The sequence below is a fragment of the Convolutriloba macropyga genome, chromosome 12 (genome assembly GCF_964194025.1).
Source record: "Convolutriloba macropyga chromosome 12, txConMacr16.3, whole genome shotgun sequence".
In the NCBI taxonomy this organism is placed as follows: domain Eukaryota; kingdom Metazoa; phylum Xenacoelomorpha; order Acoela; family Convolutidae; genus Convolutriloba; species Convolutriloba macropyga.
In genome coordinates, this window is record NC_134479.1 from 52364097 (window position 1) to 52508275 (window position 144179).

At 33.8% G+C, this 144179-nt stretch overlaps 5 protein-coding genes and 1 long non-coding RNA gene across 6 annotated transcripts; 1 reads left to right on the forward strand and 5 right to left on the reverse strand.

Moving 5' to 3' along the window:
* Positions 1–5059: 5059 nt before the first annotated feature.
* LOC142350786 (uncharacterized) lies at positions 5060–33771 on the reverse strand. The gene is made up of 5 exons (XM_075402741.1): positions 33628–33771; positions 32509–32623; positions 13673–13821; positions 9746–9873; positions 5060–5464 (listed from the first exon to the last, which is right to left on the reverse strand). Exons 1-5 carry the CDS (start codon positions 33698–33700, stop codon positions 5216–5218), a joined length of 714 nt encoding a protein of 237 aa, XP_075258856.1. The 5' UTR covers positions 33701–33771; the 3' UTR covers positions 5060–5215.
* A 6870-nt stretch (positions 33772–40641) lies between these two features.
* On the reverse strand, positions 40642–107207 carry LOC142350362 (uncharacterized). The gene is made up of 6 exons (XM_075402202.1): positions 107087–107207; positions 102176–102294; positions 98331–98500; positions 50024–50215; positions 45831–45991; positions 40642–41143 (listed from the first exon to the last, which is right to left on the reverse strand). The coding sequence occupies exons 1-6, from the start codon at positions 107203–107205 to the stop codon at positions 40648–40650; spliced, it is 1257 nt and encodes a 418-aa protein (XP_075258317.1). The 5' UTR covers positions 107206–107207; the 3' UTR covers positions 40642–40647.
* On the reverse strand, positions 64271–68001 carry LOC142350363 (uncharacterized). The gene is made up of 2 exons (XR_012760877.1): positions 67838–68001; positions 64271–67686 (listed from the first exon to the last, which is right to left on the reverse strand). It is a non-coding gene; the product is annotated as an uncharacterized LOC142350363 (long non-coding RNA).
* Positions 80662–93848, forward strand: LOC142351241 (putative aquaporin-12A). Its single transcript, XM_075403385.1, has 4 exons — positions 80662–81529; positions 90438–90663; positions 91019–91153; positions 93586–93848. The coding sequence occupies exons 1-4, from the start codon at positions 81260–81262 to the stop codon at positions 93780–93782; spliced, it is 828 nt and encodes a 275-aa protein (XP_075259500.1). The 5' UTR covers positions 80662–81259; the 3' UTR covers positions 93783–93848.
* A 4809-nt stretch (positions 107208–112016) lies between the features above and the next one.
* Positions 112017–137544, reverse strand: LOC142351178 (uncharacterized). The gene is made up of 6 exons (XM_075403298.1): positions 137162–137544; positions 136660–136807; positions 118370–118557; positions 113752–113911; positions 113064–113382; positions 112017–112830 (listed from the first exon to the last, which is right to left on the reverse strand). The coding sequence occupies exons 1-6, from the start codon at positions 137503–137505 to the stop codon at positions 112430–112432; spliced, it is 1560 nt and encodes a 519-aa protein (XP_075259413.1). The 5' UTR covers positions 137506–137544; the 3' UTR covers positions 112017–112429.
* Positions 137545–137913: 369 nt separating this feature from the next.
* LOC142350289 (uncharacterized) lies at positions 137914–142654 on the reverse strand. Its single transcript, XM_075402084.1, has 5 exons — positions 142398–142654; positions 142061–142188; positions 139536–139659; positions 138926–139093; positions 137914–138325 (listed from the first exon to the last, which is right to left on the reverse strand). Exons 1-5 carry the CDS (start codon positions 142603–142605, stop codon positions 138000–138002), a joined length of 954 nt encoding a protein of 317 aa, XP_075258199.1. The 5' UTR covers positions 142606–142654; the 3' UTR covers positions 137914–137999.
* Between the last annotated feature and the right edge of the window lie 1525 nt (positions 142655–144179).

Sequence of the window (144179 nt, forward strand, 5' to 3'; positions counted from 1 at the left end):
ATGCGCTGTGGAATGTAGCCCGGAAATTGCGGGTCGGTTATCGCGGCGAAGCCGCGACGCGCGCGAAGCGCGCCCACCGACCCGCCAGTCGGAAATTCTTTTCGCTTTGTATTCCGGTTCGGCTAGTTGCCATACCATGGCGTATTTTATTCAATTCAATTTAACATAGTATGTGCATGCGTGCAAAGTTATTAGTCGTCTCTGATTGGTTAATAAATGGCTCGCTTAAATTCTATTCAAGAAAAGCCCCCCTCCCTTTTTGCAAAGGGGGGGGGGGGGGCAATTGTTGAAAAGATCCCTGAATTTGAAGTAAAGAATCAAGTTACTGCAACCCCCCCCCCCTTGACCTGCCACTATTTCAGCAGTATAACTATATTTGTAATAATTCATTGCCAATCGCAAATGTTATAACTTCACAGAATACGGATCGCAAGTTTTCCTTCGAGAAAAAGAGGAAAATTGGGTGACCTTTTGCAATTCAAAATCTAACGATATTTATCTCTCGCTGCTTCTTTTCTTCTCAATCGCATGTTGATGTTGTTTGTTCAGGACCTCTACTAATGGCCTGTTGTTTTCCTGATTTCATTTGCTTTTAAAACTGAGTTTGAATGGATAGTTTCACAAATACAAGTGACATTGTGAGAAGAGTTGCTCAATTATTCAAAAAAAAGTTTTTCAAACGTCTAACAAATGAAAGTCAGTCACCCGAAGAAGACTAGAAGAATTGCTGCAAAATGAATGCGATATGACTGCAATAATAAATTTCATTAACTGACCATGAAAAATTATTAGTTGAAAAACTTATAGATGAAAAAGTATTAGCAGGCAACCTGTACCTACAGTTCATTGACAATCAGTACTGAATCAGAACATTTCAGAGAAAGTTTAAGTTTTAGTACTGATTCAGAAGGATTTCAGAAGCAACTGAGAATTGATTTCTGAATTTCTCTGAATCAGAGCAAAATTCAGAGAAAATTTTCTGTATTCTTCTAAATCAGACTATAGTTCAGAATAAATCTCTGAATTAGCTCTGAATCAGACAAATTCAGTGCAAAATGTGACCTGAATTAGACTCTGACTCAGTACTGAATTCAGCTGAGAGTTAAGTAAGGGAAATAAAACAACAAAACACATTAACAGCAGAATTCTTCTTTGGAATTAGCAGTACTTTCTCGTCACTCTTTTCTCGATATTTTTGCTATATGAAGAAAAGAGTGCCCGACAGTGGTGGTCTAATATACTACACAATGGCCTCAGCTATGCAACTGTCGTAGTAACAGAGAGATAGAGAGATGATTAAAAACAATGAAGAGGAATTTGATTTCGGCATTTTAAAAATTATTCAACAAATCGGCAGAGATCAGTGGTACCCTAGTCGAGAGTTGCATTTTATGAAAAGACCCAAAATGTCAAGGGGGACAATATTGACACAAATAGGTCGAGCACATTCCTAAAGTCAATGCAAACTTTTTTTCATGGGTCCACACGCGGTGTTTTTATAGGTGAAAACGACCGAGCTATGACTCTTTTCATTCGTCGAGCCATGGTCATATCACAGACTATTACAGTCAAGAGAAAATATTTTCATGCTTCAATTTTTTCTGAAGCTGAAAAATCTGAATAATGACAATGTATTTCAAAAAAATTAAAAATTGAAAGTTTTGTCAAAAAACGATAAAATTCGTGATGTTAAAATCTTAAAAAACATTCCATTACATTCAGAGACTGTGCGGTAACCTATTATCAAACACTAGAGGACTTTCCTTGGCTCTTGAGGCTGGAGAAAACCAAAAATTGAAAAAAAATTCAATAAACTTTTAAAAAAATTAGCAAGTTTTATAAAAATAAAGATTGCCAGAACTTGTGATAAAAATTTGAAAACTATTCTCTAGCCAACAAAATTTTTTCCAATAACTTATTATTAAATCCTAAAGGAGGTTTTTGACTTCTGAGGCTGAAAAATAACCTGAATAATGACAATTAAAATAAAAAAAACTGAGAAATGCAAGTTATGTCCAAAAAACTGATAAAATTCGTGATGTTAAAATCTTAAAAAACATTCCATTACAACCAGAAACTGTGCAGTAACCATTTATCAGACCCTATAGGAGGTTCCTTGGCTCTTGACAATTTAGAAACCCGACAATTGGGGAAAAAAACAAAAAAGTTGAATAAAATTGCAAAAAGTGGAAAAGATGCATAATGAAAATAAATTCAAAAAAAATAAGAACTTGATGTTTAAATGTAAAAAACTATACCATGGCCGCTAAAATCGTTGCAGTAACCTATTATCAAATCATAAAGGAGGTTTCTTAACACCTAGGGCTGAAAAACTCAAAAAAATACAAAAATTTTCAAAAAACTTGAATAAATAGTGCTAATTTGCGTGTTCTTGTTTGCACTTTCAGAAAGATAGCTGTTAAAATGACCATAAAAAGTACTTATTTCTGGCAAAATACCTTTACCGGGCTCATTTCTAGACTGGACTAACAAAAGATCTGAAAAATGGCAAAAAATACATAAAATTTAATTATTTTGGGCTAAAAACTCCTAAAATGCCATTTTAACTTTAAATTACTAAACGCAACTGACGGCCTCCAATAAAACTCAATGTCCACTGGGTGCTACCTGTTTAGCCCATTTTAAGGACGAAAAGCCAAATGGATCAGACAAAAAATTGGTAAAGCGAAATCGGAGAGCAATTAAAATCGGAAAATCGAAAATGAATTTTCTTGCATCCCTGTTTTGTTTGCGGCGCGTGAATTTTTTGGCGGCTGGATTATCGGTCATTGACTTCTGTTGCATTTAGGTCATTGACTCTTTTGTAGTCTGCTCTTTTCCGGTCATTGACCTCTCACAATCTGCTCTCTCAGCCACGCTGCTCGTGAGCTCCTAAACATGCTCTTCGATAGTTCTTAAACATGCTCCTCAGAGGCCTCTTAAAAATGCGTTTTCGCTTTTCGTTAAACACGGTGGCTCATAAACTGTCATGCATTTCATATATAGGATTGTGGTTGAAAAAGGCTTCAGTACTGGCCAGTACTTGCATACCGTGCTCCAGTACTTGCATACCGTGCTAGAGGGTCACAAACGGAAGAAAATCCACATTCTCAAATGAGTCCATGATTTTTATTTATTGCTTGTAGGATGAGCTGACTTTCGCGCCAGCTAAAAACGAAGAAATCATTTCAACGGCATAGATTTCCCGTGCACGCTTCTGAACACACAATCATCCAGTAGTGGCAAATACCTTCTACTGAACAAGCCTTTAGAAGCTCGAAAAGTTATGATGAGCACTTATATTCTCTTCATAGACTGCTCAAACTTCTCTGCACAAAAAGTTCAGCCAACCCATAACAACTGAAAAATCGTAAAAAAAACTAAGCGTACAAGCGAGTGTCAAGAGGGGAATCAATTGGTTAAGGGCTGTTTTGCTTAGGATTTTTTGTTGAACTAATAACTCAAAAGCCAATATTGAAATTTAAAAGAAGGATAATTTCTCAAAACCGAGAGCGGCAGAAATAAGTTGCTGGAAATGCAAAATATGAGATGTCGAATATTCAATTTTTTTCAGGAGATATTTAACAAATTATCGCGATTTTTTTTGTGTCTGAAAATCTTACAATATGAGAAATTTGTGTATAGAATCCATGACTTTTTTATAGCTAATTTAACTGAGGGTTACACCACCTTTGAACACCATAAAAGAATCATAGTAATCATTCTAAGTGTTTTAGGATTCTTGGTGGTCATACTAGGTCAAATACGGTTTTATCGAATTTAAGAAGACATACTATGATCAGAAATGGTCCTCAATAAACATAAAATAATCATAAGAAACTTAGCAAGAACATGAAAATTTTTTGGGTTGAAAAAACAAAAACAAAAATGCTTTTTAGTAGAGCTACTAAGCTTTCCATTGGTGATGGAATTGAAGCACCAAGTATAAAGAAAACTTTTTGAATAGAAAAAAAATATATTTATAATTTTTAGCAACAATAAAACGAGCATTTATGGTTCATACTAATCATACAAGGAGTACAAATGATTCTTACTAATTACAAGAATAGTGGACATTTTGTTAATAGTTACCCTTTTACTGTCATAGTTTTATTCGTTCTTACTCTAGGGTCATGTTAGAAGGTTGAGAGAGAACAAACTAATGTAAATTGTGCACAAGATAAACTTGGCATAGCTTGACAAGAAGCTCTACTAGTTCAACCTATCCTTTGCTAGAGAAATGAGGCCTTGATGAACAAGAACGAAGGAGAGGTCTGGTTATTGAGATCCTGCATATCGAGTGCTCAAGAGCAGTTTGTGCAATGGTTTGCACGCTTGCAAGTAAGAGATACATGTTCGAATATAGTACTGGCCAATGTTCTCTTTAGTTGCGCCTGGTTAGACCTTTAAGAGTTCGTGAAATATTTTCCTGACTACAATATTCTTGCAAAAATTACTCTCTCTCTCTCTCCATCTTTCTCTCTCTCTCTCTCTCTCTCTCTCTCCTCTTCTCTCTCTCTCTCTCTCTCTCTCTCTCTCTCTCTCTCGTTCGCTCTCTCTCGTTCGCTCTCTCGCTCTCAGGTTTTCTGTCTTTCAACAAATTTTTGTTGAAAGAAAGTATATATATATATATATGTATATATATATATATATATATATATATATATGTGTATATGTATATATATATATATATATATATATATATATATATATATATATATATATATATATATAACACAAGTCATTCATCTAATAACAAGTCCCGTCGATTTTCAAATGTGATCGTATGAATTTATACAAATTTTGTTTATATTTTAGCTGAAGTAATATAAATAATAGTTTAAATGATAACACAAAATTTTCAGTTGATAGCTGATGACGTTAATTGCTTCAATACTTTGTGTTTGCGTTAATTGTTTGTAGTTTTTGCTGTATTTTTCTATCTCTACTTATTTTTTAATCTTGTGCTATCGCTTCGTCTTACCAAAGACATATCCTTTGACGACTTTGAATTAAATCTACAATGAATTTCCAGTTAAAAGCTAATGATTTTTGTTGCTTTCGAAATTATTTGGTTCAAAGAAATTTGATGGATTATTGAACTTCACCACTTTTTTTTTCTTCTAGTCGACTGGTTATCAAGTGCCATTAAGGACAGGCCCATCTGCTTTGTAGGTGAAGAGAAGTGAATTTGTGTTGTTTAGGTTCTAGCATTTTATTCGCAAATCCACGGATTGGCCTTGCAAATGACATTAGTCTTGAAAAACTCAAAAGTCAATTGAGTTTCGGGTTTTTTGTAGGAGATCCTGATTATTTGCAGTTCATTTTGGAAATCAGGTAATGGTCTTCTGTCCACTATTAGGTAGTCAACGCTGTTGTTGTACAGTCCCGTAACCTGAATTTTTCCTGATCCGAATCCAACGTACGTCACAACGTTCAAACAAAGTTCAGGACTGTATCTTAGCTGAAACATATAATGTGCTCTTAAGGATTCATTGTTTGTTTTAAAATCTCATATAATCAACGATTTTGTTCAAAAAAACAAGGAGGCCTGTTAATATGCGTTTGTACATAAACTTCCGAACCAGCTCAACCTCGTTTTTTACCTAATTGTCGACCAAATGAAGGATTAAAAAATGGAAATCTTTTCAAAAAAAACAAACATTGTTGGAAAATAATTGGTATATCCATTCAAAAAACAACTCAAAACTTAAACCACCATTCAAGTTAGATGAAAACTCATCAGAGCGCCAAAATACCTGCCATTAACGAGAGTAAGAGACAACACAACCAACAGAATCTAATAAAACAACAAGCATTACTTACGATCAAAACTCAATGTCTATCTACTTTTGAAAAAAAACTGAACGCAAAAGTCCAAAAAGTTTCATGTGAATCCTATATATAAACGAACTTACTTGCATTCTACTAGAAGCGATAGAGAAGCTGTATTTTTAAAAAAATTATTAGGAAGTAGACAAACAACCAGATTAGCAAATTAAAAGCTACCTTTATACTTATTGAAAACATCAATTTCGTCAGCAATAGCTATCACTGAAATTAGCGAATGGCATCAATTATACTATCAATCGAAGCTATTGAGACTGGTAATTATCCATGATGCATACGACAATAAAAAGAACAAACACAGGTGAAAAACCAAAGAGTCTAATAATTTTGCGAGGAAACGAAGCCTTTAAAATTATAATGAGTTCAACAACAAAATAAACTAGAGTTAATTGCGCCGTCTGACAACACCATTAATAAATGGCTTGACATTATTGTGATAATCGGACAAGACAGCAAAGGAACCACAAAAAAAGGGAATCGACCAAAAAATAAAAATAAAAGTAATGCAAACTATTAGTATATTAGTAGATAGTTGAACAAAAAAGAGTGAAATCCAATAACCTTAAAAGAAATGGTAGTCTTTCTTTCGCTGATACTACGTTAAAAGACTGCAAAAATGACATCAAAAGTGAAAAATCTCAAAAAAAAACATTATTTTTTAAGACAAATTTTGTAAAGCTCTAAGCCATAAAAACAATTAATATTCAAATGAAATAAAAAAGAGTAAATAGATTACCTCGCTAAGGTCGGGGAAGACAATTGAACAGGTCATTAGTGAGAATAAGTCAAAAGACTACGAAATGACAACACTTGCAAGCGGAACTCGAAACTTCACTAACAATTTTAACGGTGTTGAATACAAAAGAAACCATAAGCTTTTCACTCAAATTATAAACTAGGTTCATTAAATTATTCGCTTTGACTTGTTTATAACTGAGCTTGGATTTGAAATATTTCGTGTCCTTAATTAACATCAACAAAAACTATAGGGCGAGGAAACTTCTAAAAAAAAAATACAGCGCTTGTACTATCTGTATAATTTTTGAATTTGAAATTTGCTTAATTAGACCAGAGCTAGTTCAGATATTGCTGCATTAAAACAAAAATTGAAACAACATTTGTTTTACGATATTGACGAGTTAGCTCCCGGGCAAACATCCTTATATCAAAAGTCAATATATCAAAAATAGATGATTAGTTTTGGACAATCATATAGTTATATTAGCAAAAAACTATTTTGAATCTGCTGAAAACACTTGAAAGTATCTTCAATAACTCTCTGGCTACCGACTTAGACATTTGGTTGATTAGATTTAATCATAAGATTGCAAAAAAGCATCAAATGCCGTCACTAATCGAGAAATCATCAAATATTTACAAAAACAAAATGTCGAAGCCATCACCTTACTCATAACAATCAACATTTATTCATTTGATCTCCTTCAAACACTGGTGGAACCTCCTGTTACTTGAACCAGTAAATGAAAAAACAGACATGCTGGTTTTTAGGATGAAAAAATGCAAAAAACTTTATAAAAAGGACAGACCCAATACAATCCGAATTTTTTGTCAAAAACCAACGATGAGACCAGAACTGGCCTTGCTTTCGTTGAACTGGTATCAAAACCAATGATTGTTTCAAATAATGGCGTAAAAAATGTTTTCCGAAACGAAAGTTTTAATATATTAAAAAAATAATGCATTTTTTATAAATACGATTTTAAAATAGCGAAAGACAGCAAAAAAGTTAAATCCAGATTAATTTAATAGAAGCCGGTGCCAAAAATGACTTTATCTGAGGAAACAAAGATTGTGACAGCTGTTTGCTGTTTTAATGTCTGCACTACCAGTCCAACGGGGCAAAGTGGGCGAAAAGAGCATTTTTCTTTGAACAAATTAAAATGCTGAAGTTTTAAAATTTTAGCCAAAGTTTTAGCGAAGACAATTGATTCGAACTCTTGAAAGAAAACTTTTAATCTTCAACGTAAAACCAAAGACAATTTTTAACAATTTTATTATATTTGGTAGCAAAAGTTAGTCTAAGTTTCAGCGAATATTACGAAAAAAGTTAACAAACAAACAGAAATTGGTCTGACGTTCACAAAAACCTAAACCTCTGTAGCTCCTCGTGGATAACTAAATTCAAAATGATCTTTTATTTAGAAACATTACACTCCACTAATTGTTATGATACCTTTCTCAATTATGTAAAATGGATATATCGTTCGACGGTAATTGACAGAACATAAAAAAAACAATTGAGCGAATAGCCCCCCCCCCCGCACTAAAGTGGACCGGAACAAAAAGATACAAAGTACTTCAAAATTGGGCGCAGGTTAATTCCGGAGAACAATTTTACTAAAAGCCTTTGTTGGAATTTTGAATTAATTTTAATGCTGGGTCTTTAGTTTAGTTGAATTGACTATCTACTATTGGGGAATGAATATAATGTCAAAATCTACGGAAATTAACGAAATTCAAATCCTCAGGTGTTGTTCAGAAATAGAAGGGTACAAAGAATCAGAGGCAATTTTTCAATCAATTTTCAGAGTGTTCACAACAGTAACTTATCAAGCAAAAAAAATGTATTTAGACATTTATCAGAAAATAACAAAGATAAAACGAGTGTAACTTTCAGAACTTTTTATGAGAACAGAGAAAAGAACAAATTGAAAGTGCTTCAGGTCCTAATGATTTTTTTCACTAACTATTTAATTTTTTTCAATATAAATTAGCCTACCCTAACACAAAAATAACATGGGTAATAATTTGGATCAGAATTGGCACAAAGTAACAATATTTCAGGAATTAATCGCGTTTTGTTCTGTTACAAGAAGCAAATTGGCACATTTAGGTGCAAAATCGGATCATATGGTTGTTATTGCAGATAAGAGGTAATTGAAAACCAGTTTTTTACTAAAATCTTAAATCCATTAACGCAGATTTTTTTTTCAAATGTTTCTACGAGTAAAACCAGGTCGAAAAGTTTTGACATTTGCATCTATATATCAATGAGTCCTCAATTTCTGCAACCAAAACAATTTGGTAAATTTGAACCGGAAAATAATCCTTCATACTAAACAGAAAACAATTAATTTTACCAGAAAGTTGGAAAATGGCAAAACTTGCTCGATATCAGCGCGCTTCGAAAAACGTGCTGCATTTCATGCTTTAAAAAGATTCTTTGGGTAGCATTGAAAAAAATCATGAAACTTAGAAAGATTGAAAATTTAGATTTAATAAAATGAGAAAAAACCTACGCGCGGGGTTTTTTGAATTTTCACTTTTGGGTGGAAGGTTGGGCCGAAACTCGATAAGATGAAGAGAATGTTTGTAGTTATTAGGCAAAAGCTCTGAAATAAATTTTTAAAATTGGCATTCGAATTTAATCGAATGCCAATTTCCCAAATCAGATTGATAAAACAGTGCAGTCAAGTGACTCTAACAATGCTTCATCGAAAAATAGATTAAAAGATAATAAAGAGTTGACAAGGATTTTTAAATTTTGAGCATTTACACAACGCATTTCAACTGCAACTCCTCACATTTTCCCTGAATTTTTTTTCAACCAGTAGTTGTTAAAGCCATAGATAAGTATTTTCAAGCCTTAACTATTCTTTCCCTGTTTCTTTTTTATATAAAAATCATTGGCAAAATAACACTGAGTAGAGTAAAAGAGATGCATAACCATGAAAACAATATTGCAATTTGCATGTATTTTGAAAACCATTCTGCATGTAAAGACAACTGTTAGCGAAACTTGATAACTTTATAGCGTCAAGTGGATTTCGAAGTACGTCCTTTGAGTGTTTTATTTGTTTTTCGAGTTTTGGGGTTATATCCCATTTTCCGCCACAATTTAGCTTGACAAAAACAAATGGACTTTTTCTCTTACCGACAGTCGGTTGAGTTTTTTGCCACTGACGTCATAGTTGGTCAACTTCTCCAAAAACATGAAAGGGGAAAGACCGTAGTTTTGCCCCTGGGCTTGGTATTTGGAAAGTTGAGCATCGCAGCAGCTGCCTAAAAGATTTTCAAATCTAGATAATAGTTTGAAGTATTTACTTAGCAAGCAAACTCTTGTTTTGTCGGAAAAACACTAATAGAGGTTATCAAAATTCATCAGAACATCCATCATTTCAAATGATTTCCGTGGTTTTCTATATACAAAACACAGCTGGCAGATTATCAAAAAAAGCAGCGATAGCTTCGTAGGTTTGCGGTCAGACAAACGAAAAAGAGATTATCTCCCTCAATTAAAGTTAGCAGAAATAAATTTGACAGAGGAAAAGTCCCTATGATAGTGAGATAAGTCACGTGTGATCGAAATTGGAATCACTGGCATGAAAAAAGCAAGCTCCAATAAGTGTGAGAAATGGATTTTGCACTCGGTGCGATTCAATCGAGATTGCCAGAGCGTATGATCAAAAAGCAGATTTGAAGTGAGTGTGACGCCATATGGTTACAACAAAATCTCCTACGTTAAAATGTATAGCAGGACAAGTCCTGCACAACAATCCAAAAAAATGAACACGCTGGAGGCAATACTATCAGTTTTTTTAGAAGAACAGCCTCTGATAGTAGAAATATCACATACTAATAAGTCCACAAAAGTGAACAAAACAACAGTTTATAAAAAATTTGTTTCATTTCTTGTTCAGTAAAGTAGTGTTATCAGAGTAATTCGATTCAGCATTGGTGGCCTCAAAAAACATTAAGAAACGGGAGATTAGGCAACATACACCATCTTTGTTGAAAGCATCGAGGGACAAAGTAAAAGCTGAACAAACCTCGACAAAACTGATTTTCACTTGAAAAGTCCTTGAAAAAAGTGGTAGCAAAGCCATTGAAACACGCAATCCCAGATATGAAGTTTTCAAAATTCATGGCTCTCTAGATATATAGGAAGCATATATCAACTTCAAGAAAAGCAAATCAATTGCCACGAAAAAAGTAAGAACAAATGAAAGCGTAATTAAAAAAATCAGAAACTTTCAAACACAAATGTTGTCGCCGTCAATAAATGGATTCAAAATATTCTCCATGAAGATCAAACAGAAACTGCCATAAATGAGAATAGAGAAAGAACCACAAATTCAGTTTCAAAAAATTTTAATTCCGCTTACTTTTCAAAAATATTTTGCGTCAAAGCTGTTAAACCAGAGCAGAAAAGATTAAATTTGAATAATTAAGGAACGCAAAATTCAAAAAAGAAAACATTTTTTTGAAAATTCATTCTTTGAAAAAATTCATTTTTTGAAAACAAATAGCATCAAAGTGTTAATGATCTTAATTTTCATCTTGAGTGGCCCTAATAAACTCTAAAATGCATTAATTGAAAATAGGCGTCAATTTTCAGACACAAAAGCTGAAAATGAGGAGACAATCAGCGAGCACCTAAGCCAATGTGCCGCAGCAGACATAATGCCCCACGCTTTAAATGTTTTAAATTTTGGCTTCCCTTTTTAATCAAGTGATTAAAGTTATTAATCAATTTTTACTTCCATTGATAAGAAATATCAAAAAAGAATGAATAGATCTTTAAAAAAGACAGCGCGCCAAAACAATTCAAAAAACATACCAGGAAAAGTCTTGGATAACAAAACAAAAAATTGTTATCCATGACATTGCAATATTGACAGTATTCCAGTAATATAGTTTCTCTAATTATGAAATCAAAAACTCAAAAATAACAATCTAAAATAAAAAAAATAATTCCATTTTTTTCGAAAACTAATCTTGTAAAAGTCAGAAAAAGTTAGTTTACTATTTTATTTTTCCCTTGCTTTGATTGTACATCAATTTTGATGAAACCAGTAAAAAAAATTGACAAAAACGGCAAAATGTTGAGATATTTGGCCAACATCAGAATCTAATAGAACATTAGTTGTGTCTTAGTTGAACAATAGATCAAAGTTTTAAAAAACAGCAACACAATAAGCCGTTAAACTTGCCAATAGCAAAATCATTCAAACTTAATCACGAAATCATGAAACATTTTCCATCAATTCCACTAAATGCAAGATGAACAAAAAAACCAATGAGATTCAGACTCAAAAATTCTTTCAAAATACAAATGGTGTCCAAGTGAAACACTAGAGCTTAAACAAAAGATGGTTAATCAAGAAGATTATGAGATTATGCCATATGAGATTATGCCCATGAGACCTTTTTTATAGAGATTAGGCAACAAGATCACAACAACACCAATCAGAACGAGCAAAAGTTAAAAACTGGCTTAATTTTCAAGAAAATAAAAAAGATTTACAAAAACCATTAGCTTTTAGTTGAAGACACCAATTAAATTCAAATATTATTACCTTGTTTTTAAAGAGAACATGTGACAAGACCACAAAATCCAAGAATTCGATAATTTCTCACAAAATCCAAGAATTCGATAATTTCTCAAACACCAATTTCTCATTCCAATTTAGAATCAGTTTGAAAATGGAAAAATCACTTCTCAAACCTACTCGCTTTTTAACTCGCTACTATAACTTGACTTCTCATTGACATAAAAAAAACTGGGGAAAATGTGCGAACAGATCTTAAGAAAAAAACAACGCACTTATACAATCCAAATCGTTTGGTATGTAAGAAACCAAGAGAAGTCTACCCAGTTCTAGACCTCGACTCATGAAAAGACAATGCTCGACAAAAATGTGCTATGAAAAGACCATACTGGACTCATTTGAGCTATGAAAAGACTTTAGCTGGACTTTAAGGCATTCTGGACTTTAGCTCGACTCAGATTTTTTGCAAAAGACTTTAGCTGGACCCAAAATTTTACAAAAAGACTTTGGCTTGACCCAAAGTTTGTGCTGGACTTAAGCTCGACACAATCTTTGCAAACAAAGTCGAGTTAAAGTCTTTTCATGGGTCCATCATTAGTCTTTTCATGGGTCCATCATTAGTCTTTTCATAAGTCTGTTTTTCTGCCATTAAAGTTTTGCGTGCAATATTGCATATAACGTAGTCAGCATATATGATCATGCACCTTTTACGATTCAAAAGAACCATAAATACCTCAAAAACCTGCATTATTTTTTTAAAAAGATAGCTTATAATTTTGGGAAGGAAATCAAACTGAATAGCGCCGAAATTTTTTCATGGCTAATGGGACTAGGACCAATACTCTTAAGCTAGCTGTTTTCATTGAATCAAGTAATGTGGTAATATACTCGATCTGAAATAACTCTTTATCTTAAGATTTGACAAAATTCTTAAGGCTTTTGGCAGATTTCCAACTGATTCTTAAGTTGGACTGCTCTGGTGCAAAACCATTTAGTCTTGCTCCGGTTCTGCTTCTCTATGTACAGAAGCAGGAAACAAATAAAAAAATTTGCATTTTGAAAAAAAAAACAGACTCATGAAAAGACTAATGGTGGACCCATGAAAAGACCTTAACTCGACTTTGCTGGTTATTAAAAGACTAATGCTGGACCCATGAAAAGACCTTAGCTGGACTTTCTTCGTTATGAAAAGACTTTAGCTCGACCCATGAAAAGATATTAGCTCGACTTTAACTAGGGACCTCGACCGTGTAATTATAGTCAATATTGGCCCCCCCTACTAGACTTTTAAAGTCTTTTCATAAGTCGAGGTCTAGGCCTGGGTAATAATAGCTCGGCTCAGCTATCGCTATTGCAGCTATTAATAAACATTTGACTATTTCATATTTCACGCTGGCGACAAGAAAAAAGTGAATTTTGTTTTCTAAAACCATCACAATACGCAAATTTGTTGTCGCCAACGATCAAGACAATCTCGAGCTTCAAAATTAAATTTGGATAATTAAGTTTCCACAAACAAAACTACTAACTTGAACTATTTGACAGGTCGAACCAGTTGATTAACTGATAATAGTTATCAGATCGAAGTAGAGAAGACATCAAAGGCACGTCAGACTCCTGAGGTGGTCTCGAACTTTGTTTCTGTTGAAATATGTAGCCGTGCAGACAGTAAAAAGCACTAAACATAAAAGAGTCAACTAAGATTCGGGCGAAATTTCGGTGTCCCTCTTTTTCACCCCTATTCATTTAACCCCTCTATCATTTCACCCTGATTTTATTAAATTAGCAATATAATCATTTGGCCATGCCTCGCGGGCCATGAACATGCCTCAGCGGCCCATAGGAATTGATATGAAACTATCACAACCGAACGTGGGATTAATTTATCCACCTAATTATGACAAAACATGCCTTTAATGTCAACTGCTAATTGGCGGGTTGAAATGATAGGGGGTGAAATGATAGAGGGGTTAAATGATAGAGGGGTTGAGTCCCTTGACCGCACGCTTTCTCCTCTTAAAAAGTTTGAACTGTTACGTTTGTATTTTTCCAGTTTTTTTTCCGAAACTGAATAGAACAGAATAAACGTTGAATTAAAATGAGGCGTTAATGAGTATCAGTAGTGGATAAAACAAGGAAACCAACCACCAGTAAAATTTGACTCTTTCTCCTAACGCTAATCAGGCATGTCGAATAGGGCCAAATTTTATTGCTTGTTGGTTTCCTTGTTTTATCCACTACTACATATTCACTGTAAGTCTAACATTAAAATGTGAAATGGCTTAGTTCTAGAAAATAATAATAAGCTCGTTTGCAAATTCACCATTTTTTTCGTTTTTTCACACTTTTATGTTTAATCTTTCAGCATATTCCTCGAATGTATCTTTGGTATGTGTATATCTAATTCTATGTAAAGAAATACATAAACTACACTTAAAATTTTTAAATCTAAATCCGCTGATGTGTTGATTTTCATTACACATAATACAAGTTATATATAGACTAGGATCATTATAATGTATATTCATATGATTAAAATAATTTCTATTCTTAAAGTAACCCTTACAGATATAACATTCAAATAAACTATCTAAACACTTATCACAACATTTTCTCCATGATTTATCTTTACAACCACCACATTTTACTGATGTAGACATTTTTTTGTTTTTATGTTTTCAAAAATGAAATTTTTTTCTATAAAAATAAAAATGTCTAAAGTAGAAAACGTAAACTTTTGTTATATCTGTGATTTCGCCTTTGAAACAAGGAAACAATTTGTCAAACACAATTTAAGTGATGAACACTTAAACAGGGCGAGAAAGGAGTATGAGTATGAAGTGGAAGATGAAATCTCGGAGAGGGTGTATAATCCAGATAAAGATGATTATACTCTCAAAACTAAAGATAATACTAAGGATATTATTAAAACTAAAACTGAAACTAAAGCTAACACTAAAACTGATAGTGAAACATCGGTGAATTTGCAAAACAACTCCGTTGAACCGTTGAATCGCGGATGGTCAAAGACCCATGGTCATAATAATATCAACACCAGAATTAAGTATGGGTGTAAAGAATGTAATGAAGAATTGAGGAATAAAATAGCGCTAACTACTCATTCATATAGTCATAATCGCAAGTATCTAGAAAACAAAGAATATTTTGATATAAACTCTAGCCAGAACATGAGAGAATTTTATATTACTGATAAAGCTGGAAATTACATTGAAGACATAGACGAAGCCATTAATAACTGTTTGGAAGAAATTAAAAACTGTTACCTGTATAGAAAAATTAAGAATTTTACATATAAGATCACAGCTCAGTGTGAGTACAAAAAGAGAACCAAAGGAGAAGTTAAAACTACTAAAATTTTTTCACACTGACTATATTATTAATAACGCAATATATGAAAATGGAGACTTCACTCAATCGGCGAAGCCGTTTCACGGATGGCTTAGCTTTGAAAAGGAAACATATGAGAGTTGAGGCTACGACTTTGAGTTTCTCGGATTAAGAAATATTCAGATAAAAATTGAACCCACTAAAGCATCTATTGGTAGTTATATAGAATTAACCCCAATCTCAAAAACTCTAAATCAATATTGAATATACGCAATTCCAAATATAACTGCTTGCAACTGGCTATTACTGCTTGGCTATATCCTGCTATCGATCCGCGCAGTGGTTTTCTCAATAATGCAGCACGCGAGAGTAATTATATAAAATATATTATTGAAGCACGACAACGAGATAAAGATGACTGCGGATATATATCACGAATACAGAAATTGTACCATATTAATAATTGCGTATACACACCTTGTGTTCGGGGCAAAGTAGAACTGTTTAAAGCAGTGGATGATTTTGATAAAGATAGAAAGGATGTCAGAATATTGGTTTGGGGAGACGGTACTAGAGAAAACTGTGCTCTAATTAAAAACATAGAAACCTTGTTAGAACGACCAAATGAAAATATCATTAAATATTATTATTGTGATAGATGTACATATTGGTTTGATTCTTTGATTCACAAATTCAATACGACAAACATGAATGCAGCCACTCTTTCAAACCTGAGGTTGTTGTCCTAAGAAGAAGAAAATTACTTTTATAAATGAACACAAACGTCAAAATATAAAAAATATTATAACGCTGATACAGAATGTTGTGTCATCAACGTCTCAACCTCAACTAGCAAATAGGTAATAGCTGAACATATTCCAATAGCTGTGGGTTACACCTGGCAAGGTAACTTCAAGCACTACTTCGGTCTAGGCTGCATCAAAAGATTTTCTAGAGATCTGTTAGAAATAGAAACAGAGAATAATTTCAAACATAATGAAAAGAAGATATTCACAGAAGAAGATAAATTATATCATGAAACTAATAACACTTGTCATGTCTGCACTAAAACATGTTTTAATAAAGTAAGAGATCATTGTCATGAAACTGGTAAAAATAGAGGATCAGCATGTAGAATATGTAATCTGAGGTACAAACAACATAACTTCATTCCTGTAATATTCCACAATGGCTCTGGTTATGATTTCAATCTTCTATGTAGTGATTTTTTTAAACAAAATAATGATAAAAGAAAAGAAGATAACATACCACTAGCTGCTGGTAAGTCTAAGATATTTAGCATCGGTTGTTTCAAATTCTTAGATAGTTATAACTTCTTAGCTATGCCTCTAGATCAAATGGCGAAGATATACGGGTGTAAAACTAAAACATTATATCCATATGAATACTTCGGTTTGGACTCGCTTGATAAAGTTATAGGTAATCTGAAAATAGAAGACTCCAAATCCTCTCTTTCGAATAAAATACCAACACAAGAAGAAGTCGATATCTTTAATAAAGACAACAGTCATAAAACTGGTAAAGATCTAACTATAGGGTATTTACAAAATGATTTGGAAATATTAGGCTGCTGCATGAATGAATATGTTCAACTAAGTATGAAAGAATTCAAGCTCAATCCCCTACAGTATGTAAGTCACCCAGGCTATAGTTTTGATTGTTGGTTAATCTCAAGCGGTGTTACTTTAGATACATTACTAGATAAAAAAGTGCAAGTTGATTTTGTTGAAGCAAAGAGAAGAGGCATATCCGGTATAATGGGGGATAGGATAGTCAACAATGGTGAAGCAGGAAAAAAATTTCATAACAGAAATATCTGGTTCATTGATACAAACAACCTATACGGCTATGCAATGATGCAAAAGCTACCTTATCAAGATTTCAAGTTTACCACTACATCTCTAGATTATATATTATATACTCCAGATGGTAGTGATAACGGTTACTATATAGTTTGCGATATTGATTATACTAAGAGTTGTAAAGATAGAACATAGCAACTAGCATTAATGCCCGATAAGAGAAAGATAAATGATAATGAATTGGGAGACCGAGAAAGAGAGAAAGGCAAAACAAAAACAGAGAAATTAATCTTTGACTAAAACAACAAAACAGAATACATGGTTCATTATAGGATGTTAAAGTTCTATGTTAAGATGGGTGTAAAAGTAACTAAAATACATAGAGTAACTAAATTTAAAAAAGATTAAATATGTAGAGATTATATGCAAAACAATACTAATCAAAGTGCAACAGCTGAAACTGAAACAGAAAAGGATGTACGGAAAATAATGAACAATTCACTATATGGAAGAATGTGCATCCCCTATTTTAGCTGTTGAATCCCCTACACTTTCTTCAATGAATCCCCTACACTTCCTTCAAAGTAAGTTCTTACAGGATGAAGAAAAGATAATGAAAAGTATAAGTAAACCAACATTTAAGAATATAACTAGATATAAGTATTATAGCCAAATTGAATATATAAAGAAAGAAAAGAATATGATTCTCCAGTATATGTAGGTGTTACTATCTTAAAATTAAGTAAATTATACATGTATGATGTATTCTATAATATTCTTCAACCATCTCTCAAAGATCTACAACTCCATTATATGGATACTGATAGTTTTGTATTAAGTTTTAGCGAGAGTAATATCCACAATGAACACATGAACATATCCAATATCGAACCTCATGGACCAATTAAAACAAATATTAAAGTCCCTGGTAAATTCAAACGTGAAATGGGAAGTAGAATAATAGAAGAGTTTGTGGCAATAACACCGAAGACATATAGCTTTAAAAATTACCCCAATAAAACTAAAGAGAGGAATAAAGAATTGTAACAAGGCTAAACAGGAAGAATATTATAATGCACTAATGTATAACGCAGAGAGAAATGTAGATGAATATAGAATACAAAAATTTCGTGATAACAGAACAACAACAAAAACAAGTAAGATTCGTCTAAACACATTTAATGATAAAAGATTTTATGTTAATAACATTAAAAATTATCCTCTTGATGATAATCTATATCTAATCAAAAGACATCTGTTAAATAAAATCTGCGAAGCGGGTTCCGCGATTAAGAATGCATCAGTGAAACTGCTTCGCAGATCATTAGATGGAGACAAAGACCTACTTATAAATAATTATAAAGAGCTAACCATCAGTGAAGATAGAAAGTTAATCCTTGCTGCAATTAAACTATATAATGATTTATTATAATTATAAAAAATGACTAAACTAGAAATACTTATAAAAATTAAATAATCTAGAAAAACAAAACAGAAGAAATAGATTAGAAGAAAAATTAAGACAACAAGAATATTATGGTGACATGGAAGATTTATTTGATCCTTTAACTAAAACTTTAAATACAAACAGCGAAGCATGGCAAACTCTTCAAAACCAAACCTTAGAAGCATTAGCCTATAACACAAATGTTTTAAAAGCATTAGACCCCCAACAACAAAGCAACTCTCTTGATGATCGAGCTGTAACATTAAAAGATGATAGAGGTAAAACATTTACTGTAGACAATGATATGATTGCTATTTTGATAGAAATGGGTAAACAAACACATAAACAATTCGAATTAATATCAGTTAATCCAAATTCAAACAAATTTAAAATAAAGGGTTTATATGTATCCCTAGTCCCTGATGGTAAAGAAAATGAAAAGTAAATTTTATGACTTTTCTTAGGGTTTCGCTTTATTTATTACTAATAATGATGTAACCGAAAGAGATATAAAAGGTGATGAAAACAAAATAAAACAACTTCTAAGGGATATCGGTTATAAACAAAGAGGAGACACTAAAAGTAACAGATCGAAAGTTATAAGAAGAATGCTTGCTAATATCGGCAAAGCCACTTCTCATGTTATATCAATACCAAGCTCCAGTGAAGATGAAATATATCATTGTGGTACTAGTGATTATGAACAAGGGATAGTAGAAGAAGAGGAGGAAGAAGAAGAAGAAACTGATTATGAGACTGATAAACAAATAGAAGCTAGTGGTCTTAGCAAAGCCGACCCAAATAACTTAATGGAAAGATTAGAATTATTAATACTGGAAAAAAAGCTGGTCATGATGGATAATATGATGAAATGCTAGATATATCTAAGCAGCTATTATCTATGAATATTTTTAATCAAGAGCAACTAAATAATTTTGTTTTTAACTATGGTAAATAATGATGGAAAAACAACAACAACAACAACAACAACAACTATTAGCTAAAGAAGTATTCAGTCCTCAAATAACAAAGTTTAGAAGAGAAAAAATAATACCATTAAATAAAGATGAAACATGGTCAGCTGATTTAATTGATAAGTCATCTCTAAGTAAATACAATAATAATTTTAAGTTTATATTAACAGTTATAGATAATTTCAAAAATATATGCATTGGCTATTCCATTAAAAAATAAATCTGGTTTATCTATAACTATTGGTTTTAAAATAGTATTAAGTGAAAATCCACAGGGTGACTCTGAAAGTCGAAAACCAGAAAGGTTATGGGAAGATAGAGGTAGTGCGTTTCACAATAAAACATTTAAATCTTTACTTAAAGAATATGAAAAAGAACTATATTCTACTTATAGTGATTTAAAGGCTGTGTTTATAGAGAGATTGAATAGAACATTATTACATATAATTAATAAACCAATGTTCATCAACGGTGAAGGTTATTGCGTAGATAATTTAAATGATGCTGTTGTAACATTTAATAATAATAAATGCACAACAATTAATATGACACCAGTTGATGCTTCTAATAATCTTGATAAGGTTAGATACTATGTTATATCTACTAAGATTAAACCTAAACTCAAAGTTGGTGATTATGTCAGGAATGCTGACAAATATAACAAAAACATTCATTTTACAATTAATATGACACCAGTTGATGCTTCTAATAATCTCGATAAAGTTAGATACTATGTTAAATCTACCAAAGCGACAACAAAATTTAAAGTTGGTGATTATGTTAGAAATGCAGATAAACGTAATATCTTTGCTAAAGGTTACACTTCTAATTGGAATAGAGAACTATTTAAAGTTAATGAAGTTTTAAAAACACAACCACCAACATATAAAAGAGAAGATATTAAAGGTGAGATAATAGAAGGTAAATACTACGAACAGGAATTATTAAAATCCGAGTTTGACTTTGATTCTAATAATAAAGTTTTAGAATCAATAAATATAGTTCTTAATATAAATAATGACAAGAAACAGATTCAATAAGGCTAAACACCAATGGCGAAGAATGACCGGAGGTCCATCGGGGAACCCGCTTCTTGGATCAACATCAACAAACAACTTAACACTAAATAAGGCTCGTGGGTTATTCCTAGAAAATAATGATAATATTGATATGAAGGATACCTATAAGATTACAAATGTTCATCCTCCAATAGATGAAAAAGATGTTGTTAAAAAAGCGTATTGTGACAATAACTTATTATCTTCTAATAATAAAATAGATATTTTAAGTAAAAACATAAGTGAGCTAAGAAAAGCTGAGACAACAAAATTTAAAGTTGGTGATTATGTTAGAAATGCAGATAAACGTAATATCTTTTCTAAAGGTTACACTTCTAATTGGAATAGAGAACTATTTAAAGTTAATGAAGTTTTAAAAACACAACCACCAACATATAAAAGAGAAGATACTAAAGATGAGATAATAGAAGGTAAATATTACGAACAGGAATTATTAAAATCCGAGTTTGACTTTGAATCTAATAATAAAGTTTTAGAATCAATAAATATAGTTCTTAATATAAATAATGACAAGAAACAGATTCAATAAGGCTAAACACCAATGGCGAAGAATGACCGGAGGTCCATCGGGGAACCCGCTTCTTGGATCAACATCAACAAACAACTTAACACTAAATAAGGCTCGTGGGTTATTCCTAGAAGATAATGATAATATTGATATGAAGGATACCTATAAGATTACAAATGTTCAACCTCCAATAGATGAAAAAGATGTTATTAAAAAAGAGTATTGTGACAATAACTTATTATCTTCTAATAATAAAATAGATATTTTAAGTAAAAACATAAGTGAGCTAAGAAAAGCATATAAAGGTGAATTTGACAAATTCACAACTAAAACATTACAACTAAATGAAACACGAGTAAATGATGAACTAATTACTGAGTTTATTGAATCAGCAAATGAAGTCACAAATACTGTTAAATTTTGTAATAAAGTTGCTGCTGATACTATCTCTAAATATAAACAATTAAAACAAGAATTTGATAATAATAAGTTTTATCAAAATATTACTAACATACATTTAGATGATATGTTTACTAACGGTCTAAGAGAAATGAAAGAAAACAATAAATCTCTTGAAAAGTTATAGTACAATCTATAATTGCTATATTTTTACAAAGTACGTTAGTTAATAATAAAGAGAAAGCAGGACTTGAGATGCGTTTTGGTTTTAAACAAGAAGATATAATGAAAGAAATAGAAAGAATTTTTTTAAATGAAAATTAGCAAAGCTATGATGGAGTCCATGACCAATCCAACAGCACCGAGTAAGAGATTACTATATCCAGATTTGTCTTCAGTATCAGAACGATTAAAAAACGAAAAGATTCAAGCTAATAATAAATTTAACAACAATATTAACATTATAAAAGATATTAGAAATTATTATGAAACTGAAACTATGAACTATAACAAGAAGTTAAGTAGATGTAAAAATTATACTAACGTAGCTGAGATAACAGAAATACTTTTATCATCAATGGCAGCAACGGCGACAACAACATCAGTTGCATTAACAGGTATAGGATTACCTTATTCTATACCAACAGCTTTTGCTACAGCAACTGTTTGTGGTTCATAATCAAAAACAATTAAAACTAAAATAAGAAAAAAAATTATAAAGTATTCACAAATGTATTTTTTAAGTAAACAGTTTAGCGACAAGTTTAATAAACTATATACTAAATCAATGAATGATAATAAAATAGATAATGATGAATATAATGAATTAGTCGAGGTATATGAAGAACATAATAAGAATCGGCGAAGCATATATAATAAGAATATGAAGAATATAATAGGAATAAAAAATAAGTTAAGCGTTTTTTTATTAAAGTTATTAGTGCTTGGTAATAACAATATTTTCAGTAATAGTAATATTAGCATTAATATTTATCAGGGAACCTGATTCGCAGATTGATCAGATTAAAGCTATATTTGAAACTATAGTCTTAGTCTTAACCTTTGCTTTAGCCATAACTAAATTATCTTTTCTCTGTACCTAAGTATAAACCTCTTCCTTTTTGTACTACCTTTATACCTTCACCAGTAGTTGCAAATTTAATTAAATCAGGTGTGGCTGATAAAGCAGCTCCAGGGTTTCTAGATGCAGCTGCACTTCCTATTTTACTTGCTTTTTCTAATGCTCTTACTGGATTATTAGCAACTTTCGTTCCAAAGTTAACAATAGCTCTACCAGCACTTTTAAAGAAATCTTTCAATCCCTCAGCTTGCATCAGATACTGTCATTGATTTATTCCTTCTATATTTAGTGCAGGATCCTCTTAACTTTTTAGTACCTTTTGAAGTAATAGCTCCACTTATATTATTAGTACCACTATAATGTCTGCCACCAACACAATAAGAATTAATTGAACTTATTTAAAAGACTAATTTCTATATATAAAAACATAATGGAAGTTAAAAAGTATAATCCTTTTGTTGTTATTAAATCTAAGCCTGAGGCTAAACCATTACACAAAGCTAAGATTAAGCCAAAGCCTAAAACTGAACTTGAAGCTAAGGGATTGACTCTAGATAATAAAAAGAAACTCGATGCTATTTATGCTAAAGATTTTGTTAAGACTAGTAGGAAATAGTTGGATTACCGTTAATTTAGTCATTGATTTAGTCATTGATATGGTCATTGATTTAGTCATTGATTTTTTAGACATTGATTAAGTCATTAACTATAATTATAATTGTGATACATTATCAACCATCTTATTACCATCACTATTAACACTAATAACTTTTCTAGTTAATACTAATGCATGACATATAACATCTGCAACTGCAGCAATAAATGCAAAATTAAGTTGCATTGGTTGTGGACCTATATGATCACTTTGATATCTACTATCGAATACATATATTTTATAACTACCTTTGAATGTTCTATGATTTATATATGGTTTTTTATTATGTGGTAACCCATTATAACCTTTATTGAAGCTAACAATCTCTTTAAAAGCCTCACTATAATTAGTGTTTGTTCATTAACGTTATTATTTTCAAAACCAATTATTATATATTGTGGTCTTTCCATCCCCCTTTCCATACCAAGGTAAAACAAGAAGTTAGTAGCATTGGGTACCTTCTTATAAAATGTTTTCCTTTCATAATAGCTAAAGTCTACATTATTCTTTTTACTTAAACCCTTTTGCACAATAAATCTATTATCATTACTAGGATCAATACTAGGTACACACCCTGATATATCTCTAATTTCTATATGAGCTTCATTAGCAACTTCACCAAGATTAGCATTAATTCTATATAGAGCTCTATCATTATTATTTCTTTTTAATATTAGTTTAAATCCTAAACCACATATAATCTTTTCTAAACCATTTACGAAACTAAATAGATCTCTCATCTTAACCATAAAATACATATGACCTCTTTCTGCAGCAACATGATCACCTTTTAGTTGACTATTCCTATTATCTGTATTTCTAACAAACCGAATCTCATATTCATCATCAGTAACAGTTAATAACTTATACATCAATAGATTAGGATGACAATGATCTATATAATCAATAGTCCTACCACCACTAGTTTCAAGCTTAACTGAACTGAACAATGCCATCAAACCATAATTAACTAATCTGATATTAGCATCATTAGCAAATACACCACCAGCATTATCTAATACAACAAACTCTATCTCTAGATATGAATCACGCAAATTTAAATGATTCTCTTCTCTATTGAGTATGATATTAATGTTAGTATTGATTGTATTCATTGTTGCCAGATTATTTTGGCTTATATTTCATAATCTTACTCTTATGTATATCATTATTATAACCATATGTTGTATCCAAATTAAAGTTCATTTTTATAATCCAAAAATTTAACATTAACTACAACAATAACTATAATTATAACTATAACTATGACTATAACCAAAGCTATCAATCTAACTATGGGGCTTCGCCCATGTTTCGCCATAATTATGACTATAACCATAAATATAATCTCATATTTGAATATAAAAAATGACTGATAGTTTAATCTTAAGGGAACTACAAAAAAACATGAATATATAACTAAAAATAAGACAAACATACACTTAACTTTAGAATGATAAAGCCAACAGATAAATTTAACTTACGTGAACCTATAATTAACTTATCAAAATTAGGTTTAATTAGATTATTTGTTTATAATTCGGTGTTTAATGTGAATAGAAGGAACAATCAATTCTTATAAGATACCCAAGGTGAAACATGGTCAGATAACCGTATTGTAGCCGTTATATCAGGTGCATATGAATTAATCGAAAAAGCAGAATTAATAAAAGAAAAAAACAATGGCAATGTTATAATAGAACCTGATAAGAATACAATGAAATGTTTAATGGAAATAAAACAAGGTGCAATTAACTTTGACATAGAAAATTCAATAGCCCCATTACTAGGATTTAGAAAAATAGTTTATAAAACAGGTAAATACAAATCTCAGAAAATTGTTGACCCACTAATATCTTGTATCAAAATGTAACTAAAGATAGAATAGAATATATAGAGTTTCATATTAAAGATGAGCATGGAAGACCTATAGACTTAAATTGTGATGTATTAAGTTTTATTTTACATCTGGTGTAACCAGCAACAACTTCGTTGATCTGACGTAGTCAGCTGGGCGAAGCCCCATCTGTGTTTACACAGCTGGTCGAAGACTTATCAGTGAAACTGCTTCGCAGATCTGGTGTAACCAGTAACTTCGTTGATCTAGTCTAATTACAGATCTAATTCTAGATATTGATATTAACTTAAACTAAATTACAAAACTTTCCGATCCCAATTATTTCTTTGTTTACCATTATTATTTTTATTTTTAGCTATATCAATGACAATATAATTATAAGGTTCTTTCCATACCTTATTACATATAATAGCAAAATCGTTAAAACTAAGTTCAACATTATTAAAGAAATCTTGATATATAGATATGAGGACTTTACCTGTTTGTTCAAATAAAATAAATAGATTACAATTCTCTCTAACACTCTGTCTATCTATTGTGAATAGATTTTGGTTAAGATATATCATATTGCAATTATTATGTCTACCTCTACAAAAGTATTCATTAATAACTGGTTCTTTGGCTCTAAAATCATCGAATATCATTAGTTTCTTTAAGTCTTTTGGTAGTTGATCGGGAGAGGGTAAATCTTTTATATCTTTAACAAACTCAGCATCTGCTTTATCGTCAACAGAGTTGCGACTTCGTCGATTATAGCTCTCTACACCTTCATATTGATCACCAGTAGGACCAATGATGTACAGCTTATCAAAGTATATTCTAGCCATAATTAGTTTTTTTAATAAGATTGTCTTAATGCATTCACTAGGACCGGATATTATATATCTAAAGTTCTCAAGGAGTGTAGCTTCAGTAATTATATTATCATCATTTAGCCATGATTGTAGATCTTTATTTATATTAACAGAGATATTGTTACTAAGATCGGTGAAACCGCTTGGTTTACCACAGACGGAGTCTGTTCGCTGATATTCTTTGTTGTTAGGTTTACCCCCTTGATGTTTTTCATCAAATAGGTATATAAAATTATCATTAACATTATCATTAACATTATCATTGTCATTATCATTATCATTAACATTATCATTAACATTATCATTATCCTTAACATTAACATTATCATTAACATTATCATTATCATTAACATTATCATTATCATTAACATTATCATTATCATTAACATTAACATTAACATTATCATTAACATTATCATTATCATTAACATTATCATTATCATTAACATTATCTTTATCATTAACATTATCTTTAAAACTATCCTTATCATTATCATTATCATTATCATTATCATTATCATTAACTTATCATTAACATTATCATTATCATTAACATTATCATTATCTTTACTACAACCTAAACAGAAACATTCATTATATATTTCTGGATATTTACATTGATTAACTAGAATATTCAAAGCATTGTTAACTCTAAATCCTCTATAAATAAGATAGATCATGTATAGACAATATGCACCACAAAAAGATTCATCATATTGTTGTAATCTCTCATTAGAGTCTAGATCAACATATTCTTCTAAGAATAATGGAGGAGTTTTAACACCAAAACTATCAAAATAATACACAGGACCACCTTCTATTCTTATAACTAAAACCTAATGTGTTACCGTCAGTTGTATGTAGATTCACAATAATGTTGACGTTAGGTTCACAGATCTGCGAAGCAGGTTCCCTGTTTGTTTTAGGACTTTGATCTCTCATTACTATCTCAATTGGTGTTAGACTTATATCTCTACCTATATCTTTTTTTCTAATATCGCCCATAGCAATATTATCAATATTAAATTTACTATTGAATTCCTCAAAAATTAGGATAAGCATTTTTAATAGGTATAAAAATTGAGACAGGTAGCGCAGTTATAAATTTTGTTTTCTTAATTGGAATTTGTTATATAATATATGATTCAATACCAAGTAAATATACAAAACTAGAAGAAAGCTTTGGTGGATTTATGAATAGGAGTCTAGTTAGATTTGAATATGAAAAGTCACCATTACATACTATTGTTAGACAATACTGAAGGTTATACTTAAATCCAAACCAAAACCAACACACAGACCAAAACCAAAACCAAGACCAAGATCAGGGAAATAATTTGATAAACGACTCACTTCGCTCACTGATCTGCGAAGCAGTTTCACTGATAAAGCTAAAAAATATAATCATAGTATGTAAAGATGTCATAGATTGGATAGATCCTGAGACTGGTGAGTTTTATATTGGATTTAATACTTGCGATATAAATATGATGACATCAAAAATTAGGTCTAAATTCAAAGATAGTGTAATAAGTGCTTGATGATATGGGTCATAAGTTAAATAAGGATATAGCTTATTACTTCACAGAAGGAAGACATTATAATATTCAAATGATTGTAATAAGTCAAAAAACAGCTCAAATAATTAATACAGCAAGAATGAGTTGTGATACCAGTTATTTAACAACTTATAATGGAGCTGCTCTAATTAAAAATTTTATTGGAATCTATGAATGTCAACATAACTTCAATAAAACAATTAGTGAGTTAAATAGTAACTATTATTACTGTACAGACGGAATGTCAGATGATCTTCGTTATGATATAATGAAATATAATTGGAAAGAGAATACTCTTATTATTATTGATAAGAATAGAACTATGATATATGATTCGAGAGTTGGTTTCCTTGATTTAAAAGCTCTTAGTTCAAAAGATAAATTAGAAAGTGAAGATAAAAACAAACTTATAGCATATATGAAACCACTCGCGATAAATGCTACAGATAGAAATAGTATTAGTCAAGATAGTTTTCAGTTCTAATTTATTAAACTTCTTACATTAAAAGGTATTAAAATACAGAATGATGTTTTAACACAAGAAATGGTTGAAGCTGATGGTTTTAGGTTAGCATCAACTATTTTAGGAATTATAGTTACATGTTTTATGATATATATTATATGAGTCCTGATACAACAGTAAAAACTGCTGGACATGTGGCAACGAGTGCAAGTAGTATATTCAATAGAGCAAGTACATTGGTTAACTTTGGATGCGGAGAAGAAGAGCAAAGAAAACAGTTCATCGAAAAGCTACAAGGAGAATGTATAGATGAAGAGATGGGAACTTTAAATAATAAAAGACAAAAATATTTAAACAACCTATATGTAAAAAATGAGGAATTTAGAGAAGAAATTAAAACTTTAGTTAGAGATAAAAGAGAATTGGACCTTGAAGTGATTTTAGATAGAAGGTATAAAACTAATACACTCAATATGACAGGGAATAAATATTTAGCTGAGTGTATCCTATCTAAAGATATTACCAAAAGTTTAATTGAGTTATTGGCTAAATATGTTGGTTATAATTGATATTTGACCAATTATGAATGGTTATAAAATTTTTGGAGTGTAAACATAAATGTGGACTCCCTTTAATTTAACTTTTCAATATTCAATATATCATGAAGATAAAATTGGTAAATGTGCATGTGATGATAAAACATTAAGTGGTATTTGTATGAAAACTGATTGTTCTTTTAAAGATGAATCTGAATATAACTCTAGCTCTATTATTAACTCTAACCCTAGCTCTAACTCTAACTCTAACTCTAACTCTACCTCCAACTCTAGCTCTAGCTCTAGCATTAACTCTAATTCTAGCATTAACTCTAATTCTAGCATTAACTCTAACTCTAACTCTAACTCTAACTTTAACACCAAAGTCTTAACTAGAAGTTGCAAAAAATGTAATTCTGTAAAACCACTAACTGATTTTGATGAGAGAAAGTATACTTGTAGAAATTGTACTTCAGCTAAAGTTAATTGTCTATATTCTCCATCTGGTGTGAGATATGATGGGATAAGAGCTCATGTAAAAAAACAACATCCAGATGTATAATTAACTAGAGGATTTAGTAGAAATTTAACTGAGAGATCAGTGGAGCTGGTTCCCAGATCTGTTATTACCCAAACTGGGGAAATTTGTTCGTGTAAATATTACAAATTTGTATCATTTCTTATTAAAAATGGAATAAAAAATAGAAAAAGTAAAAGAGAATATAAATTTATTGAAGAGTATAGATAATTTAAAATAAAGACATAGAAAAAAAATAAAAATTTATTAAAAATATTAGATAATTTTAAAAGTTACTTAAAAAAGAGGCAAATCACTCTTTCAGCGCGATAAATAGTGATTTTGTACTGGGGCATCACTCCGATAGGGGCGATTTTGCTCTTAAAGAGTGATTCGCTCTTAAAAGAGGGATTTCACTCTTATTTTGAAAATTTATAAATTTTTTGTTTTTGGAAAAAAACTAATTTTTTAAAATGAAAAAAATATGTAAAACTGGCTTTCTTTCATATTTAGCAACCACTAATAGTACAAGAAGTCAGACCATAACTCAAATGTGAATTAGTTAGACTATAACTCAGATATGTTGCACATTATGCACAAAAAATTAAGTGAAAGAAATTTGTGAGAAATGCTTAAAATAGCTTTAAAATTTCTCCACGAATCTGGTGAATATTCAAAGGGGCATCATCGAGTTTACCATTCCAGCATTTATGTCAATGACCATAACACTGGAGTCGTGGAACTTATATTCGAAGATTTATTTGGAAGAGAAGATAACATTCATTACTAAATTTTGTTGCAATCTGAAATTTAATTCTCATTATCTCGAAAAGTATCCGTCCGATTTAGTTCCACCTCTTGCATGTCTTATAATATAGGCCTGTGGTAGTCACTGCCAAGTTTGCTCAATTTTGAACCAACATTTTCGGAGCTATTTACATTTGAAAAATTCCCCCACATATTGAGATTGGTTATAGAATTAAAAAGGTAGCCCCACTCCACCTCCTTGGCGTACAGACCTCATTCTCATACAGAGTGTGTATCCAACTAATAGTTATCCATTCACAAAGTTTGAATTTGATACCTTTTTTGTTCTCGAGATATTGCTAAAGACCCGTATATTTTATGTCCAAGTTTTGCTATTTAGTTCGTATGCCTTAATTATGCTTGCTTAATTAATTTTATTGTTCACAAGTGCTATATTTCGTGTAGCCAGGCGAAAGCCATGGTGAACGGCCAAAAAGTGCCGTGGAGAATAAAGGTCCCCACATGGAGAATTATTCCAGAACATTCTTTGTAAAGTAACCTGTCACGCGTTACTGACTAGCCAATCAGAATGAAGATTAGTTACTGGAGTTACAAGCTAGTGGTTGTTTCAAGGCTATATTTTTGTTACGAGCTACTGGTTGTTACAAGCTACTGGTTGTTACCATGCTACTGGTTGTTACAAGCTACTGGTTGTTACAAGCTACTGGCTGTTACAAGCATAGTTTACTCGATACTAAGTGAGACAGAAAGTGATAGATTTTGAGTGAATATGTATCGGCAAATTTGCAAACGAGCATATTATGAATTTCTAGAATTAAGTCATTTCATAATTTAATGTTAGACTTAGAGTGAATATGTAGTAGTGGATAAAACAAGGAAACCAACAAGCAGTAAATATTGGCCCGATTCGACATGCGCGATTGGCGTTAGGAGAAAGGGTCAAATTTTACTGGTGGTTGTTTTCCTTGTTTTATCCACTACTGGTATCTCCATTTTTGGGAAGGAAAAAACTGGTATAAATGTGATTGAATTAGGTGAAAAAAGATTTAAAAAAGTTATATATTGCTAACTGTTCCTTAAAATTCAGTTTGACAACCTTAGTTCGAAAAGTTTTGTTCCTTATGGCACAACTAGGGTAATTAAGTCAAAACTGGAGCTTTTTTCATTTCGTGGTGCCTTATTTTTTCAGTTCCAAATCCGGTGACTAGCAACAGAGAGGTAATGCTGTTCTGCTGCGATTTGTTTTTGATCATTTTAGTTATACTGTACGCTGATACGTTCTCCGACTCTTTAAGCGACGTCTAGAATCAATCCTAGAAATTAAAAGACTGCTTTTGAATCTGTTTCCACTGTTCTCTTTGGTTTTAGAGCTCGCTAGCAATGTTTTGTTTAGGTGAAATTCACATACAACACTAATTTAAGTTCTTTATTTCAAGTCGTTGACAGTTAAAAAAATAATTTTGATTTTGTCATTTATGTTTGACCAATTATAAAAAGAGGAAAAAACATTTAAAATGTTCAACATTAACTAGATTCGTTTGTGTTGCTAATTACGCTACGTTCACAACTTTAAGCGGATTAAAGAACGCAAAAAAAATGTTATTTGAGAAAACACGAGCAAACTTTGAAATTTTACTACTTACGTTTGCATGAATAAGTGTGGCGAGAAAACTCTATGATAAAAACTTACAAACGATTGCAAGAGTAATTCACAAACTAGAAATTGTTGTTCAGAACAACCCGTATATCAGATATTGAGCGGTGTAAAATAATTTAGATTTTGATGTTAAATTTTTCAAATAGATGTATTAAGCAAATTAAAGGAAAATCAATTTCAGGAAGTAAAAACCAAGTTTTGCTGACGAACCTAAGCCTTCGTTAGCCAATATTTCAAAATTTGCTTCACTTTGATGTGACTCCGAAAATTTGAAAATTTGAAGTTTAAAATTGTGAGCTTGCAATTTTGTTTACCCGTATTAAAATTTATTCCCCAAAAAACATTTTTTAACATGTTAATTTGTGGCCTGTGTTGTCTATTTTTGAATTTTCTTGCGTTTTTCGATTTGCTTTCAAGGAACGCGTATTTAAATTTGCTTTCAAGAAGTTTTTTCCAGTTGCAATTGTTTCTTCATAATTATTGTTTGAGTTGTGACCAAAAGTTGACCCACTTGAACAATTGATTGGCCAATTTTACAAAATTAAGAATACAAAATTTGAATTTTCTTACTTTTTCATGCGCAATTTTAGTAATAGGAAGAAAATGGTAGAGATCAATATCATTGTTTTGGAGTCGCGTTTTGCACCAACTGATTTTAACACTAACGAAAAGCTAACGAATTTCGGTTTTCGCTGTTCTGTGATTCAATTTTCTTTTGCCTTTTTATGCCACCTGTAAAAAAATCAATCCTTGCTTAAATCAAAACAAAAATAAACGTGCCGATTTGTTCAAAAAAAATTATATTGAACCACTTTTCGATCAAATAAACAACCTCTAACCTATGCTGCAGACAGATTGCTCCGTTTTTTGACATTGGATCGGCAAGAATAAACTGCAATGATTCAAATGGCTCAAATGAAGCTGCATTTTTTGAGCCATATGATGTACTTATCACTAAAACACATAACCAGAAAAAAAGAAAAAATTTACACAATACAAATTTAGCCCCAAAATAAACAAAAATAATTCTATCTCCAAATACCTCGAGCTCTTAAAATAACATCATTTCAAGTTTGTAATTAAACTGAAAAACTGAGCCATTTGAGGTCATCTGAAATTTGTTCAATTTTGCTCCATTTAAGAGGTATTTTAATACCTCTTCTTTATTAATTTTTGAGGTTAATCACAAAAAAATAGAACCGTTTTAGAATAGAACCCAGGTTTAGGTTCGCGACCCTAGACTGCTCTGATCAGACCATTTCCCAGACTTTGCCCTCTTATCAGATGATCGTGCGACCCAAAGACCTCTGATCAGACCGTAGTGCGACCCAAGAAATTGTGCGACCCAAAAGACATCTGATCAGACCATGGTGCGACCCAAATCCCTCTGATCAGACTATCGTGCGACCAAAATATTTCGTGCGACTCTGGTGCGACCCAAAATTTTGTGCGACTTTAGTGCGACCAACGTTCCCTCTGATCAGACCATTTCTAAATACATGTTATAATCCGTTGTTATTTGTTTAAAATATTCAATTCAAACCTATATACTTCTCAGTTTAAAATTTAATAATTTTGAATGTATTGTTAAGGTTAGGACAAATTAATTGATAAAAATATAAACAGAAAGTCATTTTGAAGTGCCTGCAACTTTTCTTTTGAGGCACCAAAAAGGGTGATAAAAAACTGCAGTCAAATAATTATGGTGAGTTAATGCTCTGCGGTCAGATTTCGGGGTCAAATTATGTCCAGACTTTGGTCTCTGATCAGTCCGTGGTGCGACCATTGTCCAGACTTTCGTGCGACTCAAGCGTTTCCCAGACCATGTATTTTGGGTCGCACCACGCCACCAGTATCTGATCAGAGCAGTCTAGGGTCGCGCACCTAAACCTGGGAAGATATCTTTGGCAGATATTAAACAAAGAATTGATGAAATAAGAAATGAAGAATAAAAATACCTGAGAAAAATAGTATTTTTGACAGTATAACCAGCATTTGTTTGGCAAAAATTGAAGTAAATTGTATTAACATTTCGAAAGAATAGCCCAATTTGTCAACTTGAAAGGTCTTGAAGTCTCAACAAAATTTATATAAGCATGACAATTAATTGTTAATAATAACAATAATTTGTTTCTTGATGATAGTCAATGTTGATTGGTGAACTTTTGTTTATTGGTTATAGTTACATAGTTAAAGAGTTATAGTTGCAGTTGGGTTAATTGTTTGATGAAGTTAAGAGGTGGATAATTCTGTCCAACGGTTACATGACAAAATACCCAATAACAAATTACCCAATGTGCCATCATACCCAATGACATTATAACCAATTATTCCATTTGATCATTTCGTTCTACAATCCGATTAAAAATTAGCACTCGGTATTTCAAGTGTTTTTTTTATCTTGCTTCAGCAGATAATTTAATCTCAATTTGGGTTGTGATAGTTTCATATCAAGTCCCACGGGTCACTGAGGCGTGGCCAAATGCACTAGCTTAATATTATGCTATACAACTGTTCTGGTAATTTCAAGTTTAGGATAAAATATTGTGTATTTTTGGGTACTTTGTCACCTTGTGTATATTGACATTGGGTATTTTGTCTTGATACCCTGTCGTCTATTAATTGAATTTGATTGCGTAAATTCTGACCGAAAAAAAATGTCGACACAAACCAAAAGAAATGAGTAATTTTGAACCAAAAAAAATGAAATTAACCTTATGGAGACAGAAAATATGTTCTAAATTGATCTCAAAATGTGATATTAAAACAAAGTTAGATTTTTGTTTTACAGCATTACAGATATAACAGTCAAATATTTTGTGATACACAGAATCGAACTGTAGGCATGTCATAAAAAACTCATAAGGGAAACTTCAAAAAGAATTTGGTGAACAAGAGAAAAATATATTAAGGATCTTATTTTTGCCCATGTTTTTCAAGTTAACTATTTTTATCTTTAAAACGTCAAGTATGTTTATTCAGAAAATAATTACGAAAAAACAACTTATTACAGATCTCTGCTCTTTACGAATTGGCGTATTCAAGATATCAGATTTCACTTTTAATTGCTTTCATCTGCATATCGTTCATATCTTTGTTTCGTAATACATACAGACAGTTAGTTATGTGGCAATTTGACCACTGGCATAAAGCCCAATGCCACTGTACCAAATGCCAGTATACCCAATGCCATTGTCGCCAACGCATACTGATATTTTCATTCAAAAATCCGACTACAAACTATCAGTCGCTATTAAACATATGTTTTAATATATTCATGCGGATAATTCATCCCTATATTCTGCTGTGATAATTTCATATCAGGTCACACGGGCCACTATGGCATGACCACGGCATGGGTACAACGGCATTGCGTAAACTGGAGTTAGGCAAAATTTGTTGACCTTGAACAATATTATCATTTCCATTATGTCATAATAAATATGCAGCAGATGAGAATCCACAATGTGTATTCTCCGCCAATCACAGACTGAGAAGACTCTATTCTTTTTCAAATGTTGCATGCTTTTCCATTTTAGTCAGTCTTCTGATATTTGTACACTATGTGTATGTATATCTTTGACTCCGGCGTATTTTATATATTCCACCATTAGAATTGAATAATTATCTGTATGAAAAAGTTCACCCATTTTCCTATGAATTCCCCACTCTAAAATCATGCCTACAACTAAAAGTTATGGAAAGTACAAAATATAATGCTCTAAAACTATCGGATAAATTTCTGTAATTAAAAACGTCTATCGGTACCAAAATTTTGAGTAAATTCACTAAGATTTTATGCTGGTTTTCAATTTTTATATCTTAATACATTGAAAAGTAGGCTATATTTGCTTATACTTAATCCCCTTTTATAATTGGTCCTACTGGAATTTAAGATTAGGAGCATATAGTGTTTGGGTGAACGTTTATTTATTTACATCCGCGAAAGAGGTAAGCAGGGTTTCTGTGGTAAACTTTTGGTGTGGGAAGATTGCGGGGTGTTTTAATAGCGGTTACACGATGAGGTGTTAAAAACTTGGGTTTAAAGGAATCGGGTTGAAGAAAAAAATAAAACCAAATAAAACAACTGAAGAAAGGTAACCCAACAAATGTCTCGTTAAAGCTCTGTTAGAAAAAGTACCACAATCAATTACAATTGAACAAAATTGCTTTCAAATGATAAGTGAGCGGTTGATTGCAATTATGTTAGGCTTAAGGTCAGGAGGCAAGCTTAAAAGCTCTGGGTAGCCAAAAAGTATGGAGCAGAAATAGAGGTTTTCATCAAATCTGCACAATCAGCTGCGTTTGTAAACCGTAAACATAAAAGGTAGAAAAAAGTTTTGAAAAAGCTGCGCAGACATTAAATGCCAACGATTTTTACCGGTGATTCATGTTTTTCTAAGACTGAATGTCAAGGTAAGTTTTTCAAGCGCTCGAAAAATGAGTTTAGAAAAGAACTTAAAAACATCAAAAATTTGACTTTAAAACCCAATTTAGGACTGAAAGACAAGTTAAGTCGCTGGAGCGCGCAAATAATGTTTGAGAAAAGAAGTTAAAGTGATCAAATTTTTAGCAAAAAAGTCTTTTTTAAATGTAACGTTATAGATTTAATTCTAATCGAATTCATCCGTATTATAGGCCTACGATACAACTTCTACTCTATGAGAAAAAATTAATACCCTTTTCAGGAAAAAGTGGTTTTCAATCACTTAAAAGAGCTGGAAGTTAAACTTTTTGTATATTTTAGCCAGTTTATGATTTCCATTGAAAACTGGAAAAGAAAATCTCAATAATATAAATTTAGATCTTCTGTATAACTGTTTTTTTATTAAACTTTTTCTCCTTCTTACGATTGTTTGAATTCATTTCTATTCCGTTTTTAAAAAGATAAAGATTTTTCGTTGCTTAAAAGTTTAGTTTTCTTTCTGCGTCAGAACTCTAATCATTACAAAACACCAAATGAATGATTTCTTACTGAATTTTCTAATGGTTTTGCTTTGCACTTCTTTAAGCTTCACAAGGTTAAATAACGAATGCTAATCCAAAAATTCAATCAAATGTAATTTACAGCATGTTGCTAATGTTTTGGAGGATTAACAGGGTCATAAAAATTGAAAACAAACACCGCACTCTTCAAATTAAACAAAAATTAAATCCGCTTATTTATCAGCTGAGTTAGAGCTAATAACAAAATTTATGTTTTAAAAGAGTTTTTTGTAAATCATCCTCTCTTTGAAGCTGAAAATACATTTCACTAAAAAAGACATTTATGTAGTTCAAACATTTTTGCCATTGTTTCGATTCTTCGTTGTTATAAAAACTTCTAATGAAACATTTTGCTTAAATTTGAGAGCTGGCATGAATACAATTTGATAAAAAAGAAGACGCGGGTTTTAACGAAAATTGTTAATTTGAGTGCTTCAACGATTTTCGAAACAACTTATTTAGGTCTAATAAGAATGACTATCCTTAGTAATAACATTTTTACACATTTCCGAGGCCCCGATTAACCTCACTTGGCAATGATTCGGTTTAAATTCAACTTTTACCAAGCCTCCAAAATTCCATAGCAAAAAAATAATAATCAAAGAGGAGTTAGTTTGAAACAATCTATCATAAATAATACTTGATCAGACAAAGAGAGTCGGTACTGTGTGTTTGCACATAATTTTTCAACCCCGCTCAACAACATTTTTGACTTAATTGACTGCCAAATGGCGACGAGACAAAAAAAAATCGGAAAATCATAAATTGTTGGACAATATTCGGTGTGTCCATTCAGAAAGTCACTTTACAAACGACTAATCAAATTTTAAAAAAACCTCTTTATATGGCCGATGAGATTTAGCAAGCCAGAACACAAGACAAAGTAAAAAAATCTATTTTAAAAAAACTCAATAAAATCAATTTACTATCAAATAAAAACTACGCTAAACGAACGGTCTTTTAACATTTCGCTTAAATTTTAGAGCTCATGTGAATACAATTCAATAAAAGACGTAGATTTAACGTCAACTTTTAATTTGAGTGCTTCAACATGTAAATATTTGAAGCAAACTATTTTTTTGAAACAACTGTTTTCGGTCTAATTATTTTTACTGTCCTTAATTAATTAAATGAGTCCTATTTTTCAAAAAAGCTTAAAACAAAAGTCAAAATAGCATCAGATAAAAACAAAGCTACACAAACGGACTTGCATCTCCGTTACGAAAAGATATAAGCCCTGTTTTTTAGTATAAATAATATCTAGACAACAAAACGGAGATTAAAAAGTTATAAAATACAATTATACTTAACAATTAGTTTCAAAGGCAAGAAAACCATTAGCTAGCTATCAACTTAAATCTTTAAATCAGCTCAATTATATTCCTCCACAGGAAGTCATTGCAATCAAGCATGTATCCAGAATGTCATAATTGATTGATTAAGCTCTCTCATAAGACTACAAGGATTGATTACAACAAGTACTGTGAAAACTCATGAATTTAATGAAACATTTTGTCGCAGCCATACAATTCATGGACCTTACTAAGAAAATACAATATTTTATCAATTTGCTTTGTTTTAAAATAAATGGGTCATCTCATTAATTGAAACTTACTAAATGAAAACAGGCTGTAGTTAGGATCAACAGAAACCATTTTAAAAAGGACAGAGCCAAAATGCAATCCAATCTTTTTCATTAAAAAAGTCAACGGTGAGACCTAAACTAGCCTTGCTGTCACTGCGCGGCTGTTTAAAAACGTAATTGCTCCAAATAATTGCTTAATAAGGTTTTCGCACAAGAAGTTCTTCATATATCGAAGAAATGATGCCTTTTTGATTTATATTGATTCAAATTAGTGAAAGACCGCCAAATTATTAGTTCCAGAACACTTTCTTAGGAACCAGTTCAAAATAGCCATAATCTCTATGAACGAAGAGCGCGTTGGGTGTCAATTTGGAGCAACAGGGATATGGAAGGAAAATTACTGCCACTTTTCATTAAAAAAATGAAAAATTCTTAATTGACGAAGATTTAGCCAAAATTTTAAACATACCCAGCAGATTGCCGGAAAATAGCCGCCGTTGGTTCCCATAACTCTATTGGGATTGAAAGAAAAGAAAATAAACAAAAATTGATCTTTGTATAAGAACATTTTCAAAAGCGATTTTTTTATGTCATTTTGTAATTGAACATACTCCTGTATCTCAGTGAGAGGCTACAGGGTCTAGTATCAATACCAATAAGCATTATAGATAGTAACTAAAACTTATAAGAACAAAGTTCAAGTACCGGCCATCTAAAAATGGGCTTTATGGGTTTATCCCGTTTCTACTTCCGACTTTGATTTTTTTTAATACTGACGCTATTCATTTTGAATTGCTTTGCTGAGCAGCTGCTGTTTAAAACGACTTTGAGCAGAATGACAGAAGAGTGAAAATAGCCTAGAGAAGTCAAAAATAGTTCACGCAAAATGTCGAGAAAGCGGCAAAATGGGTAAAGCGAAAAAAAGTTCGAAGAAGTAAAAAACATAGCAAAACAAGTTCTGACGTACAATTCAAAGAACTTTCATTGACCAAACAGAAAAACTAGACCTAGAATGGACTATGAGTGTATAGCGAAAACCATTTTTCAAAAATCAGATCAAAAAATAAGAAAAAAAACAGAAAATCAATGTCCAAATGCCGCATGTGAACAAAAAAATCCACTAGAGAGAAATGAAAATTTAATTCAAACAAAAAATGAGGCCTAGAATAAGCTGTGAATGGATTATGAAAACCATCTAGAAAAAAATCCGATCCAAAAAATTGACAAAACAGTAAAAATAGGAGCGCTATAATAGCCTGACGTATAAAAAGTCCAGACGTATAATTCAACGAATTTTCATTAGCTGAAGAAAAAACTAGACCTAGAACGGACTATGAATGGATTGGAAAAACCATTTAGAAAAAAATCCGATCCAAAAAATCGAAAAAACCAGTAAAAATCAAAGTGAAATTGCCGCATGTGAACAAAAAATCACTACCGATAAAGCGAATTTTTGTTCAAACACCGTATTCTCACTCTACTTTAAAATTAGAGCGAAAAAATTTCACGCCGCAAAACCACTCGCTTTTTCGCTCCATTTCCTGTTTCGGCGTGACCAAAATCACTACTCCAATTTGACTTCAAAAATCATGAAAATGTTTGAACAGATCTTAAAAAAACATAGCCGGAGGAAGAATTCCGGAAACGACTCGAAGTGAAAATCCATTTAAACGCCATCCAACTACTCATCAAACAAAACGTGCCTTCACTAATTTATGATTATCTTGAAACAAAGTCATGAAGTAAAAACAATAAAATCAAATCTGTTAAAAAGACAGCGCCCCAATACAATTCAAATTCTTTGAATTCTAAAAAATAGGAGCGCTATAATAGCCGGCTGAGAAAATGAGGGCGGCTATTAATTAAAAGAGTTTGGCTCAAAAAATTCAGTATTTCTCTTTAATCTTTAAAAGTAAGACGCATGAAACTATCGTTACCAAATTTATCATATTTTTTAAGCAAATTAGATGAAATTTTAGCAAAAAGTACAAAAAATATGAATAAAACGAACGGAAGTGAGCATAAAGTTCACAAAGCATTAAACCTCCGTAACTTCTCAGAAAAAGCGAAATTAAAAAAAATCTTTTTAGTTCGATATTCTACGCTTGACAGGCATTCTAGTGATACTACTCTCAAGTCTGTACGATGAATATATCGATCGGCGAAAATTGACTGAACAAAAAACCCAGTTGAGTATATAGTTCCTACACGTGGGTCGGAACAAAAATTTCAATTGAAATTCCGACAAAAACAAGAGCGAACACTTTTTCAGGGTTTTAGCTAACTGCTTCGGGGTTTAAGAAGCAATTTTTTTTCAAAAAAGGGAACTTACTTGACAGACGTGAAGAATTACGTTAGAAGGAAAATTGAGTTCAAAAAAGATCTGAAGTATCAACAAACAAATATTTTAACTTTGAATTAAATCAAGAGGCACATTATTCATAGGATACAAATTAGTTCTCTGGTCACAATTCTCACTCAAATATCTCAATTTGCCAAACTGTTTCAATGGCGGCTCCAAATTTACATTCAAACTTCCATATTCTGAATCATTAACTTCAAATTCTTCGGGATGGAAGAAAATTAGATTAACATTAGTTTGCGAGCGTTTGAATTCGGTAAAGTCGACTAAAACAAACTTTTCTTGATTTTTCAACGCCATATCGGCTACGAAAACAGCTTCTTTCACATCGCCTGAAGTTTGCTCAAAAGCTGAATTTACATCGCCTCCGTTTTCTTCAGAGTTCTTCGCGGGTACTTCGGTTTCTGCAGTGAAGTTCAACAATGGCATAAGTTTTTTCGTCGAGTATTTCAAGATCAATTTATCGTAGTATTGTGGTCTGTTTGCAACATCGTCGTTGAAAAGTCCAAATTTACAACAAGCGCCAAGAAGACGTGATTGGCTGAAATGACAAAAAGGTATTATTGAAAAAGTTTCTTTGCTTCCGGGTAGAATATGACCCTATACAATTGACATTTTTACACGTTTAATATTGCATATGCTAAGTTATTTGACGATTTCCAAATTACATAATGCCATGTCTAATTACAGCTCTCACAAGATATGCCATTAAAAAGACTGCGAGAAAAAAAAACATAGCCGACAGATTGCCGGATTAGCTGCGAAAGAATATACCTGCGTGTCATATAAGAGAGATAGAAACAGATACAGATCTAAATTGAAAAAAAAATCGACGCCGCTCAAAAAACTAGGCTGAAAAACATTCAGCGATAAATTAATAAAGCTTGTTAAAATTCATTCCACAGAAGCCTCTTATTAGGGACATTTACTGCACATATGAGTTCTTTTTACCTTAAACTAATTCAAATTAAACTTAAGTTTTAAAGTGCAAAAGTCATTTTATTGAGTGAGGTAAGTCACGTATGATCAAAATCTAATCACGCAAATAACCTAAAAAATTTCGCTAAAGCGAGTGAGAAATGACGTCACGCGCGCAAATGCCGTTAGTGAGAGGAAGAAGTCATTCAGAAAATTTGACTTTTTCAGCTTTGCTGTGTGAACAAATGTAAAACCAAAAAAAGAGCGTCAGACAACGCAACAAAAAAACCAAGAGCACCGCAATATAGCTACGCTCAGCTGACAGCTTCGCAGCTATAATAAACAACAAAATCAGCAAAACCTTAAAATTCACAGCAAAAACTCAATATCGAAATATAAAAGCACCTAGTAACAACGTCAAAAAGCAATCGGATAAAACCTTAGCTACAGAAACTTACTTTTTCTTAACTACACGGCAGATGGGACTTTTCCTTAATGGGACTAGGTAAAAAGTCGACAAAAAGAAATAATGGGGCAAAAATCAAAAAATCAGTCAACATTTTTAAAAACGTTTCATAACTTCAAACGTCTTAAAAAGTCTAAGCCTTCAATGAAACAATTCTTGATAAATTTACTAAAAAGTCATTAAGAAAGGACTTGTATTTGGTCAGACTATCAGACGAAGCCAGAGAATCGAACTAAAGTTGTAGAAAACTGAAAAAAAAAAGAAAATTGCGAAAATACAAATTATTGAAGCCATTAAAATCATTAGCTTTATCTGAATATTGTTTCTCTTATTTCAATTATTATTTATACTATTTCAGCTAAAATTATATTTAGCAATTAAATAATCACTCGGTCCTTATTTGAAAATCATTGGGATCTGATATTACGCGAATATGCTTAAAAAACAGAAAAAGAAACAAATATTGACCACTCACGAAACTTTTATGAAAACGCATATCGTCAACCAAACAAAACATCAGTTACGATATAATATCAATAGACATTTCAATTTTTGAATTACATGGAATTAAATGGGACCTCTCAGTGATAAGTTACAACCTGACGAAACGAACAAAAACCGAAAATTTTTTGAAAATTTTGAAAGAATAATATCAAAAATTTTAAGAAAATTAGAAACAAAACAGTCAAAAACAGCAAATCAAAAAAAAATTCAAAGAAAAATGTCGGAGCCATTAAAAATTTTTCAGTAAAAACTTCTTACTGTTCGATCATTTTTTCAACAGCAAGGTGATATTTTTTTGTTTATAAAAAATCAACTTCAACAAATGAACAAATATGAACACGTAAAATTTGGAAAACATAGCCGGCAGATTGCCGGAATAGCTGCCAAAAAAATAGACCTGCGTGCCATATCATAGAGCTAGAAACAGATAAAGATCTAAATTGAAAAAAAAAACGACGCCGCTCAGAAAACTAGGCTAAAAAACATTCAGCGATAAATTATTAAAGCTTGTTAAAATTCATTCCACAGAAGCCTCTTATTAGTGACCTTTACTGCACATATGAGGTCCTTTGTTTGACTTTAAACAAATTCGATTTAAACTTAAGTTTTTAAGTGCAAAAGTCATTTTATTGAGTGAGGTATAAAGTCACGTATGATCAAAATCTAATCACGCAAATAACCTAAAAAATTTCGCTAAAGCGAGTGAGAAATGACGTCACGCGCGCAAATGCCGTTAGTGAGAGGAAGAAGTCATTCAGAAAATTTGACTTTTTCAGCTTTGCTGTGTGAACAAATGTAAAACCAAAAAAAGAGCGTCAGACAACGCAACAAAAAAACCAAGAGCACCGCAATATAGCTACGCTCAGCTGACAGCTTCGCAGCTATAATAAACAACAAAATCAGCAAAACCTTAAAATTCACAGCAAAAACTCAATATCGAAATATAAAAGCACCTAGTAACAACGTCAAAAAGCAATCGGATAAAACCTTAGCTACAGAAACTTACTTTTTCTTAACTACACGGCAGATGGGACTTTTCCTTAATGGGACTAGGTAAAAAGCTTACAGCTTCGCAGCTATAAAAACAAATCATATAAACGCCATTCATTTCAATAGCTTTATACGGAAGTCAATAAATACGCTAAACTATGCCTCGATGGTAAGACTACGTTGTTTGTCATTCATAAATTATAATAAGACATCACAATAAGTCTTATGACAATGAAAACAACAACAAATACAGGCAAAAACCAATTCAATAATAAAGTGCGAAAAGAAAGTTTCTGAGCCATTTAAACCATAAACTTTAATCTGAAAACCTTCTCTGCGAACTAGCAGAACTACGAAAATGATTTACGAATTCAAAAGGAACCAAAAAAATCCAACAAATAAAAAATATAAGAAAGCTCGTAGCATTGAATTCATAAAACCAATAGTTAGAAATCAAAATCGCTATCCAGACAAATTTCGGTTGGAATAGAAAAAAGCAGGTCCTGTGATTACTAAAAATGACTTACAGTTCAAAAAAAACTTTGAGATCGGTTAATTTTCAGAAAAAGTTTGGAAACTTATTTTTAATTTCTTAACAGCCATTAGCTGTCTACTCAAAGTACTAGATAGGTTCACTTAATGCTCATTAGAAAACCTAGTGCACTACTAGTGTCAACGAGCCTACGCCATAGGACTACAAAAATTAAGTAAAACCTCAAAAAAATCAAAATTTCATTAAAAATTACGAAAACTCAGAGTAGAAGCCAAAAGAAAACAAGAACGATTCCTAGAAAATATATTTTTTGTTCATTGGGCTTCATTTGAATGTAAGTGGGGTTCGTCATTAACGGAATCTCGATACGAAAATTGACTGGTCTTTAAAAGACTTTAAAAAACAAGAAGAAATGCGTAAGTTTTCTAAAAAAAAAGCAGCTCTCAAATAAAAATAGAGTTTTTTTTCTAGTAAACTTACCCATGAGACCAAAACTGGCATTTTTGTCGTCTTTCGACTATTAGTAATGCACAACTGTTTCATTTAGTAGCAGGAAATGTAATCTTGAATTAATAGTTTTACAGGAAAAAATCTTAATTTGAACGAAAATGATGCCAAAAGTGAACAAAATCATGCCAAATGTCCTGTTCACACAAAACTTTAAAACTCGATAACTCCTAAAAAACGAATATCAAAAAATCTTTTTTATTTCGAATTCTACGCTGGACGAGCTTTTTATTGACAACACTCACATTTCTCTACGATGAATACATCGATCGGGACAACATTGTCTGAAAAAAAACCCATTTGAGTATATAGTTCCTCCCCCCCCCCCCAAAGTGGGCTCGGAACAAAAAATACAAGCAACTTGAGATGGAGGGGAGAGAACAGTAACAAAAATTCTAGCTAACCACTGTTAAGTAGTTGACGAGAACAACTACAGTGAGTCAAAATTCAATACCATATACAAACATTTAAAAATCATAAAAAGACACTAACTTTCCTAAGAAAACGTAACAATGCAACAGATTGTTAACGAATTAAAGTTTTTTTCAGTTCAGAACACTCTAACTGCACGCCAAACTGCAAATAATCAAGGTGACTGTGCGTGTACCTTTGTTTTAGGCAATTTTTTGTTTGTTTGTGTATTGATTGTTATTAAGCAGTTATTTACAATTCAAAGAATTTGAATTGTATTGGGGCGCTGTCTTTTTATTAAGATCTGTTCACACATTTTCATGATTTGTCACGCCGAAACAGGAAGTGGAGCAAAAATTCGAGTGGTTTTGCGGCGTGAAATTTTTTCGTTCTAAATTTAAAGTAGAGTGAGAAAACTGTGTTTGAACAAAAATTCGCTTTCTCGCTAGTGGTTTTTTGTTCACATGCGGTAATTTCACTTTGATTTTTACTGTTTTTTCGATTTTTTGGATCGGATTTTTTTCTAAATGGTTTTCCCAATACATTCATAGTCCGTTATAGGTCTAGTTTTCTGTTTAGTCAATGAAAATTTTTTGAATTGTACGTCAGGACCTGTCCTGCTATGTTTTCTTTTATTATTGCGCTAAATATACGACCAACCCAACTTAAATATGTTCTTGCTATTGTTTACGTATGCGCAATCAATTTTCACATACGTGGTCTAAATTTGTAGCAAATTTTCCAATTTAAACTTTATGCGTGATTAATGAGGTAATTTGTAGTAAAAAAATTATTATTATAAACTAGGAATGTTAATATTGCCTTTCAAACTACAAAAAAATATATATTTTAAAAGAAACAAAAAAATAACTTATTTTAAAAGAAATTTAAAATAAATTTAGTAGATCTTAAACAATCTAAATATCACAAACTGTCTACCTGATAAAGACTCTGAATTCGTACAACTGATTAATCTGCAGGTCAAATTTAATCAGCCTCAAAACCGGAAGTTGATCAGCTTCATCATCACCAGTTTCGTTCACACTTGATGACGTCATCACCGCCTGATGCTCACATTCTTCAGTTTCAGCTCTCTCCGCCTAAATGTACAGGTCTGTCGTCCATCGCTGTAATAATAAGTGTATACTATAAAACAGCTTTTCAACGCACCGAGGAAGTAGAACGAGGAAAATTGGTCATTTATACTAAAAATTAGGTCAAAAATCGGATCTATTCTGTTTCGGGCTTCCAGTGTTTTTTACGCACCCCAGTTACAAATTATATGTTGTTATATAGCACTTCACTATGTAAAAAAAGAGCACGTGCGCCTGAGTGGCGAAAAAAATATAAGCCCACTAAGCTGGGGGGGGGGGGGGGGGCAAACAGAATAGATCCCAAAAATCCCATCATACAGCTGCCTGTTACGTCATCTGTCGAATAATACTGGCTATTACGTAAACTGACCAATAATTAGTATTAAAGGACATTCGACGCAATGTTCATAGCAAATGAGCGGGTTTTTTTTCGTAGAACAGCTATATTAACTCATGCAAAAATCACGCACCCTTTTGAATCAAGTGTAGATTAAACTGCTGATTTTTGACGAATCGGTAAATTTATGGATAGAACGACCAGAGAAGTCTACAGAATGCTATCATTGTTAACGGGAGTCGAAAGCGATAATCTAATTTTGGCCTGGTTGTAACTGTGTTAGTGCAATCGTTGCCAAAAGGAGACTCTGCGAGCCAAATTTTACAAGTAAAACAAGAAGATGATCATCAGAATTTCAATTGTCACAGGTTACAGAAAACCGAAATGAAAAAATCGGAGAGAAGTTTACAACTTTTTCGGAAGGCAAGAGTAAGTTGAATTGTGCGTGAAATCTGTTCACCTTGATCATGACTTCCTCTCATTGGGAATTCAACAGTTTCGTCGTAAAGTTGGACAAATTTCACATACAACTTAACTTGCTGATGCCTACGCAAGTTTAAAAAGTCTATCTGGATTTTCTCCGTAAGTTAATGTAATAGTTTTCCTAAATTTAAACCAATATATGTCAGAGGAGTATGTGTTGATTCACAAAAACATAAAAGAGACCGTCGAAATTATAATGACCAAAAATGACTTCAAAAACAAGCAATTTATTAATAAACACTGCATTTTGAGCAAACTTTGCCAAGTTTATATGATATGTATGATCTCAAAAGCCTAGGGAAAAAAGAGCGTAAAGGCTTCCCCATAATTTGAAGCTTCAAGTCTCTGATTAAGATGTACTCATTTTGACAAAAAAAACACGTTGGAAACAAAGTTATCTCTTTGAAAAGAACTTCCGCACTTGAAATAGTCCACAATTTGATGGCTGCTTTGCTGTTCTGTTATTGGGATCATCTTAAATAAACGAATTTGCAAGATCAACAACAAAACTTTTTTCTCAAGGCGTACCTGGTTTTCCAAAAAAAATCCAGGAATCTCAACTCAAGATTTCTGAATTTAAGCTAAGCTGTAATTTACAGTTTTGAAAAACCACGATGAAGCGTGAAAACAAGTTTTAAAAAAGTTTTGCAACAATTGGCGCCGACGCTTAGCTTTAATCGTACTTTTATTGCCACCAAAATTGGGGTTTGAGTTACAATACTTCGAAAAAAAGTAAACATTACGTCAACCGTTGACATTATTGAACAGCGGAGGCAACAGGCAGGAGTACTATTGGATTGTTGGACGTATTCCTCAGTACGAATGGATAGCTCTACTCGCAGTACTACTATGTAATCATCTAAAAAAATCAAGCATATCTCTTAAACTTACTGAAATATTGAGGCCAATTGTTTAACACAATGCTTTCAGGACAGGGTTGATATGCAATCAATAACATTGCCAAAATTAGCAAAAAATGTTTATCGAAACTGCGTTAAGTTTTGCTTTCCACATTATAGCCACCAAAAAAACCAAGCGCCACTTAAATCATGATTTGATAACAAATATGGGATCTTTTCCGTTTGTGTCCCCCCCCAGCTTAATGGGCGAATATTATTTGCACCCCCCCCCCACAGATTGTTTCTAAAGCATCATAATTGTTTCTATTTGACAAGATATGCAAATGTTGCCATCGCAACGAGAGTGGATTATGCAGAGTAACTAACTTTGTCTATTGGGGGGAGTGATATTTCTACATTTCATTAGATGCGAAATCCGACTCAGTTACTAATCATCCCCAAGCTACGCTATTGCTAGTCCAGATAGCTAGTCAATAACAGGATTTCTAAACTCATAAAATCAAAAAACTGATAAGGTTAAAAGTAAACGTAACCGACTACTGTCAAACTAACTGCTCCCAAATATTTTTAAACTTGACCTCAACGGGATTAAAAATAATAGAGATTAATAAACGAAAACTTATAATAGCAAACTTCTCGAGGGAGGTGTACGTACAAACGAAGAAGGGACGGACACAAATTTTAGAAGGCAATAGTTGCTGAGTACTCCGTTTTGGTGCAATCCAAAAATTGATAATTAAAACTGAATACCTGAATGATGGCACATACGAATTAAAGAAAAAAGACCAGGTAGCAATAAAGCGGTTAATTAAAAAAATAATGCATAATAGAATTCTTGTAACGAAGTCGTAACTGCTTTTTATAGTCCAGCTCAAGCTATTTCAATATGTGCAATGCAAGGTCCAGATTCAATGTTAATTTCACATGACTCGAGTAATATCTTGCACACAGTTTTGATCACCCAAAACGTAGAAATTCTAAAACCATACATTGCTTTAAAAAATAAAGAAAATCAAAGAACTTCAGGACACACTTAGCCTTCGACGTCATAAATGATAAGTCAAATTGGCAGCTCAAAACTGGCCAAACATACTGGCCATACTAAACGTCGGAAGAATTGCTCTGGAACGACTAGGGGGAGCTCTAATCAATTGCAGCCTGCTTTAGTCCGGGGGGAAGGGGGTGTCTAAATGGGACTAAGAAGTTCAATAGTGGGCTTCAAATCAAATTAGGGGTTAATATATACCACTATTAAGATTTAAATTTAAAAATGGCACCAGTTTCGGCGCACTTTTCATTTGACTTTTAGTATTAAATTGCCGCCAATTGAGTTTAGCTGCTTGAAATTGTGATTGAGAGAGAATTTTAGATCACGCGAACTGCAAAAAGTCAAGGGCGTAAAAGTCACTCGAAAAGTCAAAATTGTCCAGCGAAAATTTTGCATAAAAAAAGACACGCACGTTTACAATAATTGCTATGAACTTCGTTCAAGAGCAATTTAAAATATCGGAATCAGCATCTCTTCCATTAATATACCGTAGGGGTCACAAAAAGTTCAATGATTTTTCTATCAATCACAGCTATTGTCAACTTAATTTGATGAATAAAATATGAACTGATTGTAATTTATTACTGGACCTCTTCATTTTACGTGCTTATAAAAGGATAGATACCAAACTCCATTGGGGAATATAACCATTTGTTGGTTGAATTTGACTTTGACTCACTGAATGAGAGGGGGGATCAGAGATTAATATCAGACCAGATTTTCCAGCGGAAATATATGGAGAGTCTTGGATATGTTGCCCAAAAGAGAAGAAAGCTCTTCAAGAACAAATTGCTTTACACTCAGCCAACTAGAATTCAGAAAAGATGAAAATGAAGAAGATACTTTTTTAAGATATTTGGAATGGACGAGTGAAGGAACTAGATAATTTGCAATTGTGATTTGAAAACTAAAAGAAAGTAATTGATTAAGATCGAAACACGAGTAATATGAATCACGCGGATCAGTTAAGAATTTTAAAATTTTTGACAAGAAAATGTTAAACTTTTCATCGCGTTGAAATTAAAACCCAAGCAAGTTCAATTAGTATTGTTACTAAATTTGCACAATCTCTTTTCATTAAGATCTTTACTTTAAAAATACCGCAACACAACACACATAAAAAAATTGGATCTATTCGGTTTCGCCCCCACCCGTGTTTTTACGACCCCCAGTTACAAATTATATGTTATATAGCACGTTACTATGTAAGTAAATAGCACGTCCGCCTGGGGGTCATAAAAGATTTATGCTAACTAAGCTGGGGGGGGGGGGGGGACAGAATAGATCCAAAAAATCTAATGCAAACTCACATCTTGACTATTCTCACTTTCTTCAACCGCCGAATCAGCTGAAGTCTGACCAAATTCGTGACTTTGTGAACAAGCAGAAGAGGCAACTCGCTCCAAGTGTGACCTGATTCTGTCAGATGTCTTCAGCAAAATTATGACGTCATCAACTGAAGTGCAACAACAGCTGTTGTTACCCAATGCCCACCTGGCATCCTAGACGAAACAAACAGTTTTAACTTCCAGACATGATATTTCTGACGATGCTGAATTTTGATTGCATGGAAAAATAATTCGCTGGGATGCTTTGCAATTAGTTTGTACAAAAAGCAAGAATGCAGTTACTACCAAATACAGTTTAAGTTTAGTACCAACTTTGGGCTCCAAAACTTCTCCAAGACTTTGGGCTCTTTCAACTGAAAACATTAGCCTTATGGTTTGGTTTTGTTGCCGTTCTAATTTTTGTAGATCACTCTTATCGACTAAAACATATAACATAACCGCATATTATAAAACTAACTGTTCATATATTTTATAGCGACAAAAAGTTTGTGCTTTTTTAAAGTTTTTGCACTGATAGACAACTGCTGTTGAAGAACTTAGTCGACTAACAAAATTTGGAGTATTAGCTCTAAAATTTAGCTTGCGATCGATGTCGTCAGCTAGGTACTTGACATGATTAAGAAACCCAATGCTTGCTAATTTTGATGTCTCGATTTGCGACAATATTCCCCAAGAACAGTTGCTTTGGTGCTTTCAGTCTATTCCGCAACACTTGTTTTTTTCCATCAAGGTGGACACTTTATCCAGTTTTCTAAATATTTCAGCATCAAGATTTGCATATATGTTTCTCTAATTTGCAAACATTATGATAAGATTTAAATTCTATCAACTGTTTGGCAGATTATTTTCTTATAGTTGAAACAATATATAACTGTTTAGTACTTCAAAACTAACGAATTTAAACAATGATCGTCCGTAATTGAAAATAGTGCATGTTCTGTGAACATGAGCAGACTATTTGACACACTCTGCGCCTTAAACCAAATTGATCCCAATTTTTTTAAGAGAAATCTGGTGGCACACAATATCAAATGCTCTCGAAAGATCAAAAAACACAATGCAGTAGCTCTAGTAAGAACAAAGTGAATCCCTAAACACATTCGTAATGGTCATATAGCAGCAAAAAGTTTTTTAAATAGTTAAGTCATTTCATATGAAGAATTTCTATAGAAGTGCCAAATTCTCACCTCTTAATCAGATTTAAAAATTTCATTTTATTGATTATATAGTAGAAACCAATTTTTAAAAGATTACGTCAACTTTCATATGTAAGATGTCTTAGAAGTACAAAAGTCTTTCTTCTTAACCAAATATAAACAAAAACTCTGATTTTAATGGTCAAATAGAAAAAGATTTTCAAATAGTTAAGTCACATTTCATATGTAGCATTTCATTAGAAGTGGAAAATTCTCACTTCTTAATCAGATAAGAAAACTTTTGTTTTAATGCTCATATAGTGTAAGAAAATGAAACTGTGTAGTATTTCGCAAACCGAAAAGACAAAACTGATTAAAAAAAAGACTGAAGTTAAACGAGGGTTTAAATAAGTCCCACAAATAGACAAGAAGTCTTTCAACGAAGTTGAATAAAAATTATTTTCAATAGATAAACTGTTGTGTTTCGTTTTGATGTTTACATAGTAGAAAACGTTTTTCAAACGTTAAAAAAAACAATTTTCATGTAGGAATGTGATAACAATGTCTCATTGCGCAATGATAAGATAGAATAATTACTCCTTTCCAAAAAAACTAACCGTGAAACGCACAAAAATATCCTAATAATTGCAGTTCAGAACGGTTAGAGTCAACAGTATAAAGAATACTGTTAAAAATTTCAAAAGCCCAAAAAAGAAACCTGATAAAAAGGTAGATGTTGCGACACAAACTTGATAGGTCCCACAAATAGCAGATAATAGTCTTTCATCATAGTTGAGTTAAACAGTATTTTGAATAGATAATATGTCGTTAGTCGAATTTTTGAAAGGAAAACAAACACCTGCAAAACAAACAAACTGTGTGAAATTAGAGCAAAGGAAGGGGCCGACAAAGGAAGCCTTTGACGACACAAGTAGCACGTTCAATAGATCCAGCCAGAATACCCAGAGTTGGAGAGCAGCACTTGTGGTTTTGAGTCCCACAACATCTTGGCATTGAAACAGCAGACTCCAAGAGTCTACGGAGGCGAAGTTCGAAACCACTGAAATTACTGGACTCAGCTACAATCAACACCTCTGAAGACTGTTCGTGGACTTTCTGTCTGAAATCGTGGTCACAATTTGACCAAGCAACCCCAGTGCACTCAGCAATTAGAGGCAGGCTTGAAGTCTACGAGATAGAAGGTAAAGGTCTCAGTGAAGTTTTGCCCTTGAATTCAAAAAGGTATCAGATCAAAGAACAACAGAACCCAACCCAAAGCCCGCAAAAAAACCATCTTTCTCTAAGCATTAGCCTCACAAAGGCAGTGAATGAAAAACAAAAACACGTCACAATTCCTTCAAACGCTGAACTGCAAACAGTATACACAGACGCAGCCTCGGAAGAAACATTTTTCCATTGTGTGCAACAAACTGAAAACGCGGTACCGATTTACGCCATGAGTGGAAATGGTTAAGTAAATGAAAAAAGTAGAAAATCTTAAAACTCTTAAAGCCAAAGTCAAATCTAAGCAGCAGTCGTCGTACATAACGCTTCCAACTGCAATTAGTGGCCTACAATGTCTGCTCAACATTCGGAACTTCAAGGATACGAACTGCTTCCTATATTGTTTCACTGCCTCACGCAACTTGCAGGGAAAAGACTGTTCCATCATTCATCCTGGAGACCGTTACAGGAAAAAAACATAACCCGCAATACAAGCCCACTCCAACTCTATAGTTGGTCAAGCCGATGGTGAACTCCTGATGCTGATACACATCGACAAAACCTGATTCGAAAGAGGTGAAAATCAATAACCTTTCTATGAAAATACTAAAAAAGGACAAAAGGTACCCTTTTCGCGTTTCAAAACACAACGTGGACATCACGGTTGATATTCTACTTAAACCTGACACTGAAAACTACCACTATGTGCTAAAACAGGTCTGGTAAATTATGTTCGGAAGGTGCAGGGCCTGACAATTGATGCACGCGCTAGGATCTGCCGCAACTGTTTTCTTGTTTGCACTAACAATGAAACGTTCCTCCAACACATAAAACTTTGCTATCAATTCGAATTGTTCCACGTACTGCTAACAGAAACAGAGAGAAAAAATCACGTTTATGAACGTTCTAGCCGAAACAGCTCTTGCACTCATTGGTGGTCTATTTTGGCCTAGTCAATCATTGTCCCCGTCTCATCAGTCGATCATAGTCCCAAGATTGCAGAAACAAACACGTTTCTAGTGGCTACTGCTATGCAACGATTTCTTCAGGAAGACCAAATTTGGAAATCTTCTATCTTAACAGACGAGAGGAATGCACATAATGTTTATGAAGTACGGGATTTCAAAAATTAAAAATCAAAATTCATATGCAGAATTTCAATAGAAGTGCAAAATTCTGACTTCTTAACCAGATAAGTAATTTTTCTTCTTAATGGTCATACAGTGAAAAAAGGTTCTTAAATAATTAAAACCCGACCTTCATATGTAAGATTTCATTAGAAGTACAACCATCGTTTTACTGAATCAGATTTAAAAAACATTTCTTCTTAATGGTCATATAGTAGAAAAAGGTTTTTAAAGAGTTGAAAGTCAATTTCCATGTGTAGAATTTCAATAGAAGTGCAAAACTCATTTCTTAATCAGATAAGAAAACTTTTGTTTTAATGGTCATATAGTGTAAGAAAAGAAAACTAAGGAATGTTCGCAAACCGAAAAGACAAAACTGATAAAGACTGAAGTTAAAAGAGGATTTGAATAAGTCCCACAAATAGACAAGAAGTCTTTCAACGAATTTGAATCAAAATTATTTTCAATAGATAAACTGTTCTGTTTGGTTTTGTTTTTTTTTAAAAAATTAGAAAATGTTTTTCAAAAGATAAAAAAACAATTTTCATGTAGGAATGTGATAACACTTTCTCATTGCGCAATGCTAAGACAGAATAATTACTGCTTTCCAAAAAACTAACCGTGAAACGCAAAAAAATATCCTAATAATTGCAGTTCAGAACGATTAGAGTCAACAATGTAAGAATGTTGTCCAAAATTTCAAAAGTATTATGATAAGATTTAAATTCTATCAACTGTTTGGCAGATTATTTTCGTATAGTTGAAACAATATATAACTGTTTAGTACTTCAAAACTAACGAATTTAAACAATGATCGTCCGTAATTGAAAATGGTGCATGTTCTGTGAACATGAGCAGACTATTTGACACACTCTGCGCCTTAAACCAAATTGATCCCAATTTTTTTAAGAGAAATCTGGTGGCACACAATATCAAATGCTCTCGAAAGATCAAAAAACACAATGCAGTAGCTCTAGTAAGAACAAAGTGAATCCCTAAACACATTCGTAATGGTCATATAGCAGCAAAAAGTTTTTTAAATAGTTAAGACATTTCATATGAAGAATTTCTATAGAAGTGCCAAATTCTCACCTCTTAATCAGATTTAAAAATTTCATTTTATTGATTATATAGTAGAAACCAATTTTTAAAAGATTATGTCAACTTTCATATGTAAGATGTCTTAGAAGTACAAAAGTCTTTCTTCTTAACCAAATATAAACAAAAACTCTGATTTTAATGGTCAAATAGAAAAAGATTTTCAGATAGTTAAGTCACATTTCATATGTAGCATTTCATTAGAAGTGGAAAATTCTCACTTCTTAATCAGATAAGAAAACTTTTGTTTTAATGCTCATATAGTGTAAGAAAATGAAACTGTGTAGTATTTCGCAAACCGAAAAGACAAAACTGATAAAAAAAAAGACTGAAGTTAAACGAGGGTTTAAATAAGTCCCACAAATAGACAAGAAGTCTTTCAACGAAGTTGAATAAAAATTATTTTCAATAGATAAACTGTTGTGTTTCGTTTTGATGTTTACATAGTAGAAAACGTTTTTCAAACGTTAAAAAAACAATTTTCATGTAGGAATGTGATAACAATGTCTCATTGCGCAATGATAAGATAGAATAATTACTCCTTTCCAAAAAAACTAACCGTGAAACGCACAAAAATATCCTAATAATTGCAGTTCAGAACGGTTAGAGTCAACAGTATAAAGAATACTGTTAAAAATTTCAAAAGCCCAAAAAAGAAACCTGATAAAAAGGTAGATGTTGCGACACAAACTTGATAGGTCCCACAAATAGCAGATAATAGTCTTTCATCATAGTTGAGTTAAACAGTATTTTGAATAGATAATATGTCGTTAGTCGAATTTTTGAAAGGAAAACAAACACCTGCAAAACAAACAAACTGTGTGAAATTAGAGCAAAGGAAGGGGCCGACAAAGGAAGCCTTTGACGACACAAGTAGCACGTTCAATAGATCCAGCCAGAATACCCAGAGTTGGAGAGCAGCACTTGTGGTTTTGAGTCCCACAACATCTTGGCATTGAAACAGCAGACTCCAAGAGTCTACGGAGGCCAAGTTCGAAACCACTGAAATTACTGGACTCAGCTACAATCAACACCTGTGAAGACTGTTCGTGGACTTTCTGTCTGAAATCGTGGTCACAATTTGACCAAGCGACCCCAGTGCACTCAGCAATTAGAGGCAGGCTTGAGGTCTACGAGATAGAAGTAAAGGTCTCAGTGAAGTTTTGTCCTTCTTGAATTCAAAAAGGTATCAGATCAAAGAACTAGTACAACAGAAGCCCACCAAAAGCCCGCACAAAAAATCCATCTTTCTCTAAGCATTAACCTCACAGGCAGTGAATGAAGAACAAAAACACATCACAATTCCTTAAACGCTGAAATGCAAACAGTATACACAGACGGAGCATCGGAAGAAACATTTTTCCATGGTGTGCAACAAATTGAAAACGCGGTACCGATTTACGCCATGAGTGGAAATGGTGGAATAAACGAAAATAGTAAAAAATCTTAAAACTCTTAAAGCCAAAGTCAAATCTAAGCAGCGGTCGTTGTACATAACGCTTCCAACTGCAATTAGCAGCCTACAATGTCTGCTCAACATTCGAAACTTCAAGAATAAGAACTGCTTCCTATATTGTGTCACTGCCTCACGCAACTTGCAGGGAAAAGACTGTTCCATCATTCATCCTGGAGACCATTACAGGAAAAAAACATAACCCGCAATATAAGCCCACTCCAACTCTATAGTTGGTCAAGCCGATGGTGAACTCCTGATGCTGATACACATCGACAAAACCTGATTCGAAACAGTTGAAAATCAATAACCTTACTATGAAAATACTAAAAAAACGACAAAATGTACCCTTTTCGCGTTTCAAAACACAACGTGGACATCACGGTTGATATTCTTCTTAAAACTGACAATGCAAACTACCACTATGTGCTAAAACAGGTCTGGTAAATTATGTTCGGAAGGTGCAGGGGCGGACAATTGATGCACGCGCAAGGCTCTGCCGCAACTGTTTTCTTGTTTGCACTAACAATGAAACGTTCCTCCAACACATAAAACTTTGCTATCAATTCGAATTGTTCCACGTACTGCTAACAGAAACAGAGAGAAAAAATCACGTTTATGAACGTTCTAGCCGAAACAGCTCTTGCACTCATTGGTGGTCTATTTTGGCCTAGTCAATCATTGTCCCCGTCTCATCAGTCGATTATAGTCCCAAGATTGCAGGAACAAACACGTTTCTAGTGGCTACTGCTATGCAGCGATTTCTTCAGGAAGACCAAATTTGGAAATGTTCTATCTTTACAGACGAGAGGAATGCATAATGTTTATGAAGTACGGGAATTCAAAAATTAAAAATCAAATTTCATATGCAGAATTTCAATGGAAGTGCAAAATTCTGACTTCTTAACCAGATAAGTAATTTTTCTTCTTAATGGTCATACAGTGAAAAAAGGTTCTTAAATAATTAAAAGCCGACCTTCATATGTAAGATTTCATTAGAAGTACAACCATCGTTTTACTGAATCAGATTTAAAAAACATTTCTTTTTAATGGTCATATAGTAGAAAAAGGTTTTTAAAGAGTTGAAAGTCAATTTCCATGTGTAGAATTTCAATAGAAGTGCAAAACTCATTTCTTAATCAGATAAGAAAACTTTTGTTTTAATGTTCATGTAGTAGAAAAAGGATTTCAAACGGTAAAAAAACAACTTTCATATGTAGGAATATGTGATCAGACCTTCTTATTGCATACCGATAAGACAGAATACTTACTCCCTCTCAAAAAATCTTAGTTAAACGCACAAAAACGCCATAAGAACTTGTGTCCAAAACGGTTATAATCAACAGTGCAAGAAAAGAAGACTGTCCGGTATTTCAAAAACCGAGACGTGAAAACTGATTCAAAGAAGTAGTAGTCGCAACAGAACTTTGATGGGTCCCACAAAGAGCAGAGAATGGTCAGTCAACGAAGTTGGGTAAAACAGTATTTCGAACAAATAGTATGCTTTCCCAGCAGAAAAGAATTAAGAATACTTCAACCAGCTTAGCTATTTTGTAGCTGTGGTAGATACAAGGTAAAGCTACAAGTATGCCACAATCATTTTTCCGTGCATGACAAAATTGGAAATAGAAAGATCTAAAACACGAAGAAGCCCGTTATTGTTCAAGGTTAGCAGGGGTGAAAATCGACTAACACTCCCACCAATAGTTGCGATCAAACACCTGTCAAATTGTGCTGGAGCCCGCTTCTAGGGATCTTGTAGCTGTGTGTAAAAACAACTTTCAGCGAACTAATACTCCCTCTGCCTATACCGGTAAACTGTTCTTACAATTTGGTTTCATTGGCTCAATCGTTTTCAAAGTGATAAAGTTAGTCAACTTTTAAAAGAAAATCGTAAACACCTAAAAAACAAAGCAACCGTGTGAAATTAACGCAAAAGAACGGGCCGACAAAGGAAGCCTTTGACGACACAAGCAGCGCGTTCAAGAGATTCGGCCAGAATGTCCAGCCTTGGAGAGCAGCACTTGTGGTTTTGAGTACCACATCTAGGCATTGAAACAGCACACTCCAAAAGTCTACGGAGGAGGAGTTCAAAACTACTGTCATTACTGGACTCCGGTTTTCAACAATCGTAGCAGTTGTCATCAACACCTGAAGACTGTTTGTGGATTCTCTGTTTGGAACAGTAGTCACAATAGGATCAAGCGACACCAAAGCACGCAGCAATTAGAGGCGCCCTTGAGGTCTACGAGATAGAAGGTAATGGTTTCAGTGACGTTTTGTCCTTCGTGAATTCAACGAGGTATTAGAATAAAGAGCTAAAACCACATAAGACAATCGAAAGCCAGCAGAAAATTGATCTTTCATTAGGCATTAGCCTCACAAAGGAGGAGATGAAGAGCAAAAACACTGCAAATAAAAAATTCTGCAAACGCTGAACTGCTTTCGGCTGATTCTTGGAAGAACAATTTTTTGATTATGTGCAACAAATTGTAAACGTGGTGTCGACTTAAGCCAAAAGTGGAAATGGTTGAATACAAAAAAAAGTTTAAAAAAATCTTAAAACTCTTATAGCCCAAGTCAAATCTAAGCAGCGGTCGTCGTACACAACGCTTCCAAACGCTATTAAGGGCCTACAATGCCTGTTCAACATTCGGAACTTCAAGGATACAAACTGCTTCCTATAGTGTTTCACTGCCTCACGAAACTTGCAGGGAAAAAGACTGTCCCTTCGTTCATCCTTGAGACCGTTACAGGGAAAAAACCTAGCCCGCAACATAAGCCCACTCCAACTCTATAGTTGGTCAGGCCGATGGTGAACTCCCGATGCTGATACCCCACCGACAAGATAACCTCATTCGAAAGATGTGATAAACACTCCAAGATTCTACGGAAGAGAAGTTCAAATTCCCTGTGTCTACTGAACTTTGGTTTTTAACAGTCGTAGCAGCTTCCACCAACACCAGAATGTTCGTGGACCTAATGTTTAGAGTCGTGGCCACAGCATGGACCAAGCAACCCTAGTTTAGGCAGCAATTACAGGTGCCCTTGAGGTCTACGAGAAAGAAGATAATGGTCACACTGAAGTCTTCATGATTTCAATGAGGTATGAGACCGAAAGATGGATACAACAGAAGACAACCGAAAACCGCGTTAGCTTCGCAAAGGGTTTTAGACAAATGTACCCACGTGAAAATTTCTGCAAAAGCAGAACTGCAAACCATATACACAGACGGACAATCGGAACAGTCTTTCGATTGCATGCTACGAACTGTAAACGTGGTATTGATGTACGCCACGAGTAGAAATGGTTGGATAAATGAAAAAAAGAAAAGTATCAGAATTCATCTTGCCAAATTGAAAGGACGCCCCTAATTCAGCCTGGAACCCTTTAGTTTTAAAACAAAACCCTACAGAAGATTTACTGATGCCAAGGACCATTGACAAAAAAACCTCATTCCAAAGTTAGAGTGATGTGAAAATCAACGTCGATACGATTAGTTTCTACCCCTTTTCGCGTTTCAAAACAACTCGGACTTCACAGTTGATTTTCTGCTTAAAACTGGCAAGGCACGCTACAAATATGTGAAAACAACAAATCTGGTAAACTTTATTCAGAAAGTGCGATGGCGGACTATTGATGCACGTGCTAGATTATTCGCAACTGCTTTAATGTTTCCACTAACAATGAAACGTTCCTGAAACACAAATAAACATTGCCATCAATTAGAAACGTGCCATATAGTGCTAACTGAGCAGGGAAATAACACGTTTAAGAACTTTCAAGCCAAAACAGCGCTTCCGCTAACTGGCGGTCTATTTTGATCTAGTAACTCATTGTTCCCGTCTGGAAGATTGCCGAAACTCATATTCTGGACAAACACGTTCCTAGTGGCTACTTCTATGCATCCATTTCTCAAGGTAGTGCAAATTTGGAATTCTTCTATCTTTACAGAGGTTTTCAACAATCGTAGCAGTTTACATCAACACCTGAAGACTGTTCATGGACTTTGTTTGGAACCGTGGTCAAAATTTGACCAAGCGACCCCAGTGCACTCAGCAGTTAGAGGCGCTCTTGAGGTCTACGAGATGGAAGGTAATGGTCTCAATGACGTTTTGTCCTTCGTGCACTCAACGAGGTATCAGATAAAAGAATTAAAACCACAGAAGACAATAAAAATCCCGCAGAAAGTCGATCTTTCTCTAAGCATTAGCCTCACAAAAGGAGTATATGAATATGCAAACTATATACACAGACGGAAAATCGGAACAGTCTTTCGATTGCATGCAACAAACTGTAAACGTGGTATTGATGTACGCCACGAGAAGAAATAGTTGGATAATCGCAAAAATAAATAGTCTCCGAATTCATCTTGCCAAAATGAAAGGACGCCCCTAATTCAGCCTGGAACCCGTTAGTTTTAATAAAACCCTACAGGTGATCTCCTGATTCCAAAGCTTATTGACAATAAAGGTCATCCCAAAGATGTAATGATGTGCAAATCAACATCGATACAATCAGTTTGTACTCCTTTTTGCGTTTCAAAACAACTCGGACTTCCCGGTTGATATTCTTCTTAAAACTTGACAGTGAACGCTACAAAAATGTGCCAAAAACACGTCTGGTAAACTTTGTTCGGGAAGTGCAATGGCGGACTATTGATGCAGGTGCTAGGATCTGCCGCAACTGTTTTGATGTTTGTACTAACAATGAAACGCTCCTGATTTAAAGTCAAACGCTGTACCATTAATTTGAATCGTGCCATAAAATGATAACTGTGTCTGGGAGAAACAACATCCATTTTAAGACGTTTCAACTCAAAACAGCTCTTCCAGTGGTGGTCTACTTCAACCTAGTCATTCGTTGTCCCAGTCTCATCAGTCGATCAAAATCCTTGGATTTCACGAAATCGTTGTTTTGGACAAACATGTTTCTATTGGCTTGTGTTACGCAGTCACACTCACTGAAGTTCAAATTTGGAATTCTTTTATCTTTGCAGAAAAGAAAATGGCATGCAAGTTTTTGTGAAACAAATGGAATCAATCACCAGCAAAAAATCTGAGAAAAAAAAACAAACCCGTGCTGTATATGCGAAACAGCGTTTTAAAATGAAGTGAGAAAGATTTGGACATTTTTCAACCAGTTTCCTGGCTGCGCATTCAAACTGCAACCTAGACCGCAAAATACAGACTTCATTCCAAAAATCGCTTACGTTCTGTCAGGTTATTACTTGAACCATATTACAAAGAGTCCTCATCACAGCAACACTAACAAAAAAACTTCGATAAAAACTCAAATTTAAGAGAATTAACAGTTTCAGCCTCAAAGTATGCATCAAAGATATTGTCAAAAAATGTCATATTTAAATATCGAGAAACTTGCTTAATCGATTCGTTTCCATTTATGCAGTCATCTTTGGATGAACCAGTCCAATCTCTGCCAGAAGGTAGGTTCAACGCACTCGATAACCATTTGACCGCTGCGATCCAAAATTATTCGAAACTACTGCACGACAACGGGTTCTACCCCTATTGCCACATGTAGAGCTACAAAGAATTCAAGTTGAATAAGTTGCCACCTAAGAAGTTCTAGGTTAACAAAATGAAATCAGGAAAAATTACAATAACAGAAGATAAATACGGAAAATCGAAACTGGTATTTAAAAAGATTGATCAAAAGAAAATTATTGACTATCAAGATCTGCACCTGACAGTTGACAGGCTCTTGCTTGTTGGCTTGAACGACTATTGGAAGTCGACCTCGACTCGACAGTGCGCGAGATCTAGGAGCACCACACTTGGCACGCAATGTTTTTTTCTGAAGATATGCCAGCCCATCAGAGCTCCTCACAGATCGCGGCAATCTGAACTTAGGAGAAGAATGTATACGAAAGAAGATTGTTTACCCCACAAAATAATTGAGAGATTTCCATGATAAGCAGAAGTCAACCTTTGGTTTTACCATAGATGCTAACAACCTCAATGGTGAGGTCACGAAGGACTTCCGCTTATCATTATATTCGTTTCAGACGGAGACAGAGATTGACAAAATTTTGCAAAATACAGACGACGCAGATTCTGGGTAAACTATTGTTGATTTGCCTTACACCAACTTAATTTACGAAGTTCATGAAGATTTTCTTTTGCCGCCTGCTCGACAAGCTGTTGACAGCATGTGGTTGAGTAGCTACCCATTGGACCTACTGGAAGAGTACCAAATTCCAAAGGAGTGAAAGTTGAAAAATTTCTTCCAACACAAATGACAAGGAATATACATTCCAGTCGTGTTGAAGAATTATGATTATGAGCGCAACGCACAGAAGGTCTCAAAATTGCATAAAGTTCTCGAAATCAGAGAAGCAAACCGTATGTCGAAGTTAATGTCGAAGTCAACGATTGCGGCACCCAGCAACGGGCAAAATTGATATCGTTTTTAAACTGATGAAAATTTATGCTTTTCGAAAGTGTTTCAAAAATTTGAGGAACTGAGTAAACGCTTTTCTTGGTAGAGATGTACGAAGTCTCCTCTATCGCACTGCAAATTAACATGGATTCGTTTGAAATCTTAGATGGGAACGTGGCGGTTGTGACGAGAAAAATCAAAGTTAACTCAGTCGAAAGTACGATATTGGCGCCTCAATGCCAGATCTTTCTGAAGCAATTTACTTTCGGTTTCAATATGAGCAAATCAAACAGTTGTTCAAGTGTGAACTTTATTCTCCGACACGGATTCACACATTTATGTTGACTTTTATGCGGGCCTGGGAAGCGCATAAGTGAACCAGATTTCTCCAACTACCTTGCTGATAATGAGTTGTACAGAACAGAAAACCATGTTAAAATTCTCAAATTCAAAGACGAACTGGCGGGCTGGTAATGAAATATTTCTAAGGCTTACAAACCAAAATGTAATCAATACAAACGAAAGGTATGCGTACTGATGATAGTTGTTAATATAAAAAAGAGGCCTGCAACTTAACAATTAACTACATTGCTAAAAGTACACATTTATCAAAACTGGAACATTGACACCAAGATTAGGAAAACACAAAGAAAAAAGGAATTGATTGGGATGTTATTTCAGATTGCCAAAAGAAAAGTAAACATAATCGACAAACGTAGGGCGAATTGCTCTCAAACGACCGGCGAGCGGTAGGCTTTGTCAGTAAAAAGTACGCTGAAGTGAGGCTAGCTTTGCTTAATTGAAGGGGGATGAGGTGAATGCAGCTGGGGAGGGGGTGCACGGGGGGCGACAAGGGGACGGTGGGGAGAGGAGTATTTGGCTGCAAGTGCTCTTACGGCCTGAACGATGTGCAAGGGTGGGGATACCACGGGGGTGACGGGGGGGGGGGGTTGGGTATAAACCTCTATGAACCGCCCTTCTCACCATAAGTATACGTCTCCAAAACAGTTTCCCTGAATTTCTGTACTTGGCGACTAGTGAGCTGAAAGGCTCTAACAGAACCTAATGCCCGCTGGGATTTAACTTTTTATCCCGCTATTGAGGACGAAATGTCAAGAGGGTTTGATGAAAAATCGGTCAGGCGAAAAATCGCATAAACGACCAACAGGACCAATATAATTGCTACAAACTTCGTTTTAGAGCAATTAATAAAAGGATAACAAATGAGGAGCAAAAGCAACTAAAATACGAAGTGTTCAAGAGCATGTTCAAGCGCGAGGAAATTGTTCGCGGCAAAAAGCAATTATTGAATCAGAAAATCATGAGATGATGACAAGGGAGCAAAACAACGTTGCGCTGTCCACCTACTGCGACAAGCGCTTTTAACTTCATCAAAAAAAATTCCTACCATTTGGACATAAGAGTATCAGAGAATTTACATTTCACAATGTTATTTTGAAAAATTTGAGCTGGGATTCAGAAAACGAAAGCGACTAGGAACCCCCGGCAAATGTAATATCGGAAGAAAATGAAAACTTCTTCCCCAGCTCAAAGATTCAATCAACGATATTATTCAGAAAATGAGCGTGATCAAATTGTTGTTGACTTGAATGAACCCTACGCTACTCTCCCACCAGAACTTGACAACACTTTTCTAGATTTGCAAGCAGTTGAAAGTAAAGCAAGCAGTAATGATATGTCTTAGTGATTTTCAGGCAGTAGTTCTATAATGCAACCAGCACTGAGAACATGCTGTAGTGTTAAAAGCATGGATAAAACGTTTAAAGTATTCAGATTATTTATAAGATCAAATCAATATAAAAATTAATTCATGATAATTTTCATTATAACAAAGAGGCAAAAAGTTTTCTCTAACGTCGCTTTATTCGGATACCACAGCAACTGAAAAAAATTTCATCGGAGGGATGAGTTGATCCGTCAAATTTTGCTGTATGAAAGTATAGCTTCGAAAAAATGAGGGGACGCAAAAATATCTGAATTTTCACAGCAAGGGTATCGTGTATCAATTAAACGCCAGAATCTCTTTTTGCACTGTTTGCGTTGATATTTGGAATTGATGAGGAGTGATTGCAATTATGTAATTTCTTCCTGTGGATGTAGTAACTGTCTGATTACAAAATGAGGCAATCGAAGTTCATCATGTCTTCTGCATTACTTTATAATAGAAATCAAACATACACAGGAGATACATAATTTCCGCAGAATAGGAGGCCAATTGACATGAAGAATGATCCCCTTTAGAAGAATGGTCAAATTTTTGCAGTTCGCTTTTCATACCATAATCGAACTTGAGTACAAAAATTCGCTATCATCGCTCTGCTTCTTATTGAAAATCGATCATGAGCAGCTTTGTTGAATCAGAAAATTTTGCCAACTCCTTTTGCCGCGACAATAAAGCAGAAAGCTAGGCCGCAAGATGTTGTTCCGAACCCGGGCGCATTGATATCGCATTTCAACTTTGTGAATCGGGTAATCACAGTCAGAAAATTGTAAGAGACCATAAAAAAAATCTGAATCTTCAAGCTGAACATAAGGACGATTAATCTTTGCATGGATTGAAATCGTTAAAGAGGTCAAAAAATTCTGAGCAATTTGATAAACCATGAAGTTGCCTTCTCCCCAATTTTCAGAAACTTTTAAATTCAAAATCTTTCGGTCAGCATTTCTTCGCCAATGAAGAAAATATTGAGCAGAGTTTTGGTTTCAAGCAACAATTTTGTTTTTTTTTGATGAAATCACCGGTAAACTCATCCTTGAACTTCAGCACTACTTATTCGACAGTTGGTTTGTTCCAGTAAATTATTTTCTCGCCACTTTCACAGCCGACGGGGACAATAGGCTTTTTGGCCTCAAATTTCTGACCAAGTTTAAAAATCTTGCGGAAAAATTTACATTAATTCCTTCAAATTCCAACATGATTCCACAAATGATGTTGAAAGTCTGCTGATTTTCGCTCTATAAAGTAACACTAACCATTTGAAAATATAGAGTACAGCTTTGACTTCAAACCGCATATATACATAATCGATTCCTCAATGAAAACGTCGGCAAACTCGTCTTTGAAATTCATTTATTACTTGAGCACGTGATTGACGAGCAAAAATTTAAAGTGAAGATCAAGGAACTTCGTGAAAAAAACTGAAACGTTCGAAAATTTCAATATCCATGAACAATTGATAATAAATAGTAAATTCGGATTATATTTGATGTTAGTTTCGACAGCGTTTTCATTCGAAAATGAAGGTCAATTTTTTTTCGTTTTTTTCCTCTGCAATGCAAATAATTGTCTGCACGTATTTCGAAAGTCTTTCGCATATTAGAATATCATTATCCCAAAACAACAGTCGGCATAATTTTTTGACAAATTTTTAATAGCTTCATAGTGGAAACCGCAATAGATATTTTTTCCCAATATTTTCCGCAAGTCTTGCAATTTGTCCCTGGTCGGCAACTGAACGTTCGAATTAAAAAATTGGCTATTAAAGTTAGTTTCTTTCATTGCTTTGTAATGGAAATCAAACGTGAGAAGCTTTGAGAAATTCTGAACTTCCTCGTAACGGGAAAACAATCCTAATTGAGAATATTTTCCATTTTAGAAGAATTGTCAATTGTTCTAAATTTTGCAATTCGTTCCCGATTCAATAGCTGAATTCCGAATAAACGACCGCTATCGTCGAATTCCGAATAAACAGCCGCTATCAAAATTTTCGTCGCATTAGTTGATAATGGAAATCGGAAATTTGCAGCTTCACAATATTCGAAAAGCATCGCCCTAATAATTTTCCCTCGTGACAAGGGGGAAATTTTTTCCGCAAATCACGCCCGTTTTGAAATTGAATTTCAATTCTGCATAGCGAAGAATTAATATCAAAATGAAGAAAAAAATGGTCACAAAATTTTGGTGCCGCATTATTTTGTAATGAAACTGGAACATGAATAACTTTGACGAATCTAGTAAAGTAGCTGCTCCCACAATAGTTGGTGTATTCCAATAAATTCGTTTTCTGCTACTTTCAAAATCGTTAAAACTCAAATAAGAAATTAATGGTAATGGAAATTAATGGTAAATCCAAAATGAAACCAATACACAGCTGCAGAGTTCTAATATGAACAGCCAAGCAGTATCCCATTTAATGGAAAATCAGGCTCTCGTGTAAGAACAAGATATGCAGTGTTTGTTGCATAACGCGTCCGTACTGAGAAGTTTAGCAACTAGAGCCGAGAATAAATCTAACTCCCCTTAACTTATTTCTCCTCTGGATATTCCCAGAATGCTAGAAACGTTTTCAAAACTCTTCTGGGACAAGCAAGAATCCCCGAAAGAAAAATATCAGTTCAATTTGGCCCATTTAACTTCAGGGGGTTATTCGCACTTCTAATTCATGCAAAAGAATTTGAAACCTCCTGTCGTCATAGAACAAAGTACATGTTCTTATCTTGATAAATAAACAAATTGTTTCATTAAACTCCAAAAACTGAGTCAGTGGAAGAGCAAATGCAAAAATCTCAATAAAAAGAAGGAAAATAAATTTAAAAAAAGTAGTAAAGCTGACTGTCAGTTAGCACATGTTATACGACGATAAATTTCACAAATTTTATAACATGAATAAAATTTCTATCAAAAATATGTTGACTCAATTCCGTGCTGATAAGAGCAAAACAATCGTAAATCAGCAACAGCAGATTTATTCGAAAGTCCTTTCTTTATCAGAAAAAGAGTAGTGGAAATCAAACATAAGCTTTGAGAAATTTTGAACTTCCTCGTAACGGGAAAACAATCCTAATTGAGAATATTTTCCATTTTAGAAGAATTGTCAATTGTTCTAAATTTTGCAATTCGTTCCCGATTCAATAGCTGAATTCCGAATAAACAGCCGCTATCGTCGAATTCCGAATAAACAGCCGCTATCAATCTTTTCATCGCATTACTTGATAATGGAAATCGGAAATTTGCAGCTTCCCAATATTCGAAAAGTACTGCCCTAATAATTTTTCGTCGTGACAAGGGGGAATTTTTTTTCCGCAAATCACGGCCGTTTTGAAATTGAATTTCAATTTTGTATAGCGAAGAATTGACATCAAAATAAAGTAAAAAACGGTCACGAAATTTTGGTGTCGCATTAATTTGTAATGAAACTGGAACATGAATAGCTTTGACGAATCTATAGTCAGTCCCATAAAGTTGCAACACTATCGAACGTTTCAAAGGTCAAGGTTCACATTTAAAACATGCAGAGATCAGCATTTCGTTGTTCATTTGCATGTCGAGAGTTTTTCGAACGTTCGATTGCGTTGCAACTTTATGGGACTTACTATAGCACAGCAGCTGCTCCCACAATAGTTGGTTTATTCCAATAAATTCGTTTTCTGCTACTTTCAAAATCGTTATAACTCTTAAATAAGAAATTAATGGTAATGGAAATCAATGGTGAATCCGACATGAAACCAATACACTGCTGCAGTTCTAGTATGAACAGCCAAGCAGTATCCGATTTAATGGAAAATAAGGGAACAACCTACCCCCTTACCCTGCATACCCGGGCAAAATGAAACAAACTGTTCAACACGCTAATGCAAGCCCACCATTTATAATTTAGTCAGCTATAGTCTGTCCCATAAAGTTGAAATAAGCGAACGTTCGAAAAACGCCAAAAACGTGCAATTGAGGATCAATGTGGTTATTTGAATGTCAACGTTTTTGCCATTAAGCTTTCAATCATCAATTTTTTCTACACGTATTAAAATTGAACTTTGAACTTTTCACTCTAACCTGTGGCTTTTGAAACGTTCGCTTATTTGAACTTTATATGGGACAGGCTATAGTATGTTAGAATTCCTTTTTAACCGCTGTAGAGGGTCGAGATAACACTTTAACAGCCTAACATGGCAATAACGGAACTTGTTTTACATTCGGCAGAAGCCCTTAACCACGTTTACACTCTCAAAGCCAAGCGAAATTGATCGAAAGGAATATGTGACCCTAAATTCTGTTCCACTGTGCAAACCCAGTATAACATGCAATAATTCAAGAATAAAACGAAAACACAGAAAGATTAACAAGTAGGAACAAAGACCAAATTTCTACACAAACAGTAAATTATTTCAGGAAATTTTCGGGGTACAATTATCTGGCAAAGGTAATAACTTTTAAAACTAAAGTTTATATCAGCTGTCGTGTAAGAACAAGATATGCAGTGTTTGTTGGAAAACGATCCGTATTGAGAAGTTTATCAAACTAGAGCTGTGAATAAATCTAACTCCCTTTAACTTATCTCTCCTCAGGATACCCCCAGAATACTAAAAACGATTTCCCAACTCCTCTGGCACGTGCAAGAATCCCAGAAAGAAAAATATCAGTTCAATATGGCCCATTTAACTTCAGAAGGTTATTCGCACTTCTAATTCGTGCAAAAAATTTTGAAACCTGTAGCCATAGCACAAAGTACATGGTTCTGATTTTGATAAATAAACAGACTGTTTCATTAAACAAAAAATGAGTCTGTGGAAGAGCAAATATAAAATTCTCAGTAGAAAAGTAGTAAAATTTAGTAAAAAAAAATAGTAAAGCTGACTGTCAGTTAGCACATGTTATACGACGATGAGTTTTACAAATTTTATAACATGAATAAAATTTCTATCAAAAGTATGTTGACTCAATTCCGTGCTGATAAGAGCAAAACAGTCGTAAATCAGCAACAGAAGATTTATTCGGAAGTGGTTGCTTTCTTTATTAGAAAAAAAGCTGGCTGTTAATTTGCGGATAATTCATACAATTGTATGAAGGATTGATTGCAAAATAAACAAGGAGAACCGGTAACGCGCCTTTGCATATAAAGTTCCAGCCCTCAAATGATAAACATAGCCGGCAAATAGCCGCCGTTGACGCGCTTGATGCACATCGGGATTGAAACAGAAAAGAAATAAAGGAGACACAACACAAATTGACCGATATTTTTCCTGTTTTTTTTTAATATCGAAAAACGTTTTAATTCGGCATACAGTTTCAGTTAGATTCTAAAACAATACTATATTCAGCTTTTAAACTGAAAGCTTTTAAGGTTAATGCTAACGTCAGCTAGAAAGCACTCTAATGAACTTTGATAGCCCAATGCTCAATGACATAATGAACGGGCGTAATCGGTTTATTCTGTTTCTTTAATTTTGCTCTTTTGAAATTGACCTTATTCACTACATTGTGTAAATCCCTAAATCAAAGGCTGCAAAACTTTAAAGTCCTTTCAAGTAAAAACACTGAGTGAGGTAAGTCACGAGTCAAGCGTGAAAATCGTGACTTATGTAAAAACGAAAACGTGATAAGAAGGAAAAGCGAAATAAATAAACATAGCACGATATGTCCTGAATTACCATCCAAAGAACTGATTAAGCTTTTACCTGACAACAAAAGGCCGTGTTAGATGTCCAATGAGAACAATTAGTTTCACACCGCTGAGATTAACCACTTTTACAACAAGAACAAAAAACAAGCAAAACTAAAAAACCAGATCTATTTTTTCAAGACAGGATCGAAATCAAAAAACGACTTCTAAGAACTCATGCCACTAATTAAATTCGCTTGTTTCTCATTATCGACCGATGAAACCAGTCATTAATGCGCCTAAGTGCTAAGATAGCAATAAGTTCAATAAATACTTGCAAAACTCAAAAATTCACTCACTAACAATTTTTTTTAAAACGGGCAGCGTATAAGTCAAAAAAAGCAAAAGCTATGACCCTTTTGAAAATGTTGAAAACAAAAACAAAAAAAAATTAGAAACCAATGAAAACGCTCAATAATGCGACAAAGACATAAGATAATAAAGTTCAAAATAGCAAAACTTAAAAATTTTAGAATAATTCTTGAAAACAATTGATGTCAAAGTCATAGAAGGCATCAACTTTGAAAAGAAGCAGTTTAATCGACTAAGAACCCTATTAGCAACCTATGAGGCCTGTTATTAATGAGAATAAACAATAAGACAATAAAAATAACGAAAGTACCACAAAAACTCAAAAATTAACTATAATTTTTGAGAAAAAGTAGTGTCAAAGTCATGAGAACTATTAAGCTACAAACTCGGACCATTAATTAGGTTTTTCTGCGCCTCATTACCGGCCAATGAGACCTGTAATTGATGATACTAAGTGATTCTTATTGTTTTTTGACAAGTGATCAGGTCATAAAAAGTTTCAGCTGCCCCTTGATGAATTCTAGCAATTTCAACTAGGCGCAATGGGAACACATATGTATCATACTAAAAAGCACTCAAAGAAAAGAAACTCTGAAAACAGAAGTCAAATTGAAGCACGTGAAAAAACTCCCTCTCAAAAACCAAAAATTTGTTAACACCAATTTCTGACTCCACTTTAAAGGTAGTTTGAAAAAATCACAACTTAAACCTACTAAATTTCGCTCCCTTTAGTACTTCAGCGTGACTAAAATCACCACCAAAATCAACAAAAAAATCACACCAATACAATCCATATCCTTTGGATTGTAAGAAGGAAGAGCGCCTATATAATAACAGTTGAGAAGTCGACGGCGGCTATTAATCAGTGTATTTTATAAATTATAAACATACCTTCCTCCTCGATGTTAATCTCAGTAAGGCTAAACTCGGAGGTGAAAAAATAACGGTTGGCTTGTTTCCAGAGTGACTTTAACAGCCCGTTTAACAGCAAAAATCGACAACAGCTTTCTAACAAACTGCAATTGCTAAAAATGTCATCTGCCATCTGCTACCAACTATTTCAGAAGACCATGTCTTCACAGAGTGATAGAAACTTAAGATAAAATAGACAAATACTAACAATTGAACAACCAGCTGACGCCTGGCGAATTGCTCTCAAACGACAAGCAAGCGGTTGGCTTCGGTAATACCCAGCTGTGGCTCAAATGCTTCCAATGGGTAGGATAGAGAGAGCTGGACGAGAGGGGGATCGAAACCGCCAGGTAGAGGAGGGAGGACTGGGTGTGTGTTTGGGGTGAGTGAGGGTCGATATCTGGGGTCAAACATTTAAGATTAAGAACCGCCCTCTGCACTATGATATTGTCTCCTCAAAACAGTTTTGGTAAATTGCATTTTTAGAGACTGGCTAGGTGTAAGGCTCTAAGCGAGAGCTCAATTCCTCCCGAGCGTTGCCTGTTTATCCCGTTTTTCAAGAAAACTCAAATGGGTCAGACAAAAAATCAGAAAAGCGAAAAATTGCATTAAAAAGACCACAAGACTAACATAATTGCTGCAAACTTCGTTTAAGAGCAATTAATTAATTAGGCATAACTGAAAAAACAAAAAGCATAGAAAAACGAGGAAACCAAATTTTGAGCACACCAATTGAGCCTCAACTCCACCCAAAATGATCGATACCATTAATTGTCCCCCAAATCCTCAATTTCAGCAGTAAACTGAGACATCACCCTATTAAAAGTTGTTTCCGTCAAAAAAGTGTTTGTGTGAACCAACTTTAAAAGTTAATCGAAAAACTGAAATTGTCAACAAATTTTTTTTACGTAAGCTTATTTCAGAGAAAAAACAATTCGATCGATTATTATAAATTTTGTATAAAAATTTATTCTTTGTATTTTTGTGCAGAAAAATTTTTTCGTCACACAAATTAAATTCTTAAGAAACCAAAACAACTTAAAAACCATCATGAGAAATTTTGGAAAAAACTTGTCTCAAAACAACTGAAAAAAATAACAAAAAGTAGACTCTAGAAAGATTCGTTTTGCTTAATCAGAAGGTCTGTGAAAACTCTCATTGCTGAGACTAAGAGAGAGAAAAATTAAAACCACAAAAAAGGTGTTGAAAAAAATCATTAAAAAATCACTGATTTTTTGGAAGCCAAATGTGTCAAACACTGTAAGGATTTAGATATGAACTGAACCCACTAAAAGGATTCAAGTATGGCTCATCCGAGAGGCAATGAGACCAGTAATGAGAGACGAACAGACAGGACAAAACAACAACGTGGCTAAAAATTTATTGATATTTCCTGAAAGAAATGAGGTTCATCTCATTATATATTAAATGAAAATAATATTTGGAAAAAAGTATGGCTCCTGATACAGTCAAAAATATCATTCATTGATTGCGGCTAAGTGATAGGAAAATAAAACGAACTACAAAAGCGGGCGAAATAGAAGAGTGTTGATATTTATTTTAAAGTGGTGTCAAAGCGTACAAGCAAATCAGATACACATTGAAAGCATTAAAATTACTCATTTGGGCATCAGCAGAGTGCCGAGCAGACCTGGAAATAATCAGACCAAGTGTAGGACAACTAAAACGATCACATAATTGGTAAAACTAAAAAACCACTGAGTTTTTTTCTAAAAACAAGTTCTCTCTAAGTTGCAAAAAATGTTAGACACCTGATATGAGAACAAATGTGAATGTCATCAGTCATTATTGAAACTGACAGATAGAAAACTAAATAAACAGCAAATGCAGCAAAACTTCAAACTAACCCACACATTTTTGAATAAAAGGAGCATATAAATCATAGAAACGATTAGCTACCCTTTGAACTCTTTAAATTTTGGAAACCCAAAGAACGCTTATCTAAAGCCATTACGCTATCGCTATAACAACCACTACAAAAATTTATTAAAATCGTTTCAAAAAAGTACAAAAACTCCTAAAATGCATTTTGCGAGTATTTTGAACGAAGCATAAAAATGTAAAAAAAATGAAAAACTTTAAGCCCCTAATTTTTTTCTAGAGACGACACCTTTTTAAAAAAATTTAACAAACGATTCAGTTTTCAAGAGCGTTTCAATGATACCACTTTTGAACCTCGCCCCAGAAGAAATCGGTCAGCCAAAATTGGCTACGCAAAAAACAATGCTGGTTTAAAGTTTCTAATTCACAGTATGTTAAAATTACAAAAAAACTACAAAAACGTTCCCTTCTAAGGTTCAAACCCAGACCTTCAGGTTGCCAGCCTGCCAGATCAACCACTAAGCACCATACTCTTTGCTTTTCGTTCGCTAACGATTCCTTCAACCAGCGAACTTAATTTCATAGCGAGCGCTACTTATATCACTCAAAACGTACGAATTGTAGAGTAAACAAGTCACCAAAAAAGTCAAAGAGTATTCTAGAACAAAAGCTCAAAGCAAAACTTTGCATTAAAACATTTGCAATGATTGCCTCAAACTTACTTCAAGAGCAATTGAAAACCAATTTCAGCACACTTTTCTATTTTGATTTTTAAAGAACACTGACCGATTGAGTTGAACTACCCGAAATTGGGAATAACACAGAGGCCGAAAAACTGAGATCAGACAAAAGGTCAATCAGAAAAACAAAAGAGGTCTGGCAAAAATTTTGCATACCAAGACAGACACGACTACAATAATTTCTTCAACGCATTCCAGAGCATTAAGACACAAGTAAGGTCAAGCAGCAATGAAAACTTCTAAACATGCTACAAGATGTGAGAAAAACCTCTATCGAGGATATTCAATCAAAAGCTACTATTTAAGTTTATTTTCATTTTTAAATTCAAACTTCTAGGAGCAGGTTCAAAATTATTTGAGAGCTTTGCGTTTATAAAACCTTTGCTAATGCTGTAAACTTAAAAGCATTGTTTTCACTTTGGTTTTATAGAAAAAATGTTTTCCGCAAAATTTTTGCGTAAACTGCGCTAATTTTTCTTTGCTAAAATACGGGGATCACAGCCAATGTTCTGCAAGGCCAGAACAATACCTCAACCTTTACCAGACAAGTTCACAGAGGAGCTTGAAATGGTGGCACCACAGTGCATTCTGACCTGTGCAATCAAGTGGTGACATGAAACCATTAGCAGTAGCGTTACAACGGACAAAAAATGAAGCACGCGGACCCAAAAGTTCACATTAATGGCAATGTTATCGACGAGGATAAGTCAGCTCCATAATGGAGAAAATCTTCCACAATCTCCATTGAGCCTCACAATGTGATACAATTCAATCACCACAGGCATACTTATCACCTTGAACTTGACGATAATGCAAAAGAAACATTAACTAAGAACACATCTCAAAGAATGTTCAAGATGTGCAGCCTTCCTCGGGGCTTGAAGAACTCTTCAATTTTCCAGAAGTGAATCGAGTCGAATCACAAACAAATCAAGAGTGTGTCATCTTTCACGACTATGTATTGGTTTATGGAACAGCAAAGGAGCAGAATGAGAAACAAATGCTTGCAGGAAAAAGTCGACTCCGTCAGAGAAAATTCACCGAAAAAATCCTTTTCCAAACCAATCTCAAGCGTTAGTTTTCTTGGTTGCTCTATTTCAAAGCAAGAAAAAGCACCCGATCCTAAGCATTTTGAGAAATTAAAAAAAGGAAACCAATATCAAACATGGAACAACTTGAGTCTTTTGTCGGCTAGTCAACTTTATATGGTAGAACGATAGCAGAATGAAAACATCAAAAACGATCACCCACAAAAACAGATGTTACAACAGAGGCCTCAGAAAAAGCAAAAGAAGGGGTCCCTCACATGGCCATCCAGTGACCTACGTCTCAAGGAAATCGTCACAAGCAGAACAAAAATCTCCAATATTGAGCGAAAGCCAACTCCAATTGTGTTTGTAATCACAAGATTGAACCAATTACTGATCTGAATGAGGTTCAATCTACAGACCCGAGTACAAACCTCTCATATATCTCTCTGCACGAGAGGAAGAATATCCAAAGACAGCATCAGCAGAAATTACGAGATCGGCAAAAATTCCGATGTGATGTGAGTTCGAAACAAAATACACAACCGGAGAGGCGATTCCCATGACGACGACGGCGGCGGCGATGATGATGATGATGGTGGTGGTGATGATGATAATATAAATGATTATCTGATCAGAGTAGATTTTGATATTGACATTGACATTGATCGAGTCTGCATTGCATCGAACGATATCCAATTTGGTACAATTTGATCTGGTATCCCAATCAGACATCAGCACTTCGCTGAAATCGAATAGACTATTCCAAGATGTCATCAAAATTATTTTTAAAAAAGGCAACTGAACAATGCTCTGCAGCAGAGAAAGGAATCGAGCAACAATGATGCTCGGACAATCCACAATGGAATCATCTTTCGTGGTGTTGCAACTCTCAATCCACCGAAACTCTATAAGGACTGAGGTTATCTTTAGGACCAAAGTAAAACCATTGTGATAGAAGACACTGGATCAAGTTGGCTAGCAGCCTTCCATGCGGGAAATAGAAGAGACAATGGCCTTGAGTTTAAGCCGTGGCCTAAAACGATGCTGTGATTCACTTGAGATTAGAAAAATGGAGTCACCTATCAACTATCCAAGAGCAAATGGACTTGCTGAGCGAGCGGTCTGAGCAATGAAACGGACTTTTCGAGCTTTGAGTCCAAAACTGAATGTGCCATCAGACGCTTTTTCACATCGAACTCTGCTGCCACATCGGAACACTTCCAAAAGGGTAGAACTTCTGTGGAACTAGTGCTGGGACGGAAACTAAGACTTCAATTGGTCACTGACTTTGATCCGTTCGAAACTTTCCTCTTCAAACCGACGAGCAGTTCACCAACAGTTGCAGCCACCTACTATCAGCAAGGTAACAAACATTTCATTCAACAATCTGCAGAATTCAAACAAAAAAGTGTTTGCTAGTGACCACCAAATAGCATGGCTGCAACCTGATGACATGCTGAGAACACTAGGGACAATATAGATGTGGCATCAAGTAATTCTGCTACAAAAAGGACGGAGGATGTGATATGCCGCGAAGTACAGAACTTAGAGAAGTACAGTTTAAGTTAAAACATCGATATATCAAGAAAACTTTTCTATCTCAATTTGGTAAACTTATATTACTCAATAATAGTTTCTAATTTGAACCGAACTGTTGCTTCAAATGTGCTAAAACTACAAACTTATCAGTGCGCAAAAACCAAAAACATGGGCGATAAATTTGACCTACCCACCATTAGTGATGATCATAAACGAAGTCGCCAATCCTCCCTGATGATACTAAACTAATGGCATCTTTTCAGGTTGGGAGAACAAAAAACTGCACTAGCTCTTTCCATATAAGGCAAGGGGAATAACTTGTTTATACTTAGGGTGCGAAATTACCCATATCAGCTAATCTATATCTAGTCGAATCTGTTAATTTTAATACTGATACGGAATATAAATACCTTTTAATTTTTGTATATTTAGGCTATTTTGAATTCAATTGTTAAAACAATTACTCTTGTTACTCGTGCCCGAGACGACGACATGTTTGTCGGAAAGCCGCTTAGTGGGCATATAAATTTTACGGCCCTAGGCGCACTAGCTATTTTTGACATAGTAACTTGTTATATATTACGCCAAGATACTTCACACTATTTGATTCTGCTATTCTTTCATTGTCGACATTCAGAACAGCATTTGTTAACCTTTTCCTGGTGCTGAACATATATTCTGTTTTTTGTTTGTTCACTACTAACTAGGACTTTGCAAAAAAAGTCAATAAGTTTTGAGAAGTTATGTTCAAGTTTTGTTTTTGACGATATTTCATCAGTGTCCGATGTAAAGAAAAGTGTCGTCTGCGTACTGGACGACCGTGCAGTCCTTTTCTACAATCTTTGCTAAATCGTTGACGTAAATGTTAAATAAGAGAGGTCCTAAAATAGTACCTTGTGGAACTCCTCTTTTCAAATTTATCCAATCTGATTCAATTCCATTCAGAACAACTCTCTGCGTTCTTTCACTCAAATAATTCTCTATTAAATTGGTAGCATATTCGTCAAAACCTATATTTTCAATTCTCCGTAACAGTATTTTGTGGTTTATAGAATCAAAAGCCTTTGAAAGATCTAAAAACGCCCCTGTAACATTTTTTTTTCTTGTTGAGTTCTTATCTTATTTGTTCTGTCGGTTTCAGGATAGCATCAATTGTTGAAACTTGTTTTCTATAACCAAATTGACTAGCAGACAATAACTGCTCCCTTTCTAGGAAACTTGTGATTTGTGAACTGAACGCCTTTTCAAAAATTTTTGACAAAGCAGAAGTGACAGAAATAGGTCTATAATTGAGTGGGTCTTCGGGATTCCCTTTTTTGAAGAGTGCAAACTAAAATTTGATGGAGCAAACTAAAATTTGATGGAGAAGTGAAAAAGATTCTTCAGAGAATGGCTTGTGGAATAAAAGTTTTGAATACACTAAGTAAAAGTTTACCAGAGAAAACGAAAGTCTTATTACTTAATGCAATAGTAATAAGTCATCTACATTAATCCGCTCTAATTCTGATAGGGTTGCAAAAGTCATTACTGACAACTTTAGAAAAACAACTGAATTGGGGAATACGATCGGTCTACAGATCTCAAACTTCGCAACAAAATACTACCAGTTTCTTTTCTCCTGAAATACAATTGCTCAAAATTTTTATTTTGCTTATTCAGCAACGATCTTCCAGCATATAAAATTGAACCTCTCTCTACCATGAGAATAAAACAACATGACAGGTCAAAAAAGTAGCGTTCGATATAAGAAAGAACAATAAGTTTTTAACTGATTCTTTTATTGCACAAGCCATTCCAATTTATAATAGTCTGCCTTCTAATATTAGACTGAAAACAACATCGAAAGCTTCCTTAAAAAAAGAACTGCAAGAATATTTTTGGAAAGAATTTTTGAAGGACCCAAAAGTAACCGATATAAAAGATGACATTGAGAGCATTAGATTTTTTTTTTAACCTACATGATGTACATATAAAATTGTGAGAACATTTTATGCTCGCATTTTAGGCCATTTTTTAATAATGTAAGGTCAAATTTTTAGTTAAGTAAGTTAATGATTTTATAATTTTACATAATATTATATTCTTAACTTTACATTGCCTCTTTTACCATTTGCTTTTTATACTTATGTGTACCAGAGGAAATTTGTGCCCTTTTGTGTTTTAATTTGTGTTGCTATTAAAAAAAGAACATTGTTCTTTTTTTATAGCAACACAAATTAAAATTGAGGGCACAAAATACACTGGGGGAGGGAGGGCGGCGGGGCAGAGTAGATTTGACTTTCCATACAGCTCAAACAGCGCCGCTCGGAACTTAAAACGCAATTTTCTGTGTATAACAGAATTTCTGCACCGCGAAAGCTGAATTCCCAGAAATTTCCATTTCATAACGTGCTAAGCTAGCTGCTCCCGTAAATTTTTTCTAAATTCAATTGGAAAAGACTATTCCATATCCCGCGTCAGAACTAGGGGGTATTTTGCCATACATGTAGCTACAATGTTATGGCACTATTTAAAACCGGCCAACCACAGAAATCGTTTCGCTGACAAAAGTAGAAAACTCACATGGCCTAAATTTGAGTCGGTCGCCTCTGAACAAAAAAAACCGTTAAAAAACTGATCTGATTTTCGTTTTGGTAGAAGAAATAAGAAAAAAAAACACAAAACAAAAATCTTGCATGCTTAAACAACACTGCAAAAACAAAAAATATTGGGATTTTTTAAATTTTCCTCGGTAGATTTTGACCCTCCAAACTGAATTTTGAACCTCTATAAAGGTATGTGTAAAATGCGATAGAAGGCCTCAACACTTAGCAAACTATACAAACCATTAAAAGTTCAAAAAAGAAACATCAATTTGTTCGAATTGTGATCACGTTCGGTATTGGAAACAAAAAAAATCGTTCACTGTGTTAGGAACAGATAAGCGAATTTGTTCATTCAAATCTGGGCTTAACTTTAGTCTCATCGACTATATACGCATTCTGTTAACTGAACACCATATAAACATGCACATGAACAGCTACGCAAATAAACGCGTACATAAGGTCACAATATTACCATAATGCGAAAACCATAACCGCTCTTCAGAACAACGCATACTGAATATTACCATTACACACATGTATACATACGAACACATTTTGCTAAGAATTTTCTCTCAACCGCCTAGAAGAAAACGTTTTGCCTTATTATTCAAGTCATTTATATCTAAGGGCGTTTAATGCTTTTTAATTTACTATCTACAATCTATTCTAACTGATGTCATAATTGGTTAACACCAATGAAAGCTAACCGAAGTTACGATTTTGAATAATTCTATCTTAATTGATTTCGTGTTTGATTAAAAGTTATCAAAATTTTATGACAATTAAGCGGACAAATATCAAAAATTATTTCGGTCATTTGAAAGCTTGAATTAGTTGAGGTCACTGATGCTTACGTCATCAACGGATATACACGAAATTGAACAAAAAAATTACGAAAAACCTCAAACGAACGGTCAAAAATTATTATATTTTACTCCCCAGTTGAAAGTTTATTGTCTCTTAAAAAAAGCTTAGGGCACAAAATACACTGGGGGAGGGAGGGCGGCGGGGCAGAGTAGATTTGACTTTTCATACAGCTCAAACAGCGCCGCTCGGAACTTAAAACGCAATTTTCTATGTATAACAGAATTTCTGCACCGCGAAAGCTGAATTCCCAGAAATTTCCATTTCATAACGTGCTAAGCTAGCTGCTCCAGTAAATTTTTCTAAATTCAATTGGCAAAGACTATTGTTCAATATCCCGCGTCAGAACTAGGGGGTATTTTGCCATACATGTAGCTACAATGTTATGGCACCATTTAAAACCGGCCAACCACAGAAATTGTTTCGCTGACAAAAAGTAGAAAGCTCACATGGCCTAAATTTGAGTCGGTCGCCTCTGGACAACAAAACCTTTTTAAAAAAACTGATCTGAGTTTCGCTTTGTTAGAAGAAATTAGAAAAAACTCAAACAAAAAATCTTGAATGATTATAAACAACACCATGAAAAAATAAGAAATTCGGGAATTTTTAATTTTTGCTCTGTAGATTATGACCCTCCAAACTGATAGTTTACACAATTATAAGGGCGTATATATAAATTGGAATAGAAAGCACCAACACTAAGTAAACTATCCAAACCATTATAAGTGCAAAAAAGAACATCAATTTGTTCACGTTTGGTATTGGAAACAAAAGAAATCGTTCATGGGGTTGAGAACAGATAAGCGAATTTTTTCATTCAAATCTGGGCTTAACTTTGGTCTCATCGACTATATACGCATTCTGTTAACTGAACACCATATAAACATGCACATGAACAGCTATGCAAATAAACGCGTACACAAGGTCACAATATTACCATAATGCGAAAACCATAACCGCTCTTCAGAACAACGCATACTGAATATTACCATTACACACATGTATACATACGAACACATTTTGCTAAGAATTTTCTCTCAACCGCCTAGAAGAAAACGTTTTGCCTTATTATTCAAGTCATTTATATCTAAGGGCGTTTAATGCTTTTTAATTTACTATCTACTATCTATTCTAACTGAAGTCATAATTGGTTCACACCCACGAAAGCTAACCGAAGTTACGATTTTGAATAATTCTATCTTAATTGAGTTCGTGTTTGATTAAAAGTTATCAAAATTTTATGACAATTAAGCGGACAAATATCAAATTTATTTCGGTCATTTCAAAGCTTGAATTAGTTGAGGTCACTGATGCTTACGTCATCAACGGATATACACGAAATTGAACAAAAAAATTACGAAAAACCTCAGACGAACGGTCAAAACTTATTATATTTTACTCCCCAATTGAAAGTTTATTGTCTCTTAAAAAAACTTAAATCCCCCCATTATTGAAACAGGAAAACCACAATTTTTTACTCGTCAAAAACAGGAAAAAATTCTACGAAGTGAAACATACACTCGCGACGACTATCATGTCTTTAACTGAAGAAATATTTTCTGTTACTCTTTCTTGTTTGTGTATTACTACACTAACTCTATTTTGCGCCATACTTCGTTACTTAAAACGTACCTACTTACCAACTAATTACCAATTCATAACCGAAGAATTCATTTGTACTTTCCAGATTGTGGCCGGAGTTAAAGAAGGCGATATTGTTCTGGATTCGACCAATAATGCAGCCTACTTTGTATTTTTATTCGCACTTTTCGCAAGTTTTGGATTGTCGTTTGAGGAAAGTGATGTCTGGTGGAAAAATGGAAAAAACCGTAGTTTCATACCGATAGTTTTAGATAAGCAATGCCATTTATATAGAACGTGTTAGAACGTTGAAAGGCACGCAATTTTTTTAATCAACACCTGTTGCGATAATAACTGTTAAATAAACTGCCAGTGTAATAATGAACATTACCACACGGTTATTATCGCCACAGAGAAGTTATAGTAGTAGAAGTAGTAGTTCAGGTTTCTGCAATGCACGGGTTGAAGCACCCTTGTTGATTGTTATAAATGAGATAGTTTCGAAATGGGGTTACAGTTTTTGCACAGGCAGCAAATTCTCCAAGTGCACATGTCAATTTCGTTAAAACTTCTAAAAAAGAATTTCCAATAAATGTCGCTGATCCGATATTTTATATTTTTGTTGTCTGTAAGGTCTGTCTGTTTGTTGACAATATTATAGAGATAGGCTGTTCTCGACCAGAAATTTTCGTCGCTTTTGAATAATCGTTTTTTCGTAAGTTTGATTTCACATTTCGCGCCTTGTCTCGTCCGATTATTGTTGTTGAAATGTATAAACTTTTCTATGGCAATGTTGTATTTATTGTTTATGAGATCACATAGTAGTAATAAGCTGTGAAGTTCGAAGTAAAAAGATAGAGGTAGAATTTTCAGTTTGATTAAACGCTCCTTATATGTGAGAGAAGAACCTATTATCCATTTCGTCGCACTTTTTTGGATTCTTCCAATGAGTACTAGATCGCATTTAGACGGATACCACACTTGGCAGGCGTAGGATATAATTGGTACAATGTAACCCGTGTATGCGTTTAATTTAACTTGAGGGAGAGTTCTGTGGTGAAGCTTTCTTCTGAGGTACCAAAGTGCTTTAAGAGTTTTGGAGGCTCGTGTGCTTGCGTTTTGATGCCAAGTGAGGTAATCACAAACTTGTATTCCGAGATCTTTTTGATGAGACGAGATGTTGACAGTTTCATTTTTTATTGTAAAGAGTGACTTTTTCTTGAAACAGATGATCTTGCATTTCTTTTCATGGAGGCGCATTTCGTTGTTATTGCACCATTCATTTAATTTCTGGAGATCCGTTTGAAGTTCATGTTTGTTATTAGAGAGCAATTTGTAATCATCTGCATAACCGTAGGTTTGACTGTATTCGATGTTTTGTGGTAAATGATTTATGTAGACGAGAAAAAGTAGTGGCCCCAGGATTGAACCTTGCGGTACGCCGCTAGTGACGTCACGAAGGCTCGACGTTGAGGTTCCAATGCGAACACGTTGTTTTCTGTCGTCACAGTAGTTGGCTATTAATCTGAGCGCTTTTCCCCCGATCCCTGATTCCGACAGTTTTGCAACAACGCGGTGGTGGGGTACTGTATCAAACGCTTTCAGGAAATCTAGGTAGAAAACGAAAAGTTCATCATGTGCAATTGAGTCGACTTCTTTGTACAGTTGGTCTAGAAAGCATAACATTTGAATAATTGCTGAACGTTGAGGCCGAAAACCAAACTGGGAATCGTGAAGTGTTCCTTTAACGTGCTCATAGAGTTTGTTGAAAATAAGTTTCTCGAAAACTTTTGAGAGGCAACATAGGCAATTAATTGGTCTATACATTTTGATTGCGGCTTTATCGCCCTCTTTGTGTATTGGTGTTATGTCACTTTGTTTCCAATATGCTGGAAATTTACCTTTGATAATGAATGTTTGAAAAAGTAGAAGTAAGGATCTGCTTATTGTTTTTGATAGATTTTTCAGACACAGGTTACTTATATCATCAGGGCCGTTGGCTTTACTAGTATCAAGTTTGTTTAGTATACTTTCAATTTCTTTTTCTGAAATATCAAAGCGATTAAGATCTTTTTCTTCAAAATTGAACTGGTTCTCAACATTTGATATTTTTGAATTGAAAACACTCTGGAAAAATAAATTGAACAACTCGGCTTTCTCTTCATTGGTGTTAGCAGTTTGTTCATTTAGGTGCATCTCGCTTGGGAATGGTGTGACTTTTTTAATTGATCGTAAATATTTTTGAATAACGCTGAATTGACGTGTTGCGAAAATCTGGCTTTCATAGATGACTTGATCGTTTTTACAAAGTGTGTTGACTTTTTCTTCGAGACAATCTATTTTGTTTAGTGTGCTTGGAGCAGGACTTGGATGGGCAATTGCTTTTCGTTTCAAAGTTGATAGTTTTTTCATTTCATGGGATGTGCTTTTTGACACCCACGGGGGGAGCTGTGATCTGTGCTGAGTTACTCTTGGGACATTTTGATCGAAAAGGCGATTGAACCATTCATACCACTGTTTAAGAAGTTCGTCAACGTTACTGTAACAATAGGGGTTAAATGGGTTTTTTGAGATGTTGCAGTTGAATTTAATCCAATCTATTCTTTTGTAAGCGTATTTTGGTCTGCTGCGATCGGTCGCTTGATCGTAGTTGCATTCGTATCGTGTTATGTAAGCGTAATGATCTGAACATTTTTTGTTGTTGAGGGCATAGTTATTAATAATTTTGGTTTCGATTTTCAAATTGATCCAAAATTGTGGTTCGTTTGTTAGGAAGACATCTAGCTGTTTTTTATACCCCAAAAGGTCAGTGAAGTTTAGCATTTGTTCAAAATTTTCATCTACGAAATAGTTGAGCCAGGTGTTGTCAAGTTCATCTGGTGACGACATTTGTTTCCAGTCAGTGGTTGAGAAAGTGAGATCTCCTGTAATGATGATTGATTTTGGCTTTGTTTTCTTCTCTAAAAGCTTTAGCGTTTGTGTGAGGTCTTCAAACTTCTGCTTGCACCATCTGTATGGGCTGCCTTTAGGTGGGTTGTAAATGAAATTAGATTGAATGTTGTCTTTTACCGCCACTAGAACACCTCCATGTTTTGAGACAGCGCATTTTGAAGTTCTGTCATTTCTGTGAATGACATAATTTTTGAGAAAGAGTGCTTCGTTTGGAACTTCTTCTGTGAGCCATGTCTCGGTTAGGCAAAGAATGTCTGGATTGTAGGGGACAATAGCGTTTGCAAATGCAAATCTTCAAGGTAGATCAATGAAACTATGTAAATCAAACGTTAGAATTGATACCTCTTGTTTTTTGTCTGTATTTTTTGCGAGTCAGGTGGAATACCGAGCATTGTCTAAGTACTCGAGCCAATTTTCATCTTGTTTTTCGTATAATGTCAGATTCATTACTTTCAAGTTTTTTCTGGGGAAACCTGCGTCTATTAAGTCTTTTCGCTTTTTCAGACAGTTATTCAGTTGCTCTTCTTCTTGTAGGGAGTAGTCTTTGCTAATGTACACTGTTTTGCTATATCGTTTCAATCTTGAGAGTGAGAGTAGTAGGATGCGTTTGTCATACATGCATGGCATGGTTGCAAGAATGGTACGATGCCTTCCATCTTTGAAAGCACCCATGCGCCTGCAGTCCGTAATTTGGAAGTCTAGCTTGAGGAATTTGAGGATTGACTGTACACACCCAATCCTCAATTATCAATTTTTTTTTAATCGAGCCCTGTTGCAATCATTTTAAAATTGAACAAAGTCAAAATTTTTTGATCGTAAATTCCCTGCGTAATTTTTCATGGGTGTGTAAACTCTAGAATAAATGGCTCAAAACACTTTTTGCTCATAACTGGCTCTGGAATAGATGGCTCATAACTCTGATGAAACACTTTTGAAAGTATCTTTGGATAGCATTTTTGATCCTTTTCCTGGAGCCACACAAGTAACTATTTGAAAATGTTATTAGTGAAGTCAAAACCAGCAATGGTGAACATTTTCACCACGAACTTTATACCACATTGCAGCAACAATTCAAATGTATTTGAAGGACCAATCAAAAGGAAAAAGTTCCAATTGCTTTCTAAGTATTGATAAATTTTTGATAAACTCATGGTTATTTTTTAGGGGGAAGGGGGGATGGGAGGGTGGGTGGGGAAAGAGGGTGGAGTAAAGGGGAGAGAAAAAGTTTTTGAAATCTCAAATTATGACTGATCCACACACAATGAACTTCAGGGGGTGCAATTCTCTGAAAAACCTCAAATAAATTGGAAATTTTTCTAGAAGTTGATATTCTTCATGACAAATTATAAACTAGTTCTATGATAATCTTCATAAAACAATAAACTACTTTTGTTGCATTGAGCTCGGCAAAATTTTGTAATTGAGCTCGGTAAAAAAGGTGCAAATTCAGAAGCTGAAAACAATTGTACAAATTAAACACAAACAATTGTTGTTCTCCATGATTAATTTGTCCAATTGTTTTCAATTTAAGTGACTGCTCTTTTTGCCAGAGTTATTTGGACGGATTATGTAAACAACTGTTGTTTTTTGTGCGTACTTCGGCCAAAAGTTTCTTTCATTTTGGACAAAACTTCCAGAGCTCACCACAGAATTTTTTCCTAGTTTTTTCAAAAAATAACCTTTTTGTCAGTCAGCGAAGATACGGAGAAAGATTTATGGCAGCGCAAAATTTTAGAAAACTCTCCTCAACAGCTATTATGGACAATGTCTTCAAGAACTGTACTATTCAGATAGTTAACCAATAACCAAAAACTTGATTGTACTTTGTTTTAAAAACTTGATTTTTTTTAGACTACAAGTTTATCAAACCGTTTCCAACATTAGACTGCGAAATTATCACCACTCTTTTCTCGCCACTGTTTACTTAGTAACAGTGGCCATAAAATAGTGTGACAAACTCGTAGTCTAATGCTGAAGTGTTTTTCCAGTGTCGATTGCGCATTAAAAATTATTACACTGGAAGTTAATTTAACTGCTATTATCGCAGGTGTTGATTAAATTTTAATGCCCGATCGACACTGGAAAAACACTTCAGCATCAGACTACGAGTTTATTACACTCTTTTATCGCCACTGTTACTAAGTAAACAGTGGCAAAAAAGAGTGGTGATTAACTCGTAGTCTAATGATAGAAACAGTTTGATAAACATGTAGTCTATAAAAAACTTGTGTGGTGTGTGTGTGTGCCGTGGGTGTGGTGTGTGTAGGTTGTGTGTGTGTGATGAGTGTGTGTGTCCGTGCGTGTGTTTGCGCGTGTGTGTGTTTGTGTGTGTGTGTGTGTAAGCGTGTGTGTGTACGTTTGTGCGTGCGTGTGTATGTGTGTGTGTGTTTGTGTGTATGTGTGTGTGTGGGGGGGAGGGGGGCATGAGAACCAAAACGAAGAACAGATCCGAAGAAAATCACGTACCTTTGAAAATGTAATTGTCCAAAAAAATGAAAAACCAATAAAACTGTGTTCAATTTTGAAATCATCGCAACAGGTGTCGATTTAAAAAAAATTACCAAACGGTTGTTATCGCCCTCGAAGTTATCATAACACCCCAGTTTTGCCTTGGAGTTTGAAAAATTCTCGGTGGCGATAACAACCGTGAGGTAAAATTCATAAAACTACTGGCCATGATCCAACGGTTGACGTTCAATTTTAACATCTCCCGATAACTTTCAAAATAATAAAGCAGCATTACAAATTCATGATAGGTGAATGGACATACTGATGCACACACAAGGCGCGCTCAAAGTCTTAATATAGTTGACACGCTAACGAGCATCAGCCTTAGCAACCTTGAGCGTGACTTTCGATTTTAAATGTTTAAGTGAGGAAAACTGCACTACCTCAAAAGAAGTAATGGTTTAAATCCGCGAAAAACCACCAGCATATCGCTCATCTGCATCAAAAATTTGACCAATAATATTGTTCAAAATCAAATATTGCTGAGAAAAGGACTAAGCAAGTTTTGCGTACGTTTGTAACGTTTTCATCGATTACCAACGTTTTGAGTTGAGGTCAGTCCAAGTTTTTCTATAAAAATGAATACCTAGCAAGGAGGCGTTTGCACATAATGTTCTGATCACGCTCAACAACTTTTTTGACTTAATTCTCCACTAAATGAAGAAGAGATAGAACACTTTTAAAAAATCATTTGTTCAAAAATAATTGGTGTATCCATTTAAATCGCTTTTGAGCTCTATTCACTATACACATGAAACAACCCTCATGAGAGGTATGCGGATACCTGCTATTAAGGAGAAAAGGAGGCAAGACAAACAAGAAATTTAAGTGAAAACCAGTTAGAATTACCAACAAAACTCAATGTCAATGTATTTTTTTTAAACTTAACAAAAAAGTCAAAAATGCATCAATTTAAAAAGTAAATTGAACCAAAAGACTTGCATCTCACCATAAAAGAAATTGGACTTTTCTTTAATAAGAATAAAACACTTTTCGAAATGAATTCAAAGTCATGAAAGCAATTAGCTATCAACTGAAATCATTCAATGGCTACATTTATACCTTCATACAATACCATTGAGACCTGTCACTATCCAGGATGCTAAACGACTACAAAAGAACAAACGCTAGCAAAAATTAGAGTCGTTTCATTTTGCAACAAAATTGTTGAAAATGATCGATTGCGCTTTATTTCAACGCCAGTAATGTGATATGTGATTTGTCATCATTATGCTATTAATGTGATGATCAGACAAAACAGCAAAAGACAAACTCAAAAACTGAAAAAGGTAAAAAAAACTCGTAATATCAACGACAAGAAACCATTATTAAAAAAATAAACAGTAATGAAGTCTTGCTTGTAAAATAATTTGACCTCTTTCTTTTCTCAGACTTCGCTAAAACGCTAAAGAATTACGATTGAAAGAGGCGAATAACAAAAACCATCGTTTTTTTGCAGACAGATTTTTTTCAAACCTTAAGTCAACGACTGTAAGCTCCAATTAAAAACGGTTAACAATTTTTATCATATTTCAGCAAAAAATTAAGCAAAAACTTTTTTTAAAATATGAACAAAACAACGGAAGTTAGGCAACGTTTGGCAACGGAAGTTAGGCTAAGGTTCAATCCTTAAACCTCCGCAACTCCTCGGAAAAAGCGAAATTAAAAATCAAACATGTAGGATGAATATATCGATCGGCGAAAATTGACTGAACAAAAAACCCAGTTGCGTTTCCTCTCCCACTAAAGGAGGTGGGAACAAAAAAATCAAAAAAGCTTTTCCAAACCTATTGAAACGAACCTATTCAAACTATTCAAAACAAATAAGAAAAAAAGACAAAGTGCAAAGCTCTAGCTTTATTTTCACAAACAGCCTTCAAAATGGAATACAACATTAGGTGGACAAGAAAAATAGATTTTTCTAGCAACGGCACAAATGTTGACATGAAAATTATAACTTTTGAACCTTCAATCCAAATAAAGGACCAACTACTTCTGCTAGTTTGTCCTTTCGCTGTATTATAAAATAGAAACGAACAGTGCTTTTCCGAGGTGTAGGCCTAAAACACGAGCCCAGCAAAAAAGTTCAAAAAATAGCAAGATTTGGCCCAAATCTCGCATTGCAAATGAACATCTAGGGAACATCAAGAAGCAAAGTAGTTTTCCTCGATAAAAAGCGGATAATTAGCAAAACTTAGGTTTCCCTAGTATCAGCAGGTACCTTTAAATAACCATAGGCACTGCTGCGACACAACAATCCCCCTGGGAGCAGTTTATAACATTTTTAACGCAGCAAATGGCTGAACAACCATTGATGGAGAGATAGGTGAAAATTATGACTTCATAATCAATAACCACTGGTCAGCTTAAAATTCATTGAACACAGGGGGAAGGGAGCAACCAAGACCAACATCGAAGGAAACGAAGACAAAGCAAAGCTCCAGCCAAAAAAAACATCTTTTCACTAAAGCGGAACAAAAACAAGTATTAGGGGCAGATATTTATTTGTATACATCGTAAGAATTCAATTTAATTTCAGTTCATTTCCTACAAAACAAAAAGCTGATATCAAAAGCAAATTCAAATAATTATCAATTTCTTACCCTAATGCTGATAGTTTAAACCTGGAGATGAAAGCAAAACTCAGACATCTTAATTGAGAGGTTCGTTTCAGCAACAAAGGACCATGGTCAAATACTTCGTTGAAAATTGCATCTTATTTATAACAGTCAAACAGCAAAAACCAAAAACTTTTAGTTATAGTGAAGAGCAACAAAACGAAGACCTCAAAGCTTCTTCTTATCCATCAACATTGGCATGGTCAAATGGAAGCCAATGGAAGTCAAGGCCATGTAATAGGTCAGCTTATTGCTTTTTATATTTCACAAACCTGACTGCTACTGTCAAAGAAGGTGAAACGGCCCCGTTTGCAGTAGACGCTTCTGCGAATTATAATCAAGCTGACCACACATTCAAAGGAAAATTTGCAAGAAAAAAAAAGTATCTGAAAGCTTAACTTCTGGCCAGAAAAACTAACAATTTCTGTAACTATCCTTGGCAGTACTCTAAATCAAAATTCAAACAGCGGCAAAACAACTTGTTTTATTTGACAGTCTGGGAAAAAATGGATTTTAATTAACATGTACGCTTTGCTAGAAACAATATGCTTTAAAATATCATACAGATCTGGATCACTTTTTTAGACACTGTTCACGCATGCGTAGAATTTTTTAAAAGATAATTCCAGCGCTGCAACGCAGCTGCATAAAACGTAAACTAAGATAGAAAAGGGCTAATTAATCGGACTTTTATATTAGGATCAAAATAAGTAGATTGGATGCGAACCAGACGAAAGGAAAAACTCAATCGCTTAAGTAATTAAGCTGCATCGGTCTTACCAAGCTGCATGCGTCTCAACTTATTACCTTTGTTCTTTTCTCTCATTTTATCAGTGGCCGAGATATCTATTTGATCACAAAAGAAAAGATGAACACGGACATGGCTTTCAAAAACATCGGTTTTACATTTTAAAAATAATTGGACACATTGAAGTTCAAATTGCATGAGCGGTCTATAAAGAGCTAGTTTCCTTGCTTGACAAAATATGATCCGACTTTAAATCCAGATTTGAACAAATTGTAACATATTACGACATCACTTTCCAATTCCAGGGCAGCGGAGGTACCTGTGGTTTATGGGAGCTATACTTCTTCGAGAATATCAGCCTGCCCAAATGCATTATAGCGAGTATGTTACAAATCATGGGCGGATTTGCGGGCTTATTTTACATAAAGTTATTTTGGAGAGTGATTGGATTGGGGTCGTATCATATGAAGATGTTCAAACATTCAACTGAAGATATTTGCGAATCTGCAATGCAGTCGACTTTATACGAAGGCAGTGAAAATTGAAATATTAAAAACAGGTTTTTCCCTTTAACCCCCCCCCCCCCCCCCAGGGTTAGTGGACCCAACAAGTTTGCGGTTACCACTTAACTTAAAGACCAATTAAACTTTGCAAAAAATATATAAAAATACAATAAAAAACGTTAAGTATGTTCCAATATTAAAATTTCGAAAATACATAACACAAATTTCTCTGCAATTTAACACAAAACAAGTAAAGAATAGATTTATTAATATACAGAAAGTCCTGAAACCTACAGAACAAAAACAATTAAGAAATATGAAATAATAAATTCAATCTCAAATATAAATGGATTTTAACGATTCCCTGCTTTCGTGATTCTCAGGAATGGTGGCCGAATTCACAGCGACAATTCTGTTCAGCATTTATTCAAACTCATTGCGAAACAGTTCACTCATTTCGAGTGGTAAACGCAGTGCCTACTTCGACTCGTTTGTCACTTCAGTCATCGTCATAGTTGGTATGTCAATAAGTTTTTTTTGCAAAATTCTTTTTGGAACTCACCTAAGAAATATTTTTTGGAACAAAATTGCATTTGTCGTCGATTTTTTTTTAATTGATAAGCATAACTGACTGAAGTCTGAAAAATTGCTTGCAAACGACTCGTTGGAGATCATATCATTTGCAGCCTGCTCGCGGAGGAGCCTGCTCGTAGAGGGGGACTAGGTTTACTATGGGCGGCTTCAAAAGAAGTCATAAGTTATTACATACAATTGTTGAGATACATATTGAAAAAATGCCACCAATTGTGGTGCAGTTTTCATTTTACTTGTATTAGTAAAGTACAGTCACCTGAATTATGAATCAGAGAGAAAGCTAACTAGAACGAGCAAAACGCCAAAAGGACAAGGGCGTAAAAGTTACTCCAAAAATCAGAAGGATCATTCAAAAAATTTTGCACGAAAAAAGACTAACACGTTCACAAAAAACACCGTTCGAGAGCAATTTAAAACACAAAACCGACTAACGTAGGATGAACTGCTCTCAAATAGCAGGCCGGGGGCAATTTAATTTGGAGGGAGTGCAGCTCAAAAATTGCTATGGGGCGAACATTGCAACGGCAGTCCAACATATTAATTATTAAACTAAAATGGGGGTGATTCTTTTCTCTCACAATCACTTTTATATTAGCAACAAACTTTACTTCAGAAAGAGAGCAGCTTGAAACATATCCGTCAGATTGCCGAAAAAAGCCGCCGTTGATTCCCATAACCAAGATTGGTATTGAAAGAACAGAAAAAACTGAAGAAGCAAAATATCTTTGCACACAAACAATTTTAAAGTGCGAACTATTTTTATGTCATTTTGGAGCTGAAAATACACCTGTTTCGTATTGAGACGACACAATGGCTATTATCAATACCAATAAGACTTAGAGATGGTAACTAAGAACAAAGTTCGAGTAACTGGTATCTAAAATTGGGCTTTGTGAGTCTATCCCGACTCTATTTCGGATTTCGTTTCTTAAATACTGACTCTGTTCATTTTGAATTGCTTTGATGAGCAGCTGTTGTCTAAAAACACTTTTAGCAGAATGAGAGAAGAGTGAAACTAGCCTAGAGAGTGAAACTAGCCTAGAGGGAAACTAGCCTAAAGATATCACGCGAAATGTTGAACAAGCTGTGAACTAAGGTAAAGCGAAAAAAATTGAGTACGGCAAAATGAAAAAACAGGAGCGCTATAATAGCCGGCTGAGAAGCTGAGGCGGCTATTAATCACTCAAACATGCAGAAATCGAGCGCTAAAGTCACTCAAGAAGTCAAAGAATGTTTTTGCATAAAAGCGCAAAAACAGTCTAATAAAAATTTTGCAAAAAAAGACAAATATGTTTACGATAATTGCCTCAAACTTCGTTCGAGGGCAATTAAAAAGTCTTGGTAATTTCGCAGTTTATACTACTAAAGAATTTCGAACTCAATGGAGACCAAATCTTTAGTTATTCGAAAGAACATTTCTAAAGTGGAAGAGCATGGTAGCACTATGAGAGCTCTCGGTTATAGAATTGGAAACATTTATACTGCGACTCACAAAAAACGAGGAATGGATTATAAGACAACAGCTCGATTAGGCGAAAGGAATTTTTGAAGACAGAAGACATCAGGCGAAACCTTTGAACTAAAATTTTATGGACGTTATGCAAATGACAATTAAAACAGTTGAACAGAATTGTACTTCAGAATCCACTTGACGCTATTAAATTCTCTTCAGTGTACCTAATAATAGTATTTGCAACAAAATGAGTAAAATAAAGTGAATCCAATATGTACTACTTTTTTAGAACTCTTACATCTTTCAATTCTACTCTTCTAGGTGCAAGCATTCCTTTCTTCCTTTCCGGGTAAAAGACTTTGGCAAGAGAAAAGCGTTGAGAACTTTAAATTTTCGTTGTTCAACATACTTTACTTATTCTACATAATTTAGAGCTTTTGGGCGCGGTAAAATTTGAGAAAAAATGTTGGAATAATTGGGGGTACCTAAACTTGTTAAGAACCGTTGACTGTGTTTTTGAACGCTTACATTGTGTAAAAACAATCGCTAGGGAAACTTCAGTACTTTATAGAGTCAAGTGGATTCCGAAGTATCACCGTCTTCAAGTGTTTCAATTGGTATTTGCCTACTGTCCACAAAACTTTAGCTTAGAAATATTCTCCTGCCTGACGGCTACAAAAATTCCTTTCGCCTAATCGAGCTTTCTCCCTAACATCTTACGCTACAAAAAAACTAAAATCAAAAGCTAAAAATTAACACGAGAAAAACATCAGGCAAGATCGGCACAATTAAAGAATACCAAAGGAGCATTAAAAGTTTCAAACTGCGACAAGCAATGCGGACTTTTTTCATTTTGTTCTAGGTCAAAGTTGAAATTTAGACCTACAGAAAAATCCTATTTAGGCATGGACTACACGGGAATGATGTTCAACCCCGCATTAGCTACGACCTTGACCTTCAACTGTAAAGGTCATCCGATGTCAGAACATGTTATGGTCTACTGGGTGGCTCCATTCATTGCAACTTTGCTTTCATGTGCCTTTTTCAACAGCCAAAGAAATAAAGTCAAACTCAACAAGCCAAAAGAACGAACTGATTAAAACGAATGAAGCCATGTTTTATCAGCCAAACTAAATTTGAAGATTTTGGATTTTTCTCCGTTAATGACCCCCCCCCCCCCCCACAGTAAATTGTCAATCCCGTTACAAAATGCATATAATTGCATGGTAATTGCACGTATTAAGTGTGCACGTACCGTGCCCTTGTGAGTGACGATAATATGCACTCAATAAGCTTGGGGGGGGGGGGGGTCACAAACAGAAAAATCCAAGCTTTTAGCTTTTAGTAGCCCAATAAACGGTAAACTTGATTCGTATCTGTTTCTATAAAGTACGGTTTGTATTTTGGGTCCGAAAACTCATGTTAGGTAGCAAGTAAAGGGTTAAGAGATTTGAAGTGCCGCAAATATCTATTCTGCCATTTGGGGGGTGGGTTGGGATTTACGCTGAGTTATTGAAAGCTAATGACCTAATTTGAAAATATTGACTGACAAGACTTTCGTGACTGTAATTGTAGCTGTTTTAATCTAAAGCTTTTTATGTTGCCTTAAACATATATCGCCTTATTGCAGTTGTTCCATAAAGGAGTTCTAGATTTCAGTAATCTATGGTGCTTATTTGTAGATGCAACTAAAATTGCACAGTTGCCTAACCTTGACTTTTTACTGAATTATTCTATTACGGACAGTCTATAAACACAAATCGAAGTTCAATGCAAATCAGCGAATTTAAGGGCTCCGCTAAAACTTTTTGCAAAACTTCTCGACATGGCACAGCTCTTTTCTAAAAACAATTAACACGTATCCTCAGTCAATTGAGGAATTTTAATTATCAATATTACCCAGCTTGTGCTCCTGGTAAATCGGTGCTAGGAAAATGGGCCGACACGGAATGTAGCCGACGAGAAAAAATGAGAAATTTAGCCAACAGTACCATTGGTCAAAAAACTTCATTGGTCGATAAATCATTAGTTCAGTTGACCATTATCTTTGGTGTGCGGTCGCGTGGAGCTCGAATTGGCTTACCCATGGCCACACAAGCCCCCTGGCGTGGGGAAGGGCGGCGCAACCACGTATAGACATTTTTTACGCTAGTTGATATAAAACTGTCGTTTACTTTGTTCGCTTACGAAATGCCGTTTTAACTTGGCCTATCAAACATTCAGAAATAATCTACCAACGTATTTTACGTTAACCGTCGGCTAAATTTCTCAATAATTGGTTGTCGGCTAAAAGCCCTGTTGGCTAGTAAGGCAAACACCTAGTGAATCCCATAGATGGATAAAAGATTATTCATGATGTGATGGTCTCAAAGAAACATCGAGAAACTTAGAAGTTTTCTTTATTAAAGTTTCAAAGAACAAAAGAAGAACTTACCTGACGAACATTGTTGTTATGTCGATAAGTAACGGTCACAAAACTAAACTCAGTTCTAATTTTGTTTTGGCGCTATCATTATCTTATTGACCTATCAATCATGTGTCAGAAGTAAATTCTCCCACCAACAGAAACCTGACTCTAACATCCACTGAGCTCCAAGTAATGAACTCGATTGTACCTAGGCCATATATGATTTTCATGAAATTTGATGAAAATAGAAAATCACCTCCGGAATTCAGAACTAAGATCTATTCACATGTCAATCAACTAAAATACTTTTAGCTAATCTAAATTTTCTCTGTATATTTTCGCATAGGTAAGTACTATAAATACAAGCTAAATTTTGTATATTTTCAGTTCCAAATTTAATCTAAAATTCAACTTATTGAACTCTTTTGACCCGTGTTATCGACCACAACAGACAGACATATTTTGGATTTACAGAATGCAGAATCAGCTACTGCGCGGATTTTGTCTTTTGTGGCGAAAAGTTGAGCAGAGAAGAAAGAGGACAAAATCAACACCGATGGTACTGTACAGGAGCTACAGGTAACCAATCTCTTCCTTAGTATGTGCGTGCAAGATGCAATTATTAAACTTAGGTCCTATTAAACTAATTAGTCCTGAGAATTTAATATACACTCCGTATAAAGGCATCAGATTGGCGATTCAAAATTATATTTCTCCTAAAGAGAGAGTAGTAACGGCAGAAAGGGCTAAATTTTCTGTCCCTAATACAAGGTGTAGGGGGAGTCAGATGACAATTTCCTAGCACGCCTTAGAGAAGAAGCACGCTATTGTGACTTCGAAAAACTGAAAACAGCTGCCAACCCCGAAGAGGAGTTGGTAAAAATAAAGTTTATCACAGGTTTGAGGTACCCTGAAGCAAAAATTAGACTACTAGACGGTATTAAAGCAAAACCAACACTGTCGATTACTGAAATGACCAAGAGCTTACAGTTCAGAAGTCAAGCAATGGCTTTTGCAAGTTCTTCATCAGCTAATAAGCCTTTTACTGTGAAAGAAATTGGGCTGAACTTCAAAGACTTTTCGAAAGACAAATTAAAAATTTACGACTAATAAAAGCAACAATATGTGCACTAGGTGTGGAGGTAAGCCACATTCTAGTAGACCCTGTCCAGCGCTAAGTAAAAAACGCAACGCCTGTGAAAAGGTGGGACACTTCTCAAAAATGTGTAGAAGCAAAACCCAGCCAAATTCAGGTAGGTACAATAAACAGAATAACTTCTGCGAAAAAAATTTCAGAGCAAGCATCTCCATCATCGGAGATGGGAATGTTTTATACTAAGGAACAAATCTTTAGCATGTCTGTTGACGGCAAAAACATCAAAATGTGAGAACAGAATTTGAAACACAGCGTTCCAATACAATTCAAATCCTTCCTTTGAATTGCAAAAATAACAAACAATAGATCCACTCAAAAACCGCTAACTCGTCTTCTGCATACTATACAAATTTTACTACTAAACAATTTAAAAAAAGCTTTGCAAAAGCGTTTAATAATTTCAAATTGACATATATCTCCATATATCTCAGATATATCTCAATTTTATTGTCGAAATTCGCATAGGCAGTAATGTACAATTTTCTGTGTACTTTGACTTAGTGGATTTGCTCTAAAACCGAGACTGAACAGATCTCCTAAGTGAGAAAAATGGTCAAAAACATTTTCGGTTGCGCAAATTTTACAGAGTAACGACTAGAACACATTTTAAGGGCACGGATGTAAATAAATTTGCCAATCGTTGAAGACAAATGATTTGGCAGCCTTAGAATAAAAAACAGTAAATTTAAAATAATTTCAAAAGAGTCATTGATGACGAAAAAAAGTTTGGCTTAACTTCTTTTTACTATTAGCAATTTTCTAGTGTAGTAAGTACCAAAAAGTTACAGAGCAAGCAAAGTTCAAGAAACTCTAAACATGCAAACGAACATCGACATGCTGATTTCCGATGTTTAAAACTTAACTTCAATCTTTAAGGTCAATCTTGTTTTTGAAATGTTCACTTACGCTGCAACGTTACGGGGGAGACAAAAAATATAACTGACAAAAAAGACCACCGGATAAAGTGATCAATTAAAATTTTTTTAACAAGGCGGTTTCATAAGGGCCTTTACTAAACTTGCAAAAACAAACAATCTGGCAGCAAAAAATCAAGTAAATGAGAAAGATTGTTATCAAATTAGCCGAATAAATATAATTTGCCAAAAACTAAGACAAAAATTCTCTGCTTTGACAGCTACTTAAAAAATTCAGAAACGACATAGCGAGTAATATCTCACGGTTGTTATGGCCATCAAGTTGTTAATCTCCCCGGAACAGTCGAGGCGTTGAATGACTTCAAGAGGGCAATAATCATGTGTCAATGGCTTTAGAAAAAACTCTTCGTGTGGTGCAATTACAACATTTGCATAACTTAAGCTGAACGGTTCCTGATTAGACTTCGATCTTCCACCACTTTTCTCAACAATGTTTATTTAGTAACAGTGGCAAGAATAAAAAGACCGACCTTCGCGCTAAGCTCATGCGCAGTTAGACCTCTATTGCAATCAATTTCTCTATTATTTGGTAAATCGAGGGAACAATTTATTAATTCTTAAATTGTGCAACTTTTCTTATCTCAACGATAATTGCTTCCTTACGCTTCATTTGATCAGATCAAAAGATAATCAATTGAGCAAAAACAAGGAAAACTAGAAACCATTCAGCAAAAAAAACTGACTATATATCGTCTATGAGACATTGAAAATCATATGGAAAACTACACAATGCGCCCCAAGTTAGACAGCACGTGCCATTACATAGTAAATTATTAGGCAAAAATATGGTCACGTGCTTCTTTGGGGGGGGGGGGGTTGAAAATGAGTCTTTCCCATAATAGCCCCCCCCCCCCCCCCCCCCCCCCCCCCAGCTTAGTGGTTAGATAATCTATAGTCCCCTAATTATGGTAATTATAATATAATGCGGAGCTATAATTTCATGGGGGCTATAGTGGGAAAGAGCCCAAATAATATGCACCCATGGAGCCGGGGTTGTGGGGGTGGGGGGGGGTGTTTACAAACGAAAAAGATCGAAACTCACACATTTACTCATCACATTACGCCCGAAAGACTCGGTAAATTACGTGAGAGCTAATCTACAGCCGAGGGGTACTCAAAGGGAAACGTCTCCAAGCTCTTTTCAACTTACAATAGGAGATATGTTGTCAATTTTAGTCACCACACTCCCTCCCAGTTTGTCAATTGTCTCTTTAATCCATGCTTGCAATTCGGGGAAAGACGGACTGTGATCGAAGCCAACCTCGTCATTCTCTTCATCGTCCTCGGATGATTCATCAGAAACAGCCTCAGAGTTGATTTCTAAACATTGAACTTGATTAATATAAGTAAACAACGCAGATAAACTATCATTAATTTTGACAATTAAATACAATGGACCTATTTTTTATTTTAAAAACGTAACCGATATAAGATTGCGCAGATCTTTTCTGTTTTTGCCCCCATTAGTATTGGAAAAAACGTGTTTACCGACCAGCCACCCGACTTGCGCCCCCCCCCCCCCCAGATACAGAGCACGTGGCATTACATAGTAAACTATTATGTAAAAATATGAGACGTGCGTCTGGGGGGGGGGGGGGGGTTGCAAATAATATGCGCCCACTAAGCTCGGGGGGGGGGGGGCACAAACGGAAAAGATCCGATTGCGCTAATTGCTCTCGATCGGGCGCGGGGCTGACTTTTATTAAATAACCACACTGAGTAAGGGGGTTGAAAACTGGGAGTGGTGAACTCTTAATATCATTTTTTGAAGTGAAAGTAGCCATTCGAGTTCAACTGATTGAAATTGCGAATGAGAGACCTCTTTTCATAAAACAAAAGCCAAAAAAGGAAACAACTAGCAACCAATCGCGAATTCAAAAACGTTCAAGCACAACTGAAAAGACACAAAATTACAATGGTTGCTTCGAACTTTGTGAGAGCAACTAATCAAACTCTTGTAGAGCCGTCGCTTAGTTCACAGCTATCTTATAGACAAATTAGTTATTTGGTTTAGCACGAATAAACTAAGTATATGTTATAACATAAATCGTAGTCGCCCGATGTAATTAGTGCCCTGACACGACGCTGGCAAGGAAGTGCTAGGCACAGGGCACGAGTTGACTAAAATTAATGTTCTAAGCAACTTAGAGAATCAAAGTAAAAATTATGTCACTTTCTCGAACCAAAAGCTCCAAAGCGAGATTTCAATAGCACTAGACAGCAACTACGTAGGACAACTAAGTGGGGCGAACGAAATCAGACCTATGAGTGCATCTAAGCGGGCAAGAAACGTTGACAAATGCGCGGTGAACACGTATTTATATCGCGTACATATTTCCTGCGTTAGACTTACAAGATATAAATGTAAAATACTTGACAAAGTTAAGCTGCCTCGGAAGCTTTAGGCCAGGCCTTTTTCTCTCTGATTCTTTAATGCGCTATATCTTAATGACCAGGCTCTTCCGATTCTGCTCTTATGGCCTTGAGCGCAACTCACTATCATACTCTGAAAAATTATACGAAGCTAGGAGCATATAAGGTTACAAGCACACATTAACTCTTTGTCAATTCGTTAATAATCGATTCGTTGTCTTTGTCAAAACCCCAGTTTTCTGCTGGCTCATACTTAAAAGCTCTCGAACAAAAAACAAAATAGCAACAACTTCACTTGGCAGTAATGTGATCTTTTTGGAAACCTTCAAAATCTGAAATTTGTCAAAGTTTAGTGAAGTATTTAGTTTTGAAGCTAAAATATTGCTCTAAAATGAAGCAAACAATTTGAACAATTTTGTGAAAACGGAAGAAATAATATCGACGGAGTCGCTCCAGAAGAATTGTGTTCCTTAAGATTTTCAACTTCACTTAATTGACTGCTGTTGGATTCTTATCTGATGAGAATTTTTGACCCTTTATGAAAACAAAACATATCCGGGGGCACTCGAATTATTTCCTTTAGACAACCGGTGAACGGTTGACTTTGGTTTCAGCCAGATTAAGTATAGGGTATATGGAGGCTACCCTAAGACGGTAAAGATAAAAGAGGGGGATTAAAACGGGTGAGTGTGTGGTCCAACATGACCCTTTAAACCATGGCCCTTTAATCTGCCTTCTTAAACATTTCCCAGCAGCATCGGTGAATCATACACTTACATTACAGCCCACTGAAGTTTCAAGAAAGTTGCTCAAATCCTTAAGGCACGCGGGCCTTACTTCGGGTTATAAAAAGAAAAGAATTTCCTACAATGTTTCAGCTAAAAACTCAACAAGCAGTCAAGACCCAAACGTTTATCGAGAACAATCAAAAAGTCTGAAAAATGTGAAGCAAACCGACGTTTACAGTATCGGGACTATTGTTGATAAAAGTGCGCGAAACAGTTTTTGAACAGAAAACTTGAGAGAGTAACTTTTGAAGGAAAAGACCTCGAGGACTGCAGCTGGCGCGACGGCTCTTCCATGTGAATATTGAAATCCACCGTTTTGCACAAGGCATTTTGAATAGAGCACGCTTAGCTCTTGATACAAAAACCTACGAATAACTTTTTGCTATGTATACTGAAGTTTGATTAATTGTGATGCATTCGATAATCAACAATGAAATAATAATAAAACAGAATTTAGGAAAAAGTCCAAGGGTTTTACATTAACCCCAGTTTGTTTCGTTCAGTTTATTAGATAACAAAATTCAGTTTTTTCACGTTCATGCAGTTGTTGCACCCACACATAATTCGCCTGGGTTTTGTACTTCAGCCTCCTTTGCTTTGTGGGTCAGGAATGTTTTTATTTCACTGATAGTCTGCTTCATGGCAGTCATTTCCACTTCGATATTTTGCATTTGTTTCCTCTGGTTTTCTTTGTTCTCATTAACATCTTGCATGATTGTTTCGTGGCATTTTTCTCCAACACATTAATTGCATAATAGAAGAACATTTTTTCCAAGTGCGAGGATTCCCTTCAGTGCTACCTCACTAAGCTCCGTGCATTGCTCAGATAAATGCATTCGATTTTCACACATGGCGCAATCGAATGACTTTTCATTTTTTGGTATCTTCTCATTACAGGACGAACAACTGTCGGTAACCAATTTCTTTCTAGTGTAGTGCTTGTTCATTATGAAGGAGGAGAGGACAAGCGACACAGGGTACTTAGTGGAGGGGCTCGGAGCCAAGGACTCACAAACCTAACCTGCACTAAGCGTTGTCTTTTTTCTGTCTCTTTGCTTCGCGCTTCTCCACCTGGTTCCTTCTCTTCTGTCCTCGTGTTTTGAAGAGTCGTTCTATTCGGGGGTAGTGATGAATTATTGCCGATAGAGTGCGCAGTTCAAGATCTGGTGACTGATGCAATTTTCTGTACTTTTCGATTATATGGTCGTCGCTTTTCTCCGTTGGGCTAAGGATATGTTGGGTAATGTTGACAATAAAGCAAGGTAAGGATCGGAGTGAGTCAAAGATTTCAGGTGCCCCTTCGCGGTGGCAATAGACAATGCAAAACAAATTTGGTAGACCGCGAAGTTTCTCAAGTAGGCTGGTAACCTCGAGAGGGGTGACTTCTGGGTGTTTGGAAATGGTATTATTAATGAGATCGTGCCAGATAATAAAGTGTTCGTAGTGCAATGATTCAGAAATCAAGAAATTTGTAACGTCACTCTTTGACTTTGGATTAATGTTTAAGCCGGGGAAAGAGTGAACTAGCTCCTGAATTTCTTCTCGTAGGTACTCTTCTTCAATGGAATTAACAGAATGGTAAAGTGAGCTAGCGCCAAAAATTTTAAACGATTTAAATCGATAATGAATTACCAGCGTCTGAATTTATAAAGTGTTTAAAAAAACCATAGCTAGCGCCAGTCTTGAGAGACGCCATCAATTACATTGTTCAAATAGATTTTAAACCGACAATTCCCTCCAAAAGTTAACTCCCATTTACTGTTAAGTTTCTGGCCGAAAGCTTGCTTAAAACAAATGACGATTTTATCGACTAGGTCAAAATCTGTACCCCTACCTGCATTATTAGCAGGTGACAAACTGTCTTCTATGTTATGTGCTGATAAGTCGTCAGCAACGTCACTAATATGGTCACCAATTGATCCTTCATCCCCGTCGCCGTCACCATCCGTGTCTCTGCACAAACAAAAAGAATTGGTTCGACCCAAACCAGTCCAATTGAAAATTGGTATACTGACGAAATTTGGGGGAAAAACAAAACGCGAAGAACAACACCAGGAGTCTACTAAAGCTGAAAACTGACTCCGCTGCCTAATATCTACGTAAGCAACCATCTCCAAATAATTGAAACTTAAAGTCCGAAATAACAGCAAAAACAGAACACAAATTACCGAAAGTGAACGGAAAAATGCTCCTGAATACAGAAAATTAGTTCAACGCCGTTTTATTACTACTTGAAAATAAGGACCGGAGATAACTTGGAAAGAAGTTTTGTACTTATTAGGCAAAAATTGCTGATTAAAAATTGAGTCAAATAGTTTGACTTAAAATTGTAAAAAAAAATGCCAGTCAAGCTCAAAAGATTGTGACTTCAGTTAAACGAAAAACAAGAATGAACAGTAAAGAGAATAAAAGAACATATACCGAAGAATTCCAGAAACTTCAGAGCAAAAAGCTGACCAGACTGACATCGCCAATTTAATTATAACTAAATCAATATCTGCATTTGAAATGAACACAATTGGAACATTAACAGATTGAAAAAAAAATGATTGCACTTCCAAAAAATTACATTTTTCATTTTTTTTGTTTTTAATGCATTTTTCAAATTTCTTTTGCACTAAAATTTGTATTAAAATGCCGCCAGATGAGTTCAGCTGCTTGAAATTGGGAATCAGAGAGAACTTTACATCAAGCAAAAACCGAACGTCAAGGGCGTAAAAGTCACTCGAAAAGTCAGGAAACGGTCAAGCGAAAATTTAGCATTAAAAAATACACACACGTTTACAATAATTGCGTCTCTTCGAGAGCAAGCAAAAACATTTGGAATGCTGTTTTCAATCAACCCCAACTGAATAAATAAAACTAAGGCAAAAGACAATTAGGCAAAATTAATTTTAGATACGTCAAAATCACCAAATTAGTTAAAAACAAAAATAATTTAATACAACACCAACTCACTAGTCAGTTCTAGTGGGACAGATCGGGCGAAAATGAGCGAAAAACAAACTACTTCGAAAAGGCCGTACTGTAGCAAAAAAAATCTAGTTCGCAAAGCAAAAATTTTTTACACCAATGTTTCTCGCATTCTCGTCTCTCTTTAATTTTTTCATCAAATTGACAAACAATTAGGTTAGGAAATTCCTGTTTCGCACGCCAACAAAAAATGAAAACAGGCGCTCCTTCGATATAAATTCTCAAAGGAAAGCAACTAAATAATAGCCGTTTGAGGAGCAGACAAAACAGGATCGGAAAGCAATTTTCCAGTCCATTCTTTGCTACTCTGCAAATGTCTTGTAATTTTCAAAATATGTACAAAGTTTTATCCATCGGAAAAACTGATTTTAATCACGATATTTACTCGAGCCGAGCCAACGAAGGATTTGTGCTTTGAAGTGCTTAAGCTGGTAAAGGCCTAGTTCTGATCAGAAAATAAGGGCGTTATCATAGCGTAATCAAAATCGCCACTTGCAAATCGCTTCAATAATCGGCAAAAACAATTGATTTCACTTCTCTCAGAGTCACCAAAATCACTTTTAGAACCCAGCAATCCTCAAAAAGAAGAGTGGTTGTAAGTAAATTATTGCCCATGCACCTTGATTTGAGTATATCAACCATTAAACTGAGTGAAAACACAAATCTGTAAAATATAACTGACCTGATAAAAATGTCTACATTCCGATTTCATTTATAAGTTAGTCTTACCTTCCGATTTTTGATTTAACTAATTGTTAAGTAACTGAAAGCTGATTGATCGTAGAATGCAACCAACAATTCATTTTTTAAGTTTTTCAAGTTTTTTTTGCCAACAAAAAATGAACAAATGAAATCAAATTTCAACCTCCAAACACATTCACAATGTACCCTTTTAAAAATCTACTATTATCGAAACTTTTCAAATTCATTTTATGCTCAGTTCACCAGCATAAAAAGACCAAAAATGCCGAAAATAATATTGCAACAAAAATTCCAGCTAACAACCATGCCAATTAAATTAAGTACATAATTACAAAAGTATTGTTCATGTGAAAAACAATAGAGTACTGTTATCTCTAACCTAATTGAAACATTTAAAACATTGGCATTAAACTTTGGTCATTTATTTGATAGCAGTTATCTTCATACTCTAATATGAAAGTTCGAATTATCTAATTAGCAATACCTCTATCAATACTTCGTGAAGCAAATTGCCAGCATAGCAGGCAGATTGCCAGAAAACAGCCGCGATAGACGCTTGTGGCCTTCCATGAAAAGAAAAACTAAAGAAACTAGATAGACACAAGACCACCAACCTTTAATAGACCACTGGAATTTTTGGTTAGATTCGGACTGTCATTTTTATGAGACACATAAGCTCTATAAGGAAAAAGCACTAATTAATATTCCAAATCAAAAACTCAAGAACCTAATACTCAAGAATTAGGGCATATACAATTGGCACTACTTAGATCCACAATATTGACCTTTAACTAGTAGATCTTCATAAAATTTAAAGTTAATTAAGCGAGTTCCGAAGTCATTTTTTTGAGTGAGGTAAGTCACGCAATTGAATTAAAAGCAGAACAAATGAGGTCAATGACGTCATCTGTGATGTACATAAATTTTAACTGCAAAGCAGTAGAAATCACTGAAATTGATAAGGTCAATTCCAAGAAGTCAGGTCGCAAGAATCATCGATGCAGACGACGAAATAAAAAACATAGCCGGAAGAACTCCGGAAGCAACTCGATGCGTCAAAACTTCACAAAAAGCCGTAATTGCAGCTCAAGCCATTACCTTTTGTATCAAACCATTATTTCATTACCTCTCTAGGTCTGCTTTAAAAATTGGTGAAATTTAACCCACTGTCACTAAGAGAAACAAATTACTGAAAACGTTTGGTAAAGTTAAAAAAAGTCTGAAACAATTCGGATGGTCAAAACACTGATAGGCTCAAAAAGCTGAAAAGGCTACCAAATGCAATCAAATAAATCACGATCCTAGTCTCAAAAAGAATGCGAAAGCAAACGGCAGATAAATCTTAGAAACTGAGTTAAATTTTACAAAAAAAGAATGCTCAAACTTAAGAAACAGAAAAACACTACAGTTAGATTTCTAATCACTGCAATTAAGACATAAAACATAATTCTTCCTTGTTGTATATTTGCTAGACAAAATGATTTCATACTAAATAAAAAGTTAAATTAATCATAGAAAAGACATAAGCAACAGAATAACCTTCAAAGGCAAAAAATTGTTTACAAACAAAACCAAGGCCGCAAGAAAATTGCTATAAAAGCGATAGGTGGAATTTTAGGAAAAGGTTTTCAAGCAAACTCTCAGTACTGCCTTATGCTGAATGAAATTGATTGCAAACCAAAGAAATGACGAAAACCTAAGATAAAGCTGAAATCATTCAATTTTTAACAACTGAAAAATCAATTTAACGAACATAAAAGTAGGTAGGACAAAGCTAGAATGATATGAAATATAATGTGAGGAATATGGATACAATGTAAAACACACCGTAACAAAAAGACTCTTGATTTTTGAAAGTTCAAAATCAAATTAAAAAATCAAGAAAAACGAGGAAATTTCATTGTTCAGCATTCGAGGCATAGAAACGACAAAGAATCATCAGAGGCAAAGTGCCATCCTCCAGAGAAGAACAAACAAAAGTAAAAACAAAATTCAAACATCCGAAACATTGAAACTTAACTCCAAAAAAGGATTGAAATTTCATTGAAACGAAATTAAAATCCCTGTTGCACAAAAGACTATTTCTGGTTATCAAAACCCAAAATCTGAAAGATCCAAAAATGAGGAAATTTACAGAAAAAAGACAAAAATAAACTAAAAAAATTGAGAAATATGTGCGAATTTGGAACTTGAAACGCATTTTCAGGCTCTGCAAACCACTCTGGTATCCATTTCCGAGGTATACATTTCAATATAGCACGGAATAAAAATTATTTCCACAAAAAACAAACTAAAAGCAAAAAAACTGGGCCACTTAGACGAACAAACCGTTATCTATATGTGCCATTCTGTCAAAAAACACTTTTCAAAGTCAAAAAGCCATTCAATGAACGCAGCGCATGATCAAAAAAACTTCTCTCGCTCAGACAAAAATTAGTTCACACGGCATTTTCACTCACTTTCGCTTTTAGGACAAAACAGTGTCTGAACGAATAGTACTTCCTGTAAAAAAACCCTAAGAAAACCAATACTCCTCTTCGAGTCGTAAAAAACCACGATGTCCCCAATAATAGCCGCTATCGCTTCGCGGCTGTTAATCAAACAAAATGCAAGCGGCTGACTTCTTCAGTATATAGTTGGTGCTTCCGGGAGGTAATTTCAGCTTAAACGATTGAGGGGAGAATAGTAGAAAACGGGTTTTGGAAGAGTGCGAAGGGGAATGAGTGTGGGCGATAAGGAAGGGGAGGGGGCTGGAGTGAGGAGGACTAGTAACTGATGGTGATAGACGAGTGAGGGTATAAACTAGCAAAGCTCAAATACCCTCCGGGCTTACCTGATTTTTAAATACCCGATTATCCTGTTTTCTAGGACGAAAAGTCAAATGGTCCGACCAAAAATTAACCTATCAGACGAAAAATCGGTAGTACGAAAAATCGCATAAAAATAAATATCAACAGGACTAATATTATGGCTACTTACTTTTTGGAGAGCAAAAAGCACAATCAGTCGAAGGAAGCATTTTTGATTCAGAATTGAAGTTCGATTTTAATCAGATTGCGACAGTACTTACCTGAGCATAATAAACGTGTCACACATCAGATATCTGACAAAATCCTCCGACAATTCAGTTCTGAATTCCGGCAACATCAAATGTTTGCAACTGTTCAGGAGATCCGATCCGTCAAACATTGTAATCTGCAATTAACTCGACGGTAGTTGTACTATCTGAGCCTCCTATTCAATACATATTAAATCGTCCGTCACCTGCAGAACAAGCACGGGGTCCCACCCTTAACCAACTTTCCCAATGGGAACGTAATTAATTGGGAACCCGATTGTATGGGCTTGTTGGGCCAAAGTGAAGACCCGACTGTGAGTCCAAATGCAACTTTGCCGCTACCTCAAGTTTGCGAGATTTAGTTATTTTCTCTATTCAAGTTTAAATCGTAGTTTTTGTTTAAATCCAAAAACAACGCATGAAAACAAATGCGGAAACGGAAACAACGAAGAGGAACAATTTGATTAAACCGTGAAACCAAACAAAAAAAGAACCTCAATGAACTGACTCGAAACAAACCTTATTCGAAGTTTGAGAAAAGCCGAGAGAAGTCGCCGTTATTGTGTCAAGACCAAAAACTACCAACACGCAAGAACCATTAAGCCCTCTTGAACCGCAGAAGAAAAACAACCCAGTGATGTCGGTTGAACTACTATAGAACGGCCGACGGGGACTAGATTTATATACCGCCCACTTCACAAGGGAGATAGCTGCCTGGATAAAATCACTAGTGAAATTCAAATGGTATTTAAGAGCTGATTTTAGGCACTTTTTATTTTTAAGCACTTTTAATTCAAAATCTAGCAATAAAACGCATTCAATTAAATCCTACTTCTTAAAACTATGAATGATAGATCAACTTAGATCATGCCAAATTCAAAGAATCAATCGTGAAAGTAGCCGAACACCATTTTTGCTTTGAACCTTCAGGATGGATTTAACAAAATACATGAAGAATCTTAAAACAAAAAATACCCGGCAGATTGCCGGAAAAAGCTGCCATTGGTTCCCATGACACCATTTGCGATTGAAGGAAACGAAAAACAATGATAAAAATCATTATTCCACATTCTTTGATTGGATTTCTAGTTATGCATACCCCCGTTTCTTAATGAGTGGATGCATGAGCTAGCATCAATATCAAAACGCATTAGATATGTAAACTAAAACTAAGGCGTATAATAACAAAGTTCAAGCAGCGGGCATCTAAAATTGGGCTTTATGGGTTTATCCAGTTTTCATTTTAATTTCGTTTTTATAAACTGATTCTTTTCACTTTCGATTGCTTTGCTGAGCAACTGCTGTTTAAAAGCACTTTGAAAAAAATGAGCAGAGAAGGAAAATAACCTAGAGAAGTCAAAACGATTTCATGCAAATTGTTGAACAAGCTGTGAACAAAGGCGAAGCGAAACAAATTTTTGTTCGACGAAGTACGAAACATAGCAGGACAAGTCGTGACACAGAAGAATTTTCATGGATCAAACAAAAAACCAAGACCTATAATGGACTAAGAATGGATTGGAAAAATTAAAAAAAAATCAGATAATCGAAAAAACATTAAAAAATCAATGGCAAAATGCCTGATGTGAACAAAAAAACACTAGCGAAAAATCAAATTTTTGTTCAAACACACTTTTCTGACTCTACATTAAAATGCGAGCCAAAAAAATGTCATGCCGCAAAACCAATGGCTCTTTCGCTTTGAGAAAAACTTGAGAAATTGAGTCGGATTTCTATTTTTTGACAAATTTTGAAAAAGACACCTTTAAAAAATTGTATCCTGTGTAATAACCAGTGTCTAAATGCATAACCCTTTAATTCCTTTACCAATAATTTCAATAGAACGATACAATCCGCAAAAATAGTCTAAAAACCTTCAAAATAGTTGTAAAACTTTCAAATTATCGTTATTCTCTTTAAAACGTTATTTCTGAAAAACTTCCAAAAGGTATCGAAACAGGCTAAAAATTATTACTTTAGTCTACAATAACTTGTTAGAACTAAAACAAAAACTTAAAAAATCAGCTTCAAAAAGAAGCACGTAAACAAAATAATCACTCGCTTAGCGAAAATTTTACACCTACATTTCTCACTTTAATTCAAATAAAGTATGAACAAAATAGCTGCACTGTCTTTTCTACGATATTCGACTTTTATCACCGAAACAAGTTTATCAAACTATTACAACAAACTCCCTAAAATTCCGGTTTCCTTGCGACGTAAAAAAAGACAATTGGAAAGAATAAGAGCGCTAAAATAGGCGGTTGAGTAGACGAGGGCGGCTATTGACAACATAAAATTTTATCCTTGCACAATTCATTCATACCTTATGTCTTCCTAAAAAAATGGCGCATCAGCAGTTACTTTTCAGACTGGAAAATATACCCGGCAGATTGCCGGAAAATAGCCGCCGTTGATTCCAATAATTGGGATTGAAAGAATAGAAGATATTGAAAAAAAAGATTTTTGTACAAAAACATTTCTAAGTCCGATTTATTGGGATTGAAAGAATAGAAGATATTGAAAAAAAAAGATTTTTGTACAAAAACATTTTTAAGTCCGATTTATTTTGATGGTATTTCGCAGTTGAACATCTTCTGTTTCTTAGAGAGAGGCTATTGGGGCTACTATCAATACCAATAAGCATTAGAGATGGTAACTAAGACTTATAGGAACGACGTTCAAATAGCGGGCATCTAAAATTGGGCTTTATGGGTTTATCCCGTTTCTACTTCTGACTTCAATTTTTTATACTGACTCTGTTCATTTTGAATTGCTTTGCTGAGCAACTGATGTTCGAAATCACTTTTAGCAGAATGAGAGAAGAGAGAAACTAGCCTAGAGAAGTCAAAAAGATATCACGCAAAATGTTGAAAAAGCGGCAAAATGAGGTAAAGCGAAACATTTTTTTATTCGACGAAGTAAAAAACATAGCAGGACAAGTCCTGAAATACAATTCAAAGAAATGAATCAAGAACTTAGAAGTACTCTATCTGACCAGCATATAACGTGATCAAAGCTAGCGAAAACAGAAACATAATCATCTCCAAAATACTGAGAAATTAAAACAATAAAAAAACTGAACAAAATTATACTCATTGCTAAAACTCTAGAAGCTTTTACCCCTAGGGCAAAATTTGATCTCTTTAATTATACCTATTTCAAAAATACGTTCAAAACCAATTTTTGTTTCTGAAATCGGTCCAGTACTATATCTGCAATAACTGAAAGAAATTCTTTGGCCCTTGAAGATCGATTAACTCGAAAATGACCGAAAAATTAAAAGAAAAAAGAATTCAATTGCATATTTTAATGAAATGTTACGGAAAATCGTGATATTAAAATATTCAGAATTGTTTCTGTGTATCTAGAGGCTATTAGACGCCATCCCGTAACCCAATTCCAAGCCATCAAAAATTCATGGGCTCAAAGACCGATAGGCAAAAATTTTTAGAAAAAATTTCAAATTTCAAAAAATAAAAATTCTTTCAGTAAAATGTAAAAACTCATTCACTTGCCCCCTAGCAACTGTCAAACCTTGGATGAGGTTAGCTGGCTACTGAGGTGAGAAAAACTGACTAAAAGACAAATGTTTTGGAAAACTTAAAAAAATTGCAAATTTTATCAAGAAATTTTTATCATTCGAAAGGTGAAATTGTTGAAAACAAATCCATTGAAACTAACAACCATGCAGTAATTTTTATCAGACCGTGGAATAGGTTTTTTGGTTTTTGAGAATGGACAAATACGAAAAACTGACAAAAATTTTAGAAAACCTTGAAAATTGCAAATTTTATCAAAAATGTGCTAAAATTTGAGACATTAAAATGTTGAAAACCAATCTGTTGTTACTAGAAACTATGCACTGCCCTATTATCAAACCTCAAAGAAGATTCCTTGGCCCCTAAAGCTAGAAAAACTCAAAAAATGACGAAAATTTTCAAAAAATTTGAAAAAAATTGCAAAAATTAGTATCATTTCGCGTGTTTGTGTTTGTAGTACCAAAACATATAGCTCATAAAATAGTCATAAAAAGTAAATTTGTCTCGAAAAAGGCCTTCTTCAACTTTTAGAAACTTCAACCTAAGGCTAATCAAACAAAAAAACAAAAAATCACAAAAAACCGTGAAAAATTGTACAATTTTGAGCCCAAAAACTCCTAAAAACGACCTTTTAACCTTCAATTAAGGCCATCCCAGAAGCTGCACCACTCTAAGCACTTGAAGGACTACTAAAGCCCGCTTTGGGCCTCTAATGAAACTTAATGCCCGCTGGGCTTTACCTGTTTATCCCGTTTTGAAAGATCAAATTCATTGAAAAATGTGTGAACACATCTTAAAAAAAAAATACAGCGCCCCAATACAATTCAAATTCTTTGAATTGTAAAAAATAGGAGCGCTATAATAGCCGGCTGAGAAGATGAGGGCGGCTATTAATTACCCTAGAACCGCGCATTATCATTTTTATCACGTTCAATTCAATCAGTCGTTTCAGAGCGTTTTCAAAACATTCCAAATTCAAACAAATTCAGAGCACAATTTTCAAAATGAAGTCATAGAAACAGCCAATTAAAAACAGCGTTAAATAAATTCTGCTGTTTCGTAATTGCAACGAACAGCATACGGCGTTCCAGTCTGCAGTTAATTCGAACTTTATTCTCAGCTTTCCTTTTTCCATTATTCCCCACCCTTCGGACTGTTCTTTTTACGTGCATTGCTGCTCTTTTTTGACGAACATGGCAACTTTTTAATCTGAAATTTGTTACTACTATTGCAGCCAAGATTGATCAGGCTGAGTTAAACATGGAGCTATGGTTTAGTGAGAGCTCCTTCTAACATAGACAGCTTCCAGGAGGCTGAAGATTGGACTGTCATTCAATGGCGTCCTTACCTAACATTGTTACTCGCACACACTTGAGTGAATAATGGTAGAAAAAAATAAATTTAAGTTAATATTAAATTCACTATTTAAAATCGTAGAATTTACAAACATTTGCAATTTGATGAAAAACCAATTGTGGAAGTTGTAATAGAATATCATAAAAACTACAGTTCATGGAAAGAATTCCTTTTTACCGCGAAATGAAAGGCTCTACTCGAATATAATTTTTAGCTCGAATACCTTTTCAGTTAGGAGTAAAATACTGTATATTCTTCATAAAAAGAATATTTATGTATATTCTTCATAAAAAGAATATTTACTCCCACTTTTTCCTCTCCTTCCAGTCAACAACAACCAAATTTGAAAATTCCAAAAATGGAAACAATTCCTTATCAATTCACAAATAAGTAACTTTTTGATAGAGCAGTAAAAAAGAACTACTGTAATCGAGTAAGTATGCATTCTGATTTCTAATCACTCTAACAAAGTGAACTTTAAATCATAGTTCGAAGAGACATAATCCATCCAAAATTGACGATCGGTGCCGGACAGAACCAAGTTGTTGATTTGCAAGTCTTTCAGATCTGGACCACATTTACCCAGAACAAATTCCAGAAGTGACTGGCTTTCAATCTGCCATCTCTTGCTCAGTGATATGTGAAGTTTTTTCAACTTAGGCAGGATATTTTCAAGGCAACTCGTGAAATCTTTGGTAGCTTCGATGGGCATAGCTGTGCTTAAGTAGTGGAGACATAAACAGTCGAGGAATTTGCTCTTGTCCAGAAGTTCTCCCAGTTGTCTGCTTGGCAGCCCTATTTTGATGTTCGATATTATCAACTCTGTCAATCGTTCTGGGAATTCTGGGGGTAGGAACTCTAAAATTAAAAAGAAGATTTATACAATCAACGTTCGAAATCAAAAAGTTTCTCAGGTTCGAATTTTTAAACCCTAATTTTATTTTTAGGCAGGAAAAAAATTTTCATCAAACGTTTTGTTCAAATTAGCATTCTATTTTATTCAACTTTCGGATCCCTGAATGTCAATTCCTTCTACAATCAAAGATTTCGAGATTTTTCGGAGGATCATCACCAATGGTTGAAATACAAACCTGGAGCATTATCATCATTGGAAGGAATTTCGCTAAACATCACAATCTGAGAATTGCGAATGATCAATCTCTGCAACCTCCTCAGGTGACTCACATTTGGAAAAAACACCAACTGCAACCCACTTTCCAGTTGAAGGAACTCGATATTTTCAAAGCACGGATAAGCTAAGAACTCGTTCCACGTACTCGAGATGTAAGTAGCTGGCTCAACTGTTTGTCTTAAATGTCCGCCTGCGATTTGATTGTTGCCTATCGTTTCTCGGATCTTAACGTCGCGGAATGACGACAATTTTGTGATTCCGAGGCATCGCTTTGGATCCTGAAAGATTTAACAATTATTTTTCTCCTTTATCGAATTGTCTATTCTTAAATCTGCTATCATATGAAGGTCCTAAAATTGGAACTACAACTAAAGTTCCGTCGCCTCTTCGGTTAAAAATAGTCTTCTGGTTAAAAGATTAAACTAGCTCGTCTAATTTAACTGGCGAAACTAGAATTCATTGCGCTTTTGATTTTATTTTTGATGTTAATAACCTAATTTTTTTGAGAAGTCATTTGAATCGGACCGACCTAAAAGAGGGTTATAACTGCTACAAATTTTGAGAACGATTAATCAACGGAAACTCGATGACTAAACGTTTAAATAAAACGGATCAACAAACTTAAAAATCCGTTAGAAAAATGAAACCTTTTCCATCAGCTGGCTCAATAATTTCAGATCGATCTCCAGCGCTGTCACATTACACAGCACATTAGACAAGTCCACACCTGTCATCCAGTCTTCTAATCTGGACCCAATCTGGAGCAGAACCAGGTGTGCCAGGGACAGAGGAGTCGCATCTGATTGGCTAAAATCAGTCAAGAGTAGATTATATTCCGCCAAATAAAATGAAATTAATAAAAAAATAACGAAACTTTATGTCAATTTCAGTTTTATAACTACTTAATGTATACAGATAATAATGATACTGTCTACAGAAATAAAACTGTTTACATTTGAATACAAAACAGAAACACCCTTTTTTTACATCAAAATTGGAACAAAAACATCCCGATTTCCTCTTATTTACGAGATTTTGGTAACTGCTTCCACCACAGACCACCGTTTTCAAGCGCCTGTACCTAAAAATAAAATATAGCCGCTAGATTGTCGAAACAGCTGCGAACGAAAGACTTGCATGCCGTATAATAAAGATAGCAACATATACAGATATAAGTTGAAAAAGTTATCGACGCCGCTCAAATGGATATGTAAAAACAAAGCGATAAACTTATAAAGCTTGTTAATATTCTTTCCACAGTAGCTTTTTAATTAGGGAAATTTATTACGTACACATATGAGTTCCTTTGACCTTAAACTAATTCAAATCAAACTTTTATAAACGATTCAGAAGTCAATTAACTCTTGAACTTAAGACACATTGGGAAAGCATAAGGCAGATAGCATTCTTAGAAACTGATTATTTGTGAAAAAATTGTAAAAAATGAAAACTGAAAATTAGTACTCAGCTTTCGCTTGTGGCATCGGAGAATTTCAGAAAATTTTAAAATATTTCTCTGTTGTCGCGGATATTACGCTTCAATTGAACTCAAACTATTGCAAAACTTAAAACTTTTTTTAAAAAAATTTAAAAGAAAAAGAAACAGTAACCAGATTGAAAAGGGCAAAATATTGATTATATTTAAATCTAGCTTCAGAAAATTACAGAGAAACGAGCACCAATGAATTGAGTAGTAAATTCAGTGAAAAACATAATAGTAATTCCAACAAAACCTCATAGCTGCATTATATTTAAAAAAATCTTGAAAATAAAGGAAAATGAAAAAAATCTTTGATTAGTTTTTTTTTAGAAAAGTCAAAAAATCACAGAAATTAAATTAACGTAATTGCATAATACTTGGCATAGAGATTTGCCAGGAACAAGAGCTCGCCAAAGGCTAGAATGTGAAGGTTATGGACACGTTAAAAACAACAAAGGCAAGGCGTCTTAAAATTTAGAAAAAAGACAGCATTTTACATTGTTTGGCATTGAAAATTCAGTAAATTTAGATCACAATTCTCTTGGAAGAAATCAAAGAGCTGAATCATTAAAATATTTTGCGTAAAATATCAAAACTGCAGTCAAGAAACATTTTTTTGAACTTCTAAAAATTGCAGGACAAAAATTTTAGTTTACCAATAACACGAAATTGAAATCTCCGACGAAGCGCACAAAGACTTAGTCTACAAAAGCAAACCAAGCAAAAATACAAATAAAGAGCTTGAAACAGAAAAATTGGATAAAGGAACCGCTAAAATCGTATCAGTATGCGTAAATTGTTATTAAAAACACATCAAAAGCAGAAGCTTTCAAAGCGTAAACTATCAAAAGTACGTTGTTATCGAAATTGATTAAAAAGTTTATTCAAAGATCCAACAATAAAGAAGTTGAAAAAAAATAAAAAATCTAAAAAATGAGCCCATTTTGCACATGGAACTCATTATTCAGCTTCAAAATAATCATGAAAAATCAATACCAGACCATTAGATATTGATTCAGCGTCAAGCAAAAAAAATTCTATCAAAAAATCAAACAAAGAAAAAAAATGAGCTAAATGAACTAAAACCGCTAAAAACGCTTATGTAAAAGCGCTACTTTCTCAAAAAACTAGTTTTTTAAGTCAAAAAGTCATTCATTCAACGCATTGCATGAACAAAAAACTTACCACGCTCTGAAAAAATTGGTTAACAAGGCAATTTTACTCACTTCACGCCCGTTGAAGAAATAGTACTCCATAAAAAACTCAAGAAAACCAATACTCCTCTTTACGTCGTGTAAACACCAAGGTCACCGCAATGTATTTCCAGTTCTCACAAGGTTTGAATAGTTTTCAATAAAATGTTTCGCAAGCTAAGACCTAAAGGTGAGGTCTCAAAACATTTTTTTATGCTATGATGACTATTTGTAAGTGATTTAGATCGACCATTAAACACAATTTTATCGCATTTAGCTACGACAAAAATCTACAAGTTTTTAGAAGCTCATATGCATACAACCCCTTTACGGTGTTGTTGTGAACCCAATTTCTGACTTTTTGAAGAAAATTATTCGTACACAGCAAGCACCTAACCAGATTTTAAATATTTTTCAAGATTTTACTTGAAGCTGCCCATAGAAAAGCACCTAATACTGCACGATTGGCTGAACAGAGCTTTGTAATTTTCGTATCAATTTCCTCGAAGACATAACTTCCCTAACCTTGTTAAAATAACGGCCGAATGATACATGTTGAATAAAATTGAATAGAATTTCAATTGCGATACCTATATACTCAAAATTGAAAACGGATTCAATTTTAGTTTGAACTAAAAAAATGTGCACAGTTTCTTTGAAATGAAACTGCAGCTAATTTTTGAAGAGCACATTTGTTTCTGTTATATAGTCTCTCTAAGGCAGAGTCTGTGGTTATCAGCATTAATTTCTAGTCCACATGGAAAACATAGCCACCGGATTGCAGGAAGAGCAGCTAATTAGACTCGCGTGCCGTACAATACAAATAGAAACAGATACGTATAAATTGAAAAAGTTATCGACGCCGCTAAAAAACTGAAAAAAACATTCAGTGACAAACTAATAAGGTTTGTTATAATTCATTAAAAGAAAGCGTTTTTATTAGGGACCTTAATTACACATTCGGAAACAACTTTCATACCAAAATCACCAAAATCACCGGGGCGTGACCAAAATCACCATGACCAAAATCATAATTTGGGGCATGACCAATATCATAATTTGGGGGCATGACCAAAATCATAATTTGGGGCATGACCAAAATTATTTCTCCAATTTGACTTTAAAAATCGTTTAAATGTGTGAATAGATCTTAAAACATTGCTGGCAGATTGCCAGAAAATAGCCGCAATAGCTTCGTAGATCTGCAGTCTCGAAAAAAAGTAAAAAAGACCAAGAAAAGAAATTTATTCTTTTCATTAAGAGCTGAGGTGTTATATTTTGATTAAGAATCTGTATAAGTCATTGCTGCCTCTATTAGCTGCTCTCAAATAACCTTCATTTAGAGTGATACACATTCGGTTGACCTTATCTCTTTGAATTAAAGTAAACAAAAGTCAATTTCAAAGTGAGAAAGTCATTTTTGAGAGAGGTAAGTCACGTGTGACCAAAAATTTAATCACGCGAATGAACAAAAAACTCGCTCCACGGAGAGTGAAAAATGACGCCACGCACGCAATTCAGTTGAAATTGCATGAACGCATGAACAAAAAGCAGATTTGAAGTGATTGTGACATATGGTCGTAGCAAAAATATTGACGACGAATTTAAAAAACAAGAGCTATTGCTTCGCGGCTATTACAAAAGACAGCGCCCCAATACAGTTCAATTCTTTGAATTGTAAAAAAACTACGTACACCGCAATATAGCTCCGCTGAGCTTACAGCTTTGCGGCTATAATAAATTAAATTGGCCTTTTAGGAAGTTCTTAGTCGTATACTTCGGTTTTGTATTCCACTTGTAAAAGAAATTTTTTTATCTTTCTTTCTATATGAATAACAGCACGCGATTTTGTCCTATTGAGCACAAAATGTTCGATGAAATTTAAACACACCCCAAGTTAGTTAGCATCAAATAATAAATGCAAGCTGCACGCAACTCAAAGCTTTCTAAATTATCTGCTTTTTCCAGAGTATCACCCCAGCCGAGCGGCGTAAAACCTCAGCCCGATCACCATTTTCCAGAGTACCGTCACTTTTTCCAGAGTACCACCCCAGCCGAGCGGCGTAAAACCTGAGCCCGATCACCATGCTTACCAATCTATTCACATTTGTTTGTTTTTATGGAAATGAGTTCTTCAAATACATTTTTGAAGGTAGAAATGATATGAAAGTTTCTGTTTTGAACCCAGAGCTCCCTTCAATGGACTGAACTCATAAGAGAACTTTGAGCTAATCGGTGTTTAAAATTGCTCCTTTTTCTACGTCTACATTTTTCAACGTCTATCTTGCAAGATTCTTGAAAGATTCTTACACGATAAGCGTTATTTGCAAGAATCTTGCAAGATAACCATCCTCGCTCGTGTTGCGTCTGCCTCTGACTCAATTTTAAGCTCAACTCTTATTTCTCACTTCCGATTCCAGTACAGTAGGGGGCAAAAGCCAAAGCAAACTCTCATGATTTGAAAAAAAAACAGTGAAACAACCATAGTTATGTTAGGTAACAAAGCATAAGTAGCTATGACGTCTAAACGCTATCATCGTACTCGAGTACTCCCCAATTTATGGTTGCCAAATATGGATGATATTTACTCACCTGGCGTATCTGCACAAGGCACCAATCAAATTGGCAATTCTGAGGTGGCTGAGCTTCTTCTGAGTAGATAGAAGGGTCACTATATCCTGCACAGGGTAGCAGTTGCCACTTATTGTGAGTGACTCTAACTGGAATGTGGCATTGGCTATCATCAGCAGTCCATTTGACGAGAATTTTTGCTCTTGATCCTGAAATAATTTTTAAAAAACGTTTAGAATATTTTAAGATTATTTAAAAACATTTTCCTAAAAAGACTCCAGAATATTCTTTCATATTTTTGTAAGAACAATCTAGACCATATATTGGAACATTCTTAGCAAATATTTTTATCAGAAGACTGCAGAAAGATTTTTGGAGAATATTTAGAAAATTTTTACAGCAACATTCTAGAACAGTTTCATCAGATCATTCTAAACCATTTTCATAAGAAAAGTCTAGAAGATGTATTGTTCTAAGAATGAAGTCTAATCAACCCTACTTTATGATGCTGTTAATTTAGAATCAAATTTCCTGTAGATTTTTCGTATGTAAAACTGTGCTGTTCTGCAAAATAAAAACAGTGAGAAAGACAAAAAAGGTCCACTCAGCTATCGTTTTTGCAGTTATTTATTGTTCCGACCCCACTTGTGGGGGGGGGGGGGGGGACTATAAGTAATGTGTATATGGGTACCTCCGCAGCATAGAGCCAGCGAGACGGTACCCATATACACATTACTCTAATTCACTTTATATATCCACTACTCTATATTCACTTCTTGTATATTTTAAATCTATCATTTCTTGTCTCACTTAGTGCAAACCACTAGTACAGAGTTAAGCTGGTAATTAACAATTATCAGACGGATAGTTCGGGTTCTATCCTCACTGACTCCAGTGAACGTATCCCAGTACTAGTAAAACTAGAGAGACCGTGTAAATAGCACTTAAAACCAACTTGCGAAAAAACTTGAACAAAAATTGAAAGAAATATTATAATAAAAATTTTCATATATCCCCCCAAATCAAAATTTAACCAATCTAAAACTAAAAAATCCTGTGTCACTTGGTGTAGTGGTTAAATTATCGAGCCTAGTTAAGTTGCTTTAGCAAACGGAAGGTTTGGGGTTCCTTGCTCACTGACTCCAGTGAACGTCCCCCGACTTTGATGAAATACTATGAAACTACGTGATAAAAAAAAACAAATTCACAGTTCTTAAAAAGGATGATCCCTGCTGTGAGACTGTATATGGGACACACTGTGATGGGTATACAATCAAAAACACTGAGATCGGTGGAAACACTGTGATAAGTGTTTTTTTTCACTGATAGAACCTAAATTCACCATTACTATTTCTAATGCCCTTATCATCAAATGGATCTATAGCTATCTTATACTGTTCCTTAGTTTCTAAATGAAGCCATTTCCTATCAATAGTATAATTAGTTACATATTTACTTACACCCCCATATATAGTATTTTCATAATCTTCCAAATTAATTTGGTTTTTAATAGTAGCTTTAGTTATACCTTTTAACTTTTTCTCATGTTCTCCTTTAACTGTAGTATCAACAGGGTTGCGGTGTAACCGATAACAATATGCTTTAGCTTTAAGGAAGCAGGCTTCTATAATAGTATCATTAGGTAATTCATCCTTCATCTTACCCAACTCATTATTATGTAAAATATCTTTTATCTTATTCATTTCAGTTTCTATACTACTATCTAAAGGAATACTTATGTTTATAAATATACTATCTGTATCTGTGTAATGATAACTACAATCTAACTCTTTCTCAAAGTAATCATATATAGCTTTATACATGAATAGTTTAGCTTTTTCTAATATAACAAGTCCAATATAATTAAACTTATCTAATTTAACATTACCTCTTGTTTTATGTACGGCTACTTGATCATCATCAAACTCTACAGAATATTTAAAACCAATATTTTCTACTAATTAAATATATCTATCTACATCATTAACTAACTCTACATCTTGTCTATTATTTACATTCTCTATTGTTTTTCCATAGAAGGCATTATTCATTAACTTAAAGAATACATCCCCAAATTTATCACCCTTAGCTTTAGCCTCCTTTCTTTTTTTAATATTAAACTCAATATACGGCTTTAACCAATCACTCTTACTACATTCTAACTTTTGCATAATTGTAATAGCTTCCAACTTCAAACCACTAGCTAAATACCAATCTAATATCTCACCATCAATTACATAATCTACCTTATCCGTTAACTTTAACATAAACTTCTCATTAGGTTTATATCCTTTCTTTTATTTACATTTTGATAATCTGTAAACTTTCCAATGTTTGCCCTAGTCTTTTCAGGAAAAAATGGATACTTGTTTGTTTTCTGTTTCAAGTCATCATTATACTTTATATCAATAGTGTAGATATAACCCTTAGTAGAGCTATAGCTAGTATATACCAGATCCCATACTTTAATCTCACCAGTAGCTAAAGCTTGAACCATAGCAGAAGCATATAATGAGTTGAAGTCTAAATATTTTAGATAATTCTCTTTCCCAGTATACTCAGGATCTATACCTTTATTCATACATTTTACATGACAATCACCTAATACTGAAGCTAACCCACCTCTAATACCATGTTGTGTTGTATCATAAATATTAACTGTATTTGCTTTATAATACTTAAGTCTAACATTAGTGTATTTCAACCCACACAACCAGGATAACCCAGGAGTAGAATATGTGTAACATGGATCTATTTCACAGTATTCTAAACACATAGCTCTAAATTTCTCAAATACATCAACTGATAACAATACATCTGTTTTAAGATACAACATCATATAATCCTTTATTGTCTCACATTTAGTATCTTTCCAACAATCAGTTGCTTGCTTATATTCTTTATCTGTAATACCACTTTGTTTCAACTTAGAATAGAATGCTTCCTTAGGTGGTAATGTTGCTTCCTTAGGTGGTAATGTTGTTGAAACAACATTACCACCTAAGGAAGCATTCTATTCTAAGTTAAACAAAGTGGTATTACAGATAAAGAATAGTAGTTTATCTATACAGTGTAGTTTATCTATACTATCAAACCATTCATATGGGAATATACCTCTACGTCTTTCTAAGACGCATTTATTTAATGTTATACATTCTTCATTACTCAATGTCTTACTTATAGCATCTAAGCTAAGTGGATGGAAGAACCTAAACATATCTAAAGCTTTAGCATAACCCATATCAATACTAATATAATTCTCATCAGTTTTAGTTAATACTTTAAGTCTAATGGGACTCTGTCCATGGTGTTTCTCAGCCATCTTCTTTGCTAGTTTAGTTATAAATAGGTGATTATCATAATTAGAAGAATTATATGCATACATTGGTACAAATGTGTTTTTAGCTCGGAGGTTACATTTATTGTGAGCTTATCCTCTAAATTTACCATTTAGATGATCATGATCTCTAACGATGTCTTCACCCAAGTTCTCATTACAATAATAACATCTACTATATAACGGAGTAATAGTCTCTTCTTTCATAGAAATATTTATACTAAATATATCTTGAAATAATTTATTATAAAGATCTACTCTATCCACAAACCAATCAACTACTTTATCACCACAGTTACATTCATACTTATCTTCTAATATATCAGAATAGTCACTTTTTATATATAAACCACAAGCAATAGGTTACCATCTTTTATCATGCATTCAAAATCATAATATATAGCAAATGGTACTCTATTCTTATAATGGAACTTATCAAACTTTAGGTAATCATCTTTATGGAATGTTCGTCTTCCTACATGTTTCTGTGTATTACATAATTCTAAATGTTTGTTTAATGCATCTTCTGTTCTAAATGATACACAACATTTTAGACATGGATAACATATATGTTTAGATGATTTTCTTAATAAGAATGATACATCTTTACATAGGAAGTAATGATTATCCCAGTATAATATATTATTTTAGAATCATTATGGTTAATTAATACAGGATTAATAGTTTTATTTTTATTTAGATTAAACACATTAAATAATATTTTATCTTTATTTAGTTCTTGTATTTTCTTTAAGTGATAATAATCATATGGAGGTATAACCCCATTTGATAATTTTATCTCATTAATATATTCAAGTTTATTATATTTACTAACTCTATTTGGATCACGTGATGCAGGATGTAGATTAGCAATTGGACACCATAGCAAACACTTATTATCAGTATTATGTATATTAAGTATATATCTAGACGTGAATGGTAACTCAGTATCACATCCACCACTTGGATAAAACCTGTGAATATACATTGTCCTTTTAACAAATCGTTGCATGCTCCATCCAGATTGATTCATCTCTTGCTCCTGCATTCTAAACTCAAGTTCCCCATTCAATAAATCCAAGTCATGTGCACCATTATATTGTCTGCTCATTAACCTAAATGTAAATTCATTTTCTTCTAACTTATCATCTGTAGGTTTTGTATACTTAACTACATCAAAGGTATTGAACTTAATATGGGGATGTATGTTATGCAATGACTCCAATATATTCAAGAATTTAGGATCTTCATAACTACTACTTGTTATAATCAATTGATTATACTTCATGTTATGATCCAAGCCTAATTCATTAACTTTATCTCGCCACTTCTTATCAACAAGTTTTTCTGATTATTATTTTCTTTATGTTCTTCTGATTCATTGTGTTCATTTTTTTTGTTATATCTAGTATTACATATATTGCAATATCCGTCAGTTATATTTTTATTATTATCCTTATCCTTATCCTTATCAGTTAAACTGCTCAACGAAGTTGTTTTGCAAATTCGCAGATCCTTTCCCTCTACATTATCCAGATGCATCTTTGTTTTCAAATGTTGATCCACACTATATTGACTTAGAAAAGTCTTACATGTTACACAATCAAACCTACTTCCATTCTTTATTATTTCCCCATTAACTAGTCTTACAGTGTTCCTATGTTTTAATGTTGTCACATGATTATTATTAGCGGTATTATTATCTAGATATATCTCACAACTATCACAAAACTTTATTCCTTCTTCAGGATACTGCTCATCTAACTTTTTTTCTATATCATTATTAGTAACTTTTATTCCCTCATCCTTAGCTTCCTCAATAATTTTATTTCTATTATATAGTCGTGCATTCTTTTTATGTTTAAGTGATTGAATATGTCTGTTATAATTCTTTAGAGTTAATTCTTCATTACATTCTTCACTTTTAAACTTGTTTGTTTTAGGCTTTTGTATATAGACAAAATCATCGGATGAATCTCAGTCTAAATCTGAGTCCTTATTCTTATCAGAATCTACATATTTATCCTTATCAGAACCTAAATCCTTATCCTTATCAGAACCTAAACCCTTATCCTTATCAGAAACTAAAGCCTTATCTAAATCTGGATAATATTTTGCTTCAACCTTTCGCAATGACTCACGCATATCTTCTTCTCGTTGTTTTAATTTAGTAACCTGTTTATCACGCGACTCTTAGTTCTTCAATTATTTGATTAAACCTTCTGATTGATTCTAAAGATTTTTCTAATTCTACCTTTTGTCTTTCCTTATCTACTGGTTTGATTTCTTCCCTTGGTTTGTTATTTTTTTAACATTTGGACTGCCACACTAGTAGAACTAGATGGAGCTTGTCCATGAGATTGAGCTTGCTCACTTTGAGATTGGACTTGACCTCTTCCAGTTAGAATGTTCCCGTTGTTTTCCTGCACATTCAATTTTATATGACAAATTTTGAAATCATATTATATATAAACTTTTTCAATACTATAAAAATGATTATCACCAAATGTGATAAATGTTAAAATAAAGCTTGGTGTTGGAGTTGTGATGAATGCCAAAGTAAACTTTTATCATGTTTTGTATGTGATGAAATTATAACACAGAGAAAGACAATCATATGAGTAAGCATTATAAAGATCCAGATCAATATCTAACATGTCATAAGTGTAAAGTAAATAAACATATCTCTCACTATAGATTCAAAGATTACACTTGTAGGATATGCTTATATCTCAATAGATATAGATTTGGTCACACTAAAGAAGGATTTAAAGAACATGCAAAGAAACATAATATCAGCGAAGCTGGTTCCCAGATCAAAGTTTAGTCCTGTTAAAATGTTACTTGCGTTCCCGTTATTTATTATGATTATACTTATTATAATTGTTTAATGGAATAATGATAAATATTCTGATTTAAGGAAGAGATTTAAAGGATATAGGAATGTTGTACCAGAACCATTTGAAATGAAAAAACATAACTTTATTATTTATGGCCCATCTAATTCTGGTAAAACAACTTTTATAAAAGATTATTGTGGTTTGTATGACACTGTTAATGTATTCTGTATTGATGGTAATGAGTGGAAGGGATATAATGTATATGGTGTTGATGATTTAAAATTATTAGGTAATTTTGATAGTTTTGCTAATAGTCTTATTATATTTGATGATATGGGAGAAACGATTAGATTACCAGCTATAGACTCATTGTATTCTAAAGGTAGACATCACAATATTAATATAATATGTGTAGGTCATACTGCAGCAGATTTAAATACAAAAGCAAGAGATAACACCCCAGCTATATATATTACTTTAAATAGTTCACAAAAATTCTTTGAAAGAGTGCAAGAGAAGTTTAAAATTGATTCTAATCTATATAGATTTAAACATTATAACTATGGTGTAATAATCTATAACACTATTAGCGACTATTATATTGTATTAGATAAAGATCAAAATATTAAATATGATTCTAGAACATGTGATCTTGATATTGAGAAGTATGTTGATTATACAGAGTTTAAGGAAAAAGAATATAATATACTAAGTAATTATTTGACAGATAGAATGATAGAACCATCACATATTAAACCAAAGGAGTTAATGTTCTATTTTAAGAATATTTAGAATTTAAGGGAATACAAATCAATTAATTTATATAAAATATATACAAATATAAAAAGTGTACTTAGTGAGATACATAGCGGATATATAGTTTTGGGTGGCGCAATTAGTTTGTTTGGAATTGGATATAGTTACTGTCAAAGTAGTGGTAATAATAAGGATAATAATATTAATGGTATAGATATAATGAAAATAGATGAGGCAAAAATTAAATTAAAAAATGGTAAGAATATGTCAATAGGTTATGGCATGACCGATAAAAACAATATTGATCTCAATGATCCATTTACTATAGTAAGTGCTTTAGCTAGTTGTCTTGTAGGTATTTATGCAACTCATAGTTGTATTAATTCTAAATTCAAAAATGAAGGTAATATGTAGAGAATGTAATAATAAAATTGATACTAGTAGTGGTTATCCAGAACATGAACTAATGGATCATTATAATATTTCACATAAAAATTTAATGGGAAGATGTATGAAATGTACGTATAAAACATATAGTGGTTATCACTTTTTCGATAAATGTAAAGTTAATAAAACAGGCCTTATAACATCAGTACATAGTTATATTGACTATAACGATAATATAGATGGTGATAGCAATGATAACATTGATAACAATAAAGATAAAGATAAAGATGATTTAAATAAGGTTTTGAATGAACTAAAATATAATATTATAGAGAATTTGAAAGATTACATTAAAAATGATTTAAAAATAGAAATTATAAATTAGATAAAAACAGAAAATATTAATGAGATAAAAACAGAAATTTTAGATGATTTAAAAACAGAAACTAATAATAAGAAGAAAAGTAATGAAACTGATAATAAAACAACTAGAGTTTGTTGTTTATGTAAAATTGAAAAGAATAGTGATTGTTTTTAAAAAACTGGTGGTTTATGTAAAGAATGTTGCTCAGAGAAAATTTCATGTCCCTCATGTAATATTGTTATAAATAGATCTTCTCTTAACAAACATAAAAAAAGGGTTCATAACATTCAATCTCTAATTTCTAACAACATCTAATAAAATGATTACAAATTACAAAAATTACATGAGACTACATGAGATTACATGGATTATTATGGATTATATAGATTATTATAATCATGATAATCTATATAATCCATAATAATCCATGTAATCTCATGTAATTTTTGTAATTTGTAATCATTTTATTAGATGTTGTTAGAAATTAGAGATTGAATGTTATGAACCCTTTTTTTATGTTTGTTAAGAGAAGATCTATTTATAACAATATTACATGAGGGACATGAAACTTTCTCTGAGCAACAATCTTTACATAAACCACCAGTTTTATAAAAAGAATCTCTATTCTTTTCAATTTTACATAAACAACAAGCTCTAGTTGTTTTATTATCAGTTTCATCACTTTTCTTCTTATTAGTTTCTGTTTTTAAATCATTTAAAATTTCTGTTTTTATCTCATTTATAATTTCTATTTTTAAATCATTTTTAATGTAATATTTCCAATTCTATAATATTATATTTTAGTTCATTCAAAACCTTATTTAAATCATCTTTATCTTTATCTTTATTGTTATCATTGCTATCACTATCATTAATATCGTTATAATCAATATAACTATGTACTGATGTTATAATGCCCGTTCTATTAACTTTACATTTATCGAAAAACTGATAACCACTATATGTTTTATACATACATTTCATACATCTTCCTATTAAATTTTTATGTGAAATATTATAAAGATCCATTAGTTCATGTTCTGGATAACCACTACTAGTATCAATTTTATTATTACATTCTCTACATATTACCTTCATTTTTAAATTTAGAATTAATATGACTATGAGTTGCATAAATACCTACAAGACAACTAGCTACAGCACTTACTATAGTAAATGGATCATTGAGATCAATTTTATTTTTATCTGTCATGCCATAACCTATTGACATATTCATACCATTTTTTAATTTAATTTTTGCCTCATCTATTTTCATTATATCTATACCATTAATATTATTATCCTTATTATTACCACTACTTTGACAGTAACTATATCCAATTCCAAACAAACTAATTGCGCCACCCAAAACTATATATCCGCTATGTATCTCACTAAGTACACTTTTTATATTTGTATATATTTTATATAAATTAATTGATTTATGTATTCCCTTAAATTCTAAATATTCTTAAAATAGAACATTAACTCCTTTGGTTTAATATGTGATGGTTCTATCATTCTATCTGTCAAATAATTACTTAGTATATTATATTCTTTTTCCTTAAACTCTGTATAATCAACATACTTCTCAATATCAAGATCACATGTTCTAGAATCATATACAATATTTTGATCTTTATCTAATACAATATAATAGTCGCTAATAGTGTTATAGATTATTACACCATAGTTATAATGTTTAAATCTATATAGATTAGAATCAATTTTAAACTTCTCTTGCACTCTTTCAAAGAATGTTGTGAACTATTTAAAGTAATATATATAGCTGGGGTGTTATCTCTTGCTTTTGTATTTAAATCTGCTGCAGTTTGACCTACACATATTATATTAATATTGTGATGTCTACCTTTAGAATACAATGAGTCTATAGCTGGTAATCTAATCGTTTCTCCCATATCATCAAATATAATAAGACTATTAGCAAAACTATCTAAATTATCTAATAATTTTAAATCATCAACACCATATACATTATATCCCTTCCACTCACTACCATCAATACAGATTACATTAACAGTGTCATACAAACCACAATAATCTTTTATAAAAGTTGTTTTACCAGAATTAGATGGGCCATAAATAATAAAGTTATATTTTTTCATTTCAAATGGTTCTGGTACAACATTCCTATGTCCTTTAAATCTCTTCCTTAAATCAGAATATTTATCATAATTCCAATAAACAATTATAATAATAAGTATAATCATAATAAATAACGGGAACGCAAGTAACATTTTAACAGGACTAAACTTTGATCTGGGAACCAGCTTCGCTGATCTGGGAACCAGCTTCGCTGATATTATATTTCTTTGCATGTTCTTTAAATCCTTCTTTAGTGTGACCAAATCTATATCTATTGAGATATAAGCATATCCTACAAGTGTAATCTTTGAATCTATAGTGAGAGATATGTTTATTTACTTTACACTTATGACATGTTAGATATTGATCTGGATCATTATAATGCTTACTCATATGATTATGTCTCTCTGTGTTATAATTTCATCACATACAAAACAATGATAAAGGTTTACTTTGGCATTCATCACAACTCCAACACCAAGCTTTATTTTTACATTTATCACATTTGTTGATAATCATTTTTATAGTATTGAAAAGGTATATAAATAATATGATTTCAAAATTTGTCATATAAAAATGAATGTGCAGGAAAACAACGGGAACATTCTAACTGGAAGAGGTCAAGTCCAATCTCAAAGTGAGCAAGCTCAATCTCATGGACAAAATCCATCTAGTTCTACTAGTATGGCAGTCCAAATGTTAAAAAATAACAAACCAAGGGAAGAAATCAAACCAGTATATAAGGAAAGACAAAAGGTAGAATTAGAAAAATCTTTAGAATCAATCAGAAGGTTTAATCAAATAATTGAAGAAATAAAAGAGTCGCGTGATAAACAGGTTACTAAATTAAAACAACGAGAAGAAGATATGCGTGAGTCATTGCGAAAGGTTGAAGCAAAATATTATCCAGATTTAGATAAGGCTTTAGTTTCTGATAAGGATAAGGGTTTAGGTTCTGATAAGGATAAGGATTTAGGTTCTGATAAGGATAAATATGTAGATTCTGATAAGAATAAGGACTCAGATTTAGACTGAGATTCATCCGATGATTTTGTCTATATACAAAAGCCTAAAACAAACAAGTTTAAGTGTGAATAATGTAATGAAGAATTAACTCTAAAGAATTATAACAGACATATTCAATCACTTAAACATAAAAAGAATGCACGACTATATAATAGAAATAAAATTATTGAGGAAGCTAAGGATGAGGGAATAAAAGTTACTAATAATGATATAGAAAAAAAGTTAGATGAGCAGTATCCTGAAGAAGGAATAAAGTTTTGTGATAGTTGTGAGATATATCTAGATAATAATACCGCTTATAATAATCATGTCACAACATTAAAACATAGGAACAATGTAAGACTAGTTAATGGGGAAATAATAAAGAATGGAAGTAGGTTTGATTGTGTAACATGTAAGACTTTTCTAAGTCAATATAGTGTGGATCAACATTTGAAAACAAAGATGCATCTGGATAATGTAGAGGGAAAGGATCTGCGAATTTGCAAAACAACTTCGTTGAGCAGTTTAACTGATAAGGATAAGGATAAGGATAATAATAAAAATATAACTGACGGATATTGCAATATATGTAATACTAGATATAACAAAAAAAATGAACACAATGAATCAGAAGAACATAAAGAAAATAATAATCAGAAAAAACTTAATGATAAGAAGTGGCGAGATAAAGTTAATGAATTAGGCTTGGATCATAACATGAAGTATAATCATTTGATTATAACAAGTATTAGTTATGAAGATCCTAAATTCTTGAATATATTGGAGTCATTGCATAACATACATCCCCATATTAAGTTCAATACCTTTGATGTAGTTAAGTATACAAAACCTACAGATGATAAGTTAGAAGAAAATGAATTTACATTTAGGTTAATGAGCAGACAATATTTTGGTGCACATGACTTGGATTTATTGAATGGGGAACTTGAGTCTAGAATGCAGGAGTAAGAGATGAATCAATCTGGATGGAGCATGCAACGATTTGCTAAAAGGACAATGTATATTCACAGGTTTCATCCAAGTGGTAGATGTGATACTGAGTTACCACTCACGTCTAGATATATAGTTAATATACATAATACTGATAATAAGTGTTTGCTATGGTGTCTAATTGCTGATCTACATCCTGCATCACGTGATCCAAATAGAGTTATTAAATATAATAAACCTGAATATATTAATGAGAAAATTACCAAATGGGGTTATACCTCCATATGATTATTATCACTTAAAGAAAATACAAGAACTAAATAAAGATAAAATATTACTTAATGTGTTTAATCTAAATAAAAATAAAACTATTAATCCTGTATTAATTAATCATAATGATCCTAAAGGATGTAATATATTATACTGGGATAATCATTCCTTCCTATGTAAAGATGTATCATTCTTATTAAGAAAATCATCTAAACATATATGTTATCCATGTCTAAAATGTTGTGTATCATTTAGAACAGAAGATGCATTAAACAAACATTTAGAATTATGTAATACACAGAAACATGTAGGAAGAAGAACATTCCATAAAGATGATTACCTAAAGTTCGATAAGTTCCATTATAAGAATAGAGTACCATTTGCTATATATGATTTTGAAATCATGATAAAAGATGGTAAACACTTACCTATTGCTTGTGGTTTATATATAAAAAGTGACTATCCTGATATATTAGAAGATGAGTATGAATGTAACTGTGGTGATAAAGTAGTTGATTGGTTTGTGGATAGAGTAGATCATTATAATAAATTATTTAAAGATATATTTAGTATAAATATTTCAAAGAAAGAAGAGACTATTACTCCGTTATATAGTAGATGTTATCATTGTAATGAGAACTTGGGTGAAGACATCGTTAGAGATCATGATCATCCAAATGGTAAATTTAGAGGATATGCTTACAATAAATGTAACCTCCAAGCTAAAAACACATTTGTACCAATGTATGCATATAATTCTTCTAATTATGATAATCACTTATTAATAACTAAACTAGCAAAGAAGATGGGTGAGAAACACCATGGACAGAGTCCCATTAGACTTAAAGTATTAAATAAAACTGATGAGGATTATATTATTATTGATATGGGTTATGCTAAAGCTTTAGATATGTTTAGGTTCTTCCATCCACTTATTTAGATGCTATAAGTAAGACATTGAGTAATGAAGAATGCATAACATTAAATAAATGTGTCTTAGAAAGACGTAAAGGTATATTCCCATATGAATGGTTTGATAGTATAGATAAACTACATGAAACAACATTACCACCTAAGGAAGCATTCTATTCTAAGTTGAAACAAAGTGGTATTACAGATAAAGAATATTAGCAAGCAACTGATTGTTGGAAAGATACTAAATGTGAGACAATAAAGGATTATATGATGTTGTATCTTAAAAACAGATGTATTGTTATCAGTTGATGTATTTGAGAAATTTAGAGCTATGTGTTTAGAATACTGTAAAATAGATCCATATTACACATTCTACTCCTGGGTTAACCTGGTTGTGTGGGTTGAAATACACTAATGTTAGACTTAAGTATTATAAAGAAAATACAGTTAATATTTATGATACAATACAACATGGTATTAGAGGTGGGTTAGCCTCAGTATTAGGTGATTGTCATGTAAAATGTATGAATAAAGGTATAGATCCTGAGTATACTGGGAAAGAATTGTCTAAAATATTTAGACTTCAACTCATTATATGCTTCTGCTATGGTTCAAGCTTTACCTACTGGTGAGATTAAAGTATGTGATCTGGTATATACTAGCTCTAGCTCTACTAAGGGTTATATCTACACTATTGATATAAAGTATAATGATGACTTTTTATATGGGGGTGTAAGTAAATATGTAACTAATTATACTATTGATAGCAAATGTCATCATTTAGAAACTAAGGAACAGTATAAGATAGCTATAGATCCATTTGATGATAAGGGCATTAGAAATAGTAATCGTCAATTTAGGTTCTATCAGTGAAAAAAAAACACTTATCACTGTGTTTCCACCGATCTCAGTGTTTTTGACTGTATACCCATCACAGTGTGTCCCATATAAAGTCTCACAGCAGGGATCATCCTTTTTAAGAACTGTGAATTTGGTTTTTTTTAATCTCACTTAGTTTCATAGTATTTCATCAAAGTCGGGGGACGTTCACTGGAGTCAGTGAGGAAGGAACCCCAAACCTTCCGTTTGCTAAAGCAACTTAACTAGACTCGATGATTTAACCACTACACCAAGTGACACAGGAAGTTTTAGTTTTAGATTGATTAAATATTGATTTGGGGGGATATATGAAAATTTTTATTATTTTAATATTTCTTTCAATTTTAGTTCAAGTTTTTTCGCAAGTTGGTTTTACGTGCTATTTACACGGTCTCTCTAGCTATACTAGTACTGGGATACGTTCACTGGAGTCAGTGAGGATAGAACCCGAAATATACGTCTGATAATGGTTAATTACCAGCTTAACTCTGTACTAGTGGTTTGCACTAAGTGAGACAAGAAAAGATAGATTTAAAATATAAAAGTGAATATAGAGTAGTGATATAAAGTGAATTGGAGTAATGTGTATATGGGTACCGTCTCGCTGATTCTATGCTGCGGAGGTACCCATATACACATTACTACTATATACTCAAATGGGTTTTTTTTGTTCAGTCAATTTTGGCCGATCGATATATTCGTCGCAGAGAAATGTGAGTGGTATCATTAAAAAGCTGGTCGAGCGTAGAATTCAAAACTAAAAAGATTTTTTTGATTTTCGTTTTTTTCGAGGAGTTATCGAGGATTGAAGTTTTTTGTGTGAACACGCGATATTTGTTCACTTTTAGTGTAATTTTTCTCCAAATTAAAATATTTTCTATAAAAATAGTATTTCAAAATTAAATTTCACGCCAAAAAATGGACCAATTTTTTGTTCCTAATACACTAAAGGCGATAAAAAAGACTAGTTCTGGTCTCATTGGGAAGTTCACTATCAAAAAAAATCGAATTCTATTTGAGAGCTCTTTTTTTATAAAACTTTTCTTTTTTGCTTTTTTAAGTCACCTAGAGACAAGTCACTTTTTGTATCAAGGTTCAATTAATGACAAACCTCTTTTACAGTCAAATTAAGCCCAAAGAACAAAAAACATCGTTTTCAAGGAATTGTTCATGTTTTTTTTTGGCTTCGATTCTGAGTTTTCATATGAAATTTTGAAATTCTTTTTGAGGTTTTACTATTTTTTGGAGTCCTATGGCATGGATTCATTGACTAACAGTGCAATATTTTCCATAATGAGCATTAAGTTAACAAATCTAGTGCTTTGAGGGGACAGCTAATGGCTGTTTAAGACTTAAAAAAGAACTTTTCTATTTTTTTTGAACATTAAAGAATAAAACTTATTATCGTGAACTGTAAGTCAGTCCAGGAGTGACAGCACCCACTTCCTTCCTACTGCAACCAAATTTAACCTGGTTGGCGGTTTTGTCTTCTAAGTATTGGTTATATGACTTCAATGACAAGATTTCAATTTTTTTGAATTTTTTTTTTTGGTTATTTTTTTATTGTTGTTTACTTTTGAACTCTTATCCCATTATCCAAACGTTATATACATTGTCGAAATATTATTTTAATCCCATTGGCTTCAAGAGGACGTTCAGTGGATCACAGATAAAGTTTTCAGCAAAAAGCTAATGATTTAATTGGCTTCGATACTTTCTTCTCGCATTTTTTTTTACCGAATTTTGGTTTTTACCTGTTTTTGTTATTGTTTTGACAGTCATAAAACTTATTGTGATGTCATGTTAATTATCTATGCTTAAAAAACATCCTTTTCCTCCCATAGGGTTATATGTGAGCGTAGATATTGAGCTCCGTTGAAAGATTTTAATTTTAATGGCTGTTAAGAGTTTAAAATAAATTTTCGAATTTTTTTTGAATATTAACCAATCCTAAACTTTTTTCTTGAACTGTTGGTCAATCTCAGTACTATCTGAATCTTTTTCCGTTCTTCAGCAGCCAAAATTAATCTGGTTAGCGGTTTAATCTTCTACCTATTAGTTTCAAAACTTAAATGCCACGAGATTTCATAATTTTTTTTAAAAATTTTTGCGTACTTTTTTTTAATTTTTGGATCCTTTTGAAATCTTATCACATCATCCTACTGCTGATGGTCCCTATTGTTTTAGAGATAAAGTTCAACGGATCGTAGATAAAGTTTTCAGAGAAGAGCTTATGATTTGAATTGCTTCGACGTAATCTTCTGGCAATTTTCTACTGAATTTTTGGTTTTTGCCTGTCTCTGTTGTCGTTTTCATAGTCAATAACTTGTTGTAAGGTCTTAATAATGAAATATGATTGTCAAACAAACTTATTGTTCTGTCGAGGCATTATTTAGCGTATTTACTGGCTTGCGTTGAAGGCTAATGAAATTAATTGCGTTGATAATACGTGCTTTCTCGAAACTTTCGTTGTTCTAATTTATTTGTTTATGTTTGTTGATTCTTTGAAATTATATTGATAAATAAGAGAAATCCCACTGCTCTTAAAAATTGATTAAAACAGAAGAGTTCTGAATAAAAAGTTCATTTTTTAATGCCTTCGACACTTCTCTCGCTCAATTCTTTCTTGAATTCGCTGTTTTTGTTCTTTAGGTAGCCTTAAATTGCTGACAGTTCTCATAGGTTTCTAATTGAGCATTGAATGGATGATGTTAAACGAAGCAGTTTATAGCGAATAGTCTTAAAGTTTATGATAATCATATTGAAGTTTTTTCAAACTTTTCAGTTTTTGTTGTTCTTTTCGTCAAATTGTAACTTATTTTCCATCAATGAGAGGTCCCATCCAATTTCTTGTTTTTCAAGAGATAACTTATCTATTGACATTATTTGTCAAACTGTTTGTTTTGTTATATGAGTTTTATGAGTTTTTTTCATCAATTAGAGTCACATCCAACTTCTTGTCTTCCAAAAAACATATCTACTGATATTATTTGTCACCGATGCTTTTTGTTGGATAATATGCGTTTTTCTGAACGTTTATTGAGTGGCCATTTTTTGTGTTTCTTTTTCTCTTCTTTCAGAACAATCGCGTAATAACAGATCCCAATGTTTTTCAAATGTGGCGCAAGTAAACTTATTTAATCTCTCAGTTTAAATGCTTCAGCCGAATCAGTAGAATCGAACAATTGAATTGAAAATACATAATATTCATATGATAGCTAATGACTTTAATGGTAGCAATAGTTTGTGTTTTCGCAAATCGTTTGTAATTTTTTGAGAGTCTCTTTAGTTCGCTTCTATGGCTTAGTCTAACCGAAGACAAATCCTTTCGGTTGTGTAATGAGTTTTTAGTAATTTATTAAGGATTATTTAGTTAAAAGCTAATGATTTTTAAGATTTTTATAATTTCTTGGTGCAAAAAATAATGATTAATTTTTTTAGGTTTCGCCTCACTGTTCGTTCTTATTGTCGACTTGTTACCCAGTCTCATTAAGAAAATTTTCCATCTGCTGTATTGTTAGAAAAAAGTAGACTTGTGTAGTTAAGGTTTTACCTGACTGCACTTTGACGTTGTTACTAGGTGCTTTTAATTTTAGATATTCCGTTTTTGGGGTGAAATTTTTGTTTGTGCTAATTTTGTTTTTTTGTCTCTTAGTCTCTTTAATGTCAGATCACGTTGGCGCTGTAATGAGGCATGGCATTATGTGATTCAATTCGTAGATAAGTTGTGTAACGTTTGCTTCAAACTCAAACACCTATTTTTGTTATCTCTTCATTTGGTTGACAATTTAGTCAAAAATGTAGATGAGCTCGGGTCGGAACATCATGTGCGAACGCACATTAACGAGCCGCCTTGTTAATTAAGAAACTAAATTTCCTACTACTACTCCGAATATTACGTCTGAAAACAAATTAGAAGAGCAATAGATCAACAAAATCAGAGCCCCAAATTAAATTTTTCCAGAATAACCTTTTCAAAATGAATAATATACGCAGCTACAAACTACCGTATATTAGAATCTTAGCCTTCTGGCTGTTAAATCCCAACATTTCACAACAAAAGTCAATGTTCAAGTCATGAATAGATGAGCTTCCGCTAAAGGAAAACAACCATCAGAATGTCGCAAACGACTTGCAGACCCCAAAAAGACACAAACCGACGAATAAAAAGAAAAAGTACAGCAGAATTTAAATGCAGACCAAATTTAGCATGCCAACATTTTAACAATTTCAAGGTTTTCAATTGTGGGCTTACGAGGGATAGTTGAGGAGGCACAATGATAAGGTTAGTTGTTGGGGTAGCTTAACTTTGCATCAATTGGACCATAAAAATTTTTTTCTAAAAAAATCGATCCCACATCGTTTACCCAAAAGCAATATAAAAGAACGATCGAATAAAATACAATATTACATAGTTTACATGTAATTACAAGACTACATGAATTGTTAAAACGATGTTCGAGAATTTTTTTTAAAATAGATTAGAAAAGGTATTAACCTGTAAATTGAGTTGTTTCAGCTGTGGACAATTTCTAGCTATGATTGTAATGTGTTCGTCGGTGACACTTCCGAAGGAGAGATCCAACTTGTGCAGATTACGACAGAAGAAAGTGATGAAGGCAATGTCTTTCACTTCCAACTCCCATCTACAACATTCAGGGATCTTTTCCATTACCCCTCCCCCCCCAAGTATCATTGTTTAAATAGGATAAAAAGGTCAGCTTTGAGGTTGCAAATAACTGACTCCCAATTTTTCAAATTTGATCTCAGAACGTCACTAAAAATCAGTCCGATTTACTTCAGCAAGAATCAACATTTCGGATGCCCCCACCCTCATTCGCTTGCAAAACTTAGTTAAATAACACGGGTTTCTTCATGTATCAAACCAGGGTGCATGAATTATCTCAACCGATGTAAACTCAATTATTCTCATCCACGGAGGCATTTACAACAAATTTTCAAGAATTTAATTGCTTCTTCATCAGCCATCAAATCACTACCTGCTTAAGTTGAGTTCATACAGTGACCTCTGACATCTAGTGCCCAAAGCATCTATGATAAAGGTCAAAGGAACATTGTGTCTGTGAGCTCTTAGCTTGTTCAGATCCAACTTAGTCGTCGATGTTGTGATCAACATGCAAATTTCATTTGCGGTCAAAAGGTTGGACCCGATGGCGTCCAGGGAAAAATACTGTTCTAAGATGTCATCTATGATTTCGCCAGGCACTGGGTCGAACAGGTCGTATTCGTGTTCGTATAGCTGTCCGAAAATTGATCTGGATTTGACTATTTGGGTGACAACTATATCTCGAAGAGAGGGGAAAGAACGAGCAGCTGGGGCCATTTAGCTCTGAAAAGTTTTTTTCCAAGGAATGCAAAATTATCAAAAATTACAATCTCATTAAGCCCATTGCTCCAACTTTAATCGATAACATGGTTTATTTATTTAAAACTAAAACCGAATTCGAATTCACGAAGAATAAATATAGAAATCATTGCTTCGTTTTTTTTGCGCCAAATATCAGGTTACATCTAATAATTTTATTAGAGTGAATAGAGAACAAAATGATTATATCTGAGTCGCATTCTGAATCCAACCTCAGCTCAAAAATTTTAGGGCTCGAAGGCTTATTAACGAAAGAACTGTGAGCCTTACTTTCATCTGAAATTATTTCAATCAGGCCGGCTATCAATTAGATTGAGTCTTTATTTATGACTCTTAGTTCAGCCATTCAATTTATAATTTGAAAAGTAACAGGACAACTAGCGTTTATTTATACAAAATTTACATAAAACAATCTATAATATAATAGCTTGAAGCAACATGGAACAAAAACTTCACGAATCACCCTTTTTGATCACACTGACAAAAAAGTTGTTTCTGATATAAAATCGAAGGGGCAAAGCAGCCGCTTCTTTTCCACAGCCATCGATTCCAACTCTAGTCGAAACCACAATTTCATCTTCAGAAACTTCACCTGAACTGGTATTCATAAAGAATAAATTTGGAATTCTGTGATTGTCTGCTTTTATCTCATTTGTAGCCAAATTCGGTTTCTGTCCACTGATTTCGATCAATGCGTTACTTTCTTCAGCTTTCTCTGAGTCCATTTCAATTTTTAAGTTTTCTGAAGTTTGAGGTGTTTTTTCATCGATTACGGCGTCTGATTAAGGTAACCATTTCCTTTTCGCCCGTTGGAAAGAAATCAAAAATTGGTTCTTTTTACCCTATAACGGTGTCTGTCAACTAATGGTTAGTACCCCCCCCCTTCCGCCCACCCACAAAGCTTTAAATGTAATACTACTTTAAGGGACCATGCCTCAGCATCCCTTGGGTCTTGATATAAAACTATCGCAATCGAACATGAGGTCAACTTATTAGCAAAAGTATGATGAAAGAGCTTATAATCCCAAGTCTTTATTAATTTTCGATCGGATTAATGAACGAAAAGATCAAAGGGAATAAACTGGGTACTTTGGCACAGGTTATTTTAGCACAATGGGTAAATTGTCATGTCACCTAGTCTTCCTAGAAGTACACATAAACCGATTAACGTTGGGCGAATTGCTCTCGAACGACTGGCGATGCAAACAATTTAGAAGGGGGCATAGGTTAGGGAAAATTCTACGTAGAATAAATTTCTGACTAGGGAGGAGTTCCAACCCGCGAGCTTTGTTCGAGAGCAATTAAAAACTCCTATTATTTTGTTCACTCGAGCTTATAAGCCCAAACTTCGTTCACGGGATGAAAAAGGAAACGGTTCCTGATTTGATGTCAATATTGAGAGGTTTGCAGTTGAACTCATCCTTGGTGATATTAAAAGCCTGGCAGAGTTTTGCAGGACCGTTTGACACATCTTTGATTGCGTTCAGTTTCTGAATCTGGTCTGGGGTTTCTTTTCTATTCCGATTGCGTAACATTATTGCGTGACCTTCAGTGATGAGGGTTTTGGAATTAGTGAGAAATCAACAGAATCTTATCATGCTTAGAGAACTTAAAAAAATCATCAAAAGCGGATAAACAGAAATCCTTTTATTTTTTACAGAATTGTAAGGATTTACAGTCACTCTGTAAAACAATGACTACTATTTTTAAATTGAAGTTTAATTTTAAATTGTATTTTTTGATGTTCAATATACTATACTATCAATTTTTGCGCAGTGCATCACTACACTGCCTCATTGGTTTCTATTCGCTGCCGAACATTAAACTACTGTAAAACCAATTCAGTGTTTTATAACAATAGGCATTTTATAAATTATATGATATTGTTACAAAGACATATTGATTGAGCAGCCAGGAAAATGACAAAAATTGTGTTGTGCAATTTTTTGAGCTAATCAGAAAAACCTGAATGACAAAACCCTCCTTGCCTTCGATAGGTTCTAGTGCACGAATGAGAACAGCGCCAGCTTCGTCTTTACTCGAAACATTGACACAGTTCTGACGTCCATAAATGTAATACACGTAGCACGTTCCAGCTGGCATAAACATAGCCTGTTATAGAAAAAAAATGTTTCAATACCAAACATTCACGATAGACTAATCAAGGCCAAACAAAAAAAAAACGTTTAAAAACTGAATTCGATTTTAAATTCTATCATTATCAAATCAGATTTCATACCAAGCAATATAGCCCTATAAATTTCTAGCAACGGTTTCCTAAATTGATTTTTAAATAGAATTTACAGACTCATTTTAGCTTTACGAGAAGGCAGAAGTCGATTTCATTGAGTGAGGCAAGTCATAAACGCTCAAACATTTATCACACAAATTACCCGAAAACACGTATAGAAGGCTGCAACAAAGACGCCATGTCACGCATACAAATTCAGCTTCTTAGTAACTAATTTGTTGAAGTGTTTTTAATACAAATGTCCGCGAACCAACTCTTCCATGGAAATATATACAAATAACTAACCTAAAGTAGACGCTAGCAGAACCCTGGCCAGACATAAAATAAACGAGCAGAGTCACAAAAGACGGAAAATATTTAAAAATTTGGATAAAATAAAAATTACAAACAGCTAAAAGTCAAAATTTTTACAATCACTTTGTGATGCAGAACTCTGCCCATGTGCAGGCTCTAAAAAATTCGTTGGTCCTTTAATCTGAAAGAACTCAAAAAAAGAACAAACGTTTTCATAAACTTTGAGAACAATAGCGATATTTACCAAAAATGTTTTGTTGAAATTGGTATTACCATAAAAATACCTTAGCAAACACATGAAAGTTGATTCTTACTGTAAAAAAAACAAAAAAAAATGACAAAAGCCCAGAAAAACAAACCTTTTTAATTCTTTGGATTGTAAAAACAAAATAGTCTCATATGGCGTCACTGCGATTTATCAATAAACAAAATATTGTTTTCTTTCTTTCTTAACTCTTCTTTCTTTCGATGTATTTAAGTTTATTAATCACTCGCTTTTTCGCTCCACTTCCTGTTTCGGCGTGACCAAAATCATCACCCCAATTTAATTTCAAAAATCAAAAAGTATGAACACTTTCAAAAAAAAAGACAACGCCTCAATACAATTCAAATTCTTTGAATTGTAAAATATACCCGGCAGATTGCCGGAAAATAGCCCCCGTTGATTCCCATAACTCTATTGGGATTGAAAGAACAGAAAATATCAACAAAAATTGACTTTTGTACAAAAACATTTTTAAGTGCAATTTATTTTGATGTAATTTCGTAGTTGAACATACTCCTGTCTCTCAGTGAGAGGCTACAGGGTCTAGTATGATTACCAATAAGCATTATAGATAGTAACTAAAACCTATGAGAACAAAGTTCAAGTACCGGGCATCTAAAAATGGGCTTGATGGGTTTATCCCGTTTCTATTTCTGACTTTGATTTTTTTATACTGACTCTCTTCATTTTGAATTGCTTTGCTCAGCAGCTGCTGTTCAGAAGGACTTTGCACAGAATGACAGAAGAGTGAAACTAGCCTAGAGAAGTCAAAAAGATTTCACGCAAAATGTCGAAAAAGCGACAAAAAGGTAAAGCGAAAAAAAGTTCGACGAAGTAAAAAAAAATAGGAGCGCTATAATAGCCGGCTGAGAAGATGAGGGCGGCTATTAAAAAACATAGCAGGACAAGTCCTGACACAATTCACATAACTTTCATTGACTAAACATAAAATTAGACCAAGAATGGACCATGAATGGATTAGGAAAACCATTTATTAAAAATCAGATCCAAAAACATCGAAAAAACAATACATTAGGGGGTGGACAGGGGGTGGTTTCTGAGTGCAGGACTAGGAGGTGGTGCAAATCGCCAGGTGGAGGAGCGCGAACGGCGGTAGTGGGGACGGGTAACCGAGGAGAGGATGAAGAAGGGGTGACTGAGGAGAGTCTGAGGGAGGGTGGAGGTCAAGCTCGAACTTTTAAGAACCATCCTTCACACATTGATTATGTCAACTCAACAGTTTCGATGAATCGCATACTTTAGATACCAAAACGGCAATGGCACAAACAGATCTGCTGAGCGACCTACTGCCCTCCGGGCTTTACCGTTTATCCCATTTTTGAGGACATTTTTTGAGAAGTTAAAAGTGTCAAATGGGAAATCGGTCACGCAAAACAAGCAAAAAATCGCATTGAAAAAGACTACAGCACTAATATGATTGCTACAAACTTCGTTCGAGAGCAACTGATAACTGGTCTCAAGCTCTCGAACGTCTCTATCTCCTATAATCTATTCTCTTGTTCCTTTTTGTTCCTCAAGACTTCATCTCTCTAGCCAAGTCTACGTTGAACAGAAGGAGCTTCCAGTGAAGCAATTTCACGTTTATGTTTTGCAAAATTTACATTTCGTTGTTGTTTCAAACTTCTGACAGAATCAGTTGAAATTTTTCAGTCCTTTCTGTTTGAGCGAGACCTTTAACATACCTTGTTTCTCTCAGTTCTGCCTCTGTAAGAATGACTTGCGACATCAGTAGTTCCAGGATATGCTTCTGTTTCTACAATTCGACCAGTCAGAACATCGCCACTATCCAATAAACGCACCACTAGCTTCCCTGAAAACCGCTAAATTTGGAGGTTCTGATATTAGCTGTTACTGAGATTTATCACTTTTACAACCTAGAAGGAGCCAAGGTAAGAAAAAATCAGATGATATACAATGTAGTGAGTTCGAGTCGATTGAAAAATAGTTCAGAGATATGAAAACTCCATTTGATAATTTTTTGAATCTATTAAACGCAATTGAAAAAAAAACATGAAAGACCTAATAGGTACTTTGCCAAGTCTATCGCGTATTTGTCGTAGTCGTCGAAAGTCAAACTTTGCTCCGACATCCGATTCACGCGATCATCATCAAAGTCAACTACAGCGCTGGGTGAATCACCGTTACTCAGTATATCTTCTATTTTGAAACCCGCTTTCTTCTTTTTTGTAGCCTCCTGCACAGCCGGCGCTGAATTTCTCTTTACCATTATGTTGAGAAACTTGTAGCTACTCTTTCGCAGTCAAAGCATACCTATCTGAAAAAACAGCCAATTACAGTTAGAAAACATAAACCGACTAATGTCGGAAGAATTGCTCTCGAACGACAGGCAGGTGGAAAAACAGTTGACCACACCGGGTTTCGAAACTTGGACCTCCCGATCCCTGACCAGACGCAATGTCCACTCGGCTATCACTCTCTGTTTGTTGCTAAGCTGCAATCGTTTTAATTTTAGCAACAATGTTTACTTCGGAGTAAGAACAATAGAGATCACTCAAAAATGAAAAACGAGAGCGTGAAAAAGTCACATGAGAAGAATGTTCTGGACGAAAATCGCAAAAACGGTCAAGTAAAAAATTTGCATAAAAAAGACTAACGCGTTTACAATAATTGCTATGAACTTCGTTCAAGAGCAATTAAAAACATTTTAACAATTCAAAACTAAGTTTATTTTTCTATTCATTTTTCTTGCAGCTCAAAAAAATTCTTCAATTTTAGGTGATCGCATGACGGTACTGATATTCTCGGAATCCGCAATTGGAAATATTGAATTGCTAACCTTTTTCTGCTTCACTAACACGACCAACCGACAAACGGCTTAGTTTTTCAAAATATTAATTATTAGTCGACAAAACAAAAAAAAAACATTTGATTATTCCGCAAATAACTTAAAAACTAAACTAGAACACAATATCAGATTTAAAATAGTGCAAAAAAGTTAAAATGAAACAAGAATTAAATTGCATTGCGAAATAACAAGTCAAAGACCATTGTTTCTGAAACCAATAGAAACTATATTCAAACAAGGAAAAGAAATTGTTGCAATAACTACTGTATAAAAGTTACAACAAATGCAAAGCAACCATACTATAAAGTAGCTCACCATAAAATAATCTCAAAAACTATTTTAGTGATCACGTGTGAAAAATTCAATAAACTCATTTAAAAAATTTCTGATCAGAAAGAGTTGTCTTTGAAATAGTTCATTTTTCACTCTTCGCTTAGGATAGCGAAGAAGTATTTAAAACCTCTGTTCGGCTATGTATGAACACGAATTGGAGTCAAAATTCAATTAAAGGCTGAAGAAAGACGTACTTGAAAAAGGCGCGCGCCAACATAAGATAATACTTGCAAAAAAATAAATTGACTTCTCCCGAATTACGTCTGATTAAAAAAGTAGCAAAGGTTCGACCTTTCGTAAAGTTCGATGAAACATACGCAAAAAGCTTGTTTTAAGTTGAGGCCCAGCTTAAAAGGCTGATGTAATTCCGTTTCCTGGCTCTGTTGTTCAGAAATGTGCGAATGTAAAAGCCAGGCACCGTTGTTACTAATCAAACTTTCACTTATTGTTATTCATCCTAGAGAAAAAAAAACGAAGCACAGTTAACAATTTTTTAGATCTTAGAGTCTGATTTTGAAACAAACCAAAAACTTTTAACAAATTAACAACTGGAAAAGGGAGAAAATCACAATTCAATTTATAGATTAAAATTTTAAAACGGTTTCTTCCTGCTCAATACAAATTCAAGCAATTATTATGGAAACTTCACGTACGTAAAAAAA

Bases quoted from the DNA above. Each gene is read 5' to 3' on its own strand.
- LOC142350786 (XM_075402741.1), bottom strand. From the start codon at position 33,700: ATGTTAATACAATTTACTTCAATTTTTGCCAAACAAATGCTGGTTATA. The intron at 32,624-33,627 runs GTATTTTTATTC...TATGTGTTTTAG, and splicing joins AAAAATACTATTTTTCTCAG to TGATAAGTACATCATATGGC. The intron at 9,874-13,672 runs GTTAGTAGTTTT...AAAATCTTTTAG, and splicing joins CGACCTGTCAAATAGTTCAA to GCAGCTGCTGCGATGCTCAA.
- LOC142351178 (XM_075403298.1), bottom strand. From the start codon at position 137,505: ATGGCCCCAGCTGCTCGTTCTTTCCCCTCTCTTCGAGATATAGTTGTC. The intron at 136,808-137,161 runs GTAGTGATTTGA...TGAATGTTGTAG, and splicing joins TATGAACTCAACTTAAGCAG to ATGGGAGTTGGAAGTGAAAG. The intron at 113,912-118,369 runs GTGAGTAAATAT...GACTGATTTTAG, and splicing joins GCCTTGTGCAGATACGCCAG to CCAATCAGATGCGACTCCTC.
- LOC142350362 (XM_075402202.1), bottom strand. From the start codon at position 107,205: ATGTTTGACGGATCGGATCTCCTGAACAGTTGCAAACATTTGATGTTG. The intron at 98,501-102,175 runs GTAGGGGTACAG...TTCAATGTTTAG, and splicing joins GTCACCTGCTAATAATGCAG to AAATCAACTCTGAGGCTGTT. The intron at 50,216-98,330 runs GTAAGTTGAAAA...TGTTTCGTCTAG, and splicing joins TTGACAACATATCTCCTATT to GATGCCAGGTGGGCATTGGG.
- LOC142350289 (XM_075402084.1), bottom strand. From the start codon at position 142,605: ATGGTAAAGAGAAATTCAGCGCCGGCTGTGCAGGAGGCTACAAAAAAG. The intron at 142,189-142,397 runs GTCTTTCATGTT...AGCGGTTTTCAG, and splicing joins CTTGGCAAAGTACCTATTAG to GGAAGCTAGTGGTGCGTTTA. The intron at 139,094-139,535 runs GCAAGGAGGGTT...TCATCACTGAAG, and splicing joins TGCACTAGAACCTATCGAAG to GTCACGCAATAATGTTACGC.
- LOC142351241 (XM_075403385.1), top strand. From the start codon at position 81,260: ATGTCTTTAACTGAAGAAATATTTTCTGTTACTCTTTCTTGTTTGTGT. The intron at 81,530-90,437 runs GTCTGGTGGAAA...TTCCAATTCCAG, and splicing joins TGTCGTTTGAGGAAAGTGAT to GGCAGCGGAGGTACCTGTGG. The intron at 91,154-93,585 runs GTATGTCAATAA...AATCCTATTTAG, and splicing joins TTCAGTCATCGTCATAGTTG to GCATGGACTACACGGGAATG.